Here is a 141,986-nt window from a genome sequence, read left to right as displayed (position 1 = left end):
ATGCTTACTTACATATTGTTTCCTGCCTCTTTTCTGTTGTGTTGTAGCGGCATATGACCCGTTAGATCCTACAGGAAACATAACAATTAAATGGGATGTCATGTCCTGGACTCCAGATGGCTATGTAGTAAGTATGATTTGTCTTCAACAATTATAAAATGCTATTTCTTTTCTAGTAAGAATTTAGATTATGCAATTTTTGAGTCATCATTGAAGTGTATAAGACAGAGTAAATCCAAACACCAATTATTCATTTGAAAGATTGCTTGTTACCAAATATTGAAATGCAAGCTTATCATGGCTATGTTCAGGCTGTAGTAACAATGACCAACTTCCAAATGTTTCGCCATATCACGAGCCCTGGCTGGAACTTAGGATGGGTATGGGCTAAGAAAGAAGTGATCTGGTCAATGGTGGGAGCCCAAGCGAATGATCAAGGAGATTGTTCCAAGTTTAAAGGAAACATCCCACACTGCTGTAAGAGGAACCCCACAGTCGTTGACTTGCTCCCTGGAGTCCCATACAATCAACAGATTGCCAATTGCTGCAAAGGGGGCGTCGTGGCCTCATGGGGACAAGACCCTTCAGCTGCTGTTTCCTCCTTTCAGCTGAGTGTTGGGCGTGCTGGTACTTCCAATAAAACAGTGACACTGCCTAAGAATTTCACTTTGCTAGGTCCTGCTCTGGGCTACACATGCAGCCAAGCAAAAAAAGTGTCATCCTCAGTTTTTATCACAGCTGACGGTCGAAGAAAAACTCAAGCATTGAGTGAGTTTGATCGCTATTAAAGTTATAGGTGATCTAGGTTCTGGCTCCATCTAAATTTGAAAAGCATGAACCTGGAAAAAATGAACTTAAAACCCCTTTCAGATACTTATTGATTGGGTTCTATGTAGACGTATATAAGGGTTCGTATGGATTTCAGTTTATATATATCTGTTATTCCCATTGAAGTTATAGGTGATTTATAATCTGGCTGCATAAAAGTATAAAGTGTGAACTTGAAACTGCTCTTTTCAGACACTACTTATTAATTGGATGCTAGATTGACAGATGATTACTGCTGTTATAGTTTATGGTATATATTTGTTAGATGACATAACAAGTTTGCTTGAAATATTCTAGTTGAAATTGGTTCAGATAAATAACAAAGGACAGCATACATCTTGAATTAGTATTTCGGAAGTAGAAATCCTTACAGCCTAACCCAGTAGTAATTACTTGGAGTAATCTCGGACTTGCTTATTTTGGTTTGTAGCTTCTGCTAACATTCCAATTCGTCTGTTGTCCTATAATTTCTTGTTTGCAGTGACATGGAATGTGACATGCACATACTCTCAGATCCTGGCTTCACGATACCCAACCTGTTGTGTCTCAATGTCATCTTTTTACAACTCCACAGTCACTCCTTGTCCAACATGCTCTTGTGGCTGCCAAAGCAGGAATCAATGCGTCTCGTAAGCCTCCTTTCCAATCTCAAACTTGAATTTTGAAGCTAAACAAACATGTTAAAACTTTTTTGTTCAACTACTACTTATTATAGTTGAAAATTATGGAAATTTGATGTTCAGTTTGGGGAAAGAAAACTTACTGATGAAATGCAGCGTGAAGCTTTTGATATTTCTTGTGAATTAAGGTATCTAACTCATGGCTAGAGTGTAATGCAGGAGTGATTCAGAGATCAGAACTGTTGTAGCAATGAACGCATCAACGAGTCAACAAACCAATGTGGTTAGGTGCACAAATCACATGTGCCCAATTCGTGTGCATTGGCATGTGAAGCTCAACTACAAGGAGTATTGGCGAGTGAAGATGACCATCACCAATTTCAACTACCAGAAGAACTACACACAGTGGACGCTTGTTGCTCAACATCCAAACCTCAACAACATCACTCAAGTTTTTAGCTTTGACTACAAGCCGCTCATCCCATACCAATCTACAAGTAAGTCTAGTCTTGCAATTCGATCCTACTGGTTTGGTTTGCAGGATAAGACACTGATTTTCCGGTGAAGTGACCATAAGTGGAGGCTAATCTTTGCCTATTTTGAATCTGTAGATGACACTGGCATGTTCTATGGTTTGAAGTATTATAATGACGTTCTAATGGAATCCGGACCAGATGGAAATGTCCAGTCAGAGTTGATTCTTCAGAAGGACATGAATACATTCACATTTAAGCAGGGCTGGGCTTTTCCCCGGAAAATATACTTCAATGGGGATGAATGCATGATGCCTCCTCCAGATGCATATCCTTACCTACCAAATTCTGCCAATTCAAATCTAATTGCGTCATCTACAATGGCTTCCTTTTTGCTTTTGGTTCTGCTAGTCTTTTGGTGACAATTTGAAGAGATTGAAACCAGGGAAAGCTGTAAGTACTAACTTTTGTCAAACTAGTGACATCCTTACCACCAGCTATGCCTATTTATCCAATGCCAAAAGCGAAATGGTGGATTGAAGTAGCAGGTTAGATGAAAAGTGTGCAAATGATTGTGTACAGAGAAGCAATAATGATCTCCTCTATCCACCCATTGGTGACAGCTAATAAGGAAACAGGGAAAATGGATACACTGGAATCTTCCAAAGAGCCACTTCTAGTTCTGTTGGATCTTGTTTTTGGCAAGACAAGAATAAAAATTGTTGTGCTAGTGCTATTTACGATACTACAATACATCCATCATCATTATCATCACAAAGACACAAAAGGAAATACGGAAAGAAAAACAAAGTCACTTTTCAGTGGTACAAATATTAGATACAATGAGTTACATTTCAATACAGATGTAGATGCTATTCCGAATAAATGTATTGCTTGAGTTACATGAATATTATTGGCCTTTGGACAGATGTCTAAATGAATCTTCTCAGAAGATGAAAGTATGTGCAGGTTCTTGATTCCAATATCTCAAGATTTTTTTTTTTTTTTTGAAAAAGTACGTAATTTTATTGTTAAATATCAAAATTATAAAAATTTTAAACTTTATGATTATAATGAAAATAAAATAAAATAAAAACTACTTCCAAAAAATATATAAAATAAAATAAAAGCTAAATAAGAATCCCATACAATTAAAGGTTTGGATTTAGGGATATCCAAGCCCAAACTTCCGACGAGTTAAAGTATTACAAAAGCCTTCGGTTGCTTCTCCACAAAGTGCCGCAACAAACAACCATCTACACGCTTTAAAGGAACCTTGTCTGATGATTGAACGTGCCTTAAGCAACTCACTACAGCCGTCAATGCATAATGAAAATAGTCCAACTCACAATCAAATCCTTAATGTACATAAATTCCTACCCCCAATGTCCAAATTTAGATAGACTTCACTCATTATCCACAGCCACTACATAACTGTCAATAAAGCTGTCCAGATATCCGAGTGTTCATATAGAAGCAGAGTTCCTCTTCTAGGCAACCTCCTTCCCACGTCAAAAATCTTATTTTTGAATTTAAGATAAATCCCTATCATGAAGGGTTTCAACTCCAATTTAGAGTCCAAGTGAAATACAATGGCAGAGACCAATTTAAATTCAACAACCTAAAAAAATTTCTCCTCCCACAGTAATTAAAATCTTCTTTTCATATGTAATCAAAAATTCCTTAAACCAACCAATTGGAATAAATCACTCTTACAAGTTACACCTTTGTTTGGCTAGTACATTTGCCTCTTCATTAGCCTCCCTAAGTATATGTGTGACCATCCAACTGGAAATTAAGCTCTGCAAACAACCAATCTATACCATATGCTGCTTGAAACACCAAGGAACTTTCAAAGGATTATTTATCTAATTGACCACATTATAAGAGTCACTTTCAATCCATAATTTCATTTGTAAATTTTTTGTATATCTACTAAACAATAAAAAAGCTTCTCTTATAGCTAGAATTTCCATCTAATTAGCATCACGTTAATTAATGAACTTAACAAATCTCATAACTACTTCCCTTTTATAATCTTGAAGACTTCCATCGATTCTTACCTCTCACAGATTTCCGACTAAAGCTCCATCCACATTAAATTTGAGTCATCTTTATTGTGGTGCTATCTATTCAACCCTTCTCCTCCATGGCTTCACAATTTGAGCAAAACTCACTGAGGTTGGACTTTTAAATGTATCATCAACTCTATCATTGAGCTCTGGCCATTTTACTTGACTCCAAACAGTAATTCGAAGTTTAATCAAATCATACAATTGGTTTCAATTCCATATTTTTCCATATATCTCAAGATTTATTTCCAGCTAAAAAAAAACCCTTATATTGTATATTTATATTTCATAAGTCATGGGGAAAATCTAAATCAACCCACATCGATTGATGGGGAACAAGTTGATATACTAATCACCAATATGATTAATGAATTAAACTATATTTCTATCAGATGTAGAATTATTGAGAGAAAGTTTCGTGATTTACATGATATATGTTATAACAATTGCTAAATATTTATGCATGCATAAAGCCCGTGGTGACCGCAACACTGACTACAGTTCAGGCTGCCTTCCTCTAAGATAGGTCAGCAGAGAAGCAGATCCACACTCTATTTCATTTAACCAAAGAAAGGGACAAGGGATAATAGAACTGCCATTATTCAACATCTATGGTGGTGCATCGTCGACATGGAAATGAACCCATCGGGACTGACAATCGGTGGAGACCAAAAAATACATCATAAGAGGAAAATATAATGATTTTCTTGGAGAATCTCCACCAAAACCTTTTCTAAATGGCTAAAGGTCATTTTTGAGAAATATTGGAGTATTCTCAATGTCTTCATCCTATGAAGGCTTTCCACCAAAGGAAAACCTTTTTTGCCTTTGTTAGGTTTCAATTAGCATCAACGGTTCAAAATGCAATCGAAAACCTCCATGAGGTTTGGTTTTTTGAAAGCAGATTAGGGGTTTATCTGGCTAAACAAAATCAATGCCATACGCAAAAGATACCACAAGATAAATTACAAAGTTCAAAATTTCCTATTGCTCAACAAAACTAGATTCAAAAGAAAATGAATTGAGGACTCGGTTTGATGATTTGATGGAACAAGAAGACACTAACAAACCTCCACCAAATCCTAAAAATTTGGGATCAAGCTCTAGGACTTGCATAGGCGAAAATGAAGAGAGTGGAAATGACTGAAGCAAGCCCTACCTACAAGTACTCATTGGAAAGACAACGAAGCTACTTGATGTTACGCCAGCAACACCTCCACCTCCGCCTAGTCGCATTGCCCGTTGAATGTGTTCTAGGTTCATCGAAGTGGAGACAATGCATTGGCTTGAAACCAATCTCGTAGGTGTTTGTAGAAAGGACTATGAACCAGAGAAGGTTAAAAGTATGATTCACCAACATGAAAGGGATGATGTGTCCATAAAAAGAGTAGTAGGCCATCATTTCCTTATTACTTATGTAAATAGTGAGTAATTTGAATCTAAAAAAATTGAAAGCTAGTCATGGTTAAACGAGTAGTTCGACAATATCAAATTGTGGTCTCCTAACTTCAGGCTCAATGCAAGAAGATGTTGGATTTCCTGTTTCAGAATTCCTGTCCATGCTTGGAATATTGCTACTTTCTGCAACAGAGCACAACTATAGGGCGAATTCATATGCTTGGGGGAACAAACTAAAAAAATACAATCCTTTAAACGAGCTTCTATGTTAGTTATCATTAACACTTTTCATACCATTGATTAGTGTATTCATATTATTGTGGGTAACCAAATCTTCTTAGTAAATGTGCAGGAATTTGCACCAGATTGCATGGCGGAGTATCCAGGTTGGCCAATGCGGAATGAACATAACAGTGAATCCAATTACTCTATAAATGAACCACCAAGGAAAAACCAGACAACAGACATGAAAGACAGGCAATTGAGTAATCTGATGGCATAGGGAAAGAACCCATGGTGCATGATGAAGTTAGTAGGCCCATTAAAGCTCAGTGTGCATGTAACCCATCCACTCAATCAAGCCAAGATGAGCATAGAAGCATCAGGCCACATTTTGAGTACCAAAACATGGATTGGTGAGCCCACCTTATGGGACCAAATCAGGACGGCAATGGATCCTCATGTAACAGGGCCTGCGGCCCAAAAAATAGCCTAAGCGAGAAAGGTAACTCAAGCCTAGTTGATCTGAACACATCTTACCCCTTAGAATCAAACCCAATTACAAGCCCACTGATTTGCAATTCTCTAGAAAACAACCCATCAACCTATAATAACCTAGAATTAGAATTAAATATAGATGAAGGCTTTGGCGTAGGTAACTTGTGCAACAAACAAACTTACTTGTAGGCTCGGCATCTTTAAGCCAGCCATCTATGGATCCGAACCACCCAATTAATTTGCAACAACAACACTCCTCAAATCATGATCTGTCAACTTCTTCAGAAATCCCTCAATGTTTTGACATTCAAACCTCAAAAAACCAAAGCCCTTCAATAGAAGTTATGCCTTCTGAAGCCACGAAAACTGAAGATAATGCGCATGAAATGCAGATAGCGAATTAGTTGAAAAATGTGTAATTGCAAGAGCCACAAGGAGTTTCAAGAAGTTAAGGAAGAAAAGGATTAAAGGACTTACCTAAAAGGCTTCCTCATCAAACCAAAATTGTCCTGCAACAGCTTTAACTCAAATGGAGACTTTACTTAGTGGAATGAACTCACTCCAAAAGAAGCAAACAATGTATAGGCCATGGGTTTAGCACTAGGCTTTACTCTCAATAGTCCAAAGACCAAATCAAGGAAAGAATTATGAAAATTACAAAGCCAAAAACTAAAAGACTTGGATAAAAACTCAATTAAGTGATCCACCCAAAAACCAAAGTAAATTCTTTGTAGGTCTTGAAGTTTGTGAATTATGTATATATCAATTGTGTTTTCTCTTGGGGAATGCTTTTAATTTTAATGTAAATAAACTTACACAAAATGCATACTTGATGTTACTACGCAATGCGTATATTGTGCTTGAATGTCAAAGGGTTAGGCAGTGCAGTTAAGATAAAGTATGTCAAGTCCAACTCTATAAAATATTTGTCATGTCATTCATATGCTTGATAATATGTTTGCATATTTGGAAAACCCTAAAAAATCATTAAAAGTCGGTAGTGAACTTAATGGTACAACTAAACTGAATTAAGCCTCTAATTAGTCCAAATAGAGATTTTAAAATGAAATTGAGAATTTTAAAACCCCAGAATAACTTAATATGGTGATTTGGAGTTTGAGGATTGATTGGAGTTAAATTGAAATTTTCATGACGTAGGGGTAAAATGGTCATTTTGCCAGTCAAGGGCAAAATTGGAATTTTTCACCACCCAACACTTGTCATGCCTAAGGATTTCATCCATTAACATTTTATACTATGGATAATTGAGATATTTTATGTGGTGGAGAAAGAAAGCTTAGTTGTTAAGTGTTAAAAATGGACCAATGGAATGGTGACAAGTGGCAAGCTTTCATTTCTTTATAATTTACATTAAAAATCAGCACATGACTCTCCCATTTCACTCCCATATGTTCGGCCTCACCAAGGAAAAGAGGAAAGAAAGAAAGAACAAAACCCTAGTTAGAAAATTCAAAAGAAAATTTTGGAATTTTAAGGAATCAAGTGACAAAAGGTAAGATTTTTCAATTTTAACTTGAGATCTATCTTTCCTAAGCATTCTTTCTCATTTTCCATGGTTGAAATTCATGATTTCATGATGAATCCCTTGTTGGCCGAACCTAGGGGGAGAAGATTTGATGATGAATTTAGTTGGAAAACATGTTATTCTAGTGTTTTTAGTTGGTTGGTGATGTGTAGCATGAAAAGCAAACAAGAAAAAATTCATGTTCTTCCATCACCCTCATTGGCCAAATCTTCCTTATGGTATGTTATGGTGGATTTGATTTTATTTCAAGTGATTTGGTTAGAAACTAATGATTTATGGTATAAAAAAAAATCAAGTATGAAAAATCATAGTGTTTATGCACCCACCATGACCGAATTTCATAAGGAACATAGTGATGATGATTCTTGTGATATCTTGTGTTATTTAGTTAGAATTTAATGAATGGTGGTGATGAAAATCGAAAATGGTAATTTTAAAGTATAGTTCTTTTAGTAAATAAGTTGAATAACGATGAGAAAGTCAAGCTCATTGAGGCGCTTTGATGTATTTTGGGACATTAGAAGTGTGATGAATATAATTGGAGTCAATTTGGATATTTTGGTTAAATCAAAGGTGGAGAGTTTGAATTAGGTCGAAAACCGATCCATTCCAATCACAATTGAACCAACGTGTAACACCGTCTTTAAATGACTATCCAAACAACCTCATGCATTCATATAGAGCCTGAAATAGATTTATAATGACATGACACGATATATTGAATTATTTATCGTGTATTGTGCATAAGTGGTGAGTCTTCTAATAAGGGTAAGGAGATTATACCTGAAAACCGAGATTAGCAGTACTTCGACTCCCGATATCGTAAGTAACCTTATTATCGTCTTAATTATCTAAAGTAGTTTTTATTCTTTTTTGTGATTTTATAGAAAAATGAGTTTAAATGGTAAATCCTTATATTTTATAAGTAAAATGTGATTAAATGAAATGAGTTTTATAAATCATTTTGAAATTGAATAATGATTATAGAAATTGAGTAATTGGAGACTGTTTATTTGTGTTGTAAATTTATAATTTGAATTGAATGGTTTATGGTGATATTAGCATGAATGACTGAATTGGAAATTGTGTTGAAATTGTATGAACTGTTTGTTTTGCCTTAACAGGCTGGGTAGTAATATAATTATCATGTCATACTGTCGAAACTTTTATTGATTTGGTGGGATATCGATTAGCTTACTGCAGTGGGCGGGTTTCTGTGGACCAGCCTATTAGAGGGGCACGGTAAACCCCGTTATATTTTACCTCGGTACAAGAGGCACGGAGGGTAACTCCTGAGGTAAAGCTTTAAAGTTCACTACACGCTAAACCACCACGTGAGAGTGAACTCAGCCAATGTCAAGGAACGGCTATACTTTTAAACAAAAAAATGTGTTTTATGCGTATATGAACTTTTCTTTAACAACCTTGGCGGACTCGGTTAGATGCCTCGGCCAAGGTATCCCCGAGAATAAGTTTTGGCATGAGCCAAATTTTTAAGAAGTTCATAAGTCATGTTGATTATTTGAGTGAAATGAATTTATTTTGTTTAGTTGAAATGAGTTTGAAACGTTATGAATCATAGTATGATGAACTATTTTAAGTTATCTCCATTTACTCAGCTTTAGATATTTTAGATGATGTTTATTTACTCACTAGGTTTATAAAAACTCACCCCTCATTTCCACTCATTCCAGGCTCAGGTTACTCTGTAGATAGCTGATTTCATTGAGGGCTATAGTTGGATTTACATCCTCAAAACCGTAGGTTTGCAGCCTTCGTTACTTTTGGTCATTCGGAGGGGGGCCCACATGTCATTGTAAATTAAATTACACACTCTGGTTCACTGTGTTACTATATGTACGAATTTATTTTGCTTTTACGCTACAAAAATTATTTACGGATATCTCTATAAATATTGTTTCATAAGAAAATGGAATATTTTTTTTAATATTTTTATTTTATTCTAATAGCTATCATTTCACTTTAAATGAATGTTTTAGATATCTAAACTTATTTTTTGTTATGAAATATATATCTTTCATTCATATAATACATTTTTAGATGGTTTCGAAATTTTTTTAAGAAAATGGAATATTTTTTTTAATATTTTTATTTTATTCTAATAGCTATCATTTCACTTTAAATGAATGTTTTAGATATCTAAACTTATTTTTTGTTATGAAATATATATCTTTCATTCATATAATACATTTTTAGATGGTTTCGAAATTTTTGAGGAAAAATGATCAAAATACTCTTGTGACAGGAATATTATTTTTTTATTATTTTGGTTTGGAAATAACTTATAATCTTTTAAAATATGGTATTAGCAACTGTTGCTCACAGGGGAGGTGAGAAAATCGATATTAAAGCCTTGCGGGGTTTCGATTGGCATTTCGGATAATGAATGTCTATCGGGACATCGCGACTGTTGTCACGGGCTCGAGGAGAGTACCGGGTCATGACAAAGTATGCTACAGAAGTTTATCTCAACACATAAACTAGAAATGGTTTTGTTACAAGAGACAAAACTATCTGAAAATGTGGACAGGATAATTGGGAGATTATGGTTATCAAATAACTTAGAATGGCTATACTCTACGACTGTTGGTAGATCAAGTGGCGTGATAATTATGTGGGACAAAGCTTCCTTTGTAATGGAAGCAATGGTCATCCGAAGCAAATATATACTTCTACAAAGAATATGGGTTTCTCATAATTTTCCATGCATTATTGTTAATGTGTACTCACCCTATGATGTTGACACTACTATCAATGACTTGGAAACCACATTGGAGACTCTTGATAAGATAGGATGCACTCGAAATTTGACAATTGAAAAGAGCATCTTGAAGTAATTCACCATCCGTGAACTTTGGATAGCCATGAGAAACAGAAAGTCCATCTAGAGATAGAAATCATGCATCAAGTGGATACGAGAGGGGGATAAAAACATGAAATTCTTTCAATGCAAGGCTAAAGCCCATGTTTGTCAGAATCATATGGGTGGAATCATATGGAACAGTAATTGGATTTCAAAACATGTTGAGGTAAAACAAGCCACCTATGAATATTTCTAGTCTTTATTTCAAAGTGATGGATAGATTAGGCCATCATTCCAAGAACTCCCCTTCTGTAAAGTGGCACTATGTGATGCATTAAACCTAGAAGCACCAATCACTATAACGAGCTTCGCTTAACAATACGGGATTGTGATGGCTCAAAGGCACCCGTTCCAAAAGGGTGTAATTTCAACTTCTTTCGAAAGTCTTGGTCCTCGGTAAGTATGGATATCTTTACATTTTTCTCTAAATTTAAGTTGATAGGGAAACTAGAAAGGGGACTCAATTCTTCTTTCATTGCCCTCATTCCCAAAGTTCTCAGTCCAGCCTCCTTAAAAAAATATAAACCTATTAGTCTCATTAGCTTTATGTATAAAATCCTTGCTAAGGTGCTATCTAATAGGCTTAAAAGTGTAATGTCTCAAATTATTAGTGACACTTAAAGTGCCTTTGTCAATGGTTGTCAAATAACATATGGGATCATGCTTGCAAATGAGATTATCCACAACATGAGAAAACATTCCCATAATTCAAGGGGAGTGGTGTTAAAACTTGACGTTGAAAAGGCTTTTGATTGTGTTAAATGGGACTTTCTGCTAATGGTCATGGAATATATGAGATTTGGGGAAAAATGGAGAAAGACTTTCCACCTAATGTTAGTTCGAGCAGAACAGCTCTTGACTCTTTCGAGGGATTAATGTCACTGCTTCCAATATGATGATATCACACTGACAATTTACAAATGATACTGTGATATTCATGGCGCCTGGCTGTCAAAAGGCTCTAAATATCCGAAAGATCTTGCACTGTTTTAAGCTCATATCTGGATTGAAAAGTAATTTTAGCAAATCATGTGTATACCCAATGGGTATCAACATAAAGGAGGCTAAAGTAATGGTCAGTATCTTAACTTATGGAGTTGGTTCTCTTCCTTTCTCATACCTAGGACTACCTCTAAGTGTCAATCCAAGATCTCACAACACATGGGAACCTGTCATCACAAAATTCAAAAACCGTCTCGCCTTATGGCAAAAGAAATACATTTCCTTTGGAGGCTAGTTAGCACCCATCAATTCTGTTCTTAGCTCTTTGCCACTATGTTACTTATGTGTCTTTCAGGCACCAAAGGGAGTGTTAAACAAGCTTGAGCAAATCAGAAGATCTTTTTTATGGGGCAGTGGATTAGACAAACCAAAAATTCAAATGTCAAATAGGAAACAATGTGCAAGCCTATGCGATTTGATGGACTTGGAATATCCAATTTATGCCAAAAAAACATAACACTTTTTGGAAAATGGTGGTGGCGTTACGGAGTGTAAAAGAACGCTTGGTGGAGGCACTTACTAGTAGATAATTATGGCATGGGTGCAACACATTGGATTTTATCAGTTCAAAACCGGAGTAGGATGTCAAATGTACAAAGAAGCATTATGATTTTACCATCATGCCTGATAACTCTATGATATAGAGTTATTTGGCCTTAATTTTGATAATAATTTAGCTTAATTTTTGTAGTAATGCATAAAAATTAGTAAATTTTATTTAAATTATTTTAAATTAATTAATTAATTTAGGTGAGTCACTCTAATCTTAGTTATTTTATATTTAATTTGGTGTTAATGTAATTAAGATAGATTGTTATTGATTTAATTGTACTTTTGTAGGTGTTTAATGAATGAAGAATTTTAATAGAAGTAGGAGAGCAATTTTAAGGTGCAAGCTTCCATTACATATGTTTCAGTATTTCAACTATAACTCTTTCTACAAAGCTCCAAATGAGATGATTCTTAGACCATTAGAAAGATAAGAGAAAAATATAAAATTTTCATGTTTACCCCTTCACCCAGTTCGGTCAAAAAAGTGGTTAAATATCTTATCGAAGTTAGAGCATTGCAACAGTCCTAGAGCAATTATGATTTCTGATATTTAAATGGTTAAGGCTGTAGCTCACATAGTTTGATGAGGAAATTCTAGTTCAAATTGAATTCTTTCTTCATCCAACTTGGCCTAACTTCAAAACTCTATAAAAATAACCTTTCGGAGGACTTTTAGAGGGGAGAATGAAAACACCAAATTGACAATTGAGAATCAAGTCATAAAGTCATTTAAGCTGAGAAGAATTTGAAAGATTCAAGAAGAAGATTTGGAAGATCAAGATTATAATTCTTAAGTTTTATTTTTTTTGTTATTCTTTTATTTTTCTTAGTTTAATGTTATTGATTAAACTTTATTTGATGATAATGTGTAACTTGATGAGGAATTAAATTGTTTATCTAATATTATAATTAAACTCAATATGTAGTCTTATTTAGTTATCTCTCTTTTGCTTATGTTTGATGAATTTAAGTTGTTTATTTTATTCTATTCTTAATGTTTCTAATTGCTTGATCATTAATTAGATTGAATTGGAAACGTAGGTTAAACCTTGATGAAGAAGATTTAGGTAGACCTTGAATAGAATAGCGTATGATCGTATGCACTTATTTGATTAGGTGGCTTGATTTGCATATAGGGTAGATATATACCTATAAGCCATACATAACTAGGATTAGAGTACGAACTTAATGAATCTTTTTTCAATTTAATTTGCATAGATATATAGTAAATTAATTAAAAATGCATTTTTAAGAAAAACTCTACAAAAACTTGTAAATAAATTAAGACTCTAGGTTAGCAACTTAATCCATTAAGTTAAGTTAAAAGGAAAAGACAATATTCAAATGAAGTATTAACTGCACGTTTGATATGGGGAATAGCTATGCTATTCCCCCTCTATTCCCAATCCTTTCCTATATCTTTGTTTGGTATAAAATTGGGACACGGAAGAACAATTCCGCAAGAATAAAAATTCCATCAAATAGGTTAAAAGTCAGCTTTATTTATTCCCTTCTCCTCTCCCCCCCCCCCCCCCCCGGTAATATCTATTCCATGAGACATGGAATAGCTTTCAAATATATAATAACTAAAATACCCCTTATAACTTAAAAATATTACAACCCTAGACCTATAAATACTTTTTTTCTTCCCATTTTCCCTTTTTCTTTCTCTCTCTTCTCATGTTCTTTCCTCTCTCATTCTCTCTCTAACTGGAACTCAACATCGGTGAAGGCGGCGGCAACGACTGAATATGGTAGGAAGTGTCGATTTAGTCCTTTTCGACAACATTCAACCGAGATCCAGCCAGATCTAGCACTCAACAATCAGATCTGGCCGCGCGAAGCACCTGATCTGGTGCTTCCCGACCAGATCCCACTGTTGGATCTGGCACTCCACGGCCAGATCCAGTAGCGGGGAAACGCCGATCTAGAGCCGTAGTGGCCAGATCCGACCACATGGTGAGCCAGATCGACGTTTTGTTACACCGATCGCCTTTCCGACAATCGACTTATGAAAAAAAAAAAGGAAAAAAATAGAATAAAAAGAATAAATTATTTATAAAATTTAAAATATTAATATTTTATATATAATTTAAACATTATTAATATTACTATGATTAAAATATTAAAATATTAATATTTTAAACTACCAATGTTTATTTATTAAATTATTAATATATTAATTTTTTAATGAGTATAAATAAAAAATAAAAATTATTAATATTTTAATCAAAGTAATATTAAATTATAAATAAAATATTATTAATTAAAATATTAATAATTAAATTATATTAAAATATTGATATTTAAATTATTAATTATTAATATTTTAGTTAATTATAAATTATTAATACTTAAAAAATAAAATAAAAATAAATAATTATATATAATAAAGGGTATTTTTATCTTTTTATTTTTTATTCTTTTCTTATTCTAAAACTATTATTACCAACCAAACACTGTAATAAGTCATAATAATTATTCCTACTCTATTCCATTTATCATACCAAACTACATAATACTTATTATATTTTATTTTCACCTCTTTCTATTCTCACATAATAACTATTATATTCTATTTTCACATCTTTTTATTCTCACGTAATAACTATTATATTCTATTTCTGTCTATTCCGCGAATCAAACGTGCCATAAGAAATATCGTAATCTTAGGTCTAAAAGTTAATCCAATTTAATAAAATAATTTTCCTGATTAATTTAGATTAATTTTGGTCTTTAGTTTGTTTTTCTTTTTAATTTAATTTTTAATTATTTAGATAAAATTAGGATGTTATAATTTTAGTATTTAACAATAGAAATTAAAATAATTCTCTATAAGATCGATGTTCTACTTTATCACTATATTACTTATTAACGATACGTGTACTTACGTGAGAAATCAACAATACCACAATCGACACAATTTCATTGGATCTGTTGCTTGCAAATGGTCACTCGAGAATGGATCAAGCATTTTTTCTAGCATGATATATGGCTTCATAATGATCTACCTCTGAGTAACAAGCACCCTCGCTTATTTATGTTGTCCACTGATAAGGAAGCTAAGGCGATTGATGCATGGAGTCAGGGACACTGGGCTATAACCTTTCGCAGGCCTTTGCACTCATGGGAAAATGATGATTATGCAGAACTTCTTGAGTCCTTATCCTGCATTGCCTTGATATTTTACAGAGATTATAAATTGATATTGAAGCATCACCCAAAAGGAATATTCTCTGTCAAGAGATTAAACTTTCTATTGGGTACGGATAGCAGTGGGCAGTAGGTATGGTTTGCTTTTATTTGGAAACTTCATATCCCCCAAGAGTCTAGTGCTTTATATGGCTTGCCGTACTTGATTCTATACCTACACGAGCCTTTCTAAGGACTCGTGGAGTTCCTTTCAACGAAGAGCAATTACTACGTGGTTGGTGCCTAGCTGAGACAGAAACATGCCCTCACATTCTCTTAGGCTACAAATTTAGTTGGATAATATGGAAGATGGTTCTTAGATGGTGGCAAATGATTTGGGTACCCCCTAGTTCTATTGGCACTCATATATGCATTTGGGATGTTTGTCATTATACAGGTTTGACAAAAAAAAAAGATGGATGATTGTTTGTGGTTCGACCATTTGGTCACTATGCCTTGCAAGAGAATCCATGTTTAATGGTAAGCGTTGGGATAGTGTGGAGATATTTAATCTTATCCATACACGCTCATTATTTTGGACTAAAGCTTGTGATGGAATGGGCTCGGTGGCTGAGTATGGTTGGTGGTCCGAGCCGGGGAATCTAAATATTGCACATGCTCCCCTCCACACGTCTGTTAATATTACTTGGCAGCCTCCACAACTTGGTGAGTTCAATTCAATGTTGACGGCTGGACTAGAGGAAAACCTAAGCCTGCAAGCTGTGGGGGTGTTCTTCGAGACTCAGAGGGATATGTGAAAGGTCTATTCTGTAGTACCCTAGGCGTGCAGGACTCTAAACTATGCAGAGATAATGGCCATCAAACACGCCCTGTGCATGTATGCGAGTTCTCCGAATGCAGGTAACGACCAACTTGTTGTGGAGTCTGACTCTATTGTGCCACTCACTTGGGTGGAGAAGGTGAATCATAGACCTTGGAATATCTGGCATATTTTCAATGAAATAGATACAATTAGGGCGACTCTTGGTAGAGTGATTTCCCAACATATTATGCGAGATGGGAACTCATATGCAGACATGCTTGCTAATCATGGTTTTGACTGTGAGTCTATGTTCACAGCATGGTGGTAGCTCTCATTGGTAAATTTCTTTATGAATACTTTTAGTTCACAATGTTTGAATATTGTAAAGCTTAGCTGAGAATTGTGGTATCTTTCATATCAAATATGTTTTGTTCAGTAGTGTTATGTATGCTCACACCAGTTATACTCTGATTGTAGTATGAACAGTTTACTGTACCCTTACGATCGTGGGCAGATTATTAATGAAAATACCTTACTAGCTGAGAAAAAAAAAATGAAAGGAACAGGGAGGAACGCCCTGACTTTTAACTAGCAATTTTTTTTCCCATGAAATTGAGAACTCGGTGGCGGCTACTATCCAATGAGTATCAAAGTCATTTTCGCAGATGAGATGTCTAAATTGGTCCACTTAATTATTTTTGTAATATTGATAAGGATGCTAATATAAGCAACTCACTTTTATTAATTTCAAACCTTTTTTAAAATATATATGTTTTCTATCATATAACAATTCTAAATCAGCTTGATCATCATACACTAATTTCAAACGATTTATTGGGTAATATACTACTTGGATGTTAAGTTCATCTCAGTAACTGAAATTGAGGAATTAATAAAGCAGAGTAAGAAAATGGATCAAGTAAAACACTTTGCAATTGGTAATGGTAAATGCCTTGCATAATCCGAGTCCCAAAGCTATTTCAGCTTCATCATCATGATACCTTGAACTTGTGCTTATTAACTGCTCATGATCCTGTCTAGCTTATTTGGTATAAAGAAAAATAGTGTAGTTTAATTGTTTAAGATTTGGCTTCCCTTTCAACAACCCTACACAGTTATATATAAGTCTGTGAGTGGTTAATTGTAAGGTTATTTGAGGACACATGATGCATATAAAGAGACAGCTACCTTTTATCTTTTATTTTGTTTTCTTAAGCATTTGTCTTTTAAATTAAGCTGAGGTATCACATTCAGATAGAGAGAGCTCATTTGCCTTCACCCAAACTCCCAGCACACTCTGGTCTGGATGGGTGGCAGAAGTAGCTAAATTTAATCTTTTTAGACTCTCTGTTTTTCACCTTGACATAAGAGGTTGTACCATAAAACCCCTTTTAACCTGATTTAGAACAAGGAAACAATGGTAAGATTTAACGAGCAATTAAGAAAACAATCCAATTTATAATATAATGAACCAAAACTCTCAAGGAATAGGGTAAAATTCAGTTTGAATAATATCGCTGGAGTTAAAATGGGTTAGGCTTCACGAGAGCATGAGACTTGACAAATGGATATGGATTCAAGGGGAATAAGCATCACTACAATCCCCAAAATGAATAGGCTCAAAGAGGGAAATTCCAGTAGAAATAGAAGAAGACTTGCTATTGAAGCAGTCCAATACCTGACATTTCCTCACACACATATAAGTAAGTGACCACCACACGCAGCACTGTGAATTTTGCAGAACCGTTGAGCAGTTCTGTTCAAACCTCTCAAAATCTCTCCCGCCACCTTTTCCTTTTCATCATTCCTCGCAAAAGATTTGCTTCAAGATGCAGAAAACTTTTTTAAAAATTAATGTGTCAAAAGAGAGAGACAAGGAGAAAGATGAAAATATCCCATGAAATATTAACAACCAGTTGGTAAGACATTTTCAAAGCATTCTTTGCCAATATACTCTTCCCTTTCCTTCTTAACACAACGTACTAATGCAAACAACTTCCAGTCTCCTTTGAGTTCTTGCCAGGAGCTTGGAACTTCAGTGAAATTCTGGCAAATGGAATTTGATCAATCGACGACAACATCCCACAAATTCCTCTCCATTTCTCCAAGTTATTGCCAATGTCGGAAATGCTGCTCATTTCTACAACTGAAGTTCATATGTGGTCTAGTTGTTCTATTTCTCATTATGCTTCCCAATACCGGTAAAGTTCTCTCTCACAATATCATATAGAAAAATTAGAACGTTTTCTTGCAAGTAACTTCATGTTTTCTGTTTATTACCTCTGGCTGCTGACTCTTTTTTCCCATACTTTTAGCCGCATATGATCCACTGGATCCGACTGGAAACATAACAATAAAATGGGATATAGTCTCTTGGACCGCAGATGGCTACGTGGTGAGTTGAACATGGCAGTTTGTCACTTTTTCCTCATTTAGAAACAAATTCTGGAGGAAGCCTTGCTTGTCATAGTGTTATTGTCATTCCTAGAACTGAAGTTCACGTGTTCATGAGTTGGTATGGCATGAATCAAGCCTTTAATGCTTAAGAAAGAAAGTTATCTTCTGTTTGAGCTTTCCCTGTCCGTATAATGTTAGGAATCAAATACAAAGTGTAAAACACCAAATCAGCCATATAAATAGAAAACATTTGCGGGGTTAAGATCAACCTCCTATGCCATGGAAGAATTATCTGGGGCAAAAGCACAACTTTGAAATCTAACTGCCACCTTTCCTTATGTCATAAATGACTCTTGGGAAACTTTATATTATCATACAGAATGAGAAAAAACAATAGAGAGAGAGCCCCCAATTCATTCTCTTCTGATTTGTTTTAGAGGGAGATCCCCAGATCATTTTGTGTATTGATCCTTCCACTTTTTCTTTTTTTATTTTTTTTACCTTTTATCTTCGATAAATTCTACCAGGCAGCAGTGACGATGAGCAACTTCCAAATGTATCGTAGCATCATGAGCCCCGGCTGGACTCTAGGATGGCAATGGGCTAAGAAAGAAGTGATATGGTCCATGGTAGGAGCTCAAACCACAGAGCAAGGAGACTGTTCCAAGTTCAAAGGAAACGTTCCTCACTGTTGTAAGAAGAATCCTATAGTGGTTGATTTGCTCCCTGGAGTTCCTTACAACCAGCAGTTCTCCAATTGTTGTAAAGGCGGCGTGGTGTCTGCTTGGGGACAAGATCCTATAGGTTCAGTGTCGGCCTTTCAGGTGAGTGTTGGAGTCGCAGGAACTTCGAATAAGACAGTAAAACTACCCACAAATTTTTCTTTGCTTGGTCCGGGGCCAGGGTACACTTGTGGCCCTGCAAAGGTTGTGCCCTCCACAGTCTACTTCACACCTGATCATAGGCGAAAGACTCAGGCATTGAGTAAGCGCTGTTTCACTTCCAATTTTTCAAGTTATTATTTAAAGCTAGTAAATTACTATAATAACTAATGTTTTTCATTGTATGCAGTGACATGGAATGTGACATGCACTTATTCACAATTTCTTGCCGCAAGGAACCCAAGCTGTTGTGTTTCATTCTCATCTTTCTATAATGAGACAATCACTCCTTGCCCATCCTGCGCTTGCGGTTGCCAGAATAAAAACAACTGTATTAGGTAAGCCTCTCATTCAGTCTCTAACCCTGGCCAACAGTTCTGTATCTTCATTTCTAAATGCGAAAACATGCACATAACACAAACATTCTATTTAGAATGTTTAAACCATAAAAGCACACGACAACTTCTTTCTTGGATACTGCTCATTGCTCATGATGATTGGATTCTACAGGAGTAATTCGAAGGAGGCACACCGCGCAGGAATAAACACTAGGAGGAAAGACAATACACCATTGCTGCAATGCACACATCACATGTGCCCTATAAGAGTGCATTGGCATGTGAAGCTCAACTACAAGGACTACTGGCGTGTGAAGATTGCCATCACTAATTTTAATTACCGGATGAACTACACACAGTGGACGCTTGTTGCACAGCATCCCAATCTCAATGCCGTCACCCAAGTCTTTAGTTTTGATTACAAGCCTCTTGTGCCCTACGAAGCCATAAGTGAGTGCCTGACAATAGCCATTTCTATTTAATGAACTCTGACAGGACTAACCTGGAAGCAAATATGGAATTCCGGAATTCTTAACACCTGTGATCAACTTGTTTATGCAGATGATACCGGCATGTTTTATGGTATGAAATACTACAATGACCTATTGATGGAAGCAGGGCCCCAAGGAAATGTCCAGTCTGAGGTGCTCCTTAGGAAAAACAAGGACACATTTACCTTCAAGCAGGGTTGGGCATTTCCTCGCAAAGTCTACTTTAATGGGGATGAATGCTTGCTGCCTCCTCCTGATACATACCCCTTCCTACCAAACTCTGCCCATGTAAATCCAATTGCCATATTGACAATGGCATTCTCAGCACTCCTGTTTATGTTTAACATGTAGAGATCATCTGGAGAGAAGAAGATTTTCAGAAAGTATTGCAGATAAAGAAGAGTGGTTTGTTTGCATTGGACCTTCATTCGTTACAGGTATAAGTCATAACTCATTTCTAGAAACTTGCGGATCTGGTCAGCGCGGGATGATTTGTGATAGTTGTGAAAAAATAAACTAAATTTCACATGATCCAGAAATTCCCCACTTTTGAGCTGCATCAGTATTGCATCATGGTGTAAATTGAATTGTCTCACTTTCTCTGTCTCTCGTGCAAGCTTAAATGTCATTTATTAATCTGTTAGCCTTTATCTCTCCTGCATTTTTCATAGTATTCGGGATGTAAAATAGTTTTATATGGCTAAGTGCAATAGAAACATAACAAACCATATATCAACTATAATTTCTTTTGATGTTCGTCAATACAATGCTACAAACTTGTTTGTGGATACTCTACAACCAAATCGATCGTGTGTATGATGTGAATAAACATACAACAAAGCAGCTAACTCCAAAAAGAAATGGTGTAAATTACAAACCTGAATAAATAAATAATAAGCCAAAATGCTTTAAGAACAGGACATTGTGCACCTGAACCTGCTTGTAGCATGCTATGTTGCCGCACCAACACTATTCCAACCCCATCAAGTGGATCATTATAAGCTTCGGTGTATTAATATAAATCAGATGGGATTCGCGGGCTGTCAAACAAATGGCTTTAGCAGTTTCCCAGACATTATTCATCACATATAAGCCCATAAGAAAACAATAGATGCCAAGATTGTCATGACCAGCTGACATACAGAGATAACTGGCCTAAAACCAGAATTTGGCAACCATGGATAGGCATCTGGAGGTGGCATGACACAGTTATCACCATTAAAATATATCCTCCTCGGGAAAGCCCATCCCTTTTCAAAAGTAAAAGTTGCTGCATCTTTTTGGAATAGTAGTTCTGACTGCACATTCCCAAGAGGGCCAGCTTCTGAGAGCAAATCATTGTAAAACTTAACTCCCCATAACATGGCAGTATCATCTGCATAAGAAAGGTTCATCGAGTTCATGGTCACAAAGTATATATTAGAAATATAACAGAGAACTATGCACAGATTCTGGAAAATGACATGATGCTACTTCAAAGAAATAAATCATGGCAAACTTAGACTTACTTAAGCCAGCATATGGAGTTAATGATTTGTAATGAAAGCTGAAAAGCTGGGTAAGATTGTCAAAGTTTGGATGTTGCACAACTAGATTCCACTGTGTGTAATTCATTCTGTAATTGAAATTGGTGATTGTGATTTTCACACGCCAATACTCCTTGTAGTTCAGCTTAACATGCCAGTGAACTCGAACAGGACACATATGGCTTGTACACTGAAGCAGAGGTGAATTGCTAGATTTGCCTGGACCAGAAACAGCTGAAGCCAAATATGGAGACCTTTCACTGCAGGATGTCATCACCAAGAAAAAAGAAAAGACACGGAGAGAGAGAAATTAGAAAAACTGCAAAAATGTAAAGGATAATTAGAGGGCGAAAAGGGCAGACAAATGAGATAACTTACCTTACACAGCTCCCAGGTTCTGTTATGTTATTTTGACAGCCACAAGCACATGTCGGGCAGCTTACAATGGTGTCATTATAGAAGGAAGAGAGGGAGACACAACAAGTAGGTGTCTTCTGAGCCAGGAATTGTGAATATGTGCATGTAACATTCCATGTCACTGCAATAAGATGAAGGTAAGATAGACTGAAGTTAGAAGATTGTTCCACCATCCTGAATTATTACCAAAAAAATACACTTAGTTCACTTTCCATCTTAGTTCAAGCTTTAGCCCATTATGAAGAAAAAAATTGTTGCAGATGTTACTATTTAACTTTCTTCATCGAAAACTACTAAATTCCAACAATATTTTTATACAAATTCATAGAACATACATCATACTAGGTTTTTAAATTTTATAAGTGAAGCAAGTATGTTTGTAAGCATATAGATATTGTTCAAATGAAAATCAGTAATGTGTTGCCAGATGACGTATCTATATAACAAGTCAAACAGGGTTATATCTAACTTGATTAGTGCAGACTAAAAAAGCAGAGCTGTAGTTTAGCAAGGAACTTACTCATAGCTTGAGTTATTCTCCTTTTATCCGGAGTCACGAATTTAGTTGGTCTCACAATCTTGGCAGGCCCACAAGTATATCCAGGACCTGGTGCTCTTAAGGTAAAGTTTCTAGGCACTCTCACAGTTTTGTTAGTTGTTCCTGCAGCACCAACACTAACCTGAAATGAGCTTGCTGCATTGGCAGGGTCTTGAACCCATGAATTTATCACCCCGCCTTTGCAGCAATTTGCTATCTGCTGGTTATAAGGAGTTCCAGGCAATAAATCCACAACTGTTGGATCCTTTTTACAGCAATGTGGTATGTTTCCCTTGAACTTTGAACAATCCCCTTGCTCTGTAGTTTGGGCTCCCATCATGCTCCAGATTACTTCCTTTTTTGCCCATGTCCACCCCAACGTCCAACCAGGTGCCTGAATATGGCGATACTGTTGGAAATTGTAAATTGTAACAACCGCCTACCAAAGTCGTAAGAATGATAATTAGTATTGGAAATCCAGGAAAGAAGGAAAATAAAAAAGGCTTTAACATCAAAACAAAAACTCATGGAACTGCAATGCTGGATTGGCTATATTTTCACCCTAAGTGTTATATTTCTGAATGTGTTGAAGAAAAATATGCACTTTTTGTGAGCCTTGAAAGAAAATGAAAAGCAAAAAAGCAATGCTCCATTGAAAATTATTCTGTGCAGTAAAGAGGCAGTTGCATACACACCAAAAAAAAAAGACATCAGTGATTTCTTTTGAAAACTAATCAACAAAAGCAAACAATCAAATCAATGCATTAAACGTCTGATAGAAAATCTTGCTGGTTCCAAAAATCTATTTTGATTTTTGAAGGTAAGTTAGTAGCTCTTTATATGTAAAAAAGCAAATGCAACCCTGACCCTTCAGTAATACTTACAACATAGCCATCTGGAGTCCAGCTTATTACGTCCCATTTGATAGTGACATTGCCAGTTGGATCAAGTGCATCATAAGCTTCTACAGAAACAGCCAAAAGATCCCAAAACTCTAATTAAAAAATACTTAAGGCATTGAGTTTTGAACAAATACTATTGTGAATTAAGGTCTGGATCACAAAATCAGAAATTAACATGCAAAAAATGAAGTTTGCTCGTCAATAGCATTTTGCTCTTTTGGCCTTGGCCTGGGTAGAGACCTTTGGCCTGTCTAGCATTATTTACTGCAACTTGCAGAAACATAAAAGATCCAAACAAAAAGTAAAATGCCTTGATAGCCCAATGGCATAGATGTAAAGCATTTTAATAATTTCATGTACTACACCATAAAAGTAAAAGTAGCCCTCCAATCTTTTTCCTTTTGTGTATTCTAGGTATGATTGTTATGATGGTGACTTCAATTATAAACTTCAATAAGTATCTCTTGCATTATGACACTAAACTTAAAAGTCTTTGGGGTCAAATTTGGTCAGTTCCATGTCGGTAAATACTGTACAATGTGATCTTACATTTCGAGCGCACAGATCTCCATTCTTGGTAAGTTTTTCTCTTTTTTATTGGTTAAAGCACTTAAATCTCAGTGTGTCCAGCACTGCTTTAGTTCTTTCATTTCTCTTCTCCCACGAAATACCCTCTTTGCTGTAGAAAAACTAAAATTGAGCCACTTTTTAAGAAGAATAGGGAAAACAAATGATGCAAAAACCCAATCTGACTTACACTCATCATGCTTACATTTCTTCTTTTGGAAATTAAAATAAATGTCAAACTGATGAAACAGAGTAACTGATCATTCATTAAGGAAGAAGGTCTTAAAAAAACAAGAAGAAAAATTCCATTTTCTCCAATCTCTTCAACTTCTTAACAGCAGCCAAAATCAGATAACTCAATTCAACTTTCCAATCCAATCAAGACATAAAGAAACTACAAGATCAAGTTTTGAAGCTAATTTCAGCAATCCAGTTTGCCCTTTATATTAACAAACTTGGTTACCAAAACAAAATAACATTATGTTATTATAATTAGCAATCAACCACCTAATGAGAACAGTCAAACTCCAAACTCTAAGGAAGTATTTAAGCAAAACCCAGATTCAATTTCTTTACAAACAAAAACTAGTCCCTTTAAGAAAAACCATGCATTTGACTGGAAACTTACCTGTAGAAGTGAAAGTGGAGCAGGAGAACAAGAAGAGAAGCACAATGGTAAAGCTACAGAGCTTGGAAATGGATCCAGAAGCTGATGACAAGACAGTCTCCATGTCTTGATGCAGACCCGGATAGTTTATCTGATGTTCTATGCTGTGATTAAGCTTAAGATCTGCACAAGGAAATGGAAAGAGAGAGAAAGAAAAGATCCTTCTCACATAGAAAGGGAGCTCTTTTTTGAGTACGAGTGAGCTTGCGAAAGCTTATAGTTCTGTGTCTGAGAGAGATCCAGCCATCAATGCAATCTGGCTGCAGCTGTCGTTAGTTAACGTGCAGATGTAAAATCACCATGATATCCTTCTGTACTAATTTATTTTTTAAAAAAAAATTAAAAAATATATATTTTTATATTACCCTCAAATTAGACAATTCACAAAATATGAAACCCAAAGAGAATCTTTGCATTTTTAATAATCAAGTAAGTTAAAAACAAAGGTAAAATACATTATTTTTAACTTTTAATTATAATTTCACACGAAATCTATTAGTATTAGAAATTGACAATATGCTTTAAAAGTGTTAATACTATTAACAAAAAATAAAAAAAGACTAAATGTTTTTTTTATTAATATAAAAAATTATTATTATTATATATGTTTAAAAAATCAAAAAAATTTTAATTTTTTTATAAAAATTATATAATAATAATTTTTAATTAATAAAAAATAAAATTATCTTTTCAATATTATCACATCATTAAATTAATAAAAATATTAATAATAAATTAACGACGAGATTTATTTATCTAGCGAAAGATATTTTTTGATACGAAATGTTTATTTTGAAAACTAATGAATTCGTTTAAAATTTTCATTAAAACTTAAAAAGTTGAGATATTTTATAATAAAAACAAACTAACTTCAAAAACAACAATCTTACTTTTTTTTTTTTTTCATGATTCAATATAATCTTCATACAAAAGATTTACAAAATTACTATATTGCCCATTTTATTGAATTGTGAATGGGTGTACCAGTAATTTGATTGAGTAGTTGGTGAAGCATATGATTGTATGCCATCTGAATAAAAAAAATCATCCTAAATTTGTGTAACATGATCTGGCATCTTGACATTGTTAAATGGTGTAATTGTCTTGAACGGAGTAGGGGTATCCTTGGAATGGAACCCAAACAGTAACAGCAAGCAAATATGGAAACCGCATATAACCAACGACAAAGCAAGTAGGGCATAAGAACACGTCATCCATCCCCCGGGCAGGGCCCTGCCCCCAGTGTCGGTGGGGAGAATTCAGAAGACTTGTTCACCAGGGAAAAGGAGACGCTTCTCTCTGTTTATCGTTTGTTTGTCCAAAGATGATGGCCCAACCACCAAACCTTTGCTACTTGTATTTTTTTTTATTTTCTTTTTTCTATTTTGTGTGCCAAGTACATGGCTTATCTACTAGAATCACACCAAAATGTGGACCATTCCCTTTTCTTTTTTTTTTTTTATTTGCAATTAGGTGGCAATTCTGCCATGAACAATGTGTCATTTTGAATAAAAATATTTTGCCGACACTAGTTTTCATTCTATTTTAGGGTCAGTACCATTACCAACAGTATTGATATTTTAAGCAAAAGCTCTATTTCTCTTTGGTTGCAAATTTTAAAATTAGATTTTCTTTTTCTTTTTTCTTTTGTAAAAAGGAATATGGAATCAAATTCATCATGCGATAATGAACTTTTAACTTATGTGAACCTTGTAGTTTTAACTTTTTCCAAATAGTATCTTATGATTTTTTTTTTCAATTAACACTATAAATAAGTTCTATTCCCATAAAAATTATATTGTTAATTTTATTTTGTAAAATGTGAAAATAAAAATATTTCGATAATTTTATTAAGTGAAAATAGCGGTATAAACTCTTTTAGAAATAAAAACATTAATTGAGAACAAAAATCGCAGATATTATGTGAAACAAAAAAAGAAGAAGCTAAAACTACAAAGACATAAGTGAAGTTTACTACCTAATTTTCCATCTCTTGCAAGACCAATTTTGCATTAGCAGCAGTACAATTAAAAACCGCTACTTAATTCTTTTTAATTAGACTTCACTTGATCAAACTTTGCTTCAACTTAATAAACTTGTATTACCATCTTTTTATGATAAAGACAAAAATTTTGCAAACCTGTAGCTAAGAGCATAAGCATTACATTGCGATTACCTTTTCCAGAACAGCTGGGTCTTTTGTTAACCACAAGCCTTTCACTTTGTAAGCTTAAAATTGGATTCGTCTCCCAACCCCACCAAACAGGATAAAAATCCAGAAAGGCCTTCCCATCACATGAATAAAACCACATAGTAGCATGTGATTAGGGTTTAGGGCACATGGGACAGATCGGGGCGTGTAAGGAGGACGATGTTGGGAACCAGAACCCAGCCCGACTCTACTTTATGATCCATTACTTACTGTAATATGATGTTGGGCTTTCCGAACCCAATACTCGGCGTATATCACTGAAGCGAATACTCAATAAAGCAAAGGGCGGGGTTCAACGGTCAGTTGACATTCCACTTCTTCTCTAACCGGTGGATTAGTGGGCAATAGTTTTGCACATGAAAATTAGTTGAATGTAATCGAGCAAAATCCTTTCCTTCTAACATTATATAGTGCAGAGAGTTAGGGTTTAAGGAAAGGCTTAATAATGGAAGGCAACAACCTGCAGCAAACACTCCAAGAAGGGAAACTTTACAGGCAACTCAATTCCCTCATCGTTGCTCATCTTCGCCATCACAATCTCACCCAAGTAATCCCGCTTCTTCAATCTCCCTACCCTTCCCCCCCTTTTTTTTTATTCCTGATTTTATCAAACTTTTTTTTTCTTTTATTGGTTTCTAGGCTGCAAGAGCTGTGGCTGCAGCAACAATGACTCCTCTAGACGTTGAAGCCCCTCCAAATAAGCTCCTTGAGCTTGTTGCTAAGGTGGGTTCCTTTTGTTGTTTGGGTTAAAGGAAAACAAAAAAAAAAACAAGTTTCTTTTTTTAGTTCTAAGGTGATAACAGGGTCTTGCAGTGGAGAAAGATGAGATGTTAAGAGGGGTTTCTTCTTCTGCATTGTTTGATCTGGGGGGAGCTTTGGCTTATGGCTCGATTCCGGCTCCTCGGGTTTCTTCTGTTGATTTTAGGTAATACCTCTTGCTAAAATCCTTGCTTTTTCATTTTAACTAGTTTGATATGTATGCCCTCTTGTTTTCAATGCATTAATGTGATTTTAATGTGTAGTTAAGAATCTGAGCTTTTTAAGCTTGAAAGTCCTTCCTATTAGCAGGGATAAACTCATAGTGAATGTCTATTGTGAAACCAGTGCTGTGCAGGATACAAAAGGCTCATCAAAGAGCTTTCCAAAGCATGAGACAAGGCATCTTTCCGAGCACAAGGTTTGCTTAACATATCTCTGCAATATGTTCTTGAAACTGAATGACATAAAACTGATGGGTTAAATATTCTTAAGAATATTGCAAGGTGTGCAAGGTTTAGTCCTGATGGGAGGTTTGTTGCTACTGGAAGTGCTGACACATCAATTAAGCTCTTTGAGGTAATGATTCTTGTATTTGTATGGTTCAGTTTATTTCAATATGGACAATATCTAACTCCCATGATGTTATTTCATTGGCAGATATCAAAAATAAAGCAAATGATGCTGCCAGATTCAAAGGATGGTCCTGTGCGACCTGTCATAAGGACATTTTATGACCATGTACAGGTATTGGTGAATTGGTTTTTCCGCAGTATGCTTAATGCCAACCATTCTCATGGTTATGAAAAATAATTTTTATGTTTCATTTAGTTCCAAACCCTAATTATTTTTCATTATAACCCTCTTTCCAGTTCATTTCCATCTTGTTTTTGCATGTCTTCTCTGTGATATATCTGGATGCTTGTATATTTGATCAATTAATTTTTCCTGCTGTCTTTCAAGTGAAGGTCCCACTTTTCACTGAGCTGCAACTAACATGAGCTAGTGTCTAAAATTTATTAACATTATTTTCATGATTGCTTCTTTTGGGATCAAGGGAATGCTATAAAGGAACTGATACTTCATACTTTGTGGCTGTATATTGCTTCTTTTGTATTTCTTCTTTCTTTGAATCTGTATATTTTTCTCATAATTTGTGGCTGAAGTGATAGATCTCTTGATTTTGTTAAAGTTTGTGCTTCAGACCTCTCATGATAGAGTCTAAAAGGGTCATCTTCATAGAATCAGATGTTAACAATTACTTTATAATTTATGCATAATCTCTGTTTCCCTTAACTCTAAAAGCTGATTAAATATGTTTATTTTCCCTTGCATGGTCTAACACTTTTCTGCTGAAATGCAGCCAATAAATGATTTGGATTTCCATCCTCAGAGTACTGTGCTGATATCTGGGGCAAAAGATCACACAATAAAGTATGACTTCTCATCTAAATTTAATCTACTCTGAGGTTTCTTTTTAGTTTTCCATTCTGTCTTGCATGTCTTATATTCCTCTCATTTTTAGTTTATCAGTAACTCCTTAGTGATAAATTGTGTTTTTTTTGCCTTAAACTTTATTGTTTCTAGTGGTAGATGGAATTCATATTAACTGGCATTTCAACATTATGCTTATTACGTGTTTACAGGTTCTTTGATTTTTCCAAAGCTACTGCAAAGAGAGCCTTCAGAGTTATCCAGGTTTTGCCTGTTATTTTGACACTGTTTCAATCATGGTTTCTGAACTTAGCTGCAGAATTTGACTTTAGTATATATTTATGACATTATACTAAATTTTCTACTTATGATAACCCAGGATACTCACAATGTACGATCTGTATCTTTCCATCCATCTGGTGATTTCCTTCTAGCAGGTAAATTATTTGCTTCATATTTTCTGTGTTTGATCTTTTCTTGCCTGCTTAATTTTTTATTCAACATTATTATCATAGAACCTTAGATGAATATTCTTGTGGAAAACTAAAACATGTTGAAACTTAGAATTATTTGATTTAATTGAACTACTTGTCCTGTGTTATGCATTTGAATTTTCATATACCAGACCTTTCGAGGTTACTTAACCTACCTTTTAGTAAAAGCCTGTTTCATCTCTTTACAACAGAGGATTGTTAATCTAGTGATACTCTGTTACTTTATTTCAGATAAGGACTGATCCAAATGAAATGATCATGATTTGAAGTTCGTAAAAAGTATATAATCATATTTTCTCAGCAATTTAACAGGGGGTGATGATAGAACTGTAGATGTTGTAAAGCATGTTTGAATTGTCTCAGAATACAAAAGTTTGCAAATTTGACAACTTTGAATTATTCAAAAGTATTTTATTTTTTGTATTTTAAGTTTATTAAACCCTTATGTACCAAAAAAATTATTAAAACAATATGAACCTTGAGCAAAGTGCGCAATATGATTCATATATCCAACCGTACATAGTGGGAAATGGCTTTGTTTCTTGTTGTAAGTTGAACCTTTTTGAAATATGTACTTTGATAAATGCTGATCTAATTTTTGTATCTCTGCTAAATTGGTAAGCATCTGAGCTAGAGTGGCATATGGTGAACTTCTGCGAGGAGTTCTTTCTTTTGAGTTTGGTCTATTACCATGATTTGACTACTTACAAGGTCGGGATGAAAACTGACAGGAACTGATCATCCGATAGCACACTTGTACGATGTTAATACGTTCCAATGTTATCTATCTGCAAATCCCCCAGAGATTGGTGTTAATGGAGCCATTAATCAGGTATAAAATATCACATCTTCCAAAATAGAAGGATCTCTCATCCATTTATTACAGATAAATTGAGGCTATTAAGTCCATAATTCAATCTGTTTCCGTGTGCAGGTGAGATATTCTTCTACAGGTGGCATGTATGTTACTGCATCTAAAGATGGTGCTATTCGGTTATGGGATGGAATAAGTGCCAGTTGTGTGCGCTCCATTGTTGGTGCACATGGAACAGCAGAGGCCACAAGTGCATGTTTTACAAAGGATCAAAGGTATGGATGTTAAACGGTTTGGTTATAAGTAGGATGTGTTGTAATTTATAAATTAAATGGGCTATATATTGCAGAATATGCAGCTTTATATGTTGCATTGTTATATTATTAAATGGAGACAACATGTTATGTCATAAAATGAGAAATTTTTCTCTAGACAACGGCCGTAGTCTACTTTTAGTTTGTAACAGATGGTGAAGCAGAGTACAGTTTACGGGGTGCAAATCAATGGTCAAATTATGTAATTAGTCCCTGTACACTATTAAAAATGTGAATTTAGTCCCCGTACAATAATTTTTGTAAATTAAGTCCATGTACTTTTCCAATTTGTTAATGTCAGTCCAAACCTTAACACCGTTAAATTATGTCTTCATAATTTTTGCAAAGTTTACGCTATCTTTTTTTCCCACTCAAATTGACCAATTACAAAACAGAAATTTGGAAAGAAAAAAGTGATGTTTCAGTGTTCTAACAAGTGTCCACAAGATTTCTCTCAATTTCTTTTCCTATTTGTTTTGAGAAACCAATCCATGACTTGAAAGGAGTTGGGGTGTTTTGTTCATTGGTAGTCTTGTCAACAAATGTTACATCAGCATTTGCCATGTCATCAAATGCCACATCAGCATACCTAACAGTGGAAACTTAATGATTTTAGGGTTTGGACTGAAATTAACAAATTGAAAAAGTATAAAGACTCAATTTACACAAATTATTGTACAGGGACTAAATCCACATCTTTCATAGATTATAAGTACTAATTGCCTAATTTAACTGCAAATCAATTGATGGCAGAAAGTGCATATAGAGGCACAAATTTCCTTTTAAGAACTAATCATGTAGAATAAATAGGATGTTGCTTCTCAACATGATTCGTAAACTTCACGTGGTTATATGCATTAGTACCTTGGCATGCTTAAAAAAACTTGACCATGGTATCGACTTTCTAGGTTTGTTCTTTCTTGTGGAAAGGATTCAACTGTAAAGCTTTGGGAGATTGGCACTGGAAGATTGGTCAAACAATATCTTGGATCTACTCACACACAATCGCGGTGCCAGGTATGCAAGGGTGGTTTTCTTTTTGGTTAAGCTTCCTTGTTGTCTTGGTTATTTAAATATTTCTATAGTCACTGCATGGTGGCTGAAAGGATGAGCTAATTAGCAGTCACACCTCTTCTGTGAGGTCTCAAGGTCTAATCAACTATCCTCCAAATTTGCTATTCGGTATATAAAAGACTTATCACACAATTTGTAGATTTTCTAGCTAAAACAACGCTTGCCATTAACTGGAAGGATTTGGTCATGTGTTCATTTTAAAGTAGAATTTAATGACCTTAAAGATTTTTATGGATCATAACTACTAAACACATCAATCTGTTTTCTGCAGGCTGTTTTTAATGATACTGAAGAGTTTGTGCTATCTATAGATGAACCTAGCAATGAGGTTTGTTCAACTTCCTGAGAATAGTGGCAAGTATATAATCTCCTATGGTTGGCATCTGCTAATTTTTCTCTGATGGATGCAGATTGTTATTTGGGATGCATTGACAGCAGAAAAAGTGGCAAAGTGGCCTTCCAACCATATTGGTGCACCTCGTTGGATAGATCACTCACCAACAGAGGCTGCATTCATATCCTGTGGAACTGACAGATCTGTTCGGTTCTGGAAGGAAATTCTCTGAGTACACGGAAATCGGAGTGATCTGGGGAACTTAATTGAGCTGACTTGGCAAAAGCTAAATGCATGATAAGTGTGGCTGCCTCTGCCTGAAATTCTTTTGTGTATTCACAGTTTAGATCTTAAGGCAAATCTTTGGAGTACACTGTACACATAGTCCCTGAGGCACATTTTTTTTTCTCTCTTTTTTCACCTAATGGAGACAACATGCATCGCACTCCCTACTTAATTTCATTCGATTTTTGGATATCATGTGTGATTAGTGTTGTAGTTGTGGATTGTTTTAGGAACACATCCCCTGTAAAAGGAAATACGTGAAGTTTGAGTTTAGGTGTTCAGCGCCTAGGGAAGTTGGCCCCAGTTGTAAAGCCCATTTTACAGTTTAATAATGTCAGTATCCATATGCTTAATATTTCGTTTTCACATTGACTTTTAAGTATTTTCTTTGTTTTCTCCCAAGATAATCATGTAAATGATGAAATTTTATGAAGTATCTTATCCTGGCAGATCAGTTGACATAAAGGCGAGCCTCAAAAGACCTCAAAGTTTGGCGTGGTTCCATGTTTCATTTCGACGTGTTTTTCATGCAAAAACTCCTTGGGTTCGACAATTAACATTCAACTGAAACAAAGAGATTCGACATTTGAGTGTAGATCAAGTGGCACAGAGCCTCTTCCTTGCTTTCAAAATGTTCGGGCAACACAAACTTCAGTGGAGTAGGGAGTAAGGGTAGAGCCTGAAACATGGTTGCCTTTGCAGCGTCACTGCTTCGTAGAAGTGTCATGTTTCTTCAATTCAAACCGTTCCATGAAATTACAGCACTTTAGTATCATTCCCAAGTATTATAAAGCATACATGTCCTCGGAAGATGTGCAATAACATAATAGCCAGATGATTTCTAACAAGAGAAAACCAGGGTACTCTTTGGAAATGAGAAATGATGAATTATAAATTTTACTGAACTTAAAGGCTAAACAAGTTCACAGACGGACCGAATTCCAGTGGTCTTGCTTTCAGTACGATCATAACCTTTCAGGCCTCGGGGAAACGGAACCCTCAACAAACCAGAGAGGGACATCAATTCAGTCGTTTCCGAAAAAGCCACCGCCTAATCAATGCCATTCTCCCATGGGGTACGGTACGTCCATTCATTTTTGGCCAATCTGTTAGGCAGCAAATGGTAGCTGGAAGTCCTACACTGATTCGACAGCTTTGCCATCTACATTATCATGTTGCCCATCTCATTTCTTCATTTATTTCGGAGAGCTCCCGTATCTCCAAACAAGGAAATGAGATATGCTGAACTTTATCAATGTCATAAGTCGGATCATTTTCCAACGTCTTTCCAGTTATCCAACAAAAGCAAAATCATGGAATCTGAAGAGAAAGATTTCACTAGTAAATTCTGTAAACTAAATGGGTACTCAGAAGAATAATGCAGAACCTATAGAGCAAGACCGAACTTGAACCTATGTAAGTGAAAACAAAAAATACATTGTGGCACTGGCATTGATCTTGCTATGATTCAGCTTACATAATTAAGAGAAAACACTTACGCGGTTGATTTACATTGCCCAGTATATTCATAAGAACAAGGCTGCATAACACCTTGCAGTAAGTGGTAATATTAGAAAAGGCGATGATGTCCTAGGATCAAACTCATCTACATTTTGCATCACGCAATCAAGACCTAAACTTGCAATCCTCATTTTGTAAGAAGCATCGAACGAGTAAGAGGAATTACTCAAACATAATTTTTATTTCTAATGGTGCCAACGGCAGAGCAACAATGAGAACAAAATTTTATAACAACAAAACTCATCATAAATAAATTATCAAAGCTCAAAAAAGAGCCTGCAACTCCAATCGACATTGTCATACCACTTAAAATTTCAGTAAGGCACAGGCCAAGTTTAGACATGGCGCATCGTCCTTTTAGGCTTCTTTACAAAACTCAGTCGAATTTGCTTAAGACGTCTCCTCTTCCTAGCCATTTTCTCAGGCAAAGTCTCCCTCTTCTTCTCCTCCTTCACAGCTTTGGTTTTCTTCATATATCTAGGATCCACCCTATACGGCTTAGGTTCAACTGGCACCCCATTTTCCACCGCTTCATTATAAAGTGCATTGGCTCTATCAAGCCGATTATGACCACACCATTTCCCCATTAACAAGTCATAAGTCTTTATCCCAGGTTTACACCCATCTGCCTTCATCTTCTTAAAAACAATTATAGCATGCTCAACCCTCTCAACCCCACACAAAATCTTCAGAAAACTGTAGTATTCCTTCTCACCAAGCTTATCACCAAACCCAGCAGACTTCATCCTATCAATCATCTCATCGCCTTCTGCAACTCGTGCAGCCTGATACAAACTCCTAATCAAAATCAAATAACTCTCTGCGTCTGGATAACACCCCCATTCTCCCATCCTATAAAACAACTTCATTGCATCCTCAGTTTTCCTAATCTTACACAAGTTATTCATCAACACATTAAAAGTCTCCACATTTCTGGGAACCCCATAAATATCCATATCAAGCAAAACCTTCTCAGCTTCCGAATGAAGTCGAAATGGATCTTTCTTCCTACAAAGCTTACAAACACAATCAAGCATTGCGTTATAAGCCATTGTACCAATCTCAAAACCTCCCCTATACATTTCCCCAGCCAATCTTTTCGCTTCTTCGAGCTTCCCATCAACACACCAACCTTTGATCAATAAATCACATATCATCTCGTCCGGGAATATCTCATTCGCCGAGTTTTTCACCATCTTCTCAGCATAACTTGCATACCCATTTTCACACAACTTCTCTACTATCAATCTTAGAGATTCTTTATCTCTTTTGAACCCATAATCCTTCCCCATCCCCTCGAAAAACCCGAGAACTTGGGCAGGCCGGCCAGCCCTGACCAGCCTATCAACGGAGGACTCGAAGGTTTTAGGCCCGGCAACAGATTTGTTGTTGACAAGGAGATCATGGGCAGCTTTGAAATCTTTTCTTCGACCGAAATAGTCGATGAAAAACGACAGCGTTTCATCGGTGTGGTTGAAATTAGGATCTGAGAGAAGCCAATCGTTAAACCCTAGAACAGTACGGCCCGCTTCAGGGGAGAGACTGAGGGTTTGGGAGATTAAGAGAGAAGTTGGTTTGATATGAGAGAAGCTGAGCTGGAGTCTTTGGGTGATTGGGAGAGGGTCTAAATCAGGGTTCTTGAGGATCTCAGTGGAAAGAGACTGAGCAATCGGATCTGGGCTTTGGGTTGAGAAGGGTTTAGAGAGTACAAATGCTGATTTGGAGAAATGGGTAGGGGTGAAATGGGATTTCAGAGGGGGGAGTGTGTGGGGTTGAAAGGGAGAGGGAGAAGAAAGGCAGTGGTGGAGGAGCCGGCGGAGTTGCAGCAAGGTTAACGGCGGCATTTTTTTTTTTTTTTATTAAATGGGAAGAAGAAAAATGGGTTTAAGAGAATGGCAGAATAGGAGCTCAGCGTCAGCAGTCGGAGGAAAACCCCTCACTTTTTGGAGTTGGAAATGTGGAAACCTAGAGAGCGTGAAGTGGTAGCCATCTGGGCCTACCGTAGCCCAATCCAGTGAGGAAAAGAGGACCTAAGGTGGGCCCAGAAGCTGATCAGATGGATTTCTTTATGGCCAGACTTAATTAAACTCACTCCGCCTTGCCTTAGTACTCATTCCCCAAAATCTTGTCTTGCTGTTATCATCCGTTGATCTTGTCACGCCACCAAAGCGTTCAAGAGCACCAATCATGAATCAATTTATGGGGTATTATTAATTAAATTTACATAATTTTAAAATTTTTTACTTTGACATAAACAAATTATTTAAAAATTCAAAACAGTTAATCGCTATTAAATTAAAAAAAAATTTAAGAGATTAAATGTCATAATGTTCAATTCTCATTCTCGATCCATAATCAATATAAATTCAAAGTTAAACTTGGTAATGACACTGTACCATGCATCATTTCGCAAACATCAACTCAAAGTAGCTATATTTTATCCATATCCTAACTCTATTTTGTCTATATGACCTTTTTACTATAAGATAAAGGTGAGTTCTGAAGTTTGGATGTATGTTTGGGATCACCCTTAATTTGTTTGGTCTCTATTGTATGGGTGCTGACCTTTGGATGAAACATATAAGTTTCCCATTCCATGGGAGTAGGCTTTTAGATATAGATATATAGGTAGTATGATTTCAATACTTGAAATGAAATTTGTGTCCCATGTTTGCAAGGTATATGAAGAAAAAATTATATAAATACCATTAATGGTGCGGTACTGGTCTATTCCCTCTTCTCTTTTTTGTTTTTGGATACCCAGCGGCCACCAAGTGTATCCTCTTGTCAAATTGTCTGAACAATGCTTTATACTGAAAGTAGACCAAAAGTTACGAGGGTCATTACGCACCCGATGACGTAACCAATCGAGTTCCTTGTCTTTGTGTGCTCGTCTGTTCTTCAAAAAGGAGAAGCCGGAGATACTAGAATCATTGACTTAATGAGTGGCCAATCATCAACCCCCCAAGAAACGCAAAAGTTTAATATAATCTGTGTCTCAGACTTTGCAGTCAACTGAACTTCATCACCCGGTTCATACGTTACTTTTCGTTGTGCAACTCTTTTATAACCTTAACCTTGGGACCTGGTTGTAGATATTATTAGTATTGTTGCTGCGTTTATCTTTGCTAGGATTGAGCTTTCAGGGACAGGTTTTCTGGGATGCGTTTCGGTGGGTCTGAGAGAACTCCTCTGTTGGACCGAGGAGTAAGTTTGTTCTCTTGTTTCTGTTCTGTTTCTTTTGTTCTTTAAAGTTCCTATATTGCTTTGGTTTTTGGGTTACGTTTTGCCTTTGATTTAAACTGTTCGCACATGTTCTAATTCATGGTTTATTGCCTAGAATTTTGTTCTAATTGGTGCTTTGGATGATGACATTCAGTTTAAATGTTTCCATAAATTGGAATGTGTTTGAATATGATGATTCTCTTTTATGCTTGAATGGTTTTCAGATTTCATTCTGTTGTTTGTGTGTAGTGAATTACAATTAATGACATGTCGTTTTAGTGTAAAATGATTAAATCATGATGGAGCAGAATATTTCAGTTTTATCTCCATTTAATTCCCAATGAAATTCTCTTTGCTTGCTTGGTGGCTGAAACAATGTTTCTCTTGCACTAATTTTGCTCTTTGGCTGTGAATTTGTTTGTAATCAAGGCCATAGTTTCCATTTTCTATACATTTTAAAAGCTTGAGAATCGAATTCAAATCGCTATTTGGTCATTTGATTGGTGCATACCTACTTTTCTCATAGACTTTTAAGTTATAGTTTTACATTGGCTGCATGCTTACATTGCATGAAAATTTTCTTGAGAAGCTGGGTCTGGAGCTCTATATTCAAAATTATTCTTGGCAGTGTTTTATTTTCTAATATTATTTTCATTTATATAGGGAAGAAGAAAGAGGAATGAGACCTTGGAAAATGATAACTTGACTGACCTTGAGCATGGGGATGCGGTACCGGTAAATGTGGCTTCTCTTGGATAATGTAAATTTAGATACTGTATTAACTGAAATGTGAAGATGTGATGACTTCATGAAAATTTTCAGGCTGCAAATGTGAGCTTTACTAGAGTATTCTCACTTGTAAGTGGCTGAATTTGGGCACTTGTTGTTAAGTAGAGCTAGTCAACTGAAAATTATGGAGTTTTGACATTATATCATACAACAGGCAAAGCCTGATGCAGGGAAACTCATATTAGCAACAATTGCTCTCTTGATTGCTTCCACGTCAAGTATATTGATTGTATGTATCCTTTATGTGCTACTTATTGACCCTTTCTGCTTCACGCACACACAAAAAGAAATGAAAGGAGAAATTAAGATAACTAATCTTATTTCTGGACATTTGAGTTTAGTTTCAATGAACTTGAATTGTTCATGCTACAGCCAAAATTTGGAGGGAAGATAATAGATATTGTGTCAGGAGATATCCGAACACCTGAACAGAAAGCTGAAGCATTAACTGCAGTCAGGAACACCATACTTGAAATTTTTCTGATTGTTGTAGTTGGGTACGAACAGCTTTTACATTTATGCTTTTATTTTACCTATAAGTCAGGCAAATTATTCCTTTCAATACAGATTATTAGTCTCTTTATGTCACCTCAAGGGTTTCATCATCTTTTATTGCTTTTGTTCCCCATTCCAGTTCAGTTTGCACAGCACTACGAGCATGGTTATTTTCTTCTGCTAGTGAAAGGGTGGTTGCTCGATTGAGAAAGAACTTGTTTAGTCATCTTATTAACCAGGTAAAACATTATTACTGTAGTGAGTTTACTCTTACCACTCATGTTTCACATGACAGATATCTTCATGTGAATTATTGTTTATAACAGTTGATAAATTTTGCAGGAGATAGCCTTCTATGATATTACTCGAACAGGGGAACTTTTGAGCAGGCTATCTGAAGATACTCAGATTATAAAGAATGCAGCAACGTCCAATCTTTCTGAGGCCCTAAGAAATTTGTCAACTGCATTTATTGGCCTTGGTTTCATGTTTGCAACATCATGGAAGCTAACATGTAAATATTTATTTAATCCCAAAGCACTAGTTTGAAGTTTTATTTATTTTAAATAGGTCCTGCATATTATTAGTTGTGGTGTGTTATAGTGCTGGCTTTGGCTGTTGTGCCGGCAATTTCTGTGGCTGTTCAAAAATTTGGCCGCTTCCTTCGTGAACTTTCTCACAAGACTCAAGCTGCAGCTGCAGCAGCTGCTTCAATCTCTGAGGTATTGTCTGCCATTTACAAATCTCAGTGCATAACTAAATAGTGGTATGCACAAATTCTGTGTTAGATAACTTTTTTTTTTTAAAAAAAGTGTTAGACACCTTTTAAACCCTAATAACTGAATCATGTTGGTCATTTTGATGGAATTCCTGGAGTCTAGAGTTATCAAGTAATTTATCTTAATAGATATTTCTCTTTGAAGTATAAAGGTATAAAAGATCATAAAATTGCAATGACTGGCCAGCCTGATAGGTCTCTATTGACAAGGTATCCACAGGTGATGTACTTAAAAAATATCAGCAGTGATATGCAAATAAGGAACCAGTTAAATGGCTTAAACATGATGCTGATAGAAGCCAAACCAGTTGAACCATTTTAACAATTTGTGTTGTTATATAAATCTAGGAACTCAGTACCTATAATATCTTTCAGACACAAGTTGAGTTGTATTCTATCAATTATTTGAAATTTGATGGTCTAGCATCTTTTGTGCTGTAGTTTTATGATGTACTAGGAAGCCTGTATCACATCTGGTAAGATGTGTTTTATTGCTACCTTTGTTGAAAATCAGATACAAAGTTTTTGACTTGTTGTTTAGGAATCATTTGGTGCAATTCGCACAGTTAGATCTTTTGCACAAGAAGGTTATGAGATAACACGTTACTCTGAGAAAGTTGATGAGACACTAAATCTTGGACTTAAACAAGCTGTGAGTTCCCTGATGTCATTTGATCTCTCTCTCTCTCTCTCTCTCATGTGGCAAACAGTCTTATCTATTTATTGCAACAGAAAGTGGTTGGGCTCTTCTTTGGAGGTCTAAATGCCGCATCAACATTATCAGTTATCGTGGTAGTTATCTATGGAGCTAATTTGACAATAACAGGTTCCATGACCCCTGGTGCTCTAACGTCCTTCATTCTTTATAGCCTTACAGGTAAGCTTCATTGTTGCCTAAAGATGTATATCAAGTGATGTGTGGGATATATATTTCATCAAGTTTGGCCATCTGCTGTCCCAATTTTTTACTTCCATTAATGCCTTTCAGCTATTTGCACTTGCAGTGGGATCTTCTGTATCTGGACTCTCAGGGTTATACACAGTTGCAATGAAAGCTGCAGGAGCCAGCAGGCGTGTTTTTCAGCTTCTGGATCGTTCCTCATCAATGCCAAAATCAGGAAATAAGTGTCCATTGGGGTTAGTTCATTATTTCTTATAATTCTGTCCATGAATATATGTCAACGCCATTGGTGGATCGTCAGCATCACTCCCGGAAAATATGGTGTACATAGAAGTAGGTTCTGAAAGTGACAAAAGGCTTTCTTTTGTTTCAGTGATCAAGATGGAGAGGTGGAGTTAGACGATGTCTGGTTTGCCTATCCGTCCCGTCCTAACCATATGGTACTCAAGGTATTCACGTACTCATAATTGTCTTAGCGTGCACATAATGTCTGATATGAATGATATTGTGATTAGCATACATGAAACATTCTGTTTTTTCAGGGAATAACGCTTAAACTGCAGCCTGGCTCAAAAGTTGCTCTTGTTGGCCCTAGTGGTGGAGGAAAAGTAATATCTCTATCTGAAGCTTTTGTACTGTTTCTAAACGTTTCCAGCTTATTTCAAAACCCATTCTTGCAAAAGATTTTTGTTTGAAGGGTAGGTCAGCATATTTACCATCTGTTCACTTTGTCTGCTGCAGAGCACAATAGCAAACTTGATTGAAAGGTTTTATGACCCAATGAAAGGAAAGATTCTACTCAATGGGGTTCCTTTGGTAGAAATTTCACATGAACATCTTCACAGAAAGGTAATCTTGATTTTGATCACATGTGGAGAAAATTAAAAAGAAATTTTGTTTGTTCACTTTTATGAGTACATCACACTTCATTGTTTATTTAATAACTCATTGTGTAACTATCTAGTTTCAAGTATGATAAACTTCATTCTTCGATGTATAGATCAGCATAGTAAGCCAGGAACCTGTCCTTTTCAACTGCTCAATAGAGGAAAACATAGCCTATGGATGCGAAGGCAAGGCCAACATTAACGATATAGAAAATGCAGCAGTAAGCTTCTGCATCTTCAAGAGAAAGTATCTCTACACTGTACACCACGGGGCACTGACATTTGAATGTTTGAGAATTGCAGAAAATGGCCAATGCGCATGAATTCATATCAAAATTTCCAGACAAATATCAGACTCATGTTGGAGAGCGTGGAGTACGGCTTTCAGGAGGACAGAAACAGAGAGTAGCAATAGCAAGAGCCCTGCTCATGGATCCAAAGATTCTCCTTTTGGATGAAGCCACAAGTGCTCTAGATGCTGAAAGTGAATACCTCGTGCAGGTGAGAATACCACGTACTAATTAATTTCAATTTTATCGAATTTTTCAGTTAATTGGACACAAATCTTATTAGTTAAGCTCAGTCCATAGTTGACGAGTTCTCCTCTCGTACATATTGTGTAGGATGCCATGGATTCTCTAATGAAGGGAAGAACAGTTTTAGTTATAGCCCATCGGCTATCAACAGTCCAAACTGCAGATACTGTGGCAGTTGTTTCTGATGGCCAGGTTGTTGAAAGCGGCACTCATGAAGAGCTTCTTGGCAAAGATGGTATATACACTGCATTAGTTAGGAGACAATTACAAGCACCTAAAGCAAACTTGTAGGTTGAACTATGGAATTATGTCTATCTGTGCAGATAATTATCATTTTACGTTTTTTCTTTTCTGTATCCTCAGATAATCTTCTGCTGTTTATAGTATTTACAGCAAATGCTAGCATCAAAGATAGCAGCTAGTCTTTGATTATAGCTCAATCAAACAATAAGCTTTGCTTTTTTTTTATGTTATTTATAATTTCTGTTTTCAAAGAAAATTCCTTTTCATTTCAACGGATTTTCAAATTCGTTCCAAAATTTTTATGTAAGTAATGTTTTAGAAGAAGCTAATTTACTTATTGATAAATTTATTTTTCCATATTTGTTGATTGAATCATTTAATATTACCTTATATCCAAGAAATAAAGAATTAAAATTTTTATAAATTGATGTCTTTAAACAATATATATAATTATTATTTTTAACATCATCAGTATGATAATTTTAAATAAAATTGTATTGGATACCAAATATGTTGATCTCTAATCTCAAATGATTAATAATTGTTAACCAAACATGATAATCTTAAAATCACCCATGATAAGATTATCGTAATAATAAAACTGCCATGACGATTAGATCACCAACATGATCTTAAAAGTGATACCAAATTTTATTTTATTTTATTTTAGTTTTTGTTCACTTACTCACACCATGAATGTATTGTTGAGGATATTCAACAATTTATTGACCATGTCTTTCTTTTTCTTTTTTCTTTCTTAATGGATTCAAACAATGCTTCTATATATTCTCTCTCTCTCTCTCTCTCTTCACCACAAAAATTTGAATTATATTTGGTCAAAAAAAATTAAGTTAATGATGCCATCCCATTGAAAAACCAAAATTTCGTCCATAATGATTGAAGCATTTTCGACAAAATATTTCATCGAAAAATCAATTGAATTTGGTTGAAAAAAAGGTAAAAAAATATATCAAATTTTATTTTTTTCCATCTAAATTTTTTTCTAAAAACTGTAAAAAATTCATGGAAATTTTGTTTGAAAATCGTCAAGATTTTGTCAAAAAACTATTAGAATATCTTGGGTAAATCATAAAATTTTCATCGGCAACAATCTACAGTTTTTTTTTTAAATAATTCATAATTTGAATCAAAATTAATTGAATTATCGTCAAAATTATTTTTTGATGAATTTAAAATTTAAGACGTAAAATCAAATTACAATTTGGATATTGAACCGGTAGTACTTATGTAATTTGAATATAATTCAAGTAACAAGTACCAAATATAAATTAGGTTATTTATAAGGTCATGTATCTTGGTAAATATTAAGTAATATGATTTAAGTATCTCAAAATATATGATACCTTACTTGTTGTCATTTCTAAGCATGCTTATGATTTAATTGCACCATACATAAGGAAATTATGAATTTTAATATTGTAATTATGCAAATTAAAAAATTACACAAAACCTTAACTTGCAATCATGATTTATATCATCCTTGTATAATTTGTTAGAATTTTAAATCCTAACAAAGGTTGCTTTGACATTAATTGATAAACTTTATATATAATTAATTTATAGAAAAGTCTAAGATTAGCCATAGTTGAATTTAAAATACAAAAGCATGCTTGATTGTTAATCCATTATTGGATAAGGAAAACAATATTTAATCAAATTAACTATTAGAATTCAGTATACTTCAATCTATGTTCCTCCTTAATCTAACAAGTGAAATTCTCAATATTATCCTAGAGTAGATTAGAAAAGAGATTTAATCTTATCTTTATATTATGAATCTCTCTTCCCAGTTATCATAAGATTTTAAATTTTTATAAAATTCTATATTATTAAACTCACATATACAATATTGAAATTTAGCTCATTTTTATTATGTATATCATTATAATATTATTTTTCCTCAAAAAATAAATTAATTTGATTTAATTTTAATAAAATGAATTAAATAATATAAAGTAATATTTTAATTATTTTTTTAAAAAATTGAAAATAAAATCATTATTTTGTTTTTTCCATGAAAAGGTTGAGATTGATTGGTGTAAAAGGATTGTTGCGTTAAATGATGTGGCAGAGCTTTTTTGAGAGTGAGATATGATTGAAGCAGACTTATGGTATTCGATTGATCGATTATTATAAATATATATTTGTAAAGTTCACAGACCAAGGCAGAACTTAGCTGTGTCTGACGCTCCAAAGCCGCAGCGGCTTGTTTAAATGAATGTTCAGCATGCAATGAGAGACAAGCCAGCAATCCAATCCAATCCAATGTGGATTAAAAAGACAGTAATAAGCATGTTTGAAATTGAAAATCTTTTGCTTGCATGGAAATTAAAAATCTTTTGCTTTCTGACACCAACAACCCATTTTCGAATCTGTTTAGGCTTTTGGCGGGCACAACTTACCAAGCACAGTCTCATCAAAATGCATGGACAAATTTGCAGTGTCCCATCACTTTCAGCCGCCTATTTCCTACCTTTTCTTCGACGTCAAATACCCCAAACCATGGCAGTTAGTTAATTACTGTTTAGTCCCTAAGGCCACCCCCATTCCATTGGCTTTTCTTACATGTCAACATGGGAACCGAACCAACCTAGGATGAGCTTATCACATGCACCTACAAGTATCCCATCTTTGAGTTTTTGTGGCCACCTCTCTACTAGACCTGATAATTTGGTTTTTTTTTTTAAAAAAAAAATTATGTCTTGTAAATATATTATAAATATAAAACATTAATCGTTATTATGAATAAATATGAATTTGGTATAATTAATTAATCGTATTCCTCTCATTACATTTTAATATTATTTTTTTTAACTTAATTGCTATTTATTTCTAAGGAACATAAGAATAGACCATAACTAGAATTTCATAAATAGTACAAAGGGTATAATAACACCCTGACCAAAGACTCCTATCCAACACCAATCCTTCCCCCTACACAAGAAAAAAAAGAATTTGCAAATTAAGTGGTAAGACAAAGGTTTTAAAAAAGAGTTGGTTTAAGTCTTATGTTCTCTTTTAATTAATATATATATAAGATAAGATAAGATCATTTTTTTTTTTTCAAAAAAACCTGGGCCAATGGAACTTAAGTGACCGGAAAAGGCCCAAAAGGAAGTGATGGGCCCATTCCGGTGGGTCCGAATCGACACCTCTTTCTTTTAGCCACGTGGCTACTAATCCCGCCTGAGCCACTTTCACGGGCCCACTAAGTATTGGCCCTACATCAAATGACACGTGTTCGCAAGCCCTGTTTCCAGTTTCCATGTAAAGCCCATCAGATTCCTCTCTTGCTCTGTCTGACTCTCTACAGTTCTAAAATTTCCAATCCCTCTCTCTTTCAAGTATTTCATTAAACCAAAAATTCCTAAAATGTTTAGCTTTAGCCTTTAGGAAGTAGCCATTTCGTTTCTTATTTGTTTATTTCATATTTCATTTTATTTCTTTGCATGAACTCTTAATCCGCTCAAATGACAAATCCCCATACCCAAAAAATACATTAGAAAGAATAATCTTACCCTTTCTTTCTCCTCGAAGATCGTAACTTTCCTTCACTCTCCCACTGAAAATCTTTCATTTTTCCAGAAAAAGGAAAAGGACAGAAAAATGAGGTGGGAAAAGGTTCGGCTTTGCCAGCAAGACGTTGGAGGTGTTGGAGAAGCATGTCCAGGGCCAGGCAAACGATGGGGTCATACGTGTAACTCCATTAAAGGAGGCAGATTTCTCTATGTTTTTGGTGGTTATGGCAAAGATAACTGCCAAACCAACCAAGTTCATGTCTTTGACACTGGTGGGTCTCTTTGAAAATCTGGGTTAACTTTGGTTCACTTCTTATTTCATATCTACATGAAACTCTGAGGTTTGCATTGTGATTTTTATTCGGTATTTGAGATAAATTTTGGATTTGAGTTTGTTACGTATATTCTCTTAATTCGTCTTTTGGTGGATATGTTATTGAAGTTCATTTTAGGGTTTTTGTTGGGTTTATTGTGTTACTTTTTTATTTTGGAGGGTTGTTGGTATAGCGTTAATGTTTTGATATGTGCTTTGTTTGTCATTAATTGTTGGTATTAATGCTTCTATGCATCTGCTAGTCAAAGGGTTGTTAGGTCCTTTTTTGTCTATGCATATTTGTGGTTATTTCTGGATCAGCATAAACTTTTGCTTGCTTCCATTTTTTGTTTGCTTTTAGAAAATTTTTATGAGTTATTGTTGTTCTCATGCTTTTGGAACCATTTGCCCCATATCACATGTCATTTCTTGATTTTCCATGCTATTTAATTGCTTTTATTTATCTTTTTGTACTTGGGTTGTTTTAATAGCATTTATGATCATATGAATTCTTGTGGTGGTTCTTTAATCACCCTCATATTTTCCTTATCGCAAATTTGCAGCTAAGCAGACATGGAGCCAGCCGGTAATGAAAGGCACACCTCCAACTCCAAGAGACAGCCATAGTTGTACTACTGTTGGTGACAATCTTTTCGTATTTGGTGGTACAGATGGGATGAACCCTCTCAAGGATCTACATATATTAGACACTGGTGAGTTATACCCTGCTTTTTATTTTCTTTGATTCACCTTTGATGACCCATTATCTGCATTTGTATTGATATTTTTTCAGTTCTTTGACAAATCATTTTGCTAAAGTGGACTGGTTAAAATCTGTGATAGAGATCATCATATTTTTGCATTTTAAGTTTGTTATAGGAATTAATGTTCTTTTGAGATTGTCTTGTAACTTGGTGTAATGATGTTCACGTAATTTGTAGACACCGATAACTCTGAGGAATTTAACTCTTAATCATGCACTCTGAAGCTCTTTATTTCTATTCATGCTAGCGTAAGGCCACCTGCCTACTTGGGTGAAAAAAGACTTAAATGTATGAAATAATTATTATTTTTTATTATATAATTAAACATGAAAATTTCCTTCTTCAGAGAGGGGAGAGATTTATGAGTGATTAACTAGATGGATTTAACTTCTTTTCTTTTTTGTTATTTTAATTGATAAAATAACCAATTATTATTTACCTTACAGCTTTTGCATGGAAATAACATGAAGCGCTTTGTGGTTTATTTTGGAATATTTCTCCCAAAATTTATCCCTGAAACCCATCAGTGGCTACCTTAATTAATAGTAGAGATATATAACTTCAGTACATGTTAATGTTGCAGCCACACACACTTGGATATGTCCAAGTGTAAGAGGTGAAGGGCCACAGGCACGGGAGGGTCACAGTGCAGCTCTTGTTGGTAAACGGCTCTTCATATTTGGCGGCTGTGGGAAATCTTCTGATAACAATGATGAAATATATTACAATGATCTGTATATATTAAATACAGGTAAACTTCTTGACAATGGTTAGTTACTTATTGCTTTGGCTAAGTATGGTTTGATTAATTTGATCTCTATTTCTATATTTGACCATAGAGGGGAAAAAATGAGAAAATCTTTAGAAAAATGTTTGCATTTTTGTGGACTTCCTTGTGTAAATCTAAGAAGCTGAACTGAGTTGTGCTTGATATCTCTTTTGCTTTGAAAATGTCTTGAAGAGCTTAGGTTGCAGGACATGTCATTCATGGCTTTTATTTGTTAATACTTGTTTTTTATTTTTTTCCCCCTAACTTTTTGCTTGCAGAGACCTTTGTCTGGAAACGTGGTACAACATCAGGGGACCCGCCATCTGCCCGCGATAGTCATACTTGCTCGTCTTGGAAGAATAAAATCATTGTGATTGGTGGTGAAGATGGCAATGATTACTATTTGTCTGATGTCCATATCCTTGATGCAGGTTTCATTTTTTTAATTGTTCCATACATTCTTCTGTATATTCATGCATGTGTTTGGTTGTTTTAGTTTACCTGGATATCTGACTCATTACACAATTTATATGTAAGAATCTGTTCATAGCTTGACAATATACGAATCTAAGTTTTATGTTCTGCTTTTAATATTGTTCTTGACATTTTCTTATTTGTTCTAGATACTCTTGCATGGAAAGAGTTGAACACCTCAGGCCAGATATTACCACCTCGTGCTGGGCACTCCACTGTTGCTCTCGGCAAAAACTTATTTGTTTTTGGGGGATTTACAGATGCTCAAAACCTTTATGACGATCTCTACATGCTTGATATTGGTATGTGTTACAGAATTGTTGATCATGTTGTCAACTTCAATCAAACATTTTATTTCTTGATATCATCATAGGATAAGGTTGCAGTGGTGGGAAATGGCATTAACCGACTCATTGTACATCCAGGCAGAAGCCTTTTGGAATTATTGTTTACCAAATTTGATATAGACCCCCAATTTAGAACTTAACACTATGTTCTTGACTACCTTAAATATGGACATTGGGATACTAAAAGTTGTTTCTTTAAATACCTAAGAATCCTTTAAAAAAATCTAAGATTCAAGTACTTATTGTAAATTCATTTTCCATTCTCTTGTATGAGAATCAAGACTCTTCTTACATGAATTCTGGAACCCTGTGTGAGTTTCATTAGTTCTGCTGCTCACAATTATTTTAATTTTCATATCTTTTTCGATTTCTTTCCTTCTCACCTGAAAGGGTTGCTAGCTGATGAAATAATGTTACTTATATGTGTGGTTAGTTGTTCATATTTTATGTTTCCCACCATGGTGCAGATACTGGCATGTGGACCAGGGTGATAACTGTGGGTGATGGGCCTTCTGCCAGATTTTCTGTTGCTGGGGATTGTTTGGATCCCCTTAAGAGTGGTGTTCTTGTGTTCATTGGTGGCTGCAATAAAACTCTTGAGGCACTGGATGACATGTATTACTTGTACACAGGTTTAATCTAAATATTCCATTTATTTTTAATCTAAATCATTGCCTGCTTGGCTGCTTCTGATATGTGATTTGGTCCCTGGAACTCCATAAATCTATTTGCTAACCTTCTGCTGAGTTTCTAATAGTGATTAATGTGATTCCAGGGCTTGTTGTACGGGATGAAAGGAAGCCAGAGAACTTATCCCTAAGGAAGCAGTTGAAGCTAAAGTGTCAAGAACAAAATCTTAGTAATCTTGTACATGATAAAGCTCTTGTTAGAATTGAAGTCAGCAATGATGTGCACCAACCCATTCCTTTGTCAAGTTATGGCCAACCAAGTAAGAACTATTTTGCTCACTTTCTGATTGATTCTCTTTATTTCATACCCCTGTATTCCACTCCTCTTCAAGTTGTGTTCTTTAAGGCTTTTTTTAACATTGACTTTCCCCTTTTCTTTTCTCACTTTTCTCAAAGTAAGTATAGAAGCACTAAGTTCTCTTTCTTTAACCTCAGTCTTTTTTCAGTTCTTAATCTTATTTATATGTCAATAAGCCTGAACATCCCCATCTTGCAAACACTCAGACACACATGAAAGGAAATTAATTTTGTGAACTATGAATTTGCTTTTGTGTGATTGGTTATTGCATCTTACTTGATTTTCTTCTGTAATAGAAGAAAAGAGAAAGGGACTTTTGGGTTGCTTGTTACTTATGTTTTGTACTAAGCTATGCATGATGGTGGAATGTTCTTGGATACCTAAACTAAGCTCAATAAACTAAAAGAATGTTGCCTCATTAGTATGCTTAAACTTTTTAAAAGTGTTTTGCACTTATATTACTGTTGAATTCTGCAGGAAGAGAGAATTTTCCATTAAACCAAGTCCTGCTTCAAGGGAAGAAGACATTTCAAGCTAAGGTTACTGAGAGCTTCTCACATGGATATACCATTGAGACTGTTATAGATGGGAAGCCTCTCCGAGGAATACTTTTTGCAAACAAGTCCAGCTCTATCCATGTAGCCAATCATAATTTCAGCAGGTAGGAAATTCTTGCTGCATCCTTTCTTTTTTAACCAGCATCGGTCATGGTAGCAAATTTTTTGAGATAAGTCTGGATTGTCTACCAGCATCAATTGCCATATAAATTACTTCTGAGATACTTTTGATTTATGTCTTAATATTGTGTAGTCATTTCAGAAAAAGGACTACTACGGAAGTTGGGGGTACTGTATTAAATGGTGATTGCAATACTAAATCAAAATCTTCTAGAAGCATGAGGCAGGATTTTGGAGATCATAAACAAGCTGATGTTCATGAGAAGGATTCTTCATTGCATGAGACAAAAGCTCCTGCTCCAGTTTCAAGGAATCCAGCACCTTCTGATCTATCAACCCACAAGGTTCATAGCTCCTTCCTCTCTATTTGGTCAACTAAAACTTGCACAAGAATTATATTTGGTTACCTTTACTAGCCAACATCTTGTGGGAAAATCCTTGAATATCTTTGTCAAAATTTGGATGACTGTTATGCAATTTGTAACCATCAAATTGCTACTTGTCAGCCCAGTTTGTTCTACTGGAACTATTGAATCAGTGGTTCATGCTTGTGCTTATCACTTTTTCTCCTTTTGTTTCCATTGTCTCTTCTTTCTTTTATACACCCACACACTGACATTGCTTAAGCAGTTAGGTAGGGGTGTAAACAAGTCAAGCTACTTGGGCTCGGCTCGGTGAGTATTCGAATTTGACTTGTCACTGTCAAGCTGAGCTCAAGCTCAAGCAATAAGTCGAGCTGAGTTTGAGCTTTGTAACACTTGATTGTGTGGCTCACAAGCTTTCTGGAGCTTTTGAATTTTTTAATATTTGTAATATTATGTACATATGCAAATAAAACATAATATTTGTTCACATATTTTAAGGTTTTATTTGAATTCTGATTTCGAAATTGAGCTTGAGCCAGAGTCAAGTATTGAGCTCCTTACATATGTTGATAATAATTGAGCCTAAATAAGTCGAGCTCGAGGAGGCCAATTATTTTTCTAGTTGAGCTTGAGCATAAAAAATAGAAGCTCGAGCCTTCTCGTTTTTGATTCGACTGAGCTTGAGCCTGGCATTCTATCGGCTTGGCTCGGCTTGTTACACCCCTTAGGCCTTTTTCAATAGACATTGTAATACTAATATATGCTCCTTTTGTCGTGCAATATTTGGTGAATGTTACATTCTCCATCTTTAGTTTCTCCAAGGGCTTTAAAATGTTACACAGTTGTACCTGTTATAGCCACTTATCATGTGATTCATTAGTCAGTCTGTTGGTCTCCCATCAAACATCACAGTGAGTGGTTGATTGCATATGTTAAGCATGTTTGAGAAGTTTTTGTTGTTTGGGTTCTTTGCAGGACCCTGCAAACCAAGAACCATTGGTAGCTCATCTGAATTTAAACGATGATAAGGCAGGTGATGCACCAAACTCTGACAGTGAATTTCCGGAAGGGATTGGATCCACGAGGGCTGGTTGTTCTGTCACCTTATCTCCAAGGCAAGGTATGAATGAATGGAAGAATCATTTAATTTACAGCCAATTGTAATGGCTTTCTGTACACATTTAAAAGGCAAAAACACTTTTGTTTTTTTCATGTCATCACCTTCATCATTCTTTCCAGCTCAGAGCAGCTGGTTTGTAACTTCCTGTATTCTAATTCATAGCTTTAAGATTGGATCATTTAAGGCCACGAGTTTTATGGTATTGGGTGACTTCTTTATTGACTTGCCCAAATTCTGCAAGGAAGAGTTTGCGGGAAGCCAACTCAATTTTTTAAGTTAGGAAGCGAAACAAATGTTTTTCTCTCTCAAGATATTTAAACTTGATGTAATAACAGTTGTTTTGCAAGTCATTTGAATTTTGCTGTTGCATATGTACATGGGCATCTTCTGATGAACACAAATTCTTCTTCTGTTGTGGCAGATGAGAGGAGACCAAACACCTTGGAGCACAACAATCCAGAAAAATCGCTATGACCAGTGAACAATCTTTAACTCCATTAGTGATGACCACTCAACATAACGAAACGCACAAGCCATGTGTACATTTATTACTTCAAGGTGGTTATAGATGCATATGACTGATGTATACTGAATCTGCTTACTTACTAACTATCACTCCTATTTTTGCCTTCTAACGACTAATACTCATTTATCTGAGCTCTTACCTTAATGAAATCAATGATTGAGTTTAGCTGCATGCAGTAGTTTTGTTTAGAACCAGTGATGCCATGATTTTTACCTGCTTCAGATCGAGGTGGTTGTTGCAAAGAGGAAAAGTAATGTTGCAATGAGAAATGTGATGAGTTAGCTGTTGAGCAAGAATGCATTCACAAACCTTGCTCCTTGCGGAGAATGCTGATTCTATCAGACAAGTACGTAGTATGGGGCCAAATTGTATTTGATGTATGTAAAGCATTGGGCATTTTAGCGACAAGTCGAGTCTCTCCACTACTTTGCTTTACGTAAGATATGTGCATAAACGTTTTCTCTGGAATGATGTGGTCATTTTGCGGTAATCCATTAGTTTTACATTTGGTTCGCGTGTTTAACCAGACCAGATGAAAACAAGCGTAGAGCCTAAAAACTTGGAAGTAACAAAAAGACACAAGAAAATAGAGGATCACATTGGATTATGCCCCTGAGAAACGTAATTACCAAACCTCCGTCCACTTCTCTCTGCTAGACTCAAATACCAAACCTAACTTTGGATCTTGATCTGATTTTCTTATTCCTTTTTTATAGATATTTTTAAATATATAATACTTAAATTATTTTTGAATTATTTAGAAAATTTAAATAAATTTTTATTTTTATATAACATTTAATTAAACTTTTATAATTTTATTTTAAATTAAATAAGGTTTTATAACTAATAGATGATTAATTATCGATAATCAAAATGATATTTATCTTTTTATATTAATGTGGCAAGCCAAACGTAAAAATAACAAATGTCATTTTAATTATCCATAATTTGTTCACCGATCATTATAAAAATTTATTTAATCTTAAATAAAAAATTTTATTTAAAATGTCTGAAATAATTTTTAAAAATATAATATCACGTTTACGTGTACATTAGTTACAAAATGGACTCTTATCCAGCAAAACCCCCCATCGGGGTGGCTAACGAGTAATTTTCTCATCAAAGGCATTGAATTTACATTTAAGTTTTTTGTGAAAAGTTGTACAGTGTTGACGAGTACAAGTTAAGTTCCGAGGAAATTCAAAAACGGTAAATGTATCCTGGGTCCAACCTAAACTATGTTATCTTTTTATCCAATGGACCAGAAGAAGAAAAGTAATAACCAATAAGCAATCACAACATAATATATTTGACATTAAATGGAAGGATTAGATAAGTCTGGTCAACTGAGAGTAAGCAGTTGCTTCGTTTAGGAAGACAATCAATTTTGGCTTTCCCAAAGTCTAAAATATTGGAAAGAACCCAACATACTAAAACCACCAAACCCGAACTACAACTCAAAATGTCTTCATTATGTAACAAGATTCATATATTGTTGGCCCCAAACTTTAGGGGCTTTAGGACAACATAAGCAGCGGTTCCAAAGCCTCACTTCTCGTTGCCACCAAACAGGTAATCCAGGGAGGATCCACCGCCAGGCGCTGCATGAACCTTTGTTGTGCGCCGATCCTGTTCAGAGAAATTTATCAAAGTTTTTACTGTGGCCACCTAAAAGGCAAAAAGTATATTGCGACTTGGTGTAGGGGTAAGCAGCAGTCGAACATGTCAAATCTTGAATGATAAATGTTAATTGAGCACATGCACGCATGCATGATTTTCTAAAAACAGGTGCAATAAGAGAACCTAGGACAGTCCATTGGTAAGTTGCCCTCACCAACCAGAAAATATTGCACAATAATAGAAACCATAAAAGCTGCACTTAGGACTCAACAGAGGAATTTTGGAAGGGGAGGAGGGGGGGGCGGGCGGCAAACTGTAATTACCAATATCCAATATGTTATCTCCTATAATTCTCATGATAATGATTTACATGCAGAGTTTCACTAGACAGCTACTGAGCTACGGCTTATGTAGTTTTACTAGACTAGCAGCCGCCTATGTAGCAGCTGAAGAAAGGAAAATCGATGTAAGCTGCGGAACATAGCAATAAAGACAGGTCAACCTCGCAACAAGAGGTAATGATTTCAAAACTTCTGAGATAGAAAAAGAAATGTTTTCAAAATATCCCAATATATAATTTTCCAATCACATATTCCAAATTAAAGACTCATCTACGAGCTTCAGCATAGGTTTCAAAATTGACAACCAATGAGAAATGTTGACAACATTATATCATGATTACAATTATATACAAGGCAGAAGGTAAAACTACCTTTCTGTCAAATGAAGTATAAGGGACATGAACAACATTGCTGACCTCCAAACAAATCATTCATAACAAAGTTCTTTGTTAATGTTTCTATGTAACAGCTTTGCAGGTTGCTTACAGCATTTGTCTATTCTTGATCAAAAACTGTCAAGAGATGAACTCTAAAAGAACTACCTTCCAATACTCATGATGCAATAATGTGAACTGTTTTTCTCTTTTTTTAATTTTAAATTAAAGATAGACAATCATAGCAAATTAGCATTATTTATGACAGTGAGAATGATATTTAAAATCAAGAAAACAAAGCAAAAGTTGTCCATCAATGAATTTCAGAGTATTGTGTAGATTAATTGCAGACATTTGATCAAAAACTGCTAAACTACAGTTTAAAGACAATTGTGACTAGGGTTCTACCGTAAGAAAGTTGCCGCAATTCTGACCGTCAGCACGGAAGTAGTTGTTTGCATTGTTCCCTGGAATGCCTGCTGGAACCTGCCTAGCAACATCTGCTGGTGGAGATGTGGTGGTGGGCTTTTGTGGGGTTTCCTTAGCAACCTCATTCTGGGTCTTAGGAACTTCACTGGCAGTACTAGTGCCAGTGACATTGCCATTTGCAGTGGGTTTCGGAGCTTCTCCACTCCCAAAAAGGTAACCCAACGAACTCTGTCCCCCACCACTGCTAACTCCACGACCCATGATCTCTAAATTGGACTTCTACACAAGTAATCTACAAGGGAACAAATATTCTAGTCAATAAAAGAAGTACTATAGATATAAACTCCAAAAATAAAGTACTATGTAGAATTGTTAAACTTCAGTTCCACTATCAAATTTGGAGAAATATTTACAAAAAAACAAAACACGTTCTGTGAAATGAACCTAACTATATTATAGATTAAGGAAAACCCCACAAATAATGCAGTAGGATTCCCCTATTTCATGGTAACAAACCCATCAAATAACAAAAGCAATTTATAAAAGCATACATCAATTTTGAAACAACCAAGACTATAGGTATAGATCATATGAGGGCTAAGCAAAACCCAAACTCAATCCTAAAGCGAGACGGCCAGACGGCGAAACTAGCATTTTTCTATGCAAATATAATCTCACACTATGCTCACTTTCAGTTTGATGTGAAACTAACAGGCAAATCATTAACAACCCCGAATGTCTTCGTTGCAACAGATTGTAAGAAGCCAACAGCAACAATAGATCCAAGACAGACAGATGCCATTACAAAAATGCCATTTACAAGCATTATCATTGAGAAAATCCACATGCAAAACACTTATCATAATAATAATTAAAAAAGATAACAGAATCGAATGACCAACTTACGATTTTTACTCAATGTTAGAGCAGAAGCAAGAAAAACAGACAGACGAAAATTGGGATTTTCAAGGGAAACAAAAAGAAGGAAAGAAATGACAAAATATTTGAGTTTTTTTTTTTTTTTTTGGAGTTAGCTTCACTCACCTTGTTTGTTTAGTGTTCTTCGGATCAGATCTGAACTCTGAAGCGAAGGACGAAAATAGAAAGAGGGAGAGAGGCTCCACTCAACTTTAATCTATTGGTGGGCCCTCCTGTAGGATTTTTATTCTGTATTTTTTAATTTTTATTTATTTTTTTATTTAATATTCAAACAACAAATTCAAATTTAAACCTAATTTTATATAATTTTAAATTTTAAAAATAAAGTTTAAATAAATCTATAAATTATGGATCTACATTCTTTAACTCAAAAGATATATCTAACAAATGATAAAAAGTTCATGTTTATATACTCAAGTTCATCTATTCCTTATTGATGTGAGATCTGTAACATTTTATATCAAATCAATAAAGATCTAGGCCTATTTTGATATCAAATATCATAAATTGAAATTTAAACCCAACTTTATACAATGTTAAACTTTAAAAATAAAATTTAAATAAGCTTATAAATTATAAACTTACGTTTTCAACTCAAAAGATATACCTGATAGGTGATGAAAAACTCATGTTTATATATTCAAGATTCAGCACATTTTTTACTGATATGAGATCTGTGACAATAATGCCTTCACATTTTTTATTTAATTTAGTTTAATACTAAAAAATATTAAAAATCATTTTACAATACTAATTTGAACGAATGAAAAGATTTTATTTGATCGAAAACAGTAAAGATTATTATTAATAGAAAAATGATAAATTTATTTGAGAATGGATGTTCATGGGCAGCACTTCTACAAGTTCAAGTCGGGTCTATTGGGTAGACATTTCAAAAGTCTAATATAATCCATCTACTTACATTATATTTTGTTCTCAAATAAAATGATATATTTGTATTTTAAATACATTTACCTACACAAAATACAAAGAATTAATTCAACACCAATTCTATTAACATTGACTTAAAACTTTTCTTGAGATTTAACTTACATGGATGAAAATAAATTTCCCTTGCCTCATAAATATCGTTCTCATTTTAAATTATGAATTTTATATCTTTAAATGGAAAATATAAATAATTAAATATTCTAGGTATAAGGAATGTGTATTAGTAGCTAATGAAATGCACAACGATTTCTTCTTCTTACGTATCTTTATTAATTAATTACAAGCAAAATTAACACTACTTTAAAAAGAGTTTTTTTTCTTTGTCATTTGCATTTTCTTTTTGTTATATTAATAATATATAATTTTATATTAATTTAAGTTTAAAAGTTATTATGAAGTTTTTATAAAAAATACTAATTTTTAAAATTAAACTAAAACTGTTTGATAAATTTATTTTTATAAGTTTTTTTTTTTATAGATAAGTTGTTTGGAAAAACAACTTATATAAACTCTAATTTTGATTAAAATCACCACAAAAAGTATTTAATAAATAATTTTCTATTAATCACGAATTCTTTTATTCACAATGAAAAAAAAGTTAATTTTATTTTTTCTATCTATTTAAAACAAATGTTTTGATACAACCTTGCACATTTTCTTCTTTTTACAACTTGTACTGATGCTTTGACTTCATTAGAAGATGTTTGTTCGACAATATCAAAAAATATATAAGTAGAAATCTAAATATATCAATTAAAAAAACAAATATGATTTCAAACAAATCAAATAGTACAAATAACAATTCAAATAAATATAACATGAATAATAAAAATTTCTTTCAAATATCAATTCAATTACCTATAACAAGTAACACAAATACAACGAGAAAGTAATTTAAAGCTCAATATCAATTTAAAAATAAACAAATCAAATTCTAAACTAATCAATTAATCCCACCACAGTATTTTGATAGATTATGCTCATATAGAATCCAATTTAGCTTATCACTTAAATCTAGCAAAGAAATAAAAATGAGTCTATTTTTTTCCTTTTTAATCAATTATAGTCTAAAATTAAATTCATTTGCACTTAATCTCTTTTTATTTTGTAGAGATTTCAATACTTGAACACACTCCGGAATACTATATTGTCCTGTGGCTTGTGATGATATTGAAATTTCAACATTTTTAGTTTCATTATGACTTTTTGCTGCCTCACATAATTGTACCAATGTTCTTTGCAAACTTGTTGCTGTCTCAGTTTTTGCTTTACCCTTTGCTACTTTTTTTCTCATTTCTTTTGGCATCTTTTTTTTTCTCTTGATTTGGGTGTTTACCATAGGGCTATCATCTTCATCACAATTGATTTCTTCAGCATCAGATTCAACACTGTTTTATAGTCAAGTTAGATTTGTAGATTTGACAATATCTTCAATTGGTGCGCCCACTGCTGGTGTTCATGCGTTTTGACTAATGGCTACTGTATCTCTAGATATAAATTTCAATTCATCAGCATGTTCTAGCCTGTGATATCGAAATCTAGTAAATTTTGGATTGACTTGTACAAACATCAAAGAGGAAAGAAATTTTTAAACAATATGCATATGTAAAATAATTTGTTGTAGCTGAAACATATAAAATTTAAAATACTTACTTTTATTTTGGCTTCCCACCATGTGACATCAACTTTGACGATTCCAATTTCTTTGCCCTTCAATTGTTTCCATAAAGTCCATTCATTCCTTAGACAATTCAATCTATTTTTTAATTGATTTTTAGTATAGTTTTTATTAGCATGAGTATTAAATTCCTCTATTATAATTTTCCATCTTTTAGTTTTAAATGAAATTCTTAGTTTTTCACATTTATGAATCTCATCCATACAAACTTGAAGTGCCCGTTTGACCTGACTTATTTTTAGCTTATCTATTGCTTAAAAGTAGAAACTAGGCCAAACAGGGTTTCATGAAAAGCTCTTAAAAAAATAGTTTTTTTTTAAAGAATAAAATCTTTAAAAAAAAAAGCTTAAAAAAAACTCAAATTAGAAGCTTTCTCTTCTTTTTTTTTTTTTTTTTAAAAAAAACACATCAGTTTATTAGAAGAGTTATTTTTTTCCAAAAAAATCCTCTCTAAAAAAATACGTACTCCCTCCCTCTCCTCTCTCCTTTCTTTTTTTTTTCAAATCAGGGTTTTTTTGTTCTTACAAAAATTAAGAGGAACGAAAACAAAAAAATCATAACTGCATTAAGGTATTATTTTTTTTCTAATTTGTTTTTCATTTTATTTTGTATCATTCTTTTTTTTTGGATTTTGGAAACTCTCTTTGTTATTCGATGTTTCTCAATTTATTATTTGATATAACAATTGTGTGATCTTTATTTGTTCTTAATTTTTTTGTCTATATAATATTTATTTATTATGATTGAAATAAGTTAAATAGGTCAATAGTTATTGAAATAAATTAGATGAAAACTGAGAAGTTAAAGTTAAATAAGTCATGTATATGATATTTGATATACATAAAGTTAAAGTTAAAGTTAAAGTTAAATAAATAAATTGATATTTGTTCTCCTTTTCTGATTTTGTTGGTCCTTTTCAACTTTGATGCCAACTGAACACACATCAAGACTTCTTCCTTCATAAGCAACAAAAAAAAGGAATTTTCTAATAATTTTCTTAAAATAGGTCAATAATGTTTTAAAATATTATAATTTTATTTATTTAGCTTATCAAAAAAATTAATTAATTTATAAGTTTGAGTAAACTTAGAATGACTACTTACTTCTTCATTAGCAAACTTAGAAAAATTTGTGACCGTCCGCTCCCTCTCCGTCTTCCCTGTTGGTCACGCCCAGCAGCAATTTCTTCATTGCATAAACGATGGCTCTTTGTCCTTTCCCTTAGCTCTTGTTCTCCTTCCAAATAGTCAAAGAAAGCAACTTCTTCTGCATAACCATTTATTTTTTCTGTGGTTGTTTAGATAGTTGGTATTTGAATATTTGATGGCTTGGATTGATATGAACTAAAGTCTAACCATATATGCAATTATGCCACTTGGCATTAATTGGTTAGTCAAAGCATGTAATCGTTAATATATCAATTCATAATCTAAGGGAGGCATCATCAGGTTGGGTTTTTTACTTTTGGCCATTCGTTCTATAAAGAGTTGAGTCAGATGATGAAAGTCATCATTATATCAAAATTCATTAAACAAATTAGAAATGTGTGGAAAAGGATGTCCCTGTAGCTTGTGGTAATATAGTCAATCACCGCGCTTGTCTTTCTTTTTTCATTTTTTTTTCTGGTTTCTTACTTCGTATCCTAATTTATTTGGTGTGTCGCTACTTATATCTTATATATATATATAGGTTCAACTAATCATAAATATAGAAGATTAAAACTAAAATCTATACTAAAAATAGCAGCATTCATTTTCTAAATTATGTTGATTGCATCACAAATTTTGGTATCTTATTGTTTGAGCGATGACAAATTATTGATTACTTTATATATCTTGTTGCAGTTTATGGTCAGTCAAAAAATACCTCCACTTAATTTTGAAATTTCAAATAAACCAAAACATAATGCAAAGTGGGATTGGTCACTACTAAAATCTTACTTCAAGTTTGTACGGATGAGACTCGTAAGTGTGGAAAACCAAGAATTTCATTTAGAACTAAAAGATGGGAAGTTGTAGTATAAGAATTTAATACTCGTGCTAATAAAAACTATACCCAAAAACAATTGAAAAATATACTGAATAGTCTAAAGAATGAATGGGCTTTATATAAACAATTGAAGGGCAAAGAAACAGGTTTGGGTTGGAACCGTGAGACGGGAACCATTGAAGCTAATGCCACATGGTGGGAAGCCAAAATAAAAATAAGTATTTTAAATTTTATATGTTTCATCTACTATAAATTATTTTACATATGTACCTCGTTTAAAAGTTTCTTTCTCTTTGATGTTTGTGTAGGTCAATTCAAAATATGTCAGATTTCGATATCAAGGGTTGGAACATGCTGATGAATTGTAATTTATATTTAGAGATACAGTAGCCACTAGTCAAAATGCATGGGCACCGACGATGGGTATACCAATTGAAGATAATGTCAGATCTACAAATCTAACTTCGTTATAAGACAGTGTTGAATTTGATGCTGAAGAATTTAATTGTGATGAAGATGAGTAAACACTCAAATCAAGAGGAAAAAAATAGTGCCAGAAGAAATGGGAAAAAAAGTGGCAAAGGGTAAGGCAAAAACTAGGACTGCAACAAGCTTGCAAAGAACATTGGAACGATTGTGTGAGGTAGCACAAAGTCATAATGCAGTAGAAAATGTTGAAATTTCAATGTCATCACAAGCCACAGGACAATATAGTATTCCAGAGTGTATTCGAGTAATGAAATCTCTACAAAATGAGGGGAGTTTGAGTGTAGATGAATTTAATTTTGCACTACAATTGATTAAAAAGGAAGAAAATAGACTCATTTTTATTTCTTTGCCAAATTTAAGTGATAAGCTAAATTGGATTCAATATGAGCATAATCTATCAAAAAATTGTGGTGGGACTAGTTGATTAGTTTAGGATTTGATTTGTTTATTTTAGGTTGATGTTGAACTTTAAACAACTTTCTTTTTGTATTTGTGTTACCTGTTATGTTTAATTAAATTGGTGTTTGCAAGAATTTGCCATTATCCATGTTATATTAATTTGAATTGTTATTTGTACTATTTGATTTGTTTCAAATAATATTTATTTTTTTAATTGATATACTTGGATTTCTACTTATGTATTTTAATATTGTTAAACAGATGTCTTCTAATGAAGTCAAAGCATCAATACAAGTTGTAAAGAGAAGAAAATGTGCAAGGTTTTATCAAAACATGCATGGAGGAGCTGCTATTGCAATTGTATATCACATGAAATACTTAATGAAACAAGGAAATAGATTCAATTATTCTTATAGATGAAATTGGGTACGTGAAACTTTACAAACTCCAAGTGAAAGTTATAGAATGTTTAGAATGGAATCACATGCTGTATTGCAACTTACAGATACATTGATAAATAAAGGATGGTTACATCCATATAAAGACATAACAGCATTGGAGGTGGTTGCTGTCGTAACTTGCGGGTCCGAGAACCTGTTCTCTAAACGCCAGTGAAAATTAAGTGGTGTGGGAGTCGCCACCAATCTTTTTTATCTAGGTGTGATTGGTCACCTATTAGCCCGATTATAATCGACGAAGTTTTAAATTAATTTTAGGTCCGTCGAAAGAACGAGAACTGATCCACGTTTTTTAGAGATGGGTTCGGGAGTGTGGTTACGCACGGAGAAGGGCTAGCACCTCCGTGGCGCCCGTTCCACGAACGGTACCATTTAATCTTAAGTTATCCTATTATAGCCTACTTTTGATTTAATCCCTACTTATTAACTAAATTTTTATTAAACTGACTGAGTCTTTTATTCGGTTTTACGTATGCACATGATGCAAGCGTAAAATGATGTCATGACTTGTTTATTTTAAATAATGGGGTCGGTAATCTTTTATTGAAAAATCATTCGAAGACCATCCCAACGCTTTGGTGAAGTCTCGAAATTTTTCTCACCTAGAGATATCTCTGGAAGAACTCGTCTCTACAAGCTCTTCGGGGAAATCCCATCATCGGAACTCCCGCACCATTTGCAAGATAAATGTGGCATGCTATGACAGGATAAAATGATGATATCTACATGCACGCGCTTGTTGATTTAGGTGGTTCATAATACATCTAATTATGTGTTTAATAACTTATCACCTTGTTTATACATTTAGTATTATTTGTTATTTTTTCATGGATTATTTACTTAATTTATTATTATTATTATTTTTATATTTTTATATATTTTTTGTTTTGTCCTTTAATTAACGTTGTTGATTAATATTTTACTTGATTATATAACTTATCAAATAAACGATTAATTAATTTTTTTAAACGATTAAATTAACTTTATTTAGTAATATTTATTAACTAATTTAAGTTCAAATACAATATTATGTAAGTTTATTATTTTTTAATATATATCATTTTTTACAACGATTATTTGACTTAACGGGTTTTGAAGTTTAGAGTTTGGATTTATCCCGACGCTTCGGTAAAAATCCGTCTCGAACTTCACATTCAAAAAATCCCACTTAGAAAAGGCAACTCTTTACCTTTCTTAGGTGAAATTTTTCAAATAATAATTTTATTTTTCTCTTTTATTCTTCTCATTTACTTATCGTTATTGTTATATTTATTTTTTTAAAAAAAACTAAATCTATTATGAATTTTCTTTCTATTTATTATATATATATATATATATATATATTCTTCTAAACTATGCATTTTACTATTATTTTTGTTATTACTATCATTATTATTTTTTGATTTTCTAGCATTAAAAGAAGCATTCATAATATATATATACATACATATAAATAACTTTTCCTAATATGGTTTAAATCATAACAACAAAAAATGTAATTTATTTAACAAAATGGGCTAACCCAAAATTAATTGAAATAAGCCCAAACCAAAGAGAATGTGTTATACATTTCTGGGCTCGGATTAGCCCAGCTCAGTGGCCCACAGAAGCCCAAATCTGCCACACCTGATCTGCCTCCTGAGGCCCACAGTGCTGAACCCAAAACGCACCGTTTTGGGTATTTGTTTAGCAACTTTTATCCCACCAAAACGACATCGTTTTGATCCTAAACCTAAGTACTTAAACCATTCTTTTCCCTTCTCCCCTAATTTTTTGCCTTCTTTTTCTCTTTCTAGTCGCACCCTCTTTAACTTCTCTCTAAAAAAAACATTTCCTCTCTTTCTCCTTCTTCTTTCCCTTACGCCAGCGGCTTGCTTTTAACTGACGGCTCAGGTGTTCCTCCCCTCTCTACCGGCGCTGTCACTTCCACCGTCTTCCTCACCGTCGAAGATCAGCGAACCCAGATTCCAAATCCCCCTTTTCCTGTCGTCGACTCTCCTACACTCCCCTTATCGTCGAAGATCGGCAAACCCATATCTGCGACTCTCTCTCTCTTTTTCCAAAATCAACTCTATCCTTCACGCCTAAACCCCCCCTTTCACTAGATCTGACTAGTTTTCTCTTTTTTGTTTTTGTCTTGTGTTTGTTTTGATTTTCGATCTTGTGTTATTGTGGCTAGGGTAGTCTGCTGGTAGTTTAGGATTTTTGATGGCTGATTTGTGATTTTTCTGGTTGTTTGAACTTGCTTTTTTCTTTGTTTTCCGATTGGTTTTTTGGTTCCTCTTCTCTGATTTTTTTTTGCTCTCCTTTTAAAATCTTCTCCCTCCGCCTTTAATAACTGGATTGTCCAAAAATTTGGACAATCCAGAAGTGAAATCATGCTCTTTTGAGCATGATTTCATAATGCTCTGGCAGGTTGGAGGGATTGGCAGCCGGAGGTGACCGTTCATTCTCAAAACCCGGTTGCCTTTCAAGGGCTTTCCTGCCCTGTAATGATGGACTGGGAAAGGGGCTGAGCACACGCTCAGTCCCTTCTTGTTCATTCATCATTTCATTTTCATCATTTTTCATTTTTTAATTTATTTTATTTTGTATTTTATATTTTATTATCATTTTTATTTTAGAGGTGTCTACAGTTGCTATGTTTCTTTGGACTTGTGCACACAGTGAAACAAATCATAATGTCCAAAATAAATTTGAAAAATCGAGAGAGATTGTAAGTAGGAAGTTCGGTGAAGTATTAAATAGTTTATGTTTACTAGCCAATTAAATTGTCAAGGCTTCAAATTTTCAATTTGCAAAAGTTCCATCCAAAATTAAAAATGATCGTAGATATTGGCCTTATTTTCAATGGTGCATTGGTGCTATAGATGAATCACATGTTCCTGCTATTCCTTCTGCAAATGATCAAATTCATTTTATTGGTTGAAAGGGATATCCAACACACAATGTCATGTTAGTGTGTAATTTTGACATGCTATTTACTTTTATGGTTGTTGGTTGGCCTAGCACTACACATGACACCCGTATCTTTTCTACTGTGCTTGAAGAAATGAAAAATGTGTTCCCTCACTGTCGTAACGTGCAGGTCCGGGAACCCGACCGCTAGACGTGAATGTGAAAACTCACTAAAAATTAAACTAGGAGTCGCCACCAATCTTTTTTTACTAGGTGCGATTGGCCACCTATTGACTCGATTCTAATCGATGAAAACTTAAATTAATTTTAAGCCCACCGAAAAGAACCTTAAACCGGTCTATAATTTTTTGGATCTAGGTTCGGGAGTACGGTTACGCCCGGGGAAGGATTAGCACCTCTCGGACGCCCGTTCCATGAACGGTACCATTTTTAGATTATCCTATTGGGCTTTAATTTTTAATTTCACTAGATTTCCTTAATTATTATTTTTTATTTTATCTCCTATTTAACCTAAAATGGAATGCAAATAGGTGGCGAGATGAAATGCATGGCGTGAGATAAAAATGCCGGACAAATAACCTTTTATCGAGGATATTTTTCGAATCCGCCCATCATACTGGTGGGACTCGGGATACTTTCTCACCTAGGGAATTATCCGAGAAACTCGCCTTCGTAAATTCGACGAATAATTCCCGTCATCGGGGTCATCGTACGTTTTCTTTTTAAAATAATATTTTTGTGCATAATGAACTCAATTCGGGCAAAAGCCTTTTATTAAAGATGGTTCTCGAGCCCTCCCATCATGCTGGTGGGACCCGAGGACATCTTTTCACCTAAGAAACTTTTCGAGAAATACCCGCCTTCGCAGGATCCCCGAAAGATCCCATCATCGGGGCTTAAACTCGGAAACAGAAATATTTATATGCAATGATATGTATGATGCAATACATATATGCCATGCTGATGCAATTATCTATGTTTTTTGTTATTATTAATTATTTTTATTTTATTATATATTTTATTATCATATTTTCTATTCTTATTTCTTATTATTTTTTTTATACTTTACATTTTTTTGTTCTAAGTTCCTATGTTTTCCATTTATACTTAGACAAATTGCTTATAATTCTATGTTATTTTAGTGAACAAAAATTATATATTTTTTATTATACTATTTTTATTTTATATATTTTTATATTTTTTTATTATATTTTTCATAAGCAATCTTTTATTCAAACCTAATGTCCAATATCTTATTTTATATATATATTTATTACTATTTTTTATTTTTTATTTTTTACATTTTTTATAGTTTGTGCCATTTAATATTCAATGCTTAATTTTAAATTAGTTATTTTTTTATTATTTTATTTATTTAATGTCATGTATATTGTATTTTCACAAATTAATTATTTATTATATGTTTGAATTATTATTATTTATTTATTATTTTTATCAAGTAATTTTTTTGGTATAGTCAAACTTTTCATTTATTAAGAATTTCGGAACCTTGAAATCGAGGCCCTCCCATCGTACTGGTGGAGCCTTGATTCGGATTCTGAACCTAAGGAATATCGGCCCGGGATTGCGACTCCTCGCGCCCCGACCAATCATCCCATCATCGGTATTGTTTACTTAACTTATTTAATATTATTGTGTCTTAAGATTCAATTTTTCTAAGGTCAATTCTAATACCTATCTTATTATAATTATTTGACTAGCTCAACTACATATTTTTTTATTTAACATAAAATGTTTCTTCCTTGTTTATTCTCATTCACTAAATATATTTTTATAATCTAATGTATAAACATATTTTATATGCTCCTTACATGGTTTTACCCAAGGATACCTCACCAATGTCTCAATAGTCTCCAATTTTTACTTAACTTAACCTTTATATTTTTTTTTTTTTGCCTATCATCTATTTCATTCATTTATATTTTTATATTTTATATTTAGATCTCTAGATCTATCACTATAAACATATTTTATTTAGCAATTTATTATTATTATTTTTTGCTATGTGCTTTATTTTCCTAAGTTTCAATACCTCTAATAAATATTTTCTTACATTTGAATCCTTTTCTTATGTAAAAAAAAAAAATTATATTTATATATCCCTTTATTTGTATTACTTTCTTAAATCTCAAAAATAAAACCTAAGGATTTTAGAACGTTACATTGAAGTATTAATCTTAAATGATTAAACAATAGTCCTACAAATAAATAAAATGAACCAACTCAAGCCATAAAAATTTAAGAGAAATGATAAATATTTTACCTTTCTAAGCTCCTCAAAATCTACAGCCCACTCCAATCAAGCCAGCAAATTTTATTCTTCCAAAATATGACATTTGGGGTGGGAAATGAGAGGTCTACCCAAGACACACTTTAAGAAACCCCATTATTTTTTATCATTTTTTCACTTTTTCTTCCCTTTTCTCTCTCTAGTGCCTAGCTACTTCTCTTTCTCTCCACCCGTTTCTTTTTTTACTTTCTCACCCAATATCCTTTTTTGCTCTCTCACCCAAGATCTCTTTTTGCTCTCTCACCCAAGATCTCCCCCTTCCTCACTCACCCAAACCGGCGGCACTAAGAAAAAGCCCCCTGCCCTCTTTCTTTCTTCTTTCTTTTTTTTTGTTTGTGGCTTCCCCCTTGCTAGAAATCTGGAAATTTTTTGTTTTTACAGATTTGTTCATCTCCTCCCCCCCCAATGCTACAGTGTCCCCTCCTTTATACCCGATTCTTGGGCTCTGGAGGGGGCACGCTCCACTACCTTGCCAGACGCGAATTTTTCGCGTCTGGCAGGGTGAGGGAGGTGCCTGGCAGGGTGCGTCCGCACCCTGCCAGTTGTACCTCACTCCCCACTTTTTCATTTCTTCTTTATTTTAATTTTTATTATTTTTATTTATTTTTTGTTTATGATTTAGTGTCTACACTCACCCTCCAGAAGGTACAACTTATAATTTTTATTGTATAAAGTTTGACATTTTATATATTTATCTCTTGAATTTTTATAATGAACTAATACTTAAAGCTTTAACTTTTTTCTTAAGTAAATATTATGTAGTGGATGCTGGTTACCATAATATGAAAGGGTATCTAGCACCTTATAAAGGTGAAAGATATCACATTCCTGATTTTAGAGGTTGCAGTCAGCCAGAAGGTCTAGAAGAAACATTCAACCATGCGCATTCTTCGTTAAGAAATGTCATTGAACGAACAATTGGAGTTTGGAAGAATAAGTGGCATATTCTACGTGATATGAAGCCATTTTCGTTGATAAAACAAGAAAAGATTATTGTTGCAACAACGACACTTTATAACTACATTAGATAATGTGGTGTTATAGATGAAGAGTTTGACAAATGTGATCGTAATCCCAATTATATTCCTAAAAGTCAAGAAGAAAGAAGTAATGATGAAGAAATGGGTTCATATACTTCTAGAAGAGCATTGGATGATAGTTATATGGGTAGAGTTCGTAACCAAATAGCTACTGCATTGATGGAAAATAAAAATGGTTAATTTATGAGTTATTTATGAATCATGTGTTACCTATCAATTATTTATAAAACTTTTTTTTATAATTTATTATTAATTATAAACTTTATGTTATATAAAAATGCTTTTTATATTTTCAAAATTTTATTTTAAATAGATAAAAAATAAAGTTAATTTTTTCTATTTTGAACAAAGAAATTTGTAATTAATAGAAAGTTATTTATTAAATACCCTTTATGGTAATTTTAACAAAAATTAGAATTTATATAAATTATTTTTTCAAACAGCTTATCTATAAAAAAAAGCTTATAAAAATAAATTTACCAAATGGTTTTAACTTAATTTTAAAAGCTATTATTTTTCATAAGAGCTTTATAATAGTTTTTAAACTAAAAATAAGCTAGGCCAAACATGTTTGAAGTAAGATTTTGGTAGTTGCTAAATCCCACTTTGCGTTATGTTTTGGTTTTTTTGAAATTTCAAAATTTGGTGGAGGCACCTAATCTACAACAAGACATATAAAGTAATAAATCTTGTATCATCACTATTCAATAATTGATCATTCGGCCAAGTAGTCCATTAGGACCATATATGCATTACACCAAATGCAATTAAACCAAGATGCATTACAAGAAAAAGATGTTCGAAATTTACATAAGCATATTTCACTCACAAATCATCCAACATTGACTCCAAATCTTGCATAATATTCAGAACACTTCCAGCAAAACTTGAAAATTCGCAAATTACCATGAGTCATATCCACAAAAAGACAATAGTTTCTAAAAAAGTGACAATTAGTTATTTGGATACATTTTAATCATTAGCAATTTTAATGAAGTTCAATATAGATTAGATCTTAATATTATCTACACTTTGAAATTTTTTTTAAAAAAAGACAATATTGGAACAAAAGCAACCAGATCAGACTATCGGGATGTAGAGTTACCCCGTACTAATTCATCAACCATATGGTGATCTAAACCCAAAATAAGAGATCTCTCAGTCAAAATCTTTCAACAATTTTAATGGGTCTAGGATCTTTATCAAGAACCCAAAACGGCAACTTTGATTCTCTAAGCTATCTAATAAGAACTCAAATGCATATTTCAAAATTAAAAAAATAATTGAACTGAGAAAGAAAGAGAGATTCCAAAGCCTAACAAAAAGGAAATAGAAAACAAACTACAAAGAAAAAGAAAAATAGTACCTGAATGCAATTTTGAATTCTTTTTTTTTAAGTTTTGTAAAAATAAAAAAATTTCAGATTTTGTTATTTTGGGTCTTATGTTTTTTCTAGTAGTCTTTGTTGAGAGGAATAGAGAAAAGAAAGATTGTGATTTGTGTTGGAGAGAGTGGTTTGCATAGAGAGGGATAAGAGAGGGAGATAGATTGAAATTAGGTTTTTTTGAGAGAATAATATTGAAATTGCTTTTAATAGATGAGGATATTTTTATAACAAAAAGAAAAACTTTCCTCAAAAATTGATATGTCGTTAAAAGAAAAGAAAGAAAAAACTTGTATAACTTTTCTAAAGTTTTTTTTTTTAGATTTTGTTTTTTAAAAAAAATGAAAAAAAAAAGCCAAACAAGCACAATATATTATTAAAGAAAAAGAAAAGATTGCAATTGTGAGACAAAGTTAGCAAGAGATGGATTTGACTCACAAAATTTTCACACTTTGTCTAATGTATTGCACTAATATGCAATAATGACACTTTTGAACCATTCACAACAAGTTAATGAGTTAAAGTGACCAAGGATTAATATCTTCGGTTTTTTTTTTTTTTTCCAATTTTTAATGTTTTATTTATTTTATCTTAATTAATAAAGAAAATAAAAATAAAAATAAAAATAGAAACTTTTTCTTTATTCTCACGCTGAGTGAAGATGAACCAAATCCAAAAAACTAAGCGAGAAACACACAGAAGCATAGCTCAGAGACACAAACTCAGAAGAAGCTTTGATTAGGGTTTATATACTCCGAAAATACCTTTCTTTTTCTCATCAAAAATGCTCTAAATTCCTATATTTTCGAAATTCTAGGGTTCCTTTCTTTTTTTCCATTGTCTTTCCATTTTATCTCCCACTTTCAACTGGTAAGCCACCGTTAGTTTGATTTATTTCGTCTTCTTTTTTTCATTCATTTATCTTTTTAACTTAGTTACTTTGATGCTGTTTTTTTTTTTTTAAATTAAATAGTCGTTTTACCTCCTTAATTATTGGTATTTTTGGTTTTAGCTGTTTGGTTGCTGAAAAAGTTGATGGAAAAGAATGGAAAACGGAAAGTTTGGTTTTTGTTTAAACTTAGCTTTGTAGAGTTTCCTTATGGATTTGAATTGAATTCAACATTGGTTTTCAATTCGAGAACGTGGCATTTGAAGCTTTTTCAGCCTCTGCTGTTTTTTTTTTGACAGTATTGAATGCATTTGAAATATGTAAGTTAGAGAATGATTTTTTTTTTTTTATGAATAAAGGAAGCAATTTTGATATTGCTGGGTTATATTTTGCTTAATAGTTTGAAATTTGAAGGACTTGAAATGGAAATTTAAAGCGATATGCTTCTGATTTCCGTTTGTTCTTGTTGGTTATGGGGAAATATATTTGATTTTGACTGTTTAATGCGTTAGTTGAAGCGAACAACATGTTCAGGTAGTTCTGAAATGCAATTCATTGCTTTATAGGTTTGTGCTGCTTCCTTGTTGGATTCCCTATTGTTTTGTGTTTAGAACTGGCTTTCACTTAGTTGTTAACTTTATATTTTTACCTATTCTCTGATTTGAATGTGATTTTCCGCAGGGGATTTAGAAGCTTGAGTTGAAGGCTACACCTGTGCAACCTGCTTTTTGTGCTAAAACTTTTGGTTTCAGTAATACTACTAAGAGATGTATACTCAAGGGAGTCATAATCCTCAGCCACAACAGGGTACTCAAAAACCCATGTCCTCCCTATATCAGCAGCGCCTGCCAGGTCCACCACCTTCTCTACCTCACTTCCAGCAAGGCCCATTGGCCTATACATCGTATCAGCATGGTCCTGCAGCACCTCATCAAATTCCACCTGGTGGGTTGCCAAATACAGGTCAATCTTATCTACACCCACCCATGCATGTTCATCGAGGTGCTTTATTGCCACATATGTATCAGACTGCTCAACAGAATTCACAACATCATTCACATTTAGGGGCCCAGAATGCACATAATATGCCACAACTGGTGCTTCCTTCTCCAATTAGTGCATCTCACACAGAGGTTTCACAGGCCCAGCCACATCCTAGAGCATTACCTCCACCTCCTCCTCCTCCTCCTCAGTCACAAGGACAAACATTTTATAGAGCTCCAGTGAATCCTCTGCCTCAGAAGCCAGGACTTCCGCATATCTCATCACATCCACCCCTCCCTCCTACAACTAGTTTCTTCACTTCAGCTCCACTAGGAAGCCTTGTACACTCAACAGGTGGAGACCATAATGTGCTGTCTACTGCTTCCCTTCCACCCCCACCCCTACCCTCTTCTCCACCGCCTATTCTACCATCTCCTCCACCTTCAACCTCTACTCCTTTTTCATTTTCTAAGCCTGTCCAAATTTCTTCCAACTTGCCCTGTCATTTGGACTCAGATGGCTCTAAGTTAAGTGCTTCAGGTTCCATGGATGAAGTTGCGGCTCCAAATCAGGTCAAACATAATTTAATTGCAGATAATGGCTCTCTGAATAAGGGAGTGGGGAATGGCTGTGACATGAGTTCTCTGGTTGGAGATAAGTTATCATTAGAAGTATGTTTGACAAATGATCACTCTTCCACTCCTCTGAAGCCAACTGATGAAAAGGTTGTTGAAAGGATTGAAGCTTTGTGCCAGTGTATTGCTAAGAATGGTCCTGATTATGAGGACATGGTACGTAAAAAAGAATCTGGCAAGCCAGAGTATGCATTTTTGCATGGTGGTGGGCTGGGAAGTGAGGCTGCAATAGCACATGATTTTTTCCAGTGGATGAAAAAGAAAAGTATTTTGTCATGTAAATTAGATGAACAGCAAGGGAATTCAACTTTGAGGCCTTCAAAAAACGAGCCTTCTGAGCAACCATTCAATTTGGTGATTACTGCTGCTTCTTATTTGCCTGATGATTCTGACATGGAGATGGAAGGTTGGCATTTTTTGTTATAGTTATGCTTCCTAATGTTCAGAATTTTTTTAACTTCTGCTTCCTAATGTTCAGAATCCTTTTAGCTTTGGCTTCCTATTAGTTTAGAATCTTTTAACATCATGTAAAAATATTTTCCATTTTATGTGTTATGAGCTCCAAAAGAATCAGTACTGATCTTGTTCATATAGACTTCCTTGAAACTTATTAATGGTAACTCAACCAGAGCACAAGTCATATTCTATTAGGGATATCCAAAGATGTTATATTATGTACTGTATTTTTAAGTATATTTTCTGATTATTAGTACTCTCTACTTACAGTTGCATGCTGATTTTTTTCTATATTTATTTTTTCTTTTTCTGGTGGGTGATGTCAAGATGATATCACCCAAATTGATGATGAGCAGGAAACAAATCGGTCACTTGAAGGCCTGGACAGTCAGTGTGATATCAATGACAACATGCTTAATGTAAAAGAGCAGTTACATCCATTGAAGATATCGGCAGAATATAATTCATACAAGGATGTTTCTTCTGAAAAGGAATCAGCTGCTGGCAGTTTAGGATTGGGTGAACAAGGTCAATTTAATATCTAATTATCATATTAAGCCCTCTTTGTTTTGCTTGTCCTGTTTCCTTAGTATGTATTTCATTTACAAAATTGTTTGCTTTATAGAAATTAATCACATATCAATACTTGCTGATGGCCCCAGAATGCTGTTTTACCTAGTTTTGTTATATTCCAGAATATTCATTGACATGTCTTTATCTCATATAATTTGCTCTCATTTGTTGTATGTTTAGTGAGTTTTAAAGATTTTTCCCTCTTAAATTCATGTCCAGAAGGCATTGCCAATGCTGACAAAAAGGCAATTGGGGCATCAGTTTCCAAAGTTATTGCAGTCAAAAATTTAGCTGTACCTACTGAGCAGCCCTTAGTCACTAGTTTGGAGAAATTAGATACTTCCAGTCAACTTGCAAAAGGTGGCAGTCCATTCAGACTTCTACAAGACTATGCTTCTGATGACAACTCAGAAAAAGATGTTGAGAACTGCGGTGAAAATACATGTGTTTCGTTAGGTGCTAATTTGCATAGAGATGCTGGGTCTAGTTTGGAGAATGTTAGTAGTCACTGCAAGACTGAAAAGGGGTTTGGGCCACTCTATATATTAAGCATGCCATGTGCAGTTGCGAGTTCAGAAGTGGTTGAAGGCACTGTCACAACCTCTAGCATAAATGGGAATGAACATGTTGATAATAAGCACGTACATCAAATTTCTAACCATCATGCTGCTTCTATGGAGGTTTTCCAAAAGGAAAATGTCATGGTTGGTGCTAGTGTTGACAGTGCTAGGTTTAGCAAGGTAAATAGGCAAGAGGAAGAAAATGGGACTCTTGGTTTCACTCAACAGAAAGTAGATAAGTTTGGGCGATTGGCCAGGGATGGTGCTAGTGATAGTGATGATGATTCACACTATATTGGGAGGCATAGAAGAGGCAGAAGTTGGAGCAGAAGTCAGAGCCGTTCACCTCCTGATAGAAGAAGAAGGAGAAGTCCACGGAGAAGAAGTGAGAAGCGAAGCCGATCTCGCAGGTTATTTTTTCAAATTGTTTGTCTGTTGGTTTATGGCTTGGAGTTTTTTTTTTTTTAATTTATCTTTTAAGAAATATGACATCTTAAAAAGAGTTATGTTCCTTACAAACTCATGTTGCATTCCTTGTTTATGAGTTGTGGAAAGTTTTAAATTTCTTGCTTCTTGTTTTAGCTGGTCTCCAAGAAATTGTAGAAGCAGGAGCAGGTCTCCAAGAAATCGTAGAAGCAGGAGCCGGTCTCCCAGAACTCGCAGAAGCAGGAGCAGGTCTCCCAGAAATCATAGGAGCAAGAGCAGGTCTCCTAATTTTCGGCGGGCAGGTGAATTCATTGGTGAGAATAAGAGACGAGTGAAGGGACAGATGCCAGACTGTTTTGACTTCCGTCGAGGCAGGTGCTACCGCGGAGCATCTTGTCGTTATCTGCACCATGATTTTAGCAAGAGTGATGAACCATTGCGGCAAAGGAACAAACAACAGTATCTGGAGTTTCCTCAGAGTTCTAGGACTAATGTTCATGAAGAGATCAAGCAGATCTCTGAGAGAGTATGTGATCATGATCATGATGAAGTTAGAGATCCAGAAGTGAAACCGTATAGTAATTTTTTCGCTTCAAGAGATATGAATATTAATCGCAAAAGAGAAGATTCTGTTGGTGGAGGTGTTCATAATCAAGATCGTCAATCAACTGAGTATCACATGGTTACATCTGAGAAATGTAGAGATATTCCTGCCCCTGTATTCAGAGGACACTTGGTAGAAAACAAGCAGAAAGGACCTAGTCCTGTCACTAACGAGGATTGTCAAGAAGCAGCAGAATCTCACCACCCTTCAATTGTTGATACCTTGTCGGTTGGTTATATTGATAAACTGAAGTCATTTGATAATGCCTCCCAGAAAATACTTATGTCTTTCAAAAATTCTGACCAGAAGTCTCTCTCCAGTCCTTTAGATCAGGTGTGTCAAAATGCTGATTGCCGGCCTCTACAGTCAGATAACTCATCTGTATCTGATTCTTCTCCACTTAAAACTACTACATCCTCACCAAATAGGCATACAAAGAGCAATGCTCATCCAAATACAATGGAGCTCTATAATCATCCTTCTCAAATACCCTCCCCTTCTTTCCCACACTCACAGGGTATAGATAATCCACATATGAAACAGCAGCAGACTGCATCTTCCATGTTTCAATCTTCTGGGGAAAGCTTTCCTTCTTACATGTTACCCAACCAACATTCTTACTTTGCTCTACAGCCAAATTCCTCTTCGACTTCAGTGCCTCCACCACCACCATTGCCACCACAGGATGTAACTGTAAATTCAGGAACTGTAACTCCTGGCGTTTCTTCACATTTTCGGCAGAGTCACTTGCCTCTGAGGAATGATTTTGGTTCGCAGATTGGTCCAAGATCTTACCCAACTGAATTTCCTGCACATTCTCAGTCTGATGGGTTTCAGCAACAAGCTTATCTACCAATTCAGGAAGCAAATCGACCTTTCTTGCATGCTTCTTTGCCTGTCTATAACATGCCTATACAACAATTTGGAGCTCCTAGTATGTCTAGAGATGATGGCTTAACACAACCTCCAACACACAATGTTATTGCTTCAAATTCCTTTGCTCAGGGCAACACTCATCCTCACACTATGCCCTTTTCAGAACAGTTGCTGGGAAACAAAATGCAACCATTTCCTGGTGAGAGTTTGCCATCAGGTGGACTGTCAAACTCGTCTTCTTATATTCATCCTTATTCACAGCAGCAACAACCACCAAACAGTTCACACCACCCTATGGTTGACAATCTTCATAATCTTACTGGGAAGATGAATTCTTCAATAAAAGATCCACCAGATATTAGGGACACAATGTCCCACCGTGTTGATATTGGAGGATCAACTAGTTCAACTTTTCCTGATCCATATGCATCTAATCTTGACCAGCCACTAAATTCCAAATACAGTTCTGATGTTCTCAGGCAAGAAAAAGATAAAACCTACAATAACAGTCCTTTCAGTTTGACTCATGCTCCAGTTGATGGGAGAAGTATTGGATCTCAACAAGCAACTTCCTCACCCAATTCTGCTAGAGCCATTGGGCAGAATTTTCCTAGATCAGGTGGTGACCAGTATGATCCACTTTTTGATAGCATTGAGCCATCTTCAAGGTTATCCAGAAAATTTGATTATATTCAAAAGTTGGAAGTGACTGGTGACTCTGACATCTTATTGGGGCTTACTGGTTCCAACAAACCATTGGATATGGAGGAAAATGACAGGAGGAAAGATGGTGGAGCTGTTGCTTCTGCAGCATCTGCAGATAATGAGGAATTTGGTGAGACTGCTGATGCTGAAGTGGGAGCTGTTGAGAATGGAAGTCCAAGTAATCAAGTTGAAGTTAACATGACTACTGGTGAGATTGAGATTGATCAGATAAAGTCTCCAGGGAAGAGCAAAGAGAATAAAGGTTCGAGATCGATGAAGCTTTTCAAGGTTGCCCTTGCAGATTTTGTAAAGGAGGTTTTAAAGCCATCATGGCGACAGGGTAATATGAGCAAGGAGGCTTTTAAGACTATTGTCAAGAAGACTGTTGATAAGGTGTCAGGAGCTATGAAGAGCTACCAGATACCTAAATCTCGTGCAAAGATTGATCAATACATCGAGTCATCTCAGCGGAAATTGACGAAACTTGTGATGGTAAATTCTCATCTGGTCCTTTTTATCTTCTTGCTGAAATTAACATGGCAAGGGGTCATTTTATGTGATGTACTTCTGGAATAGGGGCACACTAAATTTTTTTTTCTACCTCTTTTTTTTTTTTTTTTTTTGCCCAAGAAGACATGCCTGGGGCACACTAAAATTTGTTTGGGTATAGTTTGATAATTTGATTTATTTATTTTGTTTGGATTATTTTATTTTTATGCTGTGAGAAACCATGCATGCAATCAACTTGAAGCATCCTCAAGGCATACATATGTTGCAATAAGGTAGACAGTAATGTTTAATGAGTGCCATGCCTATTAGTGATAGCCAACCTCTTTACATTTGGCTTCATTTTTGATGTTTTCAGTGACTTCTCACACATAATCATGTCTAATCTGTTGGAGAAGTTGACTTTTGACTTTTCTTTCATAAAGTTCCATACAGCTTAAACTAATGGCTAAAAGGTTGATTTGTTAAGAGTGTTGGTTTTGCCTGATGCGGTGATGATGTTTTAAATTCAGTTTTATAAAATATTTTCCCATCACGTGTTTGCAGGGTTATGTTGATAAGTATGTCAAAGTGTAGGGCTTGGCATCAACATTTTGATCCCTGGCATTTTCACTGGTGTAGACTTATGATTAGACACGTGAGTTTCTTTCCTTTCATGTTCCTGTGGCATTGAAGCTTTGAAAACTAATGTGTTTGTTGCAGTGCTTTGACAAAGGATGATAAATTTTGAGTTGGTGATGGTAGAAGTTGGTTTGTATAGTCTGTAAAGGTGATCAAGGCAAGAGATTATTTATCAGTCTCAGCAAAACCCAAAGGAGGATCCAGAAAGGTGTGTTTAATTTTCACATGAATATGATGAATATCTTGTCTTTCTTTTGGTTAAAATTAGTGAACCAAGAACAAAAAGGAATCAAGTATCTATAGTATTTTGTTTGTATATCATTCCCTACTTGTAGATATCCAGTGTATTTCATTGGCTATGCGCTCATTGTGAGGAGAAGTGATGCTTTATTTGGAAACTTGCATATGTCAAAAAGGAATTGGTTGAAGATCCCGAATACAAGATTCATTAGCCAATTGTGTTGTTCATTAGGTATACATACAGAAAAGCAAAACCTGCCTAGTTCTTAAGTGTATGGAATTTTTCTTTTGCCTAAATGGACTGATTTTGAATGAACTATTCTGAAATGGAAAATTGACCCTTCCAGATCTTGCTTGGTCTTGTTTTCCATTGTTATTATGAAATGGAAAATTGATGCTTTGGCTTTTCAAAAACGAAAAAAAAAAAAAATTAGCTATCATCTTTTTATTCATGCTAATGTTATCTCCTTCTCTTGTTTATTTCTCTTTTATATTTTCTCTTCCTGTTTTAAATTATTTTTGGCAAGTGCCAATAATACAAAACAGAAAATTGATTAACATAAAAATCTCTATTTTACTTAAGAATCGGGTTTTTAGGATTGAGTGTTAGCTTGATTAATTAAAATAAGGCGCATTTTTATATCTTGATGATTTTGAAAAGTCCTCACCACTTTCTTTTATTCGCGTATTATTAAATTTTTTGTAATAAAAAGTGTAAGTTTCGATGTATAAAACATAAACATGTAGGAGTAAGTACTTAAGAATTTTTCTAGAAATTTGCCATAGTAATTGTCTTGAGAGATTCGATCATTTGTAGGATTTTCAATTTTTATAATAAACTTTTGGATGCATATTTATTTCAATAAAAATTTGTATTTTTATTTTTGGGATAAATATTTGTTTTTTTTTTCATAAAATAATTACTTTATTGCGTCGTATATGAAACTCGAGAAAGTGACATCCCGTATTTGTGTAAGGGATTTTGATAAAATCATCGACCAAATTATGAAGTTTTATAAACGGAATTCGTTGGCAGTTCCAATGCATTGCGTCGGCATTATCAACAGAATGCGTTTGTCCTTTCGACGGAATTGTTATGAATTTTTTTACAAAATTAGGTTAGATTTTTTACGAAAAGAATGAGCTATTATGTTGGAATTTCAATAAGAATTTTAGCGAAATTTCAGTGGAAACTATTTTGATAGAAATTTTGTCTTTCCGCCGGTTTTATTTTCAATGAATTTACTGAGAGATATATCGATTGGAGAATTTTTCAATAAATTTTACCAAAATTCAATGAAATCAGATTATCAATAAAAATTTTGTCGATTAATTTTTTAATGGAATGCTCGGTTGAAAATTCATCCGTAAAACGAATATCAACAGAGTATTGTTTCGAACAACATATGGCACAAAATTATGAAAAAAAAAAAAATAAAACATCAAGCGGGGTAGTAAGGACAAGTACGTGCAATGGATTTTTATTAGACCTAAACCATGCTGGCGGCTCTCATCTTTCTCCATTTCCCATCTCTTCCTATTTCCGTCTCTTTATTCTTTGAAAAAACCAGAAAACCCTCTCTTCTATTTTTTGTTTGAAGAGCAAAAACCCTATCTTGCTTACTCCAAAAACGAGGTCGTTTTGGTCCCAACTGATCCAAGAACGAAAGCTGTGAAAGTGGCTTATCGTTCAATCACAACAATAAACCAAAGCCTTATTGATATTTCTTTTATTAATTTTCACATGTATTTGGGTGTGAGAGGGAATGAGAAACAAAACAGTATAACCCTACACTGCAATGCAACAAGTGGGCAGCGCTGCTTAAATTTACGGTACTCTCAAAATTTTCCCCCTTGTTCTCAGAAACCTTAATTAACTTAACTTATATTTATTGGTTGATCGGAGGGGAAATTTTTGCTCCTTCAATCCAAATTTCTCATATATAGCTCTAATCTAGTGTTCCTGTCTTTTTTTCTTTTTTTTTTTTTTACTTTTCGTCGTTTTTTTTTTTTTTTTGGTTTTGGTTTTTAATGTTCGCCAAATAGAAACAGGAGGACCAACCTTCAAAATCTATGAAAAAATGGAATCGAGTAGTGTTCCGGAGTCATCGCCTTCCAATGTTAAATTGAGTCGTTCAGAAAAGAAGAAAATGAAGAAGCAGAGGAAACATCGAGCTATCCAAAATGGCAGTGCTGAGTCGAAAGAGGAAGAAACTTCTTTAGGAACAGATTCGAATTTAGAGTCTAAGGCGGATGTTAGTTTAGATTCGGGGTTGCAGCAAGGGGAAAATTGTTCAAGTAAGGATGCTCATTTAGAAATAGAGCATTTGACTCCTATGCGTAGGAAGAAAAAGAGGAAAGAAAATTCTTTGATCGATGATTCTAAAGTTAATATTGGTGTAGAGTCGGGGTTGAAGGAAGAGGTGAATTCATCAGTGAAGGATACTCTCGTGGAAAAAGATTCACATTCAGGGACTCTGGAGAGTATTGGTTTCAAGTCTGGATTGAAGGAGAGTCAATTGAATGAGCAGCCGGCTCATTCAGAAAGGAAAAGAAAGAGGAAGAAGGATCGTAAGATGGCTATACGTGGGCAATATGGGGAAGAAGGGCCGAAGTCTGTTCTATTGTTCAGAGATGGGAATGAAAATGCTATTATAGATGAAAATCAAAGTCATTCTCATGCGGAGTCTAAGGTGACTGTTAGTTTAGAGTCAGTGGAGAAAAGTAGTTTAGAGCCTGCATTGAAGGGGAGTCAAGTGAATGAACAACCGGCTACTTCAGAAAAGAAAAGAAAGAGGAAGAGGGAGCACAAAATGGCTAAAGCTGGGCAATTTGAGAAATTGGATCAGAAGTCTGCTGTAGAGCTGAGAAATGGGAAAGAAAATGCTTTGATAGATGAAATTCAAAGTGATTCCTGGGTCGAGTCTAAGCTGAATGTTAGTTTAGAGTCAGGGTTGAAGGAAGGGGCAAATTCATTAATGGAGGATTCTCTCTGGGAAAGAGATTCGCATGTAGAGACTTTGAATAAAATTAGTTTAGGGTCTGTATTGAAGGGGAGTCAATTGAATGAACAACTGGCTGATCCAGGAAGAAAAAGAAAGAGGAAGAGGGAGCGTAAAGTGGCTAAACCCGAGCAATTTGAGAAATTGGATGCAAAGTGTGTTTTAGAGTTGAGAGATAGGAAAGAAAATTCTTTGATAGATGAAAAGCAAAATGATTCTCATGTGGAGTCCAAAATGAATGTTAGTTCAGAGTCTGGATTAAAGGAAGAGGCGAATCGAGATGTAGAGACTCAGAAGAATATTAGTTTAGAGTCTGGATTGAAGGGAACTCAATCGAATGAGCAAACAATTCAATCAGAAAGGAAAGGGAAGAGGAAGAAGGAGAAACAAGAGAAGATAAGGCTTAGTGTTCTGGAGGATAATGATATTAGCTCAAGGAGGAATGACGGGGATGATAATGAAGCTGAAAATAACAATATATGTCCTGTAACTCAAATAACTAATAGAAAGGAGGATCTTATGTCTATTTCAGAAAATGTAGAGTTGAAAAATATGAAGGAAAATTCTCTGATACCTGATAAGCAAAGTGATTCTCCACGAACTGCAAGTACCAGTAGGGTGAAAACACAAGATCTCCATGTTGATGGGAATCTTGTTATTCCAGAAGTAAAAGACAACAAAACCTTTCAGATAGGGAAAATGGTAAAAACCTATCACAGGAAAAGGAAAAGGTCTTCGGATCTCTTGGGAGATACTTTTGAACCTGTCCGGGAGAATGGTATGATGCAGACTTCAATTGACCATTTAGAAAAGGAACATACAACTGGCATATCCGAAAGTAGGCTACATGGAGTGCCGCTTGGGGAGCATGCTATGCCAGCTCGGCTTTTGGAGGAAGCTTTGGGCAACAGCACAGGCAGTGAAGCTGCACTCAAAGGAAGGAAAAGAAAAAGAACAAAGAAATTGAAGGAGTCTTTGTGCAAGTATCCAGACCAAAAGGATGTCGAGATAGAAACCAACATGAAAGAATTTATTCCTTCTCCATCGAACTTGGCTGTCACAAAAGATGATGTTGCACTAAAGGCTACCGTTAAAGAGAACAATTTGTCACGAACATTGTACCCTTCACTAGAAAGAATATGCATCAGTCATCCTAAGAAAAAGCTTCTTGTGCTTGATTTGAATGGAATTCTTGTAGATGTTGCTCAAAAGCCAGGTGAATTCAAGCCGGATATTAGATTATCAGGGAAAGGAGGTAAAATATGATATTTAAAGTAGAAGCATTTGAATTTTTTTTTGTGCCCTTCCATTAATTCTAATTTGACTGTTGCTCACTGTTTTTTTTTTCTTTCAGTTTTTAAGAGACCATTTTGTGATGATTTTCTCGAGTTTTGCTTTAGGACATTTAACGTTGGAATCTGGTCGTCAAGAATTAAGTATGCTCCTGCCTTTGCAAGGGAATCTTTTTACATAGTTAACTATGCTTTCTTTAAAGGTGCTATGTCACATAAGTGCACCAGAGAATGTAATATTCTTTCATGATCAGCGTTGTGCATTGACCATGTTGCTATTAATTGTTGTTGCAGAAAGAATGTGAAGAGGTTGGTTGCTTTTCTTATGAAGAAATGGAGACGTAATCTGCTTTTCTGTTGGGTAAGTGGCATCTCCAGCAGTTATTTATCTATTGCTGATAATTGTGATAGCTGCCCAAAATTTTGGTTTGCTAATTATTCTATATGACTTTCTTGTTTTCTTTTTCATCATGTGATTTGGCCTTCAATCAATGAGCTATTCTCACATGATTAGTTAATCAAGTAAGGTGGTTTCATCTGTTTGGTTCTTTCAGTTCTGTTGACATTTTGTAACTGGTAACAATTAGTTTGTGGTTTTTTAAGAGAAAACATACTTAAACTGAACTGAACAATATACAAGTTACATATATTATAAATACAGTTTTTATATACTTATATATCTACCTAAATACAAATACATCCATATGTTGTGAATGTATAACCATCTAACACTTAACACATATATTAATGCCCAACAAATCTAAACCTATCCAATCTGGCCAATTGGATCCCAAGTATGAATGTTCAAAGTAGTAAATAGACGAAACCGAAGCTAAGTAATCTAGCGTGGATCATTTTATTTCATTTTTAATTAATAAATTCTGTTTATGTTGGCTGTTTCTTAAAAACAAACACTTGTAGTAAAGTTTAGTTTGACTAAAGAGGAACTGAAGCCACTCATAGACTGCTGTGGGGTTAAGTGTCATGAAATTTGTTGTAATAGTTATCAAGACTTGCTATGTTATGGCCAACTGTTGGCGAAGGTTTCTTACTCATTCTATCAACATCCGCATATAGGGTTGCTTAATAGTAGTGACTTTCTCATTGGAAGTCCTTTGCTTTTTCACTATCATCTTTTCTTAGCATCTACCTTGAGCTGATTTGTTTACAGTTCATCCCTCAATGTTTTCACTAGAAGGCTGCTGTGTTTCTGCAAATGTGAACTAATAGAAAGTCATTTCATAGACAAATATTACTTAACACATATATTAATGCCCAACAGCTCTAAACCTATCCAATCTGGCCAATTGGATCCCAAGTATGAATGTTCAAAGTCGTAAATAGACGAAACTGAACCTAAGTAATCTAGCGTGGTTCATTTTATTTTATTTTTAATTAATAAATTCTGTTTATGTTGGCTGTTTCTAAAAAACAAACACTTTTAGTAAAGTTTAGTTTGACTAAAGAGGAACTGAAGCCACTCATAGACTGCTATGGGGTTAAGTGTCATGAAATTTGTTGTAATATTTATGAAGACTTGCTATGTTATGGCCAACTGTTGGCTAAGATTTCTTACTCATTCTATCAACATCCACATATAGGGTTGCTTAATAGTAGTGACTTTCTCATTGGAAGTCCTTTGCTTTTTCACTATCATCTTTTCTTAGCATCTACCTTGAGCTGATTTGTTTACGGTTCATCCCTCAATATTTTCACTAGAAGGCTGCTGTGTTTCTGCAAATGTGAACTAATAGAAAGTCATTTCATAGACAAATTAGTAGCGAACTGGTAGATTCTGCTCTTGGGAGTTTCATATTGATATGCTACCATACTTGTTTTCAGCTGCAATAGTAAGTTATCTAGCTTCTAATTGTCTAGGTTTGATAATAGAACAAATCAAAGGTTACATCCATCTATCTTCCTAGTACAAGCTTAAAAGGTTGGCATTAGGGTAAACCTGAAGTTTGCTAACAATATCTATTATGTTAATGTCTGATATTACACACACACACATACATTGAAGTAGTTTTCAGTTGCTTTTCCATTAAAGGTTCTGCTTGCAAAGGTTTACCATATTGCCAATCCTGAGTGATATTACCATTCTCATAATTGTTTTTTAAAGGCACTATTCTTGAAATCTTCATCATCTTTTGTAGACGATTAACTAAAAGCTGTTTCTCTCTAGTTATTTTTGTATTGCATCAATGGGTTTATGCTGTGTATAACTTATTGGTATCATGATGTGAGTTTCATGCAGCATCGAAAGCAATGTACAATAACAAAATTCAAAACCATTGAGGATAAGAAAAAACCGCTTGTTTTGAAGGAGCTAAGTAAATTATGGGGGAGGCATTCGCCTAATGTTCCATGGGAGAAGGGAGAGTATGATGAATCAAACACATTATTGTTGGATGATTCCCCATATAAGGCTTTGCACAATCCTGTGAGTTTTTAATTATTATTCCTCGATTTGGTTATTCATTTGGGGCATGTGACTTCTTTAACACCTCAAATTGTTGAAATTCGAATGGTGCTCTAATACTAATGCTAGCCTTAATCTTTTCATTGTTAGGCAAACACTGCTGTATTTCCATATCCTTACCAATACAGGGATACCAAAGATTCTTCATTAGGTGAGATATGGGCTAGCATTTTTTGGAGTTAAAGGTACACAGACAGATAGACTGGCATGTAGTATCTAAGCCTTGTTTGGTCATTCATAGGGGGCATATGGTTGATCTTTCCTTTTTGTCTTTATTCACAGTAGAGAAAAGGTAATAGTAGATCTTGTCAAGTAGGTTCTGTAAATCCGACCTTACCTCTATTGAAACCTTAAACTTGTTGGATCAAAGTACTTTTTTGCAGGTATCCCTGTGTTTTAAAGCTGCATTCACAGTATGGAACAGTGAAGTTGCATGATACCAGTTTTCATACTTGTGCAGTTTTCTAGCCATGATCACAACTCACTTGTATGCTTGTTTATCATCTAGGTATTGTGAAACGTCATTGAGGGAAATCACATTGAATTATAGTCGACCTTTGCTGTTGCTGCCATTTTCCATTTAAGTTTTGCAGGATCAACGAATTATATGAGCTTGGGTCGTCAAAAAAATTCTCTTCTAATGTCGTTGGATACAACGTGTTTTGGCTTGCGTGTAATTTGGACGTATACCTAGTGATGGTTTATCCCATTTGAGCATCATAGGAAAAAAAAAAAAAAAAGAAGAGCCAAAAACAAAGAAAGAAGCTAGTGGTTCTATGGATCATTACCCTGATAATATAACATCAGTTCATATGACAGATCTGCCATTGGAGTTTGCCTTTATGGTCATCTGTAGTGTACCTAATTCCTTTATTTTATCTTTCCTTGTTTACACTTGTTGTTGCAATTGTAATCGTTAAATGATGTATGCAACAGGATGTGGAGGAGATATTCGAACATATCTGGAAGGGTTAGCTGCGGCAGAGAATGTTCAGAAGTACGTTGAGCAAAATCCATTTGGGCAATCGGCTATCACAGAGTCAAATCCACATTGGGATTTCTACTGCCAAATTATAGACAAAAAGAAATGACAAGCCCCGTAATTCCCTTGGCTGATGTTGATGGATTTTGCAGGATAAGTGGGGCAATAAATCCGTTAATTGGGTGCCCTTTGGAAGTGATGTTCGCTGAGATTCATTTGGAGTTTGTTCCAATGTAACAGGAGAACAGTATTAAGTTTTTTTTGTAATTGCTGCTGATCGTAAAACCTTTTAGGCCTTTCATAATTTACACTGGCTGCTTCCACCTTGAGATGGCATTTTTTCCCTTGATATGGCGGTAAGGAGTTGAGGACAGGAGCCTGGAAAAGTGCCAACAATTTTGCTCTTTATATTGCTCCAAAATTCCAAGTAGAGCAAATGATGGTCGGGGAACAAATACGCAGTGAGTGATAAAAGAATATTGGGGATGGTACAACCAAATTAAATGGTGGATGAAGGAGATCAACATCAATCAATTGCATTCCCCGATTTCTGTTTTTCTTTCTTCTCTTTTCAAATGATAGTGACTCTCTGCAACTTGGAAGCAAACAGGGTAATCAATCTGCAACTGGGAAGAAACATGGAAAATCAATATCCTAAAATTAATACTAATTGAAAGATAGGTAGAAATATGCGTGTATGTACGGACGTGCACACATGTACAGATATTAAATCACATGAATTTGAAAATGAAGAGCTAAACGTTAACAAGTAAACAAGTACAAATTTTAAAGGTAAAAAATTCAATGTCTCGTGTTTGGATTATTGAAGTTTGATACTTTTGATGGCTAGAATTCTTTAAAATTTGTGATAAATATTAAAATGATATACATATTCGATGATAGATTCTCTCTTTATCTTTGATGTTCCTCGTTACTGTCACCATCACCCCCTAATGCAAAAGTAGTTGCCATTGACTGTTGAGCAGAAATGTGAACCCCAACCACCATGTTTGGAAAGCCTTGGACTCGGAGGAACATCTCAAAAGTAGCACTGCCTTTTATTATTTGTATGCATTCAGAAGAGTAGATACCAAACATCTATGGTTCCATGTGCCCCTAACCTGTTTTAGAGGGGGCTGTTATGATCTCATGCCCTGTTTTTCCCCTTTTTTTTTTTTTTTTTTATAAAAAAAAATCACAAATCTCGTGGACCCACCAGCACTCTAATTTTGGGCCCACCCTAATAACTCACAGATGTGGTTTCCCCTAGTCTAAAAGCCGGGCCCAATAGACAGCTAGGAAATAGGCCATTAAATCCAATTAATTATTGTTGGTAATTATGGTTATTAATTAATCCCTGCTTCTATTTGCTGTTTCTTTAGGTCCTTAACCAATCCAATTTATTCTTCATATGGTTGTTGGTCACACCCTTAATTTTTATTTCCAAGCCATGTGCCATAGATGTGTTTGGATCCTGAATGACCTGTAAATTTCAATTCTATAACTATTCCTCATATATCTCATATATATATATATATATGTAGTAGTTCATGGTGGTAACTTAACTATAAAATCATTGCAAGATGTTGATATTTCCTCCAATTTGTACTTTGGTTCAGAATTTAACAGGGAAAATGAAATCTTCTATACATGGTTGATGGCCCATGCCTTTTTTTTTTTTTTTTTTTCTCTTTTTTTATGTTATGATAACAGTTCATCTGCCTGTAAATAGGCTGTTTGCTTGAGGTAGACATCTCATTTTGCCGAATTACAGAATCATCTCCTTGTTTACCAAGTAAGCAACGAGCTGACTAGTTTAATTATGGGTAGTGAAGAGATTAATCAGATTGAATCTCCCTTGCAAACCTCGCTTATGTCTCAAGAGATTGACTTATATCCTTATGTATAATTGAAGGTATGTGACTTGGTCTTCCCCTTGGAAAGAAAAGAAGAAAGAAAAATCAGCTCCTACTTATAGTTAATTCAAACATTGTATAGTTTCTATAAGCTTTGTTAAAATAAAAATAAAAATCAAAATATATATTGATGGGGCGAAAAGTTAGGAAGACAATCCATTACTTGGTATCTACCATACATAATATAAAGTAAGAGGTATTTATTAAAAGATTAATGATTTGTCTTCTTTGATCAGAAAAGGAAGCTGATTTTCCAATCAAAAGCCACTTTACTTACAGCCTAAGATCATACCTACAATCCCAATCCCTTGTCATTCTCAACTCTATTAAGGTTAAAAATAACAAGGGACCCTAGATGTATGTCCCTTCATTCTATATATTGGCCTACAACATGAGATCCTTTCCTTGTTTCATGTTCACTCAATCCCAAGATACTTTCTAGAAACTACTTATGAGCTCATTATTCTTCTCTCTCTCTCATCATGACATTTATAATATTATTGATTGGATAAACTTTATAATAAGGGGACCTTTTGTTGATGATAATTCTGCCATGGATTTGATGATATGCCTATACATGCAAAAATGATGGATAAGAAAATGTTGAAAAAGCTTAGGGCATAATGTGGCAATCAAGGGTTTAAGGCATAATCTGGCAATCAAGGGGAGGGTGAACTGAGTAATGAGTAATGTTCCCTTGGAACATGGGCTGAGATGATTGTGAAAGGGTTAGTTGGTCTTGCCTAATAATACACTTCAAGCACACCACATGTGGCCTCTTGACCTTTTTGGTATGTGGGGGATACCCATCTTACTCTCAATGATATCCTTTCTTCATGTCTCAATATCACTATCACACCTTATCAATTACTTGTAATTGAACGGATGCATGTGTTTGGCATGCTTGTATGCACACCGTGCAACTGCAAGGTCATCTCTTATTAATAATACCCTACTATATATGCCACATAGAACAAGTCATTTCATCAATTCCTATTATTGCATATATGTGTGTTTAATTTTGTTTTCCCAAAATCATGGTAATTAATTAAGTTAGTTTCGTTAATCATTAATTAAAAAAATCCAAGACAAACAAAATGGTATATATATTTATGAAAATAAGCCAAATAGTAGCACTCCTCAGCCCTAAAAAAAGAGAAAACAATCTTCTATTAGACGAGCACATAAAAATGAGAAGCCAACATTTTTGAGTCATCATATTGAAAGACCCCGTTAGATTGATTTAATTTGTTTTATAATTTATTATGCGGTTACGATACATTTAGACAAAATATCAAAATATATGTTTATGTATATTCACAAACACGCGTGCACACACGTGTTCTTTGTGAGACTTTGGTTTGGATGTTTGCAGATGAAGAACAAGGGAGGGAGAGAGAAGCGTGGAAGAGAGATTTCAGAGAAAGAAATGAAAATATTTTATTTTTTGCGTGATTAATTATTTTGAGATATTTTAATATTTATTTTCAAGATTTTATAAATTTTTATAATTAAAAACGTGACATTTTTTATGAACTGACACTGTATCAAATAGAATTTTTTTTTTTTAAGGTTTATATAAAATATTTTGTTAACATTACTTTAAATGTGACTTTGCAGCTTCTTGATGCTACCACATTTTCCGTACTATAGTTTGTCAATTGTTCAATTAATATGTTTTAATCTTCTTCATTGTGTGTCAATTATTATTGATTTTGTATAGTTTCAATAAATATTGATATGAGTTGTGAGTGATCCATCTTAAAAAATAAATGTGGATGTCAATTTCATTCATATTAATAATGGAAAAAAATAATTGAAGGCAGAGATTTTTATTTTTGAAACAGCCAATAGAATTAATTAGTAGTTGAACCCAAAACTGAAAAAAAAAAAACATTCAAGTTCTCAAAACAATTAATTAGTAATAATTTTTCTATTTACTTTGAGAGTATCATATCCAATTTTTGCCTTAAAAAATGATGAATAGTTTGATGATTTATACAAAAGATGTTAATTTTCTTTAAACATTCAGATGCATTTTTATTTTTTTTAATGAAAAAATAGAATAAATGATGCTAATATTATCAAAGTTTATGTCATTCAAAGCAAAAATTATGGGTCATGACTTAATTAATTAGATATATGCACTAAAATTTAGGAAAAGAAAAGAGAAAAATACTAATTATGCATAAATTTTTACTTCAAAGCCAAAGTAATTAACAAAATGCTCGTAGAAGTAGTTCAAAGGTTGTTTTTTTTTTATTAAATAACATTAATTGAAATAATTCAATTAAAAATATTATTAATTATGAAAAATTCAAATAATCAAAACCCTGTTGAAACAACAATTCTTAATTACACTTTTTGTTCACAAGGTTGTAATATTGCATTGTTTGTGTTAACATGGTGTGGATATATGATTTTGGTTAATATATATTCTCTAAAAAATTATTTTATAGTATAATATTATATAAAGAACAATGAGAACAACCATTACAAGTGAAATACTATTTTATGCAGAATAAGTAAAACAAGTGAAATACTCTTTTATGTAAAACAACTTGTAGACACTAAAATCATAAACAAAAAATGAATCAAACAAATATATAATAAAAATAATAAAAAATAAAAAATAAAAATAAAAATAAAGAAGAAATGAAAAAGATGGGAGAAAGGTACGACTGGCAAGGTGTGGACGCACCCTGCCAGGCACCTCCATCACCTTGCCAGACGCGAAAAATTCGCGTCTGGCAGGGTAGTGGAATGTGCCCCCCAGTGCCCAGGGACAAGGTAGTGGAGCGTGCCCCCTCTAGAGCCTAGAAACCGGGTATAAAGGGGAGGGGGCACTGTAGCATTCGGGAGGGATAACCTGCAGTAAAAAAAATCCTAGTAGCCAAGAAATCACAACAAAAAAATTCCTAAGTTATCTAGCAGCTTGAGGAATCTACAAAAAATACCCAAATATGTGTGTGTAGTGAAAATGGGTATCGCCGGCTAAGGAGTAAATTAGGGAGAGAAATTTGGGTCTTTGGGTTGGTTTAATCAGTGCTGACGGTAGAGAGGAAAGAGAAAGAGAGTTGTCGGTGGCTTGGTAGAGAGGAAGGGCCCGATCGGCGGCAAAGGAAAGCTTTAGGTGAGAGAGGGTTTCGGCGCTGGCGGAGAGAGGGCAAAGAGATAGCAGATCTAGGCGTCGGCAGAGGTAAATCCGTGGGCTAAGTGGCCGGCGGTAGGAAGGGAGAGGAAGAATCCGGTTTGTTTAGAAAGAAGAGAGAGAGTTAGGCGGCTAGGGAGGTAAGCTAGAGAGAGAGAGGTTCGGCGCCTAAGGGAGAGAAAGGAAAGGTCCCATTTTAGGTGGCCGGTGACTGGAAGGCTAGAGAGGAAGAAGGAACGATGGTGAGAGAGAGCGAAAGGAGTCGCCGGTGTATGGGTGAGAGAGAAAGGTGAGAAGAGAAGTTGAGGGGGGGTTAGAGAGAAGTGAGAGAGTCCGACCGGTAGACAGAGAAACAGAAGGGGGAAAATGGAGAAAGGAAAGAAAAAGGAAAGCTTAAATGTGTTTAAATGTTGGTAAAACAACACCGTTTTGCCAAGGTCTCCCTTCCATCACCAAACGACGCCGTCTTCATTGTTTGGGAGCTGTCACACCAAACTCCAGACAGTCCCACTCCAAGGCGGGCCAGGTCCGGCAATAGTCTGGGTTAATCAAGCCCGATCAGGTAAAAAGCCCTATTCTCTTTTTTGGGTTTGTGATGGATTGTTTGTTTTGGGGATTAGCCTGTTTTCTTTGATTAAACTTTATCATTTGGTTGTATAAAGTGAACTTAAATGGTTTAGGCATAGTATTTAAATAATAATAATAATAATAATAATAATAATAAAATAATAAAAAAAAGAATTAGGATCTAGAAGGATGTACATGTTTGCAAATATATATAAAGTAAATAAATAAATAATAAATAATAATATAGTGATAGCTTTAATTTGGCTTAGATACAAAAGAAATGAGAAAAACAAGATGAAAATAAAAAAAAGGAGAAACAAAAGACATAGGAATAAATAAGCAATCAATAGAAATTAAGTAAGAGAACAAGTAAAATAAAAAATGATACAACAAAGTATAAGAGGAATAGATAAATAGATAATATTTGTTAGCAAAAGTTAAAATAGTGTGATAAAGGAAACATTAATTGCAAAAAATAAAATCTTTGTTTTTGGGTCCATATTAATAGTTATGATAATATATAGATTGAATGTCAAGGCACCATAATATTAATCATAGGAATAATAAATAATATACCGATGATGGGACGATCGGTCGGGACACGAGAAGTAGCAATCTTGGGTCGATTTTCTCTAGGTTCGGAATCCGAATTAGGACCCCACCAGAACGATGGGAGGGTCTCGATTTCAAGATCCCGAAATTTTTATAAATAAAATTTAACAACACAAAAATCATTCAAAAATACATATAATAATAAATAGGTAAATAATAGATAAAAAAGGAAGAAAATAAAAAATAATAATAATAATTCAAATATATAATGAATGATTAATTTGTGAAAATACAATATACATGACATTAAATAAATAATAATAAAAAAATAACTAATTTAAAATTAAGCATTGAATATTAAGTGGCATAAACTATAAAAAATGTGAAGATAAAGATAAATAAAAAATAAAAAATAATAATAGATGTATATATAAAATAAGATCTTAGACATTAGGTTTGAATAAAAGATTGCTTATGAAAAATATAATAATAAAAATATAAAAATATATAAAATAAAAATAGTATAATAAAAAAATATATAAAATTTTTGTTCACTAAAATAATATAGAATTATAAACAATTTGTCTAATTATAAATGAAAAACATAAAAACTTAGAAAAAAAAATGTAAAGTATAAAAAAAAATAATAATAAGAAATAAGAATAGAAAATATGATAATAAAAAATATAATAAAATAAAAATAATAATTAATTAATAATAACTAAAAAATATAGATAATTGCATTAGCATAGCATATATATTGCATCATACATATCATTGCATATAAATATTTTTGTTTTCGAGTTTAAGCCCCGATGATGGGATCTTCTGAGGATCTTGCGAAGGCGGCTATTCCTCGAAAAGTTTCTTAGGTGAAAAGGTGTCCCCGGATCCCACCAGTATGATGGGAGGACTCGAGAGACATCTTTAATAAAAGGCTTTCGCCCGAATTAGGTTCATTATGCACAAAAACATTATTTTTAAAGAAAAACGTACTATAACTCCGATGATGGGAATTATTCGTAAAATTTGCGAAGGTGAATTTCTCGGATAATTCCCTAAGTGAGAGAATACCCCGAGTCCCACCAGTATGATGGGCGGATTCGAGAAAATATTCTTCGATAAAAAGTTATTCGTCCGACATTTTTTTCACACCATGCATCTTGCCTTGCATTTGCATTCAATTTTAAGGTCAAATAGGAGATAAAAATAAGTGAATAATAATTAAGAAAACATAGTGAAATTAAAAATTAAAGCCCAATAAGATAATCTAAAAATGGTACCGTTCATGGAACGGGCGTCCCGGGGGTGCTAATCCTTCCCCGGACGTAACCGTACTCCCGAACCTAGATATAAAAAATCGTAAACCAGTTTCATGTTCTTTTCGGTGGGCTTAAAATTAATTTAAGTTTTCATCGATTAGAATCGAGTCAATAGGTGACGAATCGCACATAGTAAAAAAAGATTGGTGGCGACTCCTAGTTTAATTTTTTAGTGAGTTTTCACATCCGCGTCTGGCGGTCGGGTTTCCGGACCCGTACATTACGACACAAGTAGAACAAGTGAAACATTACTTCACGCAGAACAACTAGAGTATTATTCCATATGGAACAACTAATACAAGTAAAACAGTCACTTCACATAAAATAACCATTTCACATGGATGACAGTAAAAGTAATCCAGAATAAGTGGCAGGATTCATAGGTTACTTTCATATTGAGATGTTCATGAGAGTTTAGCTTGATGACTTAGATATGGCGATAGTTAAGAAGTCTTCCTCTTAACCTTTTTTTGAAGTATAAGTGTTTCACATTCCTATCTTATTCTTACATACATGTTCACATGCACTTTCTTCTCTTGTACCTATTTACGTACAGCTTCTTCTCGTGTCCCTATTTATGTATAGCTTCTTCTTTTGTATGTTTCACGTATAACTCTTCTCTGTTACCTTCTACTCGAGAACAAGTCTTATTACACCTAATTACTTCAATAGTCACATAATAGGTTTCTAACCATTACTCGCCATTAATTCTTTAGTAACGGTTACCCAACATTAAAGTTATTCTTAATAATATTATTTCATTACGTACATTAAAATCTTATTAAGTAAATGCTACTTTTGACACCGTATATAGAATCTTTACAATTCATTGGAGGATCTTCTCTTTGGCTGCGAGCTAACACATTTTCCTCTAGAACTTCTCTCTCTAAATTATCTTTATAATTCTCTTTTACTCTCTAATTCTCTTCCACTTACCACAACACTAAATACTTAAGGAACTATCCCGATCTTTCTCTCTACCGCCTTCGACAGATTCTTTATTTCTTTACAACACTTCCTCTTCTTATCACAAAAACCTCCTTTACACATGGCTTCTGCAGCATGAAGAAGACATTGCTTTTATATATGACAAAGAGAGAAAAGGAGAAGGAATTAATGGGTGAATGGTGAAATACAGGCAGAAGGGGAGTGGTGGGCAGCCATGTGCTAAAGGAATCTGAAATAGCATTTTCTCAGTTATGTGCTTTGCTAGCTGATGGAAATTAATTTACAAGCCTTTTAAATTCCATTCTTAAATTTTGGGGCACTCCCAAAATATATACAACATTAGATAAATGGTACCCGCAAAGGACACCACGCATAGGCTAAATTTCCATGTGTTAGACACTTGCTCTCCATGGACTTTCCCAACTGACACCACTGCCCTTCAGCAATGAAACTGTTAATTAATCCCCCTTCTTATCCTTTCTCTAACAGACAATTAGTCTTTGACTTGAAAAAGAATTTTCAGCATCAACAATATTATAGTCATTGAAAAGTAACAAAAACTAGTGTAGGACATAGTGGCCTCCATGTATATATATACACGGTGATGTGAGCACCCTATTTACTGCCACTTTAATTTTTTTTTTGGGTCCAACTACTTTATTTAAAATTTCATTAATTTAAACCCTCAAAGCATAATGAAATTAACAGAGAGAAGTAAAATATTTAAGAAAAAGAAACCTGCCTGCTATCATGGCCGGCCGGCCCTTGTGATCTTTCCAAGAATTGACAAATCACAAGTTCTTCACACTTTGGGGGTTCTCATGTATAGTTTTGAAGGTTTAGCTCTTTTCCCTCGTCACCTTCACTGCTGTCATTATCATCTTTAATCTATTATTGATTCTTTTAGGGTAAAATGAATGATTTAGAGAGGTAAAATTGTGCTTCAGTTTTGGTGACCACAAAGTTGTAAATGTGGAAATTACAAGTTAAAGATTCACTTGTCTTTTGTTTTCATGTGGTTGATATTCTTGCAACCAAAGAAACAAAGGAATTGCTTGCCATACATGGTTCTTTAGGTTACATAAACATTCTTGCTCAACATATACCCTGCAATAAGAATGTAAACATGAACCTTCATTCCTATATCTAAGAATAAAAATCTACTCTGTTCTTGTAACACTTAATTTTTAAAGTGTTAATAACATTTGCTTATTTTCGTAGTATTGTTCTGTATGTTGTCTTCCCGCCTAATGCTATCATATTGCTGGTTTAATTAGTGTGAAGCACTTTTTTTTCTTTCTATTTTCTGCTTTTTATAATTGGCTTTAGTTGGCAAAGATGCAAGGACAATACAAGAATGTCCAAAGTCCATGTTCTTCTTTCCCATTTTTCTAAACCTTCAATATCTTAAATATATAATCTAACTCCAATTGTGCAAGTTGGATTTCATTACATGAGAAACACATATAACAACTTAAAGAAGTAGAAAACCATAAATCATCTCATTTCCTATTAAAATTTCCCATAAATTCATGCATATGTTTTGTAAACTTGTATTAAGTTGTACAGTTAAACAACAGCGTCCATAATTTGATGACATTAATAAGCGGCAGCTTAGAGCAGGGCTTGTTATATGTGATGTGAGGTGAATCTGTAGCTGAAAACCTGATTTGAGAGATGGGAGGGTCAAAGGCGAGAAGCAAAAGGGGGGTAGTTTGGAAAATCATTGGGTGACAAGTCTTTGAACAAGTCTACTTGTAGTTTGTAGGTAAGAGGGGGAATGCTTCTTTTCTTTCTTCTTTCTCTTTCTTTCTCTCTCCTGACAAAATCACATGCCATGCAGACAGCTATAGACCCACTCACATACTCATCCCACATGGATGTGTGAGATAGAGCCTGGATGACATCTGACCCACGAATACTCCCAAACACTCGTCTCTCATTTCTCTCTCTCTCCCTCACATACACAATTTTTTTTTTTTTTGCAAACTCTCTGGCTATGTGACCACCACAATGGTTTTTTACATGGCATAATAACAAACCTTCCTATCTCTTCTGGATTTGTCTCAGGGGAACACCAAGACATTTCTTTTTAACTTTTTTTTTTCTTCTTGGATCTGAAGAGATTCCTTTTACAGTTTCTCTTACAATACTTTGTTTTAGTTTCTTAGAGTTAGAAGCAAACTGGAGTTAGTTTTGCTGCAAAGTGTTGATTTTGTGTTCATATTGTGAAATGGGGTACTGGGTCCCTTCCTCTCTTTTTTTTCTTTTTGATTGTATTATGAGATTAACATAAGGCATTGTCTGGTTTGCCTGCGAATTCTCAATAAGGTATCTTTGATGTATATATTCATTAGAGATAATTTTATGGTTTATAAGTTGTTTTTCGTTTCTCTTGGAGTTTTGCTTGGTTGTTTGAAAAAGGTTTGAGCTATGGAGGATTTCATGGAAGAGCCAATAAAGGGTCTTAATGTTGATAGAAGAAATCTTGTGGGCTTTGAGTTTTGATTGCAAAAGACAATCTTTATATTGTGGGAGGCCAACTTTTATGGTTTTTGAGCGGTAATTAGTTGTGTAAAAACTGGGTTCAAAAGTATGAGGACTTTTAGACATGCAGACGGAAGCAATCTGAAATTTTGATGAATTCTGTTTTTATCTGTCCAGTGTTTGTAGTTAATGGGGGAAGTGCTTCAGTTTTTTTTTAAGGCTTTTTAATAAAAATATAATCTGTGGTTTGAAATTTGGACATTTTTGAAGGGTAATGGTGGAAGATGTAAAAAGAGACAAGAGAGTTCACATTTTTTGGTTCTTGAATTATATTCTGGTTTCTGAGGTATCTAATGGAATTGATTCTCAATTTGCTCCTTGAAGAGTTGCTGAGGCATCTGATAGTTCATACAGCATGGAAACTGGTTTTAATAGCACTATTGAATAGCCTTACAATCTGATTTTATGGTGAAAGAGGAAATAATGGTTGCAATTCTTTTGTATGGAGAAAAGATGATGAAGTTATAGGAATTAGGAAGTAGGAGGAGTATTAGGTTCTGATAGTTGAGGGGAAGATGGCTGCAAAGCTTCTACATTCTTTGGCAGATGAAAATCCAGATTTGCAGAAGCAAATAGGATGCATGACTGGGATTTTTCAAATCTTTGATCGTCATCATATGCTTACCACTAAGCGCTTGAGCCATAGGAGGCTTCCTGCAGGTAGTTCTCTTAGGGATGTTGCTTAATCTATAACATCTCCTCTAAAAGTAATTCTTATAATACTCATCACGATTGCTGCAATATACATATAAGGCTGAAATTGTGTCACTGCCTTTTTAATTTCAATCATTTAATTCATAGCCAGCATTGGCCGTATCCAACAGCTTTAATATACATTTGCATCTGTATTTTTATGTTTCTGTCTAATTTTATTGTTAGGTGCTGTGTTTTAATGGAAATATTATGAAGATATTTATGATAATTTTATATTCAAGTATTACTTTTATGCAGCGGCCTATGCTCCAATAAAATGTCTTGATTTCAACTGCTTTCTATCTGTACATAGATGAATGCAGGTGGATTCTTCCAACTTTTGATCTTATGCTGTTGTCTGAATTCTTATTGAAGAGTTACATGTAGATGTAGATTAATTATTATACATTCTTAGGTGGCAAAGCATAACTATAGTTTTCTGATAAAGAATGTTGATTACCCCTTATTTCTGGTTGCTGATTTCTTCATAATTTTTTCAAATCTGAGTTCTTGTTTAACGCACAATCTCATCCATTGCTTTTCCTTATTTGGCATTTTGTGAACTCAAACATTAAAACACAATGGAAGTGCAGTCTAAAGGACAATCTAATCCTTTCACACCCTTGCAGGTATTTCCTTCTTGAACAATGGAATCCTGGAAGAGGATTCAAATAATGCATACCATCGACAAGCAGCAACTGTAAGTCCCCCGCAATTTGATCTGTGTTTCATCTTCCCCTCCCCTTCCCTCCCCATTCTACCTCCTTTTTTGGGACATGTAAGACTGGTTGGTTTTGTGGATCATTTCTTCAGTAAATAGTTGCCTTTCTAAAATATAAATCATTCTCAATATTGATGATTCCATCCTGTGCCTGGGCTGTGACTATGTACACGAGAAACTTTCCAAAATCTGATTGTGCATAGTTTTTGGCCCTGGATGGATGCTGAGTACTCAAATTGCCTCAATAAATACAAACAGTTAATAAGGTGATGCCAAGTTATTGTTAGAATCTGTCCTTACAGACATTTTCTTTTCAGGAAATGAATATAAACAGAAGTGGGAATGAGAAACAAAGAATTTCCACAGAATCTTCAAGAGCCTCTTTTTCATCCTCATGTTCATCTTCCTTGTCATCACTGGATTGTAACAAGACAGCTCAGCAAGATGCCTCTTCCTTTGACAGAATCCTTATTCCTGAAACTCCCTCTAGGGACCCAGCGATGAACCAACTAAGTACTTCTCCTCATTTAGGGTCAGCATGCCTTGACCTTCGAGATGTGGTCAAGGACTCAATGTATAGAGAAGCCAGAGGACTATCGGTTAGAACAACAACAAGAGAGGAAGTATCAGGCAGTACTGTGAAGCATAAAGGTTCACCAAGGCCGTTTCCACTTCCTACATCAGTGGATGGGTCTTATGGTGCTGGGATCAATGGAAAGCAAAATGTTCCTGCTGATCTGAAGGAGTCTCTTAGAGTACTTGCACAACTTAGGGAAGCACCTTGGTATTACAACAATGAAGCTAGAGAACTTCAAAGCTCATTACATGAAGCAAATGGCTCATGGAATTCAATATCAAGGGATGCTCCTCGATTTTCTTATGATGGAAGAGAGATTAATCGTTTATCGTTTGAATCACGAGAAACCTTCAAATCAACACCAAAGCTTAAAGAGCTGCCAAGACTTTCTTTGGATAGTAGAGAAAGGTCGATGAGAGGTTCAAATTACCTTACTAAAAGTTTTCATAATAGAGGCAACTTGAACAGCAGAGTTACTGATCCACCACAATCACTGGGAGGCCAGAAGCGCCCTCCTAATGTTGTTGCCAAGTTGATGGGCTTGGAACCATTGCCAGATTCTTCCTCAGCTGGTGATCGGCAGTTGGGTGTTATTAAAACCTGCTCTGTTGAAGATAACAATCCTTTCTCGCGGTCACTAAGAGCAAATGATCTGAACAGGCGAACCAGAACTTCTAACTCTTCAAGAAACTCATTGAAGGAGCCAACATCACCTCGGTGGAAAAACCCTGATTTGGTCATGAAGCCTATTTCCAGTTCAAGGTTCCCAATTGAGCCAGCACCATGGAGACATGTGGATGGAAGTCGAGGTTCACAAAAACAACCTCTCAAACAATTTAAAGTTCCAGCCAAGACTCCGAACTCTTTCCCTTCAGTTTATAGGGAGATTGAGAAAAGACTGAAAGATCTAGAGTTTCAACAATCTGGAAAGGATCTCAGAGCTCTTAAACAGATACTAGAAGCAATGCAAGCAAAGGGACTCCTTGAAAGTAGGAAAGAAGAACAAGCAGCAAACTTGGTGACTCAAAGAGACCATGAACCAAAATGTACAAGCCCCGGTCAGAATCTGAGAGGCCAGCGAAGCCCACAGAACACGCGAATCAACACTTCAACTACTAGGGGTTCAGATTCTATTAGACCATATGAATCTCCGATTGTGATCATGAAACCAGCAAAACTTGTTGAGAAGGTTGATATTCCTGCTTCAACAGTAATTCCAATAGATGACTTTTCCAGGCTCCCCAAGATTCATGGTGGGGGATCTGTAGATAATAAAACAGGTTCGATAAACAGTCGAACAGTTGGAGATCATACTGCCAGAAACAGTCGTAGAGATTTTGCTGCTAGCTCTAGTGATAAGAGAGCTAGTAGCAGGAGTATTAAGTCCATACAGTCTTCAATCAAACCTTCAAAAGAAAGCACTGCAACTTTAGTAAAGAATTCAGGATCTGTAAGCCCAAGACTGCAGCAGAAAAAGCTTGAGTTGGACAGGCGATCTCGTCCACCTACTCCACCATCTGATCCAAGCAAACCCAGAAGGCAACACAGCCGGCATTCGTCGGAGTCAGGTTCCCCTGCTGGTAAACATAGACCAAAATCTCACAACATACTGCAGTCTGATGACCAGCTGAGTCAGGTAAGTAATGAATCACGAACTTCAAGTCACCAAGGAGATGACACTTCTTTGCAATCAGACTGCAATATTATCTTGGAGTCCAAGTTGGATGTGGAAGTCACCAGTAATGAAAGATCCATTGAGATCAATGGTAGTCAAAGTCCATCCATGAAGGCTGCCAAGTACTCAATTTCCGGCATCATGCAGAAGGTAGGTGATCTTAATATTCAGCATTTATCCAATTGTTCGTTTTGGTTACCTTACCTATTATGTTTTGCTTTGTTAGAAATCAATTGCAAGACTGGTTGAGGATGGATCGGTGGCAGAACTTGCTATGGTTGCTCTAGAACATCCAAGTCCGGTTTCCGTTCTTGACACCTCAGTATATACAGATGATGCACCATCCCCAGTAAAGCAGATACTAAACACTCCTGGAGGTAATTATTCTGTTTTCCAAGAACACCTGATTTGGACATAAACTGTTGTGAATTGAATGAAGATGCAAATGCTGTTGGGTTGACCCCTTTTTTTTTTAATTTTCTTTGTCAAACATTTTGTTGCAAGAGTAGACAAATTTAAAGAGCACCTACCAATTATTATTGTTATGAAAAATTGCCCAAGAAACAACAAAAATAAAAATCCAGGGAAATCAAGCAAATAGAAACATACAAGAATTTTCATGGTTTGGCCTTTTGTCTATGTCCAAGAAATGAAACAGTCCTACTATTGAGAAATTAAAATACAATAAAATCTCTCAATAGTTTCCCCTAACCAACCAAAGATCCCATATACCCCTTATACACACTCTCTCTCAATAGCCTCACAAAGAACACTCACCCACACCTACTCTAACTCCACTTAGAGCAAAAGACAGAGTTACAAGGTGTTCCCTCTCTAGAGCTCCCAAAAGCGCTCTTTCACTTCTAAAGGCTAAAGACCCACTTTTATAATACAAAAGTTCAAAGTATAATAGAATTAGGACTCAATGTGCGACAAGAAATTTAAAACTGTACAACTGCTCAAAGTTGTCCACTGACGAAAATTCTAATCAAATAAGATTTTGAATTCCAGTCAATACAAAACTCAACAATCATCTTACTACATATTTTTAACATGATTCTTTTGGAGTGGGTTTTTTTTTTTTTTTTTTTTTTGGGGGGGGGGGGGGGGGGGGTGGTGTTGTTTGCACGTTAATTCAAGTTTACCTCTTGCTCCCTGTTTAATGTGCATTGTGTGGGATTTGATCCTGCATCATTTTAAAGTGAATTTTAATCCATGTTTCCTTATCCAGTAACTTTTCTAGAAAATTTACATTTAGCTACCAAAATTTGTAGTTTTCTGACTGTAATGCATTTCCACTGTGCATATGCACATGTTCATTGAACATCCAGGCAATAACTAAAAAGTGCACAAACAAAAAGTAAAAAGAAAAAAGAGGAAAGAAGAAAGAAGAAAGAAGGAAATTATATCATCATCATTTTTCATTGTTGTTTCTGCCATTGCTATTGTTGTCATGGAGTAAATCTAAGTACTTTTGGAGCATTCATACCCTTTCCTGCCTGCATGATCCCAAAAGAGAGAAAATAATAGTGATGAAATAAACAAATTGAGCAAATAGAAAGAGAAAGAAGTTACTCATCGGCAGCATGAATATATTTCCAATATTATCCAACGCAAGGTCTGGTGCCTCTAGGTTATATAGACAGATTGCAGTTGTATTGGGATGCATAAAGTGCAGGCCATCAACTTAATTCTATTTAGCTATGAGTCTTATATTGGCTATAAACCAAAACTGCCTTGTGCACACGTTTAAAATTATCTCTCTATTAGCAAATGGTGATTAAATTAAAAATGAACAAATACTTCTAATCTCGTTGTCGTTTTCTTATACTTAAAGATGTGAAGGGATCTATGAACTATATCTCACTTGAATATTTATTATGTCAGGTAATGGTGCTCAAGGTTTCAATGACAATCACAATGAAGAGCAATGGAACCCTGCAGATAACTGCTTGTCTAACAACGTGGGCTCTGGTCTTACCTCAGAGATTAGTCGCAAGAAACTACAGAACATTGAGCATTTGGTTCAAAAACTTCGAAGACTGAACTCCAATCATGATGAAGCCAGTACAGATTACATTGCGTCACTTTGTGAGAATACAAACCCTGATCACAGATACATTTCTGAGATATTATTAGCCTCTGGCCTTCTACTGAGAGATCTCAGTTCTGGCTTGACAACATTTCAGCTCCATCCATCAGGCCATCCCATCAACCCAGAGCTGTTCTTTGTTTTGGAGCAAACCAAAGCAAGCTCCATACTATCAAAAGAAGAGAGTAACTCTGGAAAGGTTCCCCATTCAAAGCCAGACCATGAGAAATTCCACCGAAAGCTTATATTTGATTCTGTTAATGAGATTCTTGTTGGAAAGTTAGCTCTAGTTGGGGCCTCTCCAGAGCCTTGGGTAAAGTCTGGAAAACTAGCAAAGAAGACCCTCAGTGCACAAAAGCTTCTAAAAGAATTGTGCTTGGAGATAGAGCAGCTTCAAGCCAAGAAATCAAAGTGCAACCTGGAGGAAGAGGAGGATGGTCTGAAAAGTATCTTGTGGGAAGATGTATTGTGTCGGTCAGAGAGTTGGACAGATTTTCACTGTGAGATTTCTGGGATGGTGCTAGATGTTGAAAGGCTGGTCTTTAAGGATTTAGTTGATGAGATTGTGATTGGTGAAAGAGTTGGTTTACGAGCCAAGCAAAGTAGGCGGCGACAGCTGTTTTCCAAGTAAACTATTTGCAAAATGTCTTCTAATTCTTCTTCATTCACTTTTGTTCTTCCTCTGTTTGTTATGATTTAAATTTTTTGATTTTGCGTGAAAGCATAATAATTCGTGGATCAGAATTAAGAACTGCAGTCCTGTGTTATATCATAAAAAAGTTACCTTCTCAGATTATGACATATACATATTTGTAAGAACAAGTATATGAGATCCTTTGTATATGAGGTCATGTTTTATGCTAATCTTATTCCTGGTGATCAGCTTATAGTCCATGTTTTGTGCTTTGTCTTGTAAGCTAAAGCACAATTTTAAATACCATTTCAATCAGTGACCAAATTTGGGTTACTTTACTTTGTAAGAGAAAAAAATACAGCACTGGAGAAAAGTGCAAAAAGAGTTGCCATTTCTGAAATGAAAGAGAGTAGTAAGTTCCCTACTAATATTTCCTTCTTCAAGATGGGAAAATTTTCATGCAAATGCAGGTCACTGTCCTACTTCAAGGGGACGGCGTGTTACAGTCATGTAGCAATACAGCTCTTTGTCATTTATCAAGCAGAAGGCACAAAATTTTGCTTTTCTTCCTCTTGTAAGTTCATTTCCACCCAAGAACGTAAAACATTGGATATGTACAATTTCTTTGCTGTATGCAACTATTTGGATAATTTAAAAAAGATTATTATTATTCTTTTTTTGAGAAAAAAATTAGGTGATTATTAATTCCAATAGACTAGTGATGTCTTCAATTACTTCAATAAGCCTGTTCTTTTTGTACAAAAAGAGCATGCCCAATCGATAGCGAGAGATTTGTTAGAATTGATATTTACCTATATAGTGGAAATATTGCAACAACACCCTTTACAGCATGGTGATAGCCTTCGTAGCATAGTGGTAGTGCGTTCGCTTCGTAAGCGAAAGGTCGCGAGTTCGATCCTCGCCGGGGGCTTCAACGGTTGTTTTTGGGCCTAAGAAGAGGTTGCTTTAATAGGTTTTTTTGGGCCTAAGAAGAGGTTCGACTAGCTCGGATAATTTTTTTGTTTTATTGATGAAAAAAATCATTAAGTATATATAACAATTTTTCTAAAAATAAAAATAATATTTAAAATATTTTGTTTTCCATAAAATATATTTTTTTTTGTTTTATTGATGAAAAAAATAGTTATGTATATATAACAATTTTTGCTAAAAATAATACTTAAAATATTTTGTTTTTCCATCATGAAAAATAAAATTGGTTCCCTTTCTAAGTGTCAACAATTTTTATGTAAATTTAGTTGAAATATGTAAGTTTAACACTAAATGTCAAAATATGTATTTTTTTAATACTTAAAATATTTTGCTTTTCTATGAAAAGTAATCCTTTTTGTTTTATTGATGAAAATATAGTTATGTATGCATAACAATTTTTTGCTAAAAATGATACTTAAAATATTTTGTTTTTCCATGAAAAATAAAATTGGTTCCTTTTCTAAGTGTCAACAATTTTGACATTGGGGTGTTGTAAAGACACTTAGACGTTGTAAAAGTCACTAATCGTGGCCAGGTTAGAAACCCTACTAAAGTGAATCACCAATCTTGGTAAAGTTGAAAACCCCATTAAGGTGAAAAATAACAAAAATTCTACTTTGGTTGGCTAGGTCAAAGATACTAAAAACCACTTACTCTTTTGAAAGAGCCTAGAGAAAATAAACACTCTTGCTTAAGAAATATTCTTTATTAATTCTCAACTTAAATGTCTTATAATTAAGTCTAAGGGTCTTATTTATAGTATTATGGGCGTACATCTTAATAAAACTCTACTTCTAGTTGTCTAATACAATTAGAATAGTTAACAAGAGACTTAAATAAAATACAACATGACTAGCCTAATTAAATAATAATCCTTAAAATTATTAAAATCCTAATAAAAATAAGGAAAGAATCTTAATCTAAATAGAATAAAGAAAACAAATCCTAAATCGACTAAAATTAGAAAACAACTAAATTAAATAAAATTCAATCCTAGATGCTTCTGCATTAAATTTTTAGGCCAATAGTTTTTAGGTGAATTTAGTTGAAAATATGTAAGTTTATCTCTAAATGTAAAAATATGTATAATTTTTTTCTCTCACAAAGAAAGCGTAGTGTAGGCTAAAATTGATTTGGAAACCTAAACATAACTTGGAAAAAAGGATTTAGTGTAAACTAAGATTGAAATAGCATATGATCATATTTATTTGCATTGATGAATAAGTTGATTTGTGTATAGGATAGGAATATACCTATATACTGTATGTAACCAAAATTAGAGTCTTAACATAATAAATCTGTTTTAATTTCAATTTACATAGGAATATAATATTTTGATTAAAATAAATATTTTTATAAGAATTTCGGGAGAACCTTATAAATAATTGAAGACTCTAGGCTAACAATTTAATCCATTAAAATAAGTTAAGAGAGAGAGAGAGGTAAGATTTAGATGAATTATAAGGAATATTATAATCCTAGGCTTATTTAGATTGATTTTTATTTAATTATTTTTGTTGTGATTTTTGGTTTAGTTTGTTGTGATTTAGTTTTATTTAATTTTTAGTTTAATTAATGGATTTCGACTGTTTGGATAAGACTAAATTGTTATAATTTTAATACTTAACAAAATTTAAGATCAATTCTTTGTAGGATCGATATTCTGCTTACCGAGATATTATCTGTTCGATACGTATACTTTCATAGGTAAAAAATTATACAATAGACTGCTGCGGATGCAATGGAGGTCCGGTTCATAAGGGATAAGATTTGCAAGGACCACCTCAAGGACTTATTAGGGGATGAGTGCGAGAAGGCCAAAAGGGAAGGAGGCGACCTCAATATCGATCTCGTATTGACGAAAGGTAAGTTACAACCCGAGATCATTGCTGAGGTATGGGACTAGTTAATTGATGATGTAGTCTAAGCCCTAGTGATAGTCACGCTCCTGCAAGGCTAGGCAAAATTGCCTAATCAAGAAAGACGACAGTGTGCCAAAACATAATAACGGTTCCTTGCTTTTCACCCTGCAACAAAAGCGACTAGTATGTGCTTTTATTTTAATACTACAAAAATCATTTACTTTAATAATACAATTGTTTATATTGTTAACGTGTTTTTATAATTATAGGAAGAGGAAAAGCAACACCAAGTCACATTCTCTGAGCTTTTCGAATGCATTTACAAGTTACAGAAGGGTACCAGAGAATTTGTGGACAACAGGACAAAGAATATCTGTGTAAGTAATGCGTGTGTTTATATATATATTCGATATATATATTGCTTACCGATTAAATAACTTAATAATTTTTAATTACATTTTTATTTGTAGAAATTATACGCTTTGGCTATATCGCAGAAGTACAGTGATGAGCTGTCAACCTAACCGGATTTTGATCCAAAGGCATGGACTAAGGCCATTGAAGAGCACACCGGCACTAGGACCCACATTTACGGATTTGGCATCAGAGTCCCTGCTTCAAGACTTATAATTACATCTGTGACGTTTGAGTTTGTTTGTGGCCTTACCGTTACACCACATCCTCTAAATCCTATGTTTGAGCTCGAAGGTTATAGGGATTGGTTACCAATGTCAAGGACTTGAAAACATCTTTTAACAGACTTAGTGGCTTGTTGATGGAGGTAATTGGATCAAGGAGATTGTTAGACACCTCCAGGCCTTCCTCATTACAACCGTCAACTCCGCAACCTCCACCATAGCAATAGTAATAGCCATCCCCACCCCTTTAGTGACATTTGTATTTATATTGGATGTTTACATTTGGATTATTATAAGATGTTTACAATATTTGTATTACATTTTCATTATATATATATATATATATATATATATATATATATATATATATACATGCATTTTTGTGTTTGCTATATGTTAATTTTATCAATAACAACATCATATAATGATTTTATTATGAACATGAGAAAATTTGATCCCAAAAAAAATTGTTTTCTATAGGTATTACTGACGGATTTCATCATTTAGCAACGGAATCACCGACAGAATTCATTCCTTACTAACAAAATTGATATAAAATATTGATGGAATACCGATGAAATTATTGCCATTTGTCATCTGATAATGCTTGTAAGCTTCCAAGAATGATTTATCAGTAATTTCGTCGGTATCTTTCAATGGAATTGCCAACTAAATAGTTTCATTAGTAACCACCAATGGAATTTTCGATGAGTTTAAATTTGTTGATATTCTTACCGAAGGAATTTACCAATCGATTTCTTTCTTTACCGACGACATTCTAGTTTACGATTCCAAGTCTTTACCTATGGAATTCTTGACAAGATTTTTAGTCGGTAAGTTAAGTTATCGACAAAATATTTTGTTATCAATGGATTTGCCTTTATCGATGAAAGTATTTCTGATTGACAATCGATGAAAAATTTCGTTGAGAATTTCGTCAGTAATTTCTGTTATCGATGGAATCATAAGGATTAACGACAAAAATTTTCGTCGATAATACTTTGTTTTTTTTTTGTAGTGATTCCAACAAGTTTACTCACACCCTTAACCTTTGGTAAACACATAATGTTTTTCCAAATGTTTGACATTTTTTCCTTTTGAGTGCATGGTGGTAACCAATGTAACATCCATCCCCACCCACCCACTCATATTTTTCACACAAAAGTCTTTTCCATAAAGCTCCCTCATCTTTACCATATCTCCATAACCATTTACATAATAATCCCAAATATTTTTTGACCAAACTAGCTATCCTTATTCCTCCACTCTTCTTTGTTTTGTGCACCTCACTCCATCTCACTTTAGCTACTTTTCCTATTCTCATTGCCCCTCTTCCCATAAAAACGCACTCCGTATAGCTTCTCTAATTGCCTCAAATCCTCACAAATGTTCTTTTCTTCTTGTATTGTTTTCATTACACATTCTTTTCTTTTGTAATACTTTATCATGGTGTACTTTAAGGACTGCAAAATTGATCTTGTTATTCTTTCCAAGAATGATGAATACATTAAAAAGGCTAATCTTCAATGTGAACTTCATGAAGGCTTATGATTATATGAATTGGGCTTTTGGAGCGAGTGATGCAAAAGATGGAGTTTGAGTATTGATGGAAAAAATGGATCAAAGCATCATACTTCTTCAGTTTTCATTTTGGTGTTTGTGAATGATACACCCACGAGACAATTCAAAATGGATAATGATTATGACAAGGGTGCCCTTTTGCCCATTTTCTTTTCCATTTGGTAGCAAAAGGTTTTAGTGTGCTGATGAAGATGGCGATTGAGGTTGAACTTTGCAAACCTACTAAAGTGGGGAGATATGAGTTCAATATATCACACATTTAATACGCTAATAACACCTTGATAATTTGTAAATTAGAATTTGAGAGCTTACAAAATGTTAGAAGAGTGTTAAGGTGTTTCAAGGAATATATCTGGATAGAAGATTAACTTTCAAAAAAATCATTTCTTCGGAATCAAGGTGAGCAATTAGGTGGTAACAGAATGGGCGGACATGATTTCCTATAGGTTAGGTAACTTACTCGTCAGATTTTTAAGTCTCTTTTTAGGGACAAACTAGAGCTCCAAAAAATTTGGAGGTCGGTGGTAGAGAGAATGGGAGCAAGGCTAGCATGTTGGAAGTTTATGATGCTATCCACGGGTGGAAGGATGACTTTAATCAAATCGATTTTGAGAAGTTTACCAATCTTTTTCATGTCACTATCCCAAATCCCATAAATAGTGAAGGAAGAACTATACAAAATACAAAGGAGATTTTTATGGAGTGGTTTGATCTTCTCAAGGCAAAAAATTCATTGGATTGATTAGGGAACAATGGGTGAGGAAAAAAATGGTGGGGTATTAGGTATAATTGATTTTGGATTAAAAAATTGAGCATTGTTAAATAAATGGATTTGGAGATATGGTAGTAAACATAATAGCTTATAGAGGAACATTATCATTTAGAAGACAAGTTACCCTCTTGAAAATCTAATATTGACAATTACAAATAACAAGAAAAGCTTTACTATATGCAAATATATTATTAATCCAATATACCTGGACAATAAGTACTTCCAATCGATAGCTTAGGGGTTTAGTTTGGTGATTGGGAAAGGAAACAAGATATCCTTTTAATAGGAAGAGTGAATTAAAGGTAAGGTTCTACAACATGAGTTCTCGAGAATCTTTACCTAAATAGTAAATAGGATAGGCAAGGTCAACAATTACAGGAAATTGGAGAACAATATATGAAAGTGGGATATTGAACTGGGGAGAGAATTATTTGATTGGAAAATTGAATAGTGGATAAAGTTACATTAGGTTCTTGCCGTCATTTTTCTAGTAGAGGAGAAATTTGATAGATTTGTGTGGAAAGGTGCCAATAGAGTATACACATCTAGCTATTTTTATAAAAGCAACTGGGAGGGAATCTTGATGAAAAATTAATATGGAAAAATATATGGGTTTGTTTGGCTCCACCTCTTTTTTACGTGCAAGGTGGCATAAAAAGTGTGGGCCATGTTGTATAATTCATGGGAAGTTAGTTGGATAATGTCAAAAGAGTTGTTAAAATACCTTTTAGCTTGGAATGCAGCAATTGGAATGGTGGGAGTATGATAACTCTATGATATAGAGTTATTTGTTCTAAATTTTAGCTATTAAATTGCAAGGTTCTTGAGTTTCAACATAAGATTTAGGTGTTTTTAGTTATTTATTTAATTATAGTTAATTATGTCGGGTCAATTGAATTTAAATTATTTTAGGCTAAGTTAAATGTTAAATTGCTTAAGAAAAGTTACTATTGATTAAATTGTGCTTTTGAAGGTGCGCTTTGAAGGACTTTTAATTGAGCTAGGAGAGTGCATTCTAGGTGTAGACTTCCTTCGCACATGTTTTGGTATTTCGACTATAACTCTCTCTACAAGACTCCAAATGAGATAATGGTTAAACCATTGAAAAGCTAAAAGGTAGAGATACAACTTTTATTTTTACCACTTTGCTTAGTTCAACTTGAAATAAGGAGAAAAATGCACCACAAATCGATGCTGTGGCACTTGAAAGCTAGTGTCACGATGCCTCGGGTTTGTAAAGACGCCTTTTCGAAGTTGAGAGTTCGAATTGGATTGAAATTGTGTTTGTGAGCCTTATAAATACATCTTTATGAAGCCAAATTGAAAGGGAGGCTAGAGGGAATCGGTTTTAGGTTATTAAGGTCAACCATGAAAGATTGGAGATTGAAGATCACCAATCTCTAGTTTTCTTGTTTCTTTTGTTTGAGATAGTTAAACTCCACTGTTTTATGTTCTTTATTTTCATTATCATTATTAATTTCTTTTCTCTAGGATTACAATTGAACTCACATATAATTTAAATTTTTAATCTGTTTCTTGCTTATTTTCAATGGAATTGAATTGTTTATTCCAATTTATTCTTCATGCTTTTAATTGTCTAGCCACCAATTAGATTGATATAAAAACCTAAACATAACTTGAGAAAGGGAGTTTAGAGTAGGCTAAAATTGAAATAACATATGATAATATTTATTTGCTTGAATGAATTAATTGATTTGTGTATAGAATAGAGATATACCTATGTGCCATATGTAGCTAGTATTAGAGTATGAAACTAATGAGTTTGTTGAAATTTCAATTCACATAAAGATAATTATTTTGATTAAAATAGATATTTTTATAAGAGTATCGAGAGAGTCTTATAAATAATTGAGGACTCTAGGTTAGTAATTCAACCCATTGGAATAAGTTAAGAAAAAAAGGTAAGATTTAGATGAAGTGTGAGGGATATTGCAATCCTAGGCTTGTTTGACTTGATTTCTATTCAACATATTCTTGCTTTGAATTTTTAATTGTTATTAATTAGTTTTTGTTAATTAATTTCTTGTTTAATTAGTTATTTACTTTTGCTTGTTTGGATAAGATTAAATTATGTTAATTTTAGTAATTAGTAAAATTTTATATCAATTCTCTGTGGAATCGATACTCTACTTACTATTATATTATCTTTTCGATACGTATACTTGCATGGATAGAAAATTTGAACAACAAAGGGGGTATGGTGTGGCACATGGCATTATTGACGATCCTTTGACCAGTTTGGCTAATGAGAAATGAGATTCTTTTTAATATAAAAGTTTTGGACAACTTACAAGTATATGATATTAGAAGGTTAAGGGTGGTATTGTGGATGAAAGCAAAATGGTCGAAAGAAAATATATCCATAGTGGAGATGTTCAAGCAGCAAATGCTTGCCAAGGTAAGGAAAAATAGACACCAAATAAGAGGGTGGTAGAATGGAAGTAACCCAAGAAGGGTTGGCTCAAATTTAATGATAATGGGGCGACAAGGAACCCATGGGATGCGAGAATAGGGGGATTGCTACGAGACAACAATGAATTAATAAAAGTTTAGTTTTCAAAATCAATTTGAAAGGGTGATGCTAATCTAGGAGAAATTATGGTCATTAAGGTGGCTTTTAAGATCCTTGCAACATAAAAGTGAGTCAAGTCCCATGGTTTAATGATGGAAAGTGATTCAATTAATGTAGTAAAATGGGTTTCTAAAACAGAGTTAGTTGTATGGAAAGTGCAGAATATTAACATACATATTGAAGATCTTAAGACACTGATGAATAGTTGGGAAATAAAGCACACATTCAAAGAGCCAAATGGCATTACAAATAGCTTGGCAAAAGCGGGAGTGCAAAGGTTGCAAGACATGTTGTTGGTATATGAAGAAGGGTATCCATGGTACTTCCTTGAAAAAAAAAAGAAGAAAAATGGGGAGAGGAAAGGAATTTTCATCTTGTTGTTAAAGTATTCCTTGAGAAGGGATTTTAGGAAGAACAAGGTTGAAGGTGGGGTATATTAGGAAAGAGAGTGGTGGATTTGCAAATTATTGATTCTTAATGACTATTCTAAAATATGTTGTTAAGGAATATGTCTTATTGCAATTCTGTTTTTGAGTGTGTAGTTTAAGGAAATCAAAAGAGTAGGTAGTGTAAATCGGTTTTGAGGGGTTGATCAACAAGTGATGAACATCAATTGACAATTGGATTGTCATATTTGGATCTAACAAAAGATTATTTGTTAGTCTAAGTTAGCATTGGCACTGTTTATGAACTGAAATTCATAAGGGTTAGGTGAGTAGGGAGAGGGAAATGTGTAGTCAAATTAAGCTTGTGGGGTTGCTTTGCCACCTCTCATGAAATGAGATTCTTGAGCCAAGTGAGGTTGAAGGGGGAAGAGAGTATAAGTTAGGCTTGTGTGAGAACTCATTATTTTTCTCTTAATCTGAAAGGCATTTAAGCTAAGTAAGGATTAAGAGGATAAAAGTTTAGAGTAAACTTTAAAATGTACGCCAAGGTAGATTTGATTTGCAGGTCCTAATAGTTTGGAAGACTCGTTGAATGGTAAATTGGAATGGGGCAAGTAAAATGATTACATTCTTGGAACAAAAAGAAAAAAAAATAAGGAAGAGAAAGTGATAAACTACTTTGTTCTTGAGCACCTTTTAAGAAAGGTCACTTAGGGGTTAAAATAGTTTTGGTAAGGAATATAGGAGATAGAGAGGTGGATGGCTAGTGGTTAAACCTTGTAGGATTTAACAAGAAAACCAGATTCGATGGCTCAACAAAAGATGATAATGGTTGAGTGTTGTTTGTCAATTTGTGTGCTTTTGTGATTCCATTATTGAATATTGACATTGTAGACTTGAGAAAGTACCAGACTTGCTACCTTGTGTGATCTCTTTTCCTTTTATCACGAAATGATAAATTTGTAGGCTAAGTAAAAAAGTGATTTATAGAGGTGTTCACTGAGACTGAGCGTTAGGTGATAGTTTAAGGCAATTGAGTGTGGTGATATATTGATAAGAGATGTAAATACATTGTCGGGATAAGATGTTTGTCTTTTACAGGGTATACAAGACCTTGCTAGTTGACCCTGAGTCTTGGTGTCTTTGAAGATGGTAGGAAACCATATGTTTCGAGAGGTTAAATTTTGTGTTATGCATTTAGTGCCCATATATGATGTGATATTGAGATGTGGACAGGGGCTAAAAATGTCTAGAGTGGATCAAACTTAATGCTCGCCATGTAAATTGTTTTCTCGTTAATGATATCAAACCATCTTTCAAAAAAAAAAAAAACTAATTATAGTTAAGCCTTTATAAATTAATACACTTGGAACCATAAAAATTTATTAATTAATCGAGATACTATTTAATCGTTAAATTAATAATTTATTAATTTATCAAAAGTTTTTGGAAAGTTATGAAATTTGGACCTCAAATCTAGAGAAGATAAATGTTTTAGATGCAATAAATCTTGCTATCTCGGTTTGGACAATAGATGTTCAAGCAAGTACAATTGCAAATTGTTTTCAACATTGTAAAATTAGGTTTATAGATAACATGACTTCAAAGAATTTGGATAAATACTCTAATGATGGAGGCATTCAACAATTGTATGTTTTAATCAAAGAGTTGAAGCATCATGATACAATGGATGTTGAGTACCTTTCGAACTACTTAAGAGAAAACAAGACAGCTTCAGAGTTGTTGAGTGACGAGCAAATTATTGAGAATGTTATGGAAAATGACAAAGAGAATGAAGTTAAAGATGATAGTTTTGTACTAAAACCTATCTTGCACAAAGATGCATTTAAAGCAACAATCACATTGTATAATATTCTCTTGCAATACGAGAATACTATACTAGAAATTTTTAATGTATTAAGAAAATTAGAGATGAGGTATAAGGAGATGTCAATTTCAAGAGAAAATAAGTAATATTAGAGTCATATTTTACAATTTAATTGAGTCTGTATATATGTAATTTTGATGTATTAGAATATTACTAATTATATATCAATTGGAACCTATGTAATTTTTTTAAAATGTATTATCTTACAAATTTAGCGAATTTTTAATTTATCACATTAATTTCAAGTCGAAATTGATCAAAAATATTATTTAATTGAGATTATTAATTTATAAAAATTGTATTGTAATTTATATATTATGCAAATTAAGAGTTGTTCCTCCGTGAAGTTAAATCCACGCTCTATGTGAAGCGAGTGGAACATGAATTTTGTTCTAACAGTACATCCAATTCTCTATTCTTTTGTAGACATTATAAAAATTATAATTTTATTAATTAAAAATCATAAACAAAAATAAATAAAAATGACAAAAATAATAAAGAAAAAATAAAAAAAGAAAAAAAGGGGTGGAAAGAGGTACGACTGGCAGGGTGCGGATGCACCCTGCCAGGCACCTCCCTCACCCTGCCAAACGTGAATTTAGTGGAACGTGCCCCCTTTAGAGGCCAAGAACCGAGTATAAAGGAGAGGGGGCACTGTAACAATCGAGAGGGGGGATCCTGCAAGCCAAAGAAAACAAGCACAACCAAATATTCCTAAGTCTCTAGCAGCCACAACAATCCAAACAAAAAAAAAAAACCAAGAAAAATACATCAAAAAGAGATACCAAAAAATAAAAAAAAATGCGTAATGAGAGGAGGAAAAAGCGAATCGGTAGAGAGAGAGAGTGAAAAGGGGCTCGAGTTTACGCCGATAGGAGAAGAGTGAGAGAGAGGAAGCCCTATCGGCTTTGGATCTGGTGTTTGGGTTGTCGCCGGTTAGAGTGGGTAGAGGGAGAGAAAGAAGATGGCGTTGGATCTGGTGCTTGGGTTGCCGTCGGTTAGCGTGGGTAGAGGGAGAGAGAGAAGCCGGCGCTGGATCTGGTGCTTGGGTTACCACCGGTTAACCTGGGTAGAGGGAGAAAGAGAAGCCGACGCTGGATTTGGTGCTTGGGTTGCCGCCATTTAGCTGGTGAAATCTTAGAGAGAAGGTAGAGAGATTTATGTCTAGAGAGAGAAAACGGTGAAGGAAATGAAGAAGAGAGGAGGAAAAGAATGGTTTTATACTTAAGGCTTTGTGGCAAAACGGCGTAGTTTTGGGAGAATTCAAAAAAAAAGAAAAAAAACCTTTCCCAAGTATTCGAAACGACAGCGTTTTGATCTTTGAAGGAGACTGCTAAAGTGGGTCGACCTAAACCCCAGAGGAGTCATTGGTTTCCTTGGACGTTGGGCTTCAATAGTCCAAATTCGATATGAACTCTTTTGGACCCTACTGTTTGGATTGCTATTGTGTTATTGGTTTATTGTTCATTGGGCCATTTAATTTTTATTAATTTAGTTTTTGGGTTATTTGCCTATTATATTTATTAGGCCATTTATTTTTAGTATTAATTCTAATTTAGGTCTCTAAATTTTAAAAAGGCTTGCTTTTAGTTTAATTCAAGGTCACTAATCAAAATAATGACTTATTATTTAGATAGTATCGATGATGAGATGATTGGTCGGGGACGCGATAAGTTGTAATCTCGGGCTAATTTTTCCTAGGTTCGGAATCCGAATTAAGGCTCCACCAGTACGATGGGAGGGCCTCGATTTCGAGATCTCGAAATTTTTAATAAATAAAGAATTCGACTATACAAAAAGATTAATTACTTAATAAAAATAACAAATAAATAAAAATAGATAAAAAAAGAGGATAAAAATAATAAATAAAAAAATAATTCAAATATACAATAAAATAATAAATTTATAAAAAATGCAATATAAATAACAATTAAATAAAAATAAATGATAAAAAAATAATAATAAATAATAATAAAAAATCTAAAACAACAAAAACTAAGCATTAAATATCAAGTGGCACAAGCTATGAATTAATAAATATTATAAAAAAAATACGAAGACAAAGATAAGAAAAAAAAGAATTAAATATAGATATATAAAATAAGATTTTAGGTTTTAGGTTTGGATAAAAGATTGTTTACGAAAAAATATAATAATAATAAAAATATAAAAATATAAAAAAATACAAAAATATAAAATAAAATAAAAAAATATAAAATTTTTGTCATTAAAGTAACATGGAATCATAAACAATTTATCTAATTATAAAAGGAAAATATAAGAGTAACTTAAAATAAAAAATGTAAAGTATAAAAAATAACAATTAGAAATAAAATAGAAAATATGATAATAAAAAAATAAAATAAAATGAAAATAATAATTAATAATAAAAAATGGACAATTGCATTAGAATAGTATGTACATATATATTGCATCATGCATATCATTGCATATAAATATTTCTGTTTTCAAGTTTAAGCCCCGATGATAGGATCTTCCGAGGATCTTGCGAAGGCGAGTATTCCTCGAAAAGTTTCCTAGGTGAAAAGGTGTCCCCGAGTCCCACTAGTATGATGAGAGGGCTCGAGAAACATCTTTAATAAAAAGGCTTTTGCTCGTATTAAGTTCATTAGTAACAAAAACATTATTTTAAAAAAAAAACGTACGATAACTCCAATTATGGGAATTATTCATCAAATTTGCGAAGGCGAATTTCTCGTATAATTCTCTAGGTGAGAGAATACCCCGAGTCCCACCAGTATGATGAGCGGATTCGGGAAAATATCCTCGATAAAAAGTCATTCGTCCGACATTTTTTTTTTATCTCACGCCATACATCTCATCTTGCCCCCCATTTGCATTCTATTTTAGGTTAAATAAAAGATAAAATAAGAGAATAATGACTAAGAAAATATAGTGAAATTAAAAATTAAAGCCTAATAGGATAATCTAAGAATGGTACCGTTCATAGAACATGCGTTTTAGGGGTGCTAATCCTTCCCTGGGCGTAATCGTACTCTCGAGCCTAGATCTAAAAAATCGTAGACCAGTTTAAAATTCTTTTCGGTGGGTTTAAAATTAATTTAAGACTTTATCGATTAAAATCGAGTCAATAGGTGGTCAATCGCACTTAGTAAAAAAGATTGATGACGACTTCTAATTTTAAATTTTTGTAGAGTTTTTACATCATGTCTGGCGGTCGAGTTCGCGGACCCGCACGTTACACATCTTTAGTATTTCAATTCCAAGAATAGGACCACAAATAGGGGAAGAGAAACCTTTTTCTTTGATGCCAACTTTAAAGGGTCCTTTAAATCAATAAAATCCCAACTGGCAAGAGTCCTTTATTAATGTTTTCTTGGATCCTGAGACAATCAGACTCAGACTGTTCAATTTTACTCTGTCCATCTCAAAAAGAATTGCAGATTTATATTCTACTGTTACTGTATATCATGCCACCGTAACGCTGCTTTGAAACGGAGTCCACTTATATAATGCAGCAGTTCTACTTAATTAAGTGGCCAAGGATCGAGCAAGACTTTTGATTCGTCTTTGTGGTTTTGTGTTTTTTCTTTCCTGAGCTGATTTATGTTAATTTAAAGTCACTAGAAGAGTTAAGTTCTAACAGCGTTGTGTTATATGTTGTCTTTGATGGGTGTTTGGGTTTTCTGGCTTCTGATATTTGGTTCTGGCTAGGGTTTGAGAAGTTGGGGGGGAGGGTCCGTTTTTTTTTTGAGAAAATGACCTTTGATAGCAGGCTGTTGATACTGAGGCTAAAACATGTGGCGCTTTCGTACAGTAGGTCCGCGTGCATTGCTCCATCCGCGTGAAATATACAGCGCTTGTGCCTATTGCCGACGAAAGAGAGGTAACCCTTTTTTTTTTCAATTCCAAGTCCACTCACATGCTTTGAATTGAGTTCAGCAGAAAGAATATTCAGAATTTTAATTTTTGCCGACAAGACAAATTCAATCAAATTATCATTCTTTACAGGTTGCCATGAAAAACTATGATGGATTATATTCTGCCTCCGTCGTGTACTACGGTACAAAATCTTAGGTAAGATAAGATTAATTTAAAGATGAAAAAAATAATATATACATACATATGTATGTCTATCATTATTTTTCATAAACAAAAGTTAAGTCCAATTACTTTTCCATTTAGTAATAACATTAACTGCATGTGGAAGTGGAGTTTCATTATTAATTATATTTTATTTAGCATTACATTTATGATCAAATATAATGGTTTTCAATTAACTAGTAGTACAACTGGAAATGCAATATCAGGTAGAGTTTATGTTGTAATATGTAGTATGAGTTTGTATGGCAATAAAAAAATATTATCCTCGAGAATGTATTAAAATAGTACAATCTGATAGGAGAATTTATTTTTATTAATTGTTGTGCCTGGCTCAAGTGTCAGAACACTCAGAGCATGCCTGCAGCTCAAACCAACTCCGCCAGCCCACAATTACTGTTTTTGGCATGATTTAGTGCTGTAAAATATAATTTTGGTTGCATTAATTACATGTTTTATGAGCACTCTTCAATCTTTATCATAATGGATCCATGGAAGACAATCAAGAAAAACGTTCATTTTAAGTCTCGTATGAAAAGTTTTGTAATTGTAATTAATCAAGCTAGCTGGTTAAGAGATGTGATGCAGACAGCTTATTATGTTGTAAATATTAATTACAAGTAATAAAACTTATCCTCCCTTTTGTTAAACAAAAAACCCCACTTGAATCAAGTCCAACCAAAAAGGAAAAACTACAAACAATTAACAAAAATGGGACTAAGCTTTAGGTTCGATTTAACCAAAAATATATTAGTAGAATATCATATAAATTATTAAAAAAAAAGATTAGTTACAAAATTGTACTGCATCTTAAATTTCATTTTTTTCTCTAAAATTAGATATACATAAAATCTTTTTTCTCGGTTACTTATCACATTAATTCTTGTCTACTTCAACTTACATAGTTTAAACATAAATTTGCAGAGACGTATTCAAACCTCCCTCATCTTTCTAGAGCAGTACTGTTCTACTACCACGTTGGATGACTTTTGAAAAGTTATATCTGTAAAGTAATGGAAAAAAAACTATCGATTTAAAAAAAAAAATGATTGTGCATTACGCGAAGATTTGGACTACTTAGCTGGTAGAAAGGTATGGTGACCTAATAATGACTGCTAGAGCAACATCAGGCTCAACGTTTACCTCTCTGAAGTTTCCTTCATTCCACCAAGAAGGTTTTTCTTTTTCTTTTTTAATTTTGTAATTTTTTTATATTACAGTAAAAACAAATCCATTACAAAAAGAAAGCTGCATGGTACAACAAGCCATTTGCTTGAACCAACAAGGCTTTTGAAGTTTTTTTTTTTTTTGTTTTTGTTTTTGCATGCAGACACTGAAACTAACACGAAAGTACAAAAAAGAAAAAATGATTTAAGGCATGCAAAGATTCATTCAGAAGGCGCAATTGCATATACAACAAAGGTGCGGATGATGAGAAAGAAAGAATAATGCAATCTCATGCATATAGAAAATGAAAGAAAAGGTTTATAGGGGGATGAGAAAGAGCTATTGTTATTATTGCTTGTATAATTCATGTTCAATGGATTTCTTACAAAGAAAATATACACAATAAAGATGCAGGGAAAGAGAAACACATGCATATACTACGAAGGTTTGGTTGGAAAGTTGTGTTATTTGCTTGGGGGTGTTTGTATTAAGGGTTGCTTTTCTGCTTCTTCTTTTATTTTACTATATTAGCAGTCCTCTACTATTATGTTAACTTTGTAGGATTGATTTTCATACGAAAATTTATATATATAACGTTTAACAAAGCATGTAGTTTGTTTAATCTAGCTTGGCTCATGCAACTCCCTGTGCACTACGGCTACGTACGCACGAACATTTTCCACACACCAGTGTAGATTCGGTTTCCCAACTAAACCCAAATTAAGGCCAATTAATTTGTTGGCGTCCAAAGCTTAAACTATGGAGTCTCAGCTCAGCTTAGCTCTATCAAACAGTGACGGCACCTATTAATCTACCCTATCTTTTACTTGCATTCAAGTATAACCCTAGCATACAACTCATTTCCGGTGTGTATTTAATTTAAGGAGGGCAATGTAAATTCAATTCTTTTAAGAGAATATTTGCACTTATTATTGAAACAAATAATCGGTTGTTATATATTTACTTAAGTGTTAATGTAATTTTCAACTAAATGTAGATTTTTATTATTATTATTTTAACTTTAAAATTATTACCACAAATTAACTTGATTTTTAACATTATTTTTGGAAATTTGGCTAGCTACTAAAAAATTCCATTGATTAGTTAGTAAATATTTAATATAGGTAGGATGTGATTGCTATACAGCACATAATCTGCTACTAGTAAATCATACTAAAGGAGTGGTTTGAGTAAAAATATTGTTGAATATAAGCTGTGGTGGTTTGTAATATACATATTTTCCAATTGTTGCTAATTGATAATACTCTACCTAATTTCTTTCTTTCTTCCCCTGTTAGGCTCTAGATATACTTTTAAAGATAATTTATTATTATTATTATTATTGCTCTCTTAGGTTTGACTTGGCATGTTAGTAGAAAAAAAATCGGATGATATATTTGATATTAAAATTTTACATTCCTTCCATGTTCAACAAATGAGTAGTTTTTAGTGTCAAAATGTAATAATAATAATAATAAGATAATCATTAAAAATTAGTATAAAAAAGTACAAAGATAAGTGTTCAACATAAATAGATGATGTAATTTTACAATGTCCTAAAAAAGTAAGGAAAAAGAAAATGAGACTTGAATTTTCGTCTATATTTCTTAAATAACACAAGATGGTATTGGTGGTAATTAGTAGTAGTTAGTAGTTGTTCAATGCATTGTACTCCTATATAGATAAATTTTCAAAAAAAAAAAAAAGATTTATACTATATAATTCACTTCTAATCATGGTTGTTGTTAGATAATTTCATTACCAAATACCAATCACTCACAATTAACTTAATTAATTTGGTATATATATATATATAAACAGACACATGGAGAGTATAGAGAAGATCATTACTTCTATGCTTATATATATATATATATATATATATATATATATATATATATATATATATATGAACAATTAATATGTTTGAATAAAATTAATCATCAAAGTTCTATGGAAAATGGCTTTCCCATGAGAACTAATGTATTTAAATAAAAGCATTTCCTTATGTATATGACAGTGATTTGCAGTTATTGAAAATGCATCCAGGCTAACGATATCTATTTATGAAACGAGCGTATTATATATATATAACGAAATACAGAAAGTTAACACACAAGAATCAATATTGCCATTCTGTAGAAAATTAAAGTACAAAATAACTTTCATTTCACCTACCTAATTAAAACTCTGTCTATAAATAATAATAATAATAATAAGAATAATATGCATTTAGAATAGCCAGAAAGTATTATAGCACCTTACCTGTATTGTAGAATTAATTAATCCCACCTAAAGAAGTTGAAAATAACTGTCAACTGTCAAGGCAATTTCTCTTCTTTCTTCTGGTTGATACATTCAACATATCCATTCTGATGTATTTGAAACAAAATGTAATGACCAGCAAAACATATGAAATACCTCCAATAATTCTGCCAAATTCATGCCGATCCATGAATGTAGTCCAAGAAATCAAATTATATCAATTTGAAGTCTTGAACCAGCCACCAGGATCTCTTTCAAGAATCGATATTATCCTCATCTGCGTGACTTTCATCATCATTTTGTGTATGAGTTCTGAGGCCAGCATTTACGTTCAATGAGAAAGGCTTCATGGAAGGACTCATTGTGACAGAATTTGGTAGATTATGTTGGGAACTTGAGCTCAGTAATTGGAAATGATTGATTTGCCTGGAATCACTACTATCCCCTGGAGTAGTAGTAACATATGGAGGATATGAGGGAAACAGTGAAGGCATTGTTGATGGTGGACAGAAAAATAGCTGGGGTGCATGCGCAGATGGAAGAGCCAGTGAAGATGGCAATGGCACAGTAGTGTTACCATGGAGGAAATTTTCAGTTTGGGACAGAAATCCATGATTTCCAAATTGGGATAAAGATAGGCTTGAAGGCTCCCAATGGTAGTAGGAATTGAAGGGCATGGCAGTGTTTGACAAGCCAGGTAATGAGGAATGATTGGCTACTGGAAAATGCTTTTGTGATGAAGCCTGTCCACTATAATCACCAATTCCATCTTGATTTTCATGTTGTTCAGTTACTTTGATCCACTTTCCCTTCTCCGCAGCAGTCGTACTTTCCCTTTCAACTTCCTTGCTTTTTGCTCTCAATGCGGCGTCCATATCCCAGTATCTTTTTGCCGCTATGCTTGGGTCTTCCCCGTCCTTCATGAACATAGAATTTGCCTCAAAGAAAGGAGCAAGAGAGGATTGAGAGGAATTTGATTCATGGGGTACTAGCATTTGCTGATGGAACTGACCAAATCCTGGTGGCATCTGAAGTGGTGGAAGCTTATCAATATCAGTTTTAGTAGCATCAAGCAACCAATCAATTACCTTGCTAGGCTGACTAAGCCCAAGCCTTTCTTGCAAATCATATAACTGAATTGCAGTAGGTACAGAAAGCCTAATCCGCCGGTCCCTTAATCCCCTTATAGTGCAAACTTTGCTATGCCTATCTTTTCCTCCAAAAGAACGCGAAACTCTGACAATCCTTGGATTTCTAAATCCTGACCACTGCCTTGAACTTGATGACCCCTTGGAGAACTTGCCGTCATTGGTTTCTCCCTCTTGCTTTGCTTGAAAATCTTTTTCCCTTGGACTTGAGATCATCTTACTCCTCTCATCATTCAAAAGGTATCATCTGAAACAAGCAGTAAATTAATCTGTTAATCAGTAAATGTTCTATCTTCATTTTTTTTTCCTTGTAACTAGTTACCCTAAATTGTACCAACTTGAGAAAAATTTTGCTACAAGATTCATATAATTAAGGATATGAATATAAGGTCAACAGCTAGCCAAAACTATACAGTAACAACCGTACTACTTGATTGTTCATGAATATTGAAGGATGTTTCTGCACTTCCGGAGACATATATACAAAATTTCAAGGTTCTAGGTTTCTTCCAACCTAGATATATGTATATAGTCGGTGAAATCAAAGTTCAAACGAATAGTTGAATTAGGTTTTCTTTGAAAATTGTATTTTTCATAGAGCTTGTTGCTCCAATTAAAAGTTGAGTGAAATTCCCAAAAAAAAAAAGGAAAGGAAGTTTAAGGCAATACAATTGAAGCTACAGACAACTGAAATATACGTTGATCAAATCAATTTGATTCATGAATATCAAATCATAGAAACAGTTTCTAGGAAAACGGTTAGACAAACCTTATTCCTGTACTTTTTATTCTAAAAACCAGACGGATGCACAATAAAACTTACAATAAATTAAGAGAAAATGTTGCACAGCTTGCAGCAGATCAGTTTAATTTGGTTCTTGACTGTCAAGGCTGAGGATGGAGGGGAAGGAGAAGTAGGAGAAGGTCGCAAAACTGGAGAAGCTACTTTAACTATTCTCTTCAGCTTAGTCTTAGCTATAGAACTGCATAGAAGGGCATAAGCTTAAAGCAATAATTCTGCTGAGAATAAACCTAGCAAAGAATTCACAGCTGTAGGAAAGAAAAGATGCCGGAATTTTACTGCAACATGTTGCATGGTAATGGAAAAAGAAAAAGGTATGGCGCATCGGCGTCCATGTGGCATCCACACGCGTTGACACATCAATTGGAAGAGCAACATGTAAATTTCATAAATTTTTCATACCACATACTGAACAATCACTAGTTTAATTATTGGTATGTTGGTCATCTTTGCGTTTTCATTCAAGTTTTGAGTAGCACACAGGGTAGAAGGTGAACTTCATATTGGGGACCATTCAATTCATACTAGAAAAAGAGGGCTTATGCTTTATCGGCAACTACAAATGGCTTTATAATGCATGCCTAGCTAGCTGAGTAGAAAAATTTTTTTTAAATAAAAATAAAAATGGGAATTAGCATAAATTTATTTGAAACCTACCCTTGGATGTTGTTTCTCTTTCTACCGTACATATTGTTTTATCAACATTTTAATGCTACATTAAAAAGTTAACTTTAATTCAGCAAATGAGACTTCAAACCTGACAAGATTAATTTTATCTGCATAATGTCTTTGGCCTAGGTAGTATAGGAAATAACTTCCTCCCTCTTATTCCTTCTAATCAGCTAGACTTTCATGTTGGGGAAAAGGAGTTGTAAGTAGAATTAGTTTCATATGGAAGGAAAAGTTATTAGATTTGTGGTGTATGCATGGTGGAGTTTGGTTAGCAGGATTACATCATAGATAACTTGGCTACGTTGTAGAGGAGGGACCAACATATATATAGCTTCTTTAAAGCATCTACAGTGAGTAAAAACAAGGACCACACCCATCTAGGGAAGCACTGAGATTTGCACGAGACAACTTGGACTTTATAACTCTAGTGATTCATATAACTTCTATTTCAATACAATACACTATACGATATGTGCACTTCACCATTTAACTTCAGTTTGCAAAGGATTTCATGATTTCTTTTTCTCATTGGAAAACGTGTTTTTAAGTTAAGGAGACAACACTTAAACGTACATTCATCACTGTAGAAATGATATGCCTACGTTGAAATTTTATAATCAAAGGCATTTGTCAACCAGAGCTGGGCGCTCCTCCCAACTATCTAGACAACATCTCATGGAATATGGAGTTTAAAAGACGAAGAGAAAGACCTGAAAAACAGTGCTTCCCTTTGGAACCGAGACGAAAAGTTTTCGAAATGAAGAACTCTGGGTTTGTCGCATACCTGCCTCTAAGCTTTACTTCAAGAATATGGCCTTGTAATAAGGAAGCCAAAAAGACTGAGGCACCAGCATTTACATGCAGCCTCTAACAAGAAAGAGATAAAGTTGTATCTTCGTTTTGAGAAATTGCATGTGTAACTGTTAGCATACCAAAATGCTTCCGATAGTAGTGAAAGATAACACCAGCAATTGAGATAATGCCACTTTTCTTCATTCTCTGCTCTCGATCTACATATAAGGGAAAAGGGGTTCAAACATTTATCCAGAAAAAGAAAAAAAAAAGGCGATCAAACAAAAGAAAGAAACAACATCCAATAACATGATAACGTAAAGACTCCAGAGTGTGTATGTGTATTTATGTTTGTGCGAGGCGAGTGATGGGGAAAGGAAGAGAGAGAGATAAGACTGCAACCCTTTTGTTTGAGTAACCTTAAGAATCTAGGAAATGGGAATCTTCCACCAAGATTAAAGAAGCTCTAAATCTAATAGATCAGTGCAGTTGCAGTTGCACCAGTTCAAAAGCTGAACTCAACTTTTTATACCCTATTATTCTATCGAGACAAGAAAAAACCTAACAATTTTGATGAACCCTATGAAGTCTAAACCTGCCGCAATCCTCAGCTTTGCAGGTAAAATTCAATGTTCATTGGCAATACATATAGAATCTAGACAGCAAAATGACCCTTCTACTATTTCTCAAGTGAAGAGGCAAAGCCAATATGTCTTTTAGTAGGGCTTCAAGCCTTTAAATTTTGTTAAAGAGAAGTGGAAAAAAAACAATGAACTCTAAGGACAATGCCTCTTTATTTCACATGTATAAACGTTTGTTGAAAGTACTTAATGATTTATTGTCTCCCTATTTTCAGGTTTGTAATCAGACTTTGTATTTATAAATAGAAATTTGTCTTGAGTTATCCCTTTCTTGCAGGAAAAAAAATGGTGGGCATCACGAGAAAGGATTTACGTACTGTGCTCTGATTTTCTTTCAAGGCACCTCCATAATTATCAGATTAAATTGGTCCCAAATCTCAGACAGACACTGTTGCATGTCTTTCACACAGCCATTAATCTCCTCACTATGAGTTGAAATTTAGTGTTTCTCCAAAATAGAAGGGATAAGACATCTGATGCAAGTGCTCGAATCACGAGCATAATCACTTTAGAAATATTATTTAGTCTTCTTTTCAAATGATTTCAGGATTCATCTTGCTATCAAAATGTACAAACTTGAAGGAACCAAGTTAAACTTATGAACCAAAATGAAGAATTGTCTTAGTTGATTGAATGCTTGTAATTTTAAGGCCTAGCACATTAAATCCTCTAAAACATAATTAATTACAAATAACTTTTCTTCTTCTCAAGAAAGCTATGTGTGTAACAGTTAATTTTAATTGAATTACGATGAACTCAGATTGGTCAAATAATACATACTAAGCTAGGTTGGCTTTAATCGGCTACCTACTATCTAAAGTGAAGTACCTAACCTGCTAAACCGCTAAACCTGTCTAAGGTATATGGTTAGTACTTGAGACAGGTACAAAGCATAGCTATAGCTTTAATAAAATTTTCTTTTTGGATAATTAGGTTTCTTTTAAAATACAACTTTCAGCTAGCTTTATCTCCTAGACTTGATCAATCTGTTAACAGCAACTACTTCGACGGTCTCTGCGAAACCACTGTTGATGGTAACTTTGATTGCGTAAAGCAATGCTGCTGAATATTAAATAGCCCTCAACTCCTCGATTGAATGCATCCAAATTATTTAAAAATGTTAAACCTGGTGGTAAATTGATTGCATAAGCCTCTGACTGAAGCACACATTTAATTCAAAATGAAATAATTAATTAAAAAAGAAAACCACAACTGACACAATATTCATTCCACTCTGATCAGATGCAACAACAGGGAAAAACGAGTATGCCATCATGTTACTAACTTATTATGCTAATCATGAAAATCCCAGATAAATATAATTCCAATGATGCAACAAATCAGACAGCTACAAGTATTCTTCATACTGCTGCCAGATCAGTATAGAAATTGATGGTCGTTGCAAATTATTCATCCCGGCCAATTTGTACTAAAAAAAATTAAGCCCGGCCAATAGCTAGTGCATATGCGATATAATTATTTGTACTGAGCTATTTCATCGATGTACTAGCACAAATTAAAGTGGTAGATGAACTGTGAGCAAATAGATTCTACATTTTTTTCATTCCATTTTCTTATATAAATCTTCAGAGGATGTGGTAAGTTTTCTATTAATGATCACAAATATAACTAACCCAACAAAAACTGTATCCTGATCTGATTAATGAACTCTCTTTTTGTTTGCCCCTATCGACGAGCTTGCATTGATATAACCTTGAGTACTTCTTGATAGATGCCTCCAATCGTTGGCATCAAATTTTAATGAGTTTAATGATTTGACAAAAGTAGACTAGCAATGAGGGGCGCATCTGTTTACTTAAAGTCAGATCAGTTGGTTTATTTAAACATAATGTAAAATTGTGCTAACTAGTCAGGGGCTGAAAGCTAAAAATATCTTTGCAAATGGTTTGCCATTTGGTTGAAAGTTTTTACTGGTTTTGTGTCAGTTGTGCCTCATCTAATTAATTTGGAAATTTTGTCACTCCTGTTTGCTGCCTGACTCTAGCCTTATCTGGTTTGAGTTGGACTTTCCATGGTGCCTGGTGAGTGGTGATCTATGTGAGAAAACAAAGAATGAAAGAAAAAGCCTGGCTGAAAATTAACTCCAATGAAGTAGGCCTGGCCACCAAAACAAACAAAACTGAAGGAAGAAATGGCAGAAAGGAAGAGACCTTAAAACACTAAAAACCCCTCTTGTAGTTTTAGCTTACTATCACTATCTATGATCTCAGCTATCATCATCATGTCCCAGTTATTGAGTTTTGAGAGAGAGAGATTCATATTCTCATGGCCTATTGGAAGAGGAATAATGGAGTGGATTTGGGTGGGTACACAGCAACATAGAATATACTAACAATATATATAGATGAAACGAATCATCCAAAGCACATAGCATGGGAAAGATCTTAGGGGTTGCTAATTTAAGAGGCACATCTAATCCAATTCTTTGGTTTCCTTTCCTTCTTTATATTTCTGTGTTCCGTCCCTTTCTCTTCTGATGATGCAGTTATTACTCTCCTATTCGCAGCGAAAGCGACCGCGCCAAACCCTAGAAGAAGAAGAAAAAAGAAAAGCAAAGTCGATGGAAAAATGCGTGCTGCCTGCGTCAATAATACAAAAGGTCCGCAGCAGCACAGAAAGTAAACTGCACCTTCAACTGTCAGTGCGAAATGCTAATCCCCATGTTCACGCGCGCAAACACTCACTATGTTCACGCCGATATGGACGAAGGCCAACACGCGTGACATTATCCGCTTGCAATCCCTAGTACATGTAGGCCAGCTGTTTATTCTCATAGTCGGCCTGCTTGCCTTCCAAGGCTGAAAATGTCGTGGGAGGGCCAGAGGATATGACAGCAACAGAAAACGTGAATATTAATTCAGTGATCTTAATCTTTACGTAACATATTTTGGCATCACCTGCTGTAACGTTCTTGCTCTTTCCCTTTAACGTTGCTTGAATTTTAATTTTTACACAAATTAGTCAAATAATTTCTCATTTGAAAAAGTGGTGTTGATCCTAATTTTGACATGGTGATCTTTTTAGTGCCTCTGGATGTTAATTGTATCTTTCTGCGGTGTCATTTATTTATTTTATTTTAGGGATTGTCTATTTCTTAACTTAGGATTTAGGTGTTTTGTTGGGTTGTTATTAGTGTTTGTATCAGATTGTTTTTGTTTTGCTCTGAATCTTTTGTGACGGTAACCTGGGGTTACAGAATTAGTGTTTAAGTAATCTGATTTTTCTATTATGTACGATACTTTAATAAAATTTTTGGTTTGCAAAAAAAAAAATTCTCATTTAATGCATTCTATATTAGCATCTAACTATATAGTTTCATAAACAAACATACTTAGACCCTGATTATCTTATAAATATTAAACGTTTGCTGAAACGTTGGCTTGGCTGGAGTGTAACTCAAATTTCATATTTCTGCGACAGAAGAAATATGCAAGAAAGCAGCTGAAAAAATTTAGAATGGGTGAATGTAAGCCTGTGTCTACTCCTTTAGTTGCTGGATGCAAATTTATTAAGAAAAATGGAGGTGCTGAGGCTGATGCTACATAATGCAAGAGATTAATTGGATGCTTGTATCTCTCAGCATCAAGGCCTGGCATCATGTTTGCTACCAGCCTTCTCTCACAATTTATATGCAGGCTCCTTTTGATATACATTTGACAGCAAAAAAGAAAATACTAAGGTATGTGAAAGGAACATTAAGCTTTGGTCTTAAGTGCAACAAGATTGAAAGTAAAGGGCTTGAAGGGTACTCTAATAAGGCAGGGAGTTTAGAGGACTCAAAAAGTATCAGTGGATTTTGTTTCTCATTTGGAAGCTTTGTGTTTAGATGGAACTCAAAAAAGCAGAATATAGTGGCTCAATCTTCAACAAAGGCAGAGTATGTTTCAACTGCTTCTGTAACCAATCAGGCTCTGTGGATAAGGAAGGTACTTACAGACCTAAAGTTTGAAGAAACTACTCCCACTACTATATTGATTGATAATCAATCAACCATAGCTATGGCTAAAAATCTTGTTGAACATGGTAGAACCAAGCACATACGAGTTAAATACCATGCTATAAGCGAAGCTATTAAGAACAATGAAGTTCAGGTAAAGCATTACAGTACTAATAACTAGTTGGCAGATATCTTTACGAAAGGACTCAGCAAAGATAAGTTTGAAGTACTAAGATCAAAGCTTGGAGTCTGCAAATTCAACTTCCAAGAGGTGTGGTTCTGCTCCTCAGTGTGCTACGCACGTGTTTCTTTTTATTCCACTCTTTTATTTCTTTTGTTTAGCAGATAGTTTGCCTCATTTCTTGTAAAGGCCACGTGGCTTATTTCTGTTTGTCTTTTGTAATATTCCAAACTTGTGTGTGGGTTCCATTAGTTTGTTTTCTCTGTATTTGTACTGGTATTTAAACCCAACTGTTAACCGTAATGCAATTTCTATTCCCTTTCTTCTTCATTGGATTCTTTATCTTTTTCTCTAGTTCATTGTTTTTAATCCTTTAAAATTGTGTCATTTTTTTTTTATTTTTTTTATAATTAAGAGATAAGAGATTCGAATCCTACTCTTTAAATAGAGAATAATGTACTAATCAATAAATCAAATGCTCGGATGTCTTTAAAATTATGTCATTAACTCTTGACAATCTAGCAAAACCGTCCCAAGCATTCAAACCCTATAGATTAGCCTAAATGAGTAAAACCCTATATATCGACTTCTACTACCAAACCTTGTGAGTCGGTGGCAGTCCCGTCTTCCTCCTTTAGTTAGTTGTTTTGACACTCCTTGGAGAAGAGAGAAAATCGGCAGCCTCTCACCCTAGCTAGTACTAGGCTTTGCAAGCATAAGTAGTTCTATTTTCAATTGTTTCCAACTGTCATTCATGTGGATTACCACAATTAGAAGCTAGACATGATTGGGCAGCCTGTGATTTGTGACAAATTAACCAGGCTTGGTGCACACAAGGATTTCGATTCTAAGGCTTGGTGACCTTGTGATTTTCGACATCCAATGTACAAAGCTAAAGGAATCTCCTTCTGCTAGTTAGGATTTTCCATACTAAGTTAACCTAAGATTGATCTTACTAATGAGAAAAATTTTTAATTTTCACTGTGTTATTTAACATGATTGCATGACTTTTTTCAACAATTAATACATTAAAGTTACTAAGATATATAACAAATCAAAAACCACATGTGAATGAAATTAATTAGACTTTTTCATTCAAAATATGTTTGACTGACTAATTACAAAAATTAAATTTCCCCCGACTCAAAAAAAATACAGAATTCAGCATCTTTAAAATTTTATTTAATCAAAAAACTGTTAAAGCTGAAATTTTTGAACAAAATAACAATATTTATTAAGATTATTTGGAAGCAAGAGAAAGCGTGGCAGTAGGAAGGAGCTGCGAATTGGCGTTTATTGAAGAAACATCTTGTGGAGCATTGGACCATTATAAGCATATAACTATATGCCCTGCAAATATATATATATATATATATAAACCGTTTATCATATATATAATTCGTAAAATATTAAATAAGCTTTTGAATTTTTTTTTTCTTATATGAATCTATATTCTTTTATTATAATCAAATAGATTCGTTGACAAAAATGTATCACTTGTATCATGTAACCTTAACGAATGTTGGTCGGCTAACATGTTCTGCACACGTGAATGCTAATACGGCTTTTCTGATATAAACTAAAAAGACTAATTGAGTGGAAATTTTTTTTTTCAAGATGCGGTTTATTCCAATCCAATTTTACAGAATTTAAAAAGTTACGTCATCTACCATGACGAAAGATGTCAATTGACCATGAATCTAATAGCCACTAATATCATGTGCATCATGGGATATTTTTTGCCAACATAAGAATTTATTTGAATACAATCGAAAGATAATGATTTTTTAAAAAATTTAAAGTAGCTAAAGAGCTTATAATTTATTTGAAGTAATTAATGAATCCGACTGATGAAGGAGGTAAAAGCTGGGTTTCTGTTGTGGTCCATCACTTATCACTTTGTGAAAAAGCCTTAGAAGTAGAAGCCACTGCAGTCTGCATTCACCATTGACCAACTGCAGCTTAAATTTCTCCAAAATCAATGTACTTTAAAGTTTTCTGTGGGGTAAATTTATGTCTTTTCATTTCATTGTCTTGCTAGTTTAGTATTTTTTTTTCTTTATTTTTGTTGGAATAATAGCTCATCAATTTATTAAATCCACTTCGGGAGAAGACATTTAAAAAAAAAAAAAGGGGTTGATGCAAAAAAGAATTATTTTGAAATCTGAAAGCGTAAAAGTTTGGAACTGAAGTTTGGAAATTATTATGCATATAAAAACATAGCTTAGGCATGAAATTAGCTACAGCTGGCAGCGGGTAGAAAAAGTAGTGTAGCTTTAGTGGCAGAGGACGGCTATTTTGCATAATAGTGTTAGCAAGCAGATGGATGGGTGGTTAGAGGTTTGATCACCCCAATGAAATTATCATGGCCTTTTTTTTTTCCTTTTCTAAAGAAAAAATCTTGGTTTAAGGATAATTAATTAATTTGTGAAAAAAAATTATATTATGAATATTTTTGTAAATATCTATTTATGTTATCTATATCTAAATTTGAATGTAAATTAGATTAGATCAATATTAAGATTTAATCCATCTAATCTCTTAGTATTATCTTATAAATTTAATCTAGATAAAAGGTTATTAACCTATAAATAAGCTCATTCACTTCATTTGTAAATATATACATGAATAAGATTTTTTTTCTCTCTCTAAATACTTTTTTTCTTCTCTTTCTTTAATTGTTTTTTTAAATTATATTTTCATAACATGTAATCAGCAAGATCTTCTAAACTCTCAGGTTTGAAATTATTTTGTTTTCATCATTTCCATCCTTTAAAAGGATTTCAAAGATTGGTTTTTAATTTCTGATTGTAACAAATCAAGTAAGTGACTTGATATCTCTTTCGTATTTTCATTCCCTAAAATTCAACCTTAATATGATTTTTGCTATCTTATAGTATATATTATATTTTATCCCTTGCTATTAATGAAAAATCATAATGTCCATTCTCCGAAGTAAATGGACAAACGAGATACTAATAAAAAATTATAAATTCATCCATTCCTTAAAGTGAATGTGACATCATTTAATAATTATGATCACCATAATAATTTACACTATCACTATTCTAAGAATAATTTTATCACCAAAAGTGGATGGATAATTTTACCATCAAAATCTAAGAATAATTTTACCACCACGAGTGGATAGATAATTTTACCATCAAAAGTGGATGGATACCTTAACTCACTAAAAAAATGAATAATCCACCAGAAGTGGATAACCAATCATAGGTGGATCACCTACCAAAAATGGATGGATACTTTCAACCCATCAAAAGTGGATGAATAATGAAAAGATAAAAATAGAAAGAATAAAAAATATATAAAAAATGTATTGTCATTGATGTGGCATGAAAGACCATTGGTCACGTACTTGTTGTACGTCTTGAATTTTATCAAGCATCACTGAAAACTAAAATATCTTGTGATGATTTTAACCATTGCCAAGTTGATATAGCACATCAAAATATTTATCCACTCTAAAAAGAGAATTGATTATATGATTGGAAATGAAAATATCCAATGTTGATTTTCTTGTCCTAAAAATGAACTGATATTTTGATTGGTAATGGAAATATCTGAGAATGAACTTAATAGTAATTGGTATATTTTAGTATAAATATATTATGAAGATGCTTTAATATGCTCTTATTATATTTAAATGATATATTCTTATTAAGTATTTTAATTATGTATTTAATGTTCTTTTATGTTAACTTGTAAATTTCTTATTGTATATACCTTATTTTATTAAAAAAAATATGAATATTCATCTTATTGGATCCAAGATCTATTATGTATATATATGTCTAACAGACATTGCTACAACGCACACTATATTTAAAAATAGAAAATATTCTTTCCACTTGACAACGAAAAAAAAATCAATGTCAATACAATATTTAGTAATACAAGATTAATTAAAAGCTCCGAAAGAGCTAATATTTTACTACCTTGGGGAATAAAGTTTATAATAAATAATGTATTATTTTCTATTAAGTCTCAAAGAAGTTTATTAAGTTTTAAAGATATTCATCTAAATAAATATCATATTGAGACAACGAATGAAAGATACACTTAATACCTCTATATTACATTTATTATCTCAAGTAGAAAGTGTGTGTTGAAAAAAAAAATTACTCACTATGTTCTCTGGATTAAACTACCAAAATATTAGAATAATTAAAAGCCATAATAAGCCAAAAGTTTACTAATAATTTTAATGTTTGGCATGACCGGTTAGACCATTCTAGATCAATAATGATGCCAAAAATTATTAAAAATTAATATGATCATTCATTAAAAAACCAGAAGATTTTGCAATCTAATGAAATACTCATGTGCTACTTACTCTCAAGGTAAATAAATTATACGACTATTGCCAGCTAAAGTTGAGACTGAATTCCCTACGTTTTTTAAACTTATTCAAGGTTATTTGTGGATTCATACATCCACCATGTGAACCATTTAGATATTTTACGATTTTAATCGATGCATCGACTAAATGGTCAATGTGTACTTATTATCAACTTGCAATTTGACATTTACAAGATTAATTGCCCAAATCATATGTTTGGAAGCATATTTTTGTGATTATGTAATCAAAACAATTAGTCTTGATAATGCTGGTAAATTTACATCTCAAGCCTTTAATATTGCATATTAGTTAAAATAATTATTGAAGAACCTGTTACTTATATTTATACACATAACGGTTTAGTAGAATCGTTTATTAAATACTTCCAACTGATTGTAAGGCCATTACTTATTAAATTTAAACTCTCAATTTCTATTTGGGGGCATGCCATTTTGAATGTGAAAAAAAAAAGACCTTTTTCGACCTCGTGAGGATAATGAAAAACTTCTTGATCTTGAAGTACCATATCTTAGTCCAATTAGAGTATTGATGAATCTTGCTAGCAATACATGACCTGATATATCATTTGCGGAGAATTTATTAGCAAGGTATAATTCTTCTCCAACTCGAAGACATTAAAACGGAATTAAACATATACTTTGATATCTTTGAGGAGTAATGGATATGGACTTATATTATTCAAATGTATTAAAATCAAATTTAACTAGTTATGCATAAGTAGAATATTTATCTGATCCACACAAGGTTCGATCCCAAACATGTTTCTTATTCATATGTGGAGGTATGACTATTTCATAGTATTTTATAAAACAAACTATAGTTGCTACTTCTTATAATCATGCAGAAATTTTAGCAATTCATGAGGCAAGTTGTGAATGTGTCTAGATTTGTAACTCAACATATTCGAGAAATGTGTGGCTTGTCAACCAAGAAAGAAATTTCAACAACATTATACGAGGATAATACTGCTTTCATAACACAATTAAAGGAAAGATATATTAAAGGCGATCGAACAAAACATCTTTCGCCAAAAATTCTTCTTCACTCATGATCTCCAAGAAAATTGTGATATTAGTATTCAACAAATTCGTTCAAGTGACAATCTAGCAAATTTGTTCACCGAAGTCATTCTTATTGCAACATTTGAAATGTTGGTATAAAATATTGAAATGCATCATTTTAAAGATCTTTATAATGCAGTCATCATGGAAAGTAAAATACACATTGTACTCATTTCCTTCATCAAAGTTTTTCCCATTAAGTTTTCTTGATAAGGTTTTTAATAAGGTGGTATTTCAAAAATGTATTCTTGAAAAAAATTATGTACTCTTTTTCTTTCACTCGGATTTTTTTTCTTATGAGGTTTTTTCCTAGTAAAGTTTTAACGAGGCATATTCTTGATACAATGAATATTGAACAGAGAGTGTTATGAATATTTTTGTGAATATGCATTTATGTTATCTAAATCTATATTTGAATATAAATTAGATTGGACTAACATTAGGATTTAATCCATCTAATCCCTTAGTATTATCTTCATCTCGTAAATTCAATCTAGATAAAAAGTTATTAGCCTATAAATAGACTTATCACTTCATTTGTAAATAAACACTTAAATAATATCTTCTTTTTTCCTCTAAACATTTTCCTTCTTCTCTTTCTTTAATTGTTCTTCTGAGTTATATTTTCATAACATCTTATTACTTGTTAGGTTTGAAGTTATTTTCTTCATTCAAGGAGAAGTAGGCTCAATCAATAAATCCAATGGCCCGGATTTTGTTTACCAATTGGATCCATCAGCCTTTGGGCCGCCCTATAGCCTTACGACTACGCAGAGAAAGAACTAAGAAAGGTCAAAAACCAATGAAGATCTCCTCGACACCACGTGAAACGGAGGAAAATATACAAACTCAGCATTCACCAGTTGATAGGGAGATGATTCCATTTAATTGCAATGCAATGGTCAAAGACCAATTCAACCATGTTACTTAGCACAGAGTTTAACGCAGTTTCTTTGCTTGGTGATAGTTTATTTGCTCCACTACTACTAGTACGGCAACCTTGTTATTGGTAGACCTTTGTGCTTTTCTTCCTTGTCGCTTACCTGACTTTGCGTGGCTGGATTGGATTTGAGTTGCTGGGACTCTGCTTTCTCTTCTTAAATTAATTAAAATTGACTGAAAAAGAAAAGAGGGGTAAAAGAAGAAGAAAGAATCCAATTTAGTTTACAGCAAGAAAAGAAAATCCCCTGTATTTCGAAATTTAGCATTGTGGCTCTCTCTGTAGTGCCTAGATGTTTTCTTTAGCTCCAGCACTCATAAACACCAGTTTAATACGGTATCCAGATCTATCCCAAACATTCACAAGCACACAGCAGTCATATCTTGGAGGAAACATTAGCGTAAGGAGAGTATGCAGTATGATTCTCACCATTGAGGATGGAGCTGGGCGGGAGGAAAATAGAAACAAGAGATTTAGCTCAATGGTTCTTTTCTTATTGCAGGACAGCAAATAGAAACCAGATGCTCATCATCCTACTTTTTGTGATGTTATGAAACCTTACGCCAGATTATCATATTTAGAAAATCATACAAGCTTGAAGGAATCGATTACATCATTCATCACTCAACTGCAGTTGCATTTGGATTTATACAAACATGTCAATTAACAGAGTAAACCAAACAAATAAACAAAATCCAGGCAACTGTCCTTATTAATGTTGGACACCTCATCCTCTTTAACTTCAAGAGTCTCCAGAAATTTCTATGTTAACATGGCCTGCATTGTTCCACGACAGCAAGGGAGTGAAACAGAAGGAAGCAGTGAACATTAATTTCGCCACAGGTTCCGAGAGGCCTGCTCACATGCCAGACATATTTTTAAAGTCAGTAATATGAGCTTGGTAACACCAGAAGGCAGAAACATAAGACACAATCTCAATGAGATTAATGGTGCAAGGAATCACATATGGATTAACACAACAACTAAGCCTCATCCGTACTACATAAGGTCAGCTACATGGACCATATTGGAATCACATATGGATTAACACAACAACTAAGCCTCATCCGTACTATATAAGGTCAGCTATATGGACCATATTCTTTAGGACCATATTTACCCTTTATGACGATATCCACAGTAGAAAAAATGAAGTCCTTTTTCATTCGTTCAAATATGAATCTATGTTGATATAAAATAAACATACAAGTCAAGAAAACCAGGCGATAAAATGTAGCGCATGTCAATATCTTGGATGGCCACATACAAACAGTTGTTGAAGAATAAAAGGATCTTCTAGCATGTGGCCACCAAGTATTGGGAACATCACTATCTTTGTAGTATATGGTTGATGAAAAATTCCATGAAATACACATGTATCCTCCATTAAAGATGATAGAAACGCTTGATTGCAATATACTTTTCATTGTAATTAAGAGAGAGAGAGAGAGAGAGAGAGAGCACCTATACTCTATAAATCCAATCTCTACAAAATGTAAACAACAAGAACATGCAGAAGGGTATATAACCATTTTTCTGAGAGCATTGGAAGTTCAGAAATGAAACTTGGCTGCATCTGACAAGGCTATCACAAGAAAGATTCACCATTTCCAAGATCAAGAACTGATACCATAACTGCTTTGCTAGCAAATGCAGGTACAAGAAACTTACTTTCTTACCCTAAAGAATGCAGGCGGGATAGATGCCTTCGAATTATTGCAGCAGAAGGTTTTTTGGGGAATGCCCAGGGAAAATTATGACTCGTGCTTTTTCTTTTTCTTTTAAATAAATGAAGACACTGCAGTAAAGTGCACCAAGGAGGTGCTAACCCATGTACAAGGCTAGCTGTTACTTAACGACAAAGGTGTTTTACAACAAACGTGAATTAGAAGCTAAAGATACAAGCATTGTAAAGGCAATATGCATATATAATAGGATCAGTATTTTTTCCACTTCCTTTGACATCACATGATGCTAGAGTTTAGCAAAATAAAAGTATCAAATAGTGCTTAATGAATTAAACAGCTTTTTTTTCCCTAAAGAGAGAGGACATTTCACCACACATTACCACATTGTTTCCTACCTTCCTTTCATCCAATCCCACCACTACACAATTTTCTCAAGGATCCATCTTTTAAATCATACAAGTCAACAAAGAAACCAGAAACATTATCCAATTTATGCATACAGAGCAAGGAACAGATATTAAGGCAATTAAGCTCAAAAAGCATATACTACTTTCTAAGCAAGTGAGGGCTCTATATTCTAGGAATCAATTGCAGTGATTATCTCCATTTCTATCTACAAGTTCCAAGAAGAACAGTATATAATATATGTTCCAAAGGCACATCCCGATGAAGATGAATTTGATGTTACCAAGCCATAATCCAAATTTGCTAATAGATTGAGATGGATACAAAAGAAAAACCATGAAAAACTTATGTTAAGAATGAACAAATGCACTGTCAAAAACTTCGAGCACATCAAACAAAATACAATATCTTAGAAGTGTTGAACATTAAGTGCAAACTTTAACATCCATATACCAATATTTAAATCTAATGATAACCCTAATTCTACCCCAGATAAAACTGTCTTAAGCCTAATAGAAAAGCAAAACCTTCAAGACCACATAAATCAAAATATTGGCATAGGCATCCTCAACCTTAAGCACCAAATCACCCCTACTCACATACATACCTACTAGAACCATCCATCCTCATCAAAACCAAAACCATAAACATTAACAAAGCAGTATCTTCCATCTTGCCAAGAAATATTGCCCCAAAACTCAGAGAGAGACAGAGAGAATTTCCACCAGGCCCTAATTAACTGCTTCAAACTCAAATCAAAAGAACATCACTCCACATTTAAATTCAGCAATCTAAAGCCTTAAATATGTATTCGTCAAGTCATTATATCAATCAGAAACCAAAAAAGTAATTAATAATCGTAAAAGTATGTAATCTAGCTTCAATACCCTCACTTTCTTCATAATTATATAGCTCATGATCAAGCCTCAACCAAATTCCACCCAAACCCCAGCTGCTCAAAACCCCAAATCATGCATACCAGTAGTGAGAAACCAATCACTCACATCTCAAAACAAAAAATTAACCAACACCCAAATCTTTAAAACTGTTAAAATTCATTCAAAAAAAAAAAAACAATACCCACATCCTAAAAACATAAAAAACAGCTGAATGAAACCTTAAGTTTAACATTAAAAAAAACCAATTTAAGAATTTCCAAAATCTGACCTATTACTGGTAACCTCCACCAATGGCATTCTCATCCTCTTCAACTTTAGCAGTCAAGTAAACCCTAGGAAAATCGTTGACATCAAAGGTTTTCTCTTTCATCATCTTCTCCACGTCAGCTTTCTTCAAGATGGTACGGCGAATCGGGGGGCGGTTGCGGCGTTGATCGCGAGAGTAATATTTGATGTCGAAGACGGTTTCGGGGTTAGAGGTTGGGACAATGGGCTTTTGCAAAGTGGTGGCAGGGCAGCGAACACGATACTCCGTCGCTTTTGGCAAAGCGTTTTTGTATTCTGGGTCGGCGCAGGGTCCGGTTATCTCCCATGGCTTCTTAACGTAGCGTTTCAGGCTTTGGAAGAGGGAGCTGCTTGCTTTGGGAGCCATCGCTAATATGCTTGAAGAGAGACGGAGGAACTCGTTTTGGTGAAATACTAATTTCTTTGTTAAAATTAAATAATAATAAGATAAATTATCCTTTTATTTTCAATTTTGATTGTAATTTTACACAAATTATTAAATTTTTAAAATAAACGCTCCACTCCAAAAATTTCTTTCCTTCTGTACATAAATCTTGTTGTTGTGATAATAATTTTAAAACAATTTTACCTTTGTTAAGTTTTTTTCTAATTAAGAAAAAGATATTCAAATCTTAATTTTTAAATAGGAGATAGGTAATATAACAATCAATAAACAAAATGTTAGATCTATTGTTGAAACACCAATATGACACTTTCTATGACCAATTCTAGTTACGACCAACATCAAATCAATGCTTCAATGACTAGATTTAGCAGCAACCAATGCCAAATCGACGTTTTATTATGTTGGTATCTTTTAACGAGTTAGAGAAAAAAAAGAAAATTAAAAATTTTAAAAATAAAATTATATTAATAATTTAAAATTTTATATTAATAATAAATTATTAATATTTTAAATTTTAATGAAAATAAAAATTAAAATATTAAAAGAGGAAAAATGAAAATATAGAAAAAAAATAAAGAATCATAATAATATTTTAATAATAAATTGTTTTTCAAAATGAAATAAAAGTAGTACAATTATATCAAAATAGCACATAAAAACGCTTAATAAAATTGTAGCACTGACTTTAAGAGAATATTAAAAATATCATACCAATAAAATATTGAAAACTCATATTCATAAAAAAATTCATTGATCGATATAGATTTACGATATATATGAATGATGCTAACTTATCATTCCTTCATTCAAATATTTTTAATGTGTTGATAATAAATTATTAATATTTTAAGAATAAAATATTAAATTTAATAATAACTTATTGTTAAAAATCAATAAATTTCAAAAATTTAAAAATTTTAATAAATTACGATAAAAGATATTTTTATCATTTCATCTTTTATTATTCTAAAGCTATATTTATTAATCAAACATGTAAACAGCAAAATAATATTATAATAATAATTATATTTCATGAATCAAATTATATAATAATTATTTTATTTATTTTTTATAAATTAATTATTTTGTTTTCTTATTCTATTTCACAAAACAAACTTATCTAACAAAAAATAGAAAAAGAAGTCGATGTCGGTGGATGGCGACGACAGAAGAGTAAAGAATGTATTCAAAAGAGAAAGAGAGGCAAAGCGTCGGGTAGAAAACGGAAGAGAAGAAAGGAAAGGAGTGGGTTATTGGTGCTTCAAGCTCAGGAGGTCCAGCAGCTCCAGCCCAGATTCGATGTCCCCTTCACCCAATTGGTTTTTATTCTTAATATGTTTAACGTTATTTGAATAAAATTACATATCTTTTATTTGTGCATATAAAATTAAACAAATGATAATGATAACAAAAAAAAATGACTATTTGAAAGTTCCTACTATGATGAAAATTTCTTTTGAAAATTTTTAGTGACATCTTTTCAAATTTTTTAAGATTAAGTAATTTGATGGATTCCATCAAAATGTGGGGGAAGCCTAAAAAGTTATACTAATATGGGAATTAATTTCAAATAATCATAAAATATTTTAAAATAAAAATAGCATTAGGAATAAATAAAAAAATTATATCTCAATGATTAAAAAATAATGAATTTTGAAAAATATTTTGTATCGTTGTTTTATTTCTTATTTGCATCATATACTTTTAAATCATAATTGTACAAGTAAATTTTGTTTGAAAGCCTTATACAAATAATAAAAGCATAATTTTAAAAACACCTCTAAACTATTTTAAAAAATTTAATAAAGCCCTTATACTTTTATTGCATTCAATCAAGCTTATATATTTTTATTTTGAATTAAATAAATTCTTATATTTTTATTTTGAGTCAAATAAGCCCTTATAACTAATTATTGACTTAGTCAAAATGTCATTTATCATTCAATACCAAATAGTGCTAACATATCATAATTGATGATTATATGATATATTGAAAAATCATAATTAATAATAGTATGACATGATAATATGGTGATGTGGCATCTTTTACCCTTCACATCAACGACATGTCAATATCATATGGATATAAAATGACATATAGTATTTTTACTAATGGTAAGTAGTTAACTATTAATCATAAGAGCTTATTTGAACTAAAATAAAAACATAAGAGCTTGATTGAATGCAATAAAGGAATAAAGATTTATTTGAATTTTTTTTAATAATTGAAGGATTTTTTTTTAACATTATGTCAATAACAAATTAAAATCCAAACAATGATAGAATTTCTCAAGAAAATTATAATGACAAACTTCTTCAAAACTTATTAGGTGAGGAAATACGAGGAATTTAAAACAATGCCATTAAAAAGATTTTCATTCATTGTTAAATAAAATTGACAAATATTTAACACAATAATTTAAGAGATAATTAAAATAAAATTAAATTAATGAGAGAAAATTAGGTTAGTGTAATCAAAACCATAAAATAGAATTCTTCAAGAATATGATAAAAAATACAAGACCTAAAAAGAATAAAACAATAAAAAATCATTTCATAAAATATCAAATTTTCCAACAATGAAACCTATTTTAAAAGAAGATTTATATTTGATGCACTGACAGTGTATAGTTAATGCCACCTTACTATAAAATAAATTTAAAACTATAAAAGACTTAAAAATAAATATTACTATTTTAAAAAAATAGTAATAATTTTTTCTCTCTCCAACTCCACCTCATCCAATCTCTTCCTCTATTGTTCTTCTTCTCCTATTATAATTTCAAAACTCTAAATTCTTAATTTTGATACTTAATGATAATATTTATTTCAATCTTCTTCTTAGTTTACCATTTTCTATATATTATGATTGTTTATTTATCACTTTTATTTTATTAACAAAAGAGGTTTTTTGAAACTCACACTGTGAGGACATAATTTTAAAGTTTCATCATGATAATCTTAAGGGACTCATGCAAAGAAAAAATGGATTTTTGTTTAGGGTTGTTTTTTGGGTTCATCTTGTTAGATTTATTGCTTCAAATTGAATCTAAGTTTTGAAATGACAAACAATTGTTAAAATTTGCTTTTCAAATGATCAAACAAGACAAAAAGTCCTTGAAATGGCTTAAATGAAAAAGCTAAGTGTTTTAGATTAAAAAATAAGCAAACAGCTCTTTATACAAAATTTCTACCTTGTATCTAT

At 33.9% G+C, this 141,986-nt stretch overlaps 13 protein-coding genes and 1 non-coding gene across 27 annotated transcripts in view; 9 read left to right on the top strand and 5 right to left on the bottom strand.

Annotated features, from left to right (window-relative positions):
* Positions 1 to 2,858, top strand: part of LOC18604869 (COBRA-like protein 4) — a 3,118-nt gene extending 260 nt beyond the window's left edge. The window contains exons 2-6 of the mRNA XM_007037559.3: positions 48 to 127; positions 312 to 768; positions 1,310 to 1,457; positions 1,668 to 1,945; positions 2,060 to 2,858. Of these exons, the coding sequence (XP_007037621.2) occupies positions 48 to 127; positions 312 to 768; positions 1,310 to 1,457; positions 1,668 to 1,945; positions 2,060 to 2,343 (1,247 nt within the window). The 3' untranslated portion in view covers positions 2,344 to 2,858. The remainder of the gene's footprint in view (positions 1 to 47; positions 128 to 311; positions 769 to 1,309; positions 1,458 to 1,667; positions 1,946 to 2,059) is intronic.
* Positions 2,859 to 17,784: 14,926 nt separating this feature from the next.
* LOC18604866 (COBRA-like protein 4) lies at positions 17,785 to 20,896 on the top strand. 2 transcript variants are annotated; one of them, XM_018117620.2, is made up of 7 exons: positions 17,785 to 17,966; positions 18,050 to 18,248; positions 18,363 to 18,442; positions 18,972 to 19,428; positions 19,516 to 19,663; positions 19,836 to 20,113; positions 20,225 to 20,896. In XM_018117620.2, the coding sequence occupies exons 2-7, from the start codon at positions 18,101 to 18,103 to the stop codon at positions 20,503 to 20,505; spliced, it is 1,392 nt and encodes a 463-aa protein (XP_017973109.2). In that variant the 5' UTR covers positions 17,785 to 17,966; positions 18,050 to 18,100; the 3' UTR covers positions 20,506 to 20,896. The 2 variants fall into 2 exon arrangements, with proteins under 2 accessions (XP_017973109.2, XP_017973107.2); XM_018117618.2 differs by lacking the exon at positions 17,785 to 17,966 and having other exon boundaries at positions 17,973 to 18,248.
* Positions 20,873 to 25,028, bottom strand: LOC18604865 (protein COBRA-like). Its single transcript, XM_007037555.3, has 6 exons — positions 24,733 to 25,028; positions 23,520 to 23,599; positions 22,618 to 23,074; positions 22,059 to 22,218; positions 21,663 to 21,940; positions 20,873 to 21,529 (listed from the first exon to the last, which is right to left on the bottom strand). Exons 1-6 carry the CDS (start codon positions 24,833 to 24,835, stop codon positions 21,237 to 21,239), a joined length of 1,371 nt encoding a protein of 456 aa, XP_007037617.2. The 5' UTR covers positions 24,836 to 25,028; the 3' UTR covers positions 20,873 to 21,236.
* A 2,015-nt stretch (positions 25,029 to 27,043) lies between these two features.
* Positions 27,044 to 32,841, top strand: LOC18604864 (Transducin/WD40 repeat-like superfamily protein). 3 transcript variants are annotated; one of them, XM_018117622.2, is made up of 15 exons: positions 27,044 to 27,281; positions 27,400 to 27,530; positions 27,623 to 27,706; positions 27,787 to 27,908; positions 28,088 to 28,160; positions 28,235 to 28,318; positions 28,400 to 28,486; positions 29,103 to 29,173; positions 29,386 to 29,437; positions 29,553 to 29,610; positions 30,399 to 30,499; positions 30,602 to 30,756; positions 31,704 to 31,812; positions 32,141 to 32,197; positions 32,280 to 32,841. In XM_018117622.2, the coding sequence occupies exons 2-15, from the start codon at positions 27,429 to 27,431 to the stop codon at positions 32,433 to 32,435; spliced, it is 1,311 nt and encodes a 436-aa protein (XP_017973111.2). In that variant the 5' UTR covers positions 27,044 to 27,281; positions 27,400 to 27,428; the 3' UTR covers positions 32,436 to 32,841. The 3 variants fall into 3 exon arrangements, with proteins under 3 accessions (XP_017973111.2, XP_017973110.2, XP_007037615.2); XM_018117621.2 differs by lacking the exon at positions 27,044 to 27,281 and having other exon boundaries at positions 27,288 to 27,530; XM_007037553.3 differs by lacking the exon at positions 27,044 to 27,281 and having other exon boundaries at positions 27,473 to 27,530; positions 27,797 to 27,908.
* Positions 32,842 to 34,171: 1,330 nt separating this feature from the next.
* On the bottom strand, positions 34,172 to 35,986 carry PNM1 (Pentatricopeptide repeat (PPR) superfamily protein). Its single transcript, XM_018117617.2, has one exon. The coding sequence runs from the start codon at positions 35,851 to 35,853 to the stop codon at positions 34,345 to 34,347; it is 1,509 nt and encodes a 502-aa protein (XP_017973106.2). The 5' UTR covers positions 35,854 to 35,986; the 3' UTR covers positions 34,172 to 34,344.
* Positions 35,987 to 36,661: 675 nt separating this feature from the next.
* On the top strand, positions 36,662 to 42,085 carry LOC18604862 (ABC transporter B family member 25-like). Its single transcript, XM_018118501.2, has 18 exons — positions 36,662 to 36,989; positions 37,156 to 37,216; positions 37,898 to 37,969; positions 38,057 to 38,092; positions 38,178 to 38,252; positions 38,396 to 38,520; positions 38,658 to 38,757; positions 38,861 to 39,032; positions 39,122 to 39,240; positions 39,838 to 39,948; positions 40,029 to 40,173; positions 40,301 to 40,433; positions 40,571 to 40,646; positions 40,740 to 40,805; positions 40,939 to 41,046; positions 41,198 to 41,305; positions 41,388 to 41,585; positions 41,708 to 42,085. The coding sequence occupies exons 2-18, from the start codon at positions 37,172 to 37,174 to the stop codon at positions 41,909 to 41,911; spliced, it is 1,893 nt and encodes a 630-aa protein (XP_017973990.1). The 5' UTR covers positions 36,662 to 36,989; positions 37,156 to 37,171; the 3' UTR covers positions 41,912 to 42,085.
* Positions 42,086 to 45,191: 3,106 nt separating this feature from the next.
* Positions 45,192 to 52,319, top strand: LOC18604861 (uncharacterized). Of its 6 annotated transcripts, none has more exons than XR_016025038.1 (12): positions 45,192 to 45,674; positions 46,279 to 46,428; positions 47,063 to 47,230; positions 47,527 to 47,679; positions 47,872 to 48,024; positions 48,537 to 48,701; positions 48,845 to 49,018; positions 49,534 to 49,717; positions 49,867 to 50,077; positions 51,074 to 51,218; positions 51,640 to 51,776; positions 51,967 to 52,319. XR_016025038.1 is itself a non-coding variant. In XM_007037543.3 (11 exons), exons 1-11 carry the CDS (start codon positions 45,491 to 45,493, stop codon positions 51,690 to 51,692), a joined length of 1,731 nt encoding a protein of 576 aa, XP_007037605.1. In that variant the 5' UTR covers positions 45,193 to 45,490; the 3' UTR covers positions 51,693 to 51,909. The 6 variants fall into 6 exon arrangements, 2 of the variants coding, with proteins under 2 accessions (XP_007037605.1, XP_007037607.1); XR_016025040.1 differs by having other exon boundaries at positions 51,924 to 52,319; XR_016025039.1 differs by having other exon boundaries at positions 51,921 to 52,319.
* Positions 52,320 to 53,023: 704 nt separating this feature from the next.
* LOC18604860 (protein SPIRAL1-like 3) lies at positions 53,024 to 55,632 on the bottom strand. 2 transcript variants are annotated; one of them, XM_007037542.3, is made up of 3 exons: positions 55,553 to 55,632; positions 54,488 to 54,800; positions 53,024 to 53,373 (listed from the first exon to the last, which is right to left on the bottom strand). In XM_007037542.3, the coding sequence occupies exons 2-3, from the start codon at positions 54,767 to 54,769 to the stop codon at positions 53,293 to 53,295; spliced, it is 363 nt and encodes a 120-aa protein (XP_007037604.1). In that variant the 5' UTR covers positions 54,770 to 54,800; positions 55,553 to 55,632; the 3' UTR covers positions 53,024 to 53,292. The 2 variants fall into 2 exon arrangements, with proteins under 2 accessions (XP_007037604.1, XP_007037603.1); XM_007037541.3 differs by having other exon boundaries at positions 55,415 to 55,608.
* Positions 55,633 to 69,703: 14,071 nt separating this feature from the next.
* Positions 69,704 to 77,453, top strand: LOC18604859 (uncharacterized). 3 transcript variants are annotated; one of them, XR_016025037.1, is made up of 7 exons: positions 69,704 to 69,935; positions 70,636 to 71,979; positions 72,357 to 72,557; positions 72,822 to 73,572; positions 73,745 to 76,265; positions 76,827 to 76,917; positions 76,983 to 77,453. XR_016025037.1 is itself a non-coding variant. In XM_088804166.1 (6 exons), the coding sequence occupies exons 2-6, from the start codon at positions 70,722 to 70,724 to the stop codon at positions 76,854 to 76,856; spliced, it is 4,761 nt and encodes a 1,586-aa protein (XP_088660292.1). In that variant the 5' UTR covers positions 69,704 to 69,935; positions 70,636 to 70,721; the 3' UTR covers positions 76,857 to 77,453. The 3 variants fall into 3 exon arrangements, 2 of the variants coding, with proteins under 2 accessions (XP_088660292.1, XP_088660293.1); XM_088804166.1 differs by having other exon boundaries at positions 76,827 to 77,453; XM_088804167.1 differs by lacking the exon at positions 69,704 to 69,935 and adding an exon at positions 70,461 to 70,520 and having other exon boundaries at positions 76,827 to 77,453.
* Positions 77,454 to 78,642: 1,189 nt separating this feature from the next.
* Positions 78,643 to 85,228, top strand: LOC18604858 (uncharacterized). Of its 3 annotated transcripts, none has more exons than XM_007037537.3 (7): positions 78,645 to 78,974; positions 79,194 to 81,398; positions 81,498 to 81,579; positions 81,730 to 81,796; positions 83,693 to 83,878; positions 84,008 to 84,068; positions 84,854 to 85,228. In XM_007037537.3, exons 2-7 carry the CDS (start codon positions 79,223 to 79,225, stop codon positions 85,006 to 85,008), a joined length of 2,727 nt encoding a protein of 908 aa, XP_007037599.3. In that variant the 5' UTR covers positions 78,645 to 78,974; positions 79,194 to 79,222; the 3' UTR covers positions 85,009 to 85,228. The 3 variants fall into 3 exon arrangements, with proteins under 3 accessions (XP_017973454.2, XP_007037599.3, XP_007037598.3); XM_007037536.3 differs by having other exon boundaries at positions 79,188 to 81,398; XM_018117965.2 differs by lacking the exons at positions 83,693 to 83,878; positions 84,008 to 84,068 and having other exon boundaries at positions 78,643 to 78,974; positions 79,188 to 81,398.
* A 9,913-nt stretch (positions 85,229 to 95,141) lies between these two features.
* TRM4 (LONGIFOLIA protein) lies at positions 95,142 to 102,542 on the top strand. Its single transcript, XM_018118027.2, has 5 exons — positions 95,142 to 96,562; positions 97,225 to 97,295; positions 97,634 to 99,718; positions 99,795 to 99,945; positions 101,456 to 102,542. The coding sequence occupies exons 1-5, from the start codon at positions 96,418 to 96,420 to the stop codon at positions 102,289 to 102,291; spliced, it is 3,288 nt and encodes a 1,095-aa protein (XP_017973516.2). The 5' UTR covers positions 95,142 to 96,417; the 3' UTR covers positions 102,292 to 102,542.
* A 611-nt stretch (positions 102,543 to 103,153) lies between these two features.
* On the top strand, positions 103,154 to 103,225 carry TRNAT-CGU (transfer RNA threonine (anticodon CGU)). The gene has a single exon. It is a non-coding gene; the product is annotated as a tRNA-Thr (tRNA).
* Positions 103,226 to 120,486: 17,261 nt separating this feature from the next.
* LOC18604854 (transcription factor TCP5-like) lies at positions 120,487 to 122,734 on the bottom strand. The gene is made up of 2 exons (XM_007037531.3): positions 122,494 to 122,734; positions 120,487 to 121,917 (listed from the first exon to the last, which is right to left on the bottom strand). The coding sequence occupies exon 2, from the start codon at positions 121,884 to 121,886 to the stop codon at positions 120,777 to 120,779; it is 1,110 nt and encodes a 369-aa protein (XP_007037593.2). The 5' UTR covers positions 121,887 to 121,917; positions 122,494 to 122,734; the 3' UTR covers positions 120,487 to 120,776.
* Positions 122,735 to 135,674: 12,940 nt separating this feature from the next.
* Positions 135,675 to 138,809, bottom strand: LOC18604851 (furry). The gene is made up of 2 exons (XM_007037528.3): positions 138,359 to 138,809; positions 135,675 to 135,953 (listed from the first exon to the last, which is right to left on the bottom strand). Exon 1 carries the CDS (start codon positions 138,740 to 138,742, stop codon positions 138,362 to 138,364), a length of 381 nt encoding a protein of 126 aa, XP_007037590.2. The 5' UTR covers positions 138,743 to 138,809; the 3' UTR covers positions 135,675 to 135,953; positions 138,359 to 138,361.
* Between the last annotated feature and the right edge of the window lie 3,177 nt (positions 138,810 to 141,986).

This window comes from Theobroma cacao, chromosome 3 (genome assembly GCF_053813885.1).
Source record: "Theobroma cacao isolate CCN51 chromosome 3, ASM5381388v1, whole genome shotgun sequence".
In the NCBI taxonomy this organism is placed as follows: Eukaryota; Viridiplantae; Streptophyta; class Magnoliopsida; order Malvales; family Malvaceae; genus Theobroma; species Theobroma cacao.
This window is presented reverse-complemented; position numbering and strand designations above follow the sequence as displayed.

Coding starts and splice junctions, on each gene's coding strand:
- LOC18604866 (XM_018117620.2), top strand. CDS start 18,101: ATGGAATTTGATCAATCGACGACAACATCCCACAAATTCCTCTCCATT. Junction 18,443..18,971: donor GGACCGCAGATGGCTACGTG/GTGAGTTGAACA, acceptor AAATTCTACCAG/GCAGCAGTGACGATGAGCAA. Junction 19,664..19,835: donor AATAAAAACAACTGTATTAG/GTAAGCCTCTCA, acceptor TGGATTCTACAG/GAGTAATTCGAAGGAGGCAC.
- LOC18604865 (XM_007037555.3), bottom strand. CDS start 24,835: ATGGAGACTGTCTTGTCATCAGCTTCTGGATCCATTTCCAAGCTCTGT. Junction 22,219..22,617: donor GAGAATAACTCAAGCTATGA/GTAAGTTCCTTG, acceptor ATCTTATTGCAG/TGACATGGAATGTTACATGC. Junction 21,941..22,058: donor GAACCTGGGAGCTGTGTAAG/GTAAGTTATCTC, acceptor GACATCCTGCAG/TGAAAGGTCTCCATATTTGG.
- LOC18604864 (XM_018117622.2), top strand. CDS start 27,429: ATGGAAGGCAACAACCTGCAGCAAACACTCCAAGAAGGGAAACTTTAC. Junction 28,161..28,234: donor GGCATCTTTCCGAGCACAAG/GTTTGCTTAACA, acceptor AATATTCTTAAG/AATATTGCAAGGTGTGCAAG. Junction 30,500..30,601: donor TTAATGGAGCCATTAATCAG/GTATAAAATATC, acceptor TTCCGTGTGCAG/GTGAGATATTCTTCTACAGG.
- PNM1 (XM_018117617.2), bottom strand. CDS start 35,853: ATGCCGCCGTTAACCTTGCTGCAACTCCGCCGGCTCCTCCACCACTGC.
- LOC18604862 (XM_018118501.2), top strand. CDS start 37,172: ATGCGTTTCGGTGGGTCTGAGAGAACTCCTCTGTTGGACCGAGGA. Junction 38,521..38,657: donor TTTCTGATTGTTGTAGTTGG/GTACGAACAGCT, acceptor TCCCCATTCCAG/TTCAGTTTGCACAGCACTAC. Junction 39,241..39,837: donor CAGCTGCTTCAATCTCTGAG/GTATTGTCTGCC, acceptor CTTGTTGTTTAG/GAATCATTTGGTGCAATTCG.
- LOC18604861 (XM_007037545.3), top strand. CDS start 45,491: ATGAGGTGGGAAAAGGTTCGGCTTTGCCAGCAAGACGTTGGAGGTGTT. Junction 45,675..46,278: donor AGTTCATGTCTTTGACACTG/GTGGGTCTCTTT, acceptor GCAAATTTGCAG/CTAAGCAGACATGGAGCCAG. Junction 48,025..48,536: donor TCTCTACATGCTTGATATTG/GTATGTGTTACA, acceptor ACCATGGTGCAG/ATACTGGCATGTGGACCAGG.
- LOC18604860 (XM_007037542.3), bottom strand. CDS start 54,769: ATGGGTCGTGGAGTTAGCAGTGGTGGGGGACAGAGTTCGTTGGGTTAC. Junction 53,374..54,487: donor ATTGCGGCAACTTTCTTACG/GTAGAACCCTAG, acceptor TTCTCTGAACAG/GATCGGCGCACAACAAAGGT.
- LOC18604859 (XM_088804166.1), top strand. CDS start 70,722: ATGTATACTCAAGGGAGTCATAATCCTCAGCCACAACAGGGTACTCAA. Junction 73,573..73,744: donor AAGCGAAGCCGATCTCGCAG/GTTATTTTTTCA, acceptor TTCTTGTTTTAG/CTGGTCTCCAAGAAATTGTA. Junction 76,266..76,826: donor AATTGACGAAACTTGTGATG/GTAAATTCTCAT, acceptor ACGTGTTTGCAG/GGTTATGTTGATAAGTATGT.
- LOC18604858 (XM_007037537.3), top strand. CDS start 79,223: ATGGAATCGAGTAGTGTTCCGGAGTCATCGCCTTCCAATGTTAAATTG. Junction 81,399..81,497: donor TAGATTATCAGGGAAAGGAG/GTAAAATATGAT, acceptor TTTTTCTTTCAG/TTTTTAAGAGACCATTTTGT. Junction 84,069..84,853: donor TACCAAAGATTCTTCATTAG/GTGAGATATGGG, acceptor TGTATGCAACAG/GATGTGGAGGAGATATTCGA.
- TRM4 (XM_018118027.2), top strand. CDS start 96,418: ATGGCTGCAAAGCTTCTACATTCTTTGGCAGATGAAAATCCAGATTTG. Junction 97,296..97,633: donor ACCATCGACAAGCAGCAACT/GTAAGTCCCCCG, acceptor TTTTCTTTTCAG/GAAATGAATATAAACAGAAG. Junction 99,719..99,794: donor TTTCCGGCATCATGCAGAAG/GTAGGTGATCTT, acceptor TTGCTTTGTTAG/AAATCAATTGCAAGACTGGT.
- LOC18604854 (XM_007037531.3), bottom strand. CDS start 121,886: ATGATCTCAAGTCCAAGGGAAAAAGATTTTCAAGCAAAGCAAGAGGGA.
- LOC18604851 (XM_007037528.3), bottom strand. CDS start 138,742: ATGGCTCCCAAAGCAAGCAGCTCCCTCTTCCAAAGCCTGAAACGCTAC.